Below are 144,179 nucleotides of genomic sequence, written 5' to 3'. Positions count from 1 at the left end.
GGACGGCACGTTGTCAGCTGTTTTTATACAGCCTGGTTTATGTGAGTAAGCCCTTGGCTGTTTTTTATTTTTATTGTAATAAATTTTTATCAATCTGCACCATCATCTTTCATGTTATTTCCTTTCTGGGAACACATGGGAACTATGACCAAGTGGTCATGCTGTGAACAGACAGAAAACCTGGAGGATAGACATACAACACGTGGGATTCGTGATATCTGGAAGAGAAGAGGTTAAAAGCATAGATTGTCTCAAAGGAACAACAACACAGCAAGTCTGTAAGTTCATTACTTTAATCTGTTGTGGAGTTATTCATGGATTCTAGTGGCTGCGCAATGGTCTTTTCCTTTTTGTCCATTACATACTAGGAGGAGTTCGGAACCAGCAGCCAGCAATTGGATCACCATCGCTCCATCAGCTGGAATATTGAAAAGAACTTTCCATATCTATATGGACTAATCATTGGACTGGGGTATTGTTGTAGCCTGAAGCGCCGGGTCATTGCATTTTTTGTATAATCCTTCCCATGTTTGCTTACTGTATTTGGTATATTCCTGTATACATTTCCTTTCTAAAAGATGTCCAACCTTTTTTTTTAACATACAGTACCTATAGTATGTGCCATCAGTCTCCATGGGTAATGAATTTAATATTTTAACTGCCCTTACTGAAAAGAACCCTTCCCTTTGTTGCTGCTGAAATCTCCTTTCCTCCAACCTTAAGGGATGACCCCATGTCATTTGTACTACTCTTGGAATTAATAGTTAGTTTGAAAGCTCTCTGTATTGTCCCCGAATATATTTGTATATAGTTATCATATCCCCTCATAGACATCTCTTTTCCAATTTAAACACATCTAATTTAGCTTGCCTCTCCTCGTAACTAAGATTATCCATACCCTTAATTAATTTGGTGGTTCTTCTCTGCGATCTCTTTTTCCATATTATCTTTTCTAAGGAGTGTGGCCCAAAATTGTGCTCTATACTGTATTCAATGCGTGGTCTTACTAATGCTTTGTAAAGGGGCATAATTATATTTACTTTCCTTCCATCCATTGCCCGTTTAATGCAAGATAAGATCTTGTTTGCCTTTGCAGCTACTGCATGACTTTGGGCACTATTACTAAACCTGTTGTATACAAGCACTCCTAAATACTTCTCCACCCAGGCTTCTCCTAATTTATCCCCATTTAATTTGTAAGTTGCCTGTATATTTTTATTTCCCAAATTCATAACCTTAGATGTATCTGTATTAAGTCTCATCTGCCATTTACCTGCCCAAGTTTCCAGTCTATCCAAGTCCTTCTGGAGAGAAATTACACCCTGATTTGATTGTAAAACCTTACACAATTTAGTATTGTCAGCAAATATGGAGACTGTGCTCTATATGCCAACCTCCAGGTCATTAATAAACAAGTTAAAAAGCAGGGGTCCCAGTACTGATCCTTGAGGTACTCCACTCATAAATTTAGCCCAACATGATAAAGTTCCACTTATGACAACTCTGTTGTCTATCCTTAAACCAGTTTTTTAAATCTAGGTGCAAATATTTATATTGAGTTCAATTTGCTTTATTTTATACACTAACCTCTTGTGTGGAACCGTGTGAAAAGTCTTTGCAAAATCTAAGTAGACCACATCAACTGCATTACCCTGGTCTAAATTCCTACTTAGCTCCTCAAAGAAACTAATAAGTTTAATTTAGCACAACCTACTGTATGCTTCATAAATCCATGCTAACTATTACTAATAATTTTGTTTCCAATTAGGTATTCCTGAATATTTTACAGTACTAAACCATCAAGTAGCTTTTTGTCAGGACTACAGGTCTGTAATTCCCCATTTGTAATCTACTGTAGCTCCCTTTTTAAATATAGGCACAACATCTGCTTTACGCCAAGCTTGTCATACTGAGCATGTAGAAATGAGGTCCTTGAATATTATATGTAATAGTTTGGCTATTACTGAATTTAACTCCGTAATAACTCTTGGATGTATGCCATCAGGGCCAGGTGCCTTATTTACTTTAATTTTATCAAGTCACGCATGAACTTCTTCCTGAGTTACCCGATTGTTTGTTAATATAGAGGTTGTTGCTTCCTCCTGCGGCACTACTATTGAAATCGATTCTTCCCTGGTAAATACAGAGGCAAAGAATTTGTTAAATACCTCTGCTTTTTCCTTATCTCCAATAATCTGCCTGCCCACCTCACACTGAAAGGGTCCTATATTTTATTTTCAATTGTTTTTGTTATTAAGGTACGTAAAGAACTTTTTAGAGTTGATCTTACTTTCGATTGCAATCCTTTTTTTATTCATTTTTGCAAATTTCTTTTCCCTTTTGCAACTTTTGTTACAGTGCATTCTTTATAATTCTGATATGATGCCTCCGTCCCTTCTGACTTTAGAATCTAAATGCCTGTCTCTTCTTTTCCATTACCTTCCCTACCTGTTTATTTAGCCACATTGGTTTAGACTTATTTTTTTTTAGATTTAGTACCCGAGGGTATATAGGAAGGTGAGGGGTGCTCCAACAGTCCTGGAATATTATATATGTTCATCAATAATATAAAAACAGTGAAGACTCATTAATGGAGTGGGTAAACTACTGGGTGAGTGAATAGAACCACTGAAAGCATAAATCTCCTGAAGGCAACAGAAAAAATGATGTAGAACACACTTCGCTGTACCTCAATGGAAATAAATATATGATAAAGTCAAGCACTCACCCCAGATTGTAGTAATGATGATCCATTGTGATAGAGTAAATCTTTGAAAATCTTACCCACTCCTAGAGCCCACTGGATTTCTGAGGGCATGTCCAGCCGCTGATTAAGTTCCAAACGATCCAAAACATGCAAAAGAATGCACAAAGCAGTGCACTGTCCAGGGACACAGGTGTATCACAAATGAAAAATGAATTTATTGTCAATCAGACATAACAAACAAGGAGGTAAATACCCTCCAACGCGTTTCACACAACAAGGTGCTTTATCAAGGAGTAAGGTACAATACATTGGGGGACCCTTTTATACCATATATCAAATGTGTAATGAATTAGTCAAATTTCACGCCAAAAACACGTGTATATGACGTCATCATGCGACCTTGTTACCTCTGTGAGTGTGTGTATCTGAAGTCATAACAGTCCCTCGCTACTCACGCCCCCTAGTGACGTCACTACCAATCCGCTTCCTGGCATAGCTAGCTGGTGAGATGGACATACCTCCCTCACAACGGAGATCTCCCGTACTCTAAAGGTGCGGGTTAAATCCTACCCGCTGTGCCCATGGTGGTGCTATATCCCCCAGCTGCCAAAACACTGAACCGGGGTAGCGCCAAAACGACTCCAAAAGTCGTGAGTAGCACGCCCCTCGTTGACGTCACCATTCAGTTTGTCCTTAGTATTGATGGTTATATTAAATAAATAGCCCCTCAAACTGCAGGATTATTAGTTCAAAGAAAACAGAATCTTTTGAAATGATTACTCTATCACACCACCTCCTAAAGTACAGAAGACAGTACAGTATATTACTGTAGAGTTGACTTAAAAAGCTAGTGACTGTAAGAATGGCAAAAATGTTATACTGTACAGTCGAAAGGTACTGTACAGATTAATAAAATATTGAACACAGGCATACTAGTACTGTACAGTTCACTACAAGACGTTGGTAGAGTTATGGAGGACAATACAGTAAGTACTTACTCAGTAGTGAAAGTTTGCTTTCTTTTGATGTTTTTTGCCTTCCCATGCGCATGATAACAAACAGTGCTTTTTGCTAAACCGAGGCCCGAAACAGCTAACCAGCGGTGGATCTGTGCAATGCTGTGTCCATTCTGGTATATATCCTTTATTCTCAAGCTGAGATCTTTTGAAATCCTTTTCTTTGGCATTGCTGCTGATTGCAAGCACACAGAGCAATTCGATGTGAATTCGATGTTTATTGAATGTGCATTGAATACACAAAATGGATGGTGTATTTATACATTAATTTAATGTGCCTCAACGTCACTCGACAGGATTAGTACACAGTCCGCCCACTTTTAACACCTGCACCCAGTGTCCATGCCCGCGAAAAAATAAAAATAAAAGGTGAGATAAATTGCATAGACTCTCGCACACTGATCTCTATCTGAACTTGCTCTTGTCCAGATACTGCATTGTGCATTCATCCATCTGTTTCCATGGATCGCCCCCGATTCTACGGACGCAGGAACCAGCTTTCTTCTGCCGTGCCGGCCAAGCGATAGGCGGAAGCTGTTTCCCAGCCAAAACCTAAGCGAAAACCGAAGCAGAATAAAGAAAATGTTCCGAATGCTCCAAAGGTTAAGACCCCTGGGCCTTATTTTGTAAAGAAGAAGATCGGCGCACTTAGCACTGTGCAAGTCAAGTGGAATCCAAATTCTCTCCTTGCACCCCCACGCTCACCTGCTCCACAACCCATCCTCGACGCTGCTGCTCTCCTTGCAACCCCCAACTCACCTGCTCCACAACCCCCGGCTCACCTGTCAACCCCCTGCCGGCCTGCTCCACAACCCATCCTCAACACTGCTGCTCTCCTGTCAACCCCCTGCCGGCCTGCTCCACAACCCATCCTCGACGCTGCTGCTCTCCTGTCAACCCCCTGCCAACCTGCTCCTCAACCCATCCTCGACGCTGATGCTCTCCTGTCAAACCCTGCTGACCAGAACCACAACTCATCCTCTACGCTGCTGCTCTCCTGTCAACACCCTGCTGACCAAATCCAAAACCCATCCTCTACGCTGCTGTTCTCCTGGCAACCCCTGGCTCACCTGCTCCACAACCCATCTTTGAGGATGCTCTCCTGTCAACCCCCGGCTCACATGCTCCACAACCCATCCTCGACACTGCTTCTTCTTTTGAGATTGCTATGATCAAACATACTGTGAAATTCTGGCATGACACCCCAATACCCGCAAATCTCTCCGGCAGGAGGGGCAATACGAAAAAAACACTGATCGTTACTTAAGGTTTTTCTTATCGCACGCTTCCACCCATGAACGTCAGGTGAAAATTTGTAAAAATCGTAGTTCGATATTAAATACTCATATATTTCAGATACAGTCGCCATCTTTTCTGCTGCAGCATTAAACGCTGAATATATTAAAAACACATAATTACAGTCAGGTTTTTTATACGTCTGTGGTGTAGCCATAATGTCCACTCAGCAATTGTGCGGGGAAAGAATGTTAAAAAAAGGCACACATTGATTATTTTAATGCTTTTTAATAAGAACGCCTAATTTGATAACGTCTTCGAAAAAACAAGGTCAATTCACAATGGGCCACTGTAAGTATGTACACCAGTATCTGTTTTAAACACCTGCACCCTTATAAAGTAGCAAAGCAATGTTGCAAATACACATTCCAATTCAATCCAATTCATTAATTGCATACATTTCTGCCACCTGGCGGATACGCAAAGAATAGCACCCAAATTATAATTCATTAACTCTGCCACATGGCGGACACGAGAAGAATTGTATCCAAAGAAACAATAAACCATTAAATTAAACAGATATACCGCGTCCGGTTGCCCGGTGCCGGATTGCGCGAACACGGCATGAATAGTGATAAAATGAGAAAATACAGAATGGAATACAACTGTCAACGCGAAAACTGATTTGAGGCGCGTTTGAATAACGGTCGCTGCATCAGTATGTGTTTCAATCGGGTTCCATAGAAACATACATGTGCAGAAATTCAATGACACGCATATGCGTTTAAACTAGTTTACTAGAAACAGGCATACGCAGAAATTCAATGATACGCATATGCATTCCAACCAGGTCTTATAGAAGCACACGCGCACCACACAATATACAGTAATTCATGCACTACACTAATGTATTTCTTTTCGATTATTTATATACATACTTGTATTGTCTATATAGGTGAAAATGTCCAAGAACCAGGCAGCCCGAAGGAGATGCCGATTGAAGAAGATTGTACATTTGAAAGAAAAGGGGAGAAATGTGTTTTATTTTTCATAGTCATTTACTTTACTGTAATCTAATAAAAATATTTCATATTTTAAAATAATGTAATGATTTGAAGTTTTAGGAGATTAAGTGGTGGGTAACATTTAAATAACATTACATATCATATTGTATCATACAAAATTAACGAGAATGAGAGATGGGTTACATTGTTATTAGATTTTGAAGACATACTAGCACACTAGCGCCCACTGGCATTTCTGTGGAGTATTGCAACCAACACTAAAACTCAATTTTCCCGGCATCAATGCGAAAAATTATCCGTGGTGCATACTCCACCCGCAAGATAAATCGCAGCATAGCTGTACTTCATGTTTTCTGTGATCAAAATGCTGTCATTATGTATTGCAGGTTTGATGATAAAAAATACAATTACAGTTGGCAACTATGGTTTTAGATTGATGTGTAATTCCTTTTCGTATTATATTGAATTATTTCATTTTTTAGGATAGACCTATCAACTATTTTCATACTGTAGCTATTGTATACCCAACTGGCTAAAACTCCCTTGAAACAGGGATATGCCAGAGAGCCCCTGTATACTGTACATTTATTTTAAATCAGATCTAAAATTCTCCTGAGGGACGAACCCTAATATTTAACTACTGGGAGTATGCAGGTCTTGTAGCCATCACATTAGCATTCTAACATAAATGCTAATGGAATGGTAAGTCTAGGATGGAAACACAACTTAATCTACAGTATAAAGCTTCTATATCAGGGATAAACCCCAAAGTATTTAAAAACACATAGTAAAATGGTTAATCATCATGGCAGACGATCAAAATAAAGACAGAAAGAAACTAGAAGGTGGGACTTGTAGCTCAGATATATGCACATCCTGGATATCTATCTATCTATCTATAGCTTCTTTCTGCAAACTCTTTAACTCAAGACAACAAACGGTAAGCTATTCAGATCACACTATGATCCCATGCTTGCTAACCTGCCTATTTCAACCCCCCACCCCTTTACAACTTATTTACTGCAGTCTCTCCCAAAACTGACTGCACAATACACTGAAACCCTGAATTGACTCTAGCATTGCAATACAGCTAAACATTTGACAAGGAACAGGCACACACCTGCTGTTAGTCTGCTCACACTCACTCTGCTCACAGCAGCTCCTTGCAGCACTGCCTACCTCTGGCATCATGAACCTGCTATGTATTTTAACTTTTTTCTTTCTCCTGGCCTCATGGAGATGTTACTCCGTCTATCCACTACAAACTCCTCCATCCTGGCCCACACCCAACATCCCCATACACCCTGGACTACTCAAAAGCCTTGCACTATCTACTGAATGTTGGTGGAGAACTCTAAAAACCAGCACACCAACCACTGCTCACTCTAATGGAAAACACCACAAATTTACAACTTGCAAACAACTACCCAAATTTCTACTCAAACTATTACTCTCTTTAGCAGGTGATATTGAAACTAACCCAGGTCCTCCCATTTCAGCTCTGTCCCATGCCCCTGAGAATTCCTCCTTTAAATTCCAAAAAGGGCTATCTGTTGCCCATATAAACATCCGTAGCCTGCTGCCCAAACTGGATGAACTAAGGGCATGGTGCCTTATGCATAAACCCAAAGCCATCGTTCTTACAGAAACATTGCTATCCCCTAAAACCCCTGATGCAAATATTGCCATTCAGGGATACTCCATTTTTAGGAGAGATAGGTCAAAGAGAGGAGGAGGGGTGTTATTTTATATTGCAGACACCTTACAATTTACACTGTTAAATTGCCCACCAAGTCCACCCTCTTTTGAAACTCTAGTTTGCAAAATCTGCCTCCCCTTTTCTAAGCCCATCTTGCTTGCTGGCATCTACCGCCCCCCTAAAGCCCCTCTACAATCCTTGACTGATATCACCCAATTTCTTGCCTCCATTTCCTCTCTGAATGCGAAGAGTGAGCTGCTAGTTCTAGGGGATTTCAACTTCAATTGGCTTGACCCTAAAAACCACAAAATCCAGATACAACTCAAGTCACTTAAACTATCACAACTCATTTCCCAAACCGCACGGATAAACCTGAAATCGCATAACCATTCCTTGCTAGACTGCATTCTCTCCTCAAACCCCAGCAGAATCCAATCCTCTGGCATCCTTCCTGATATTTTCAGTGACCATGCAATAGTGTACTGTGTAAGGAAAATTAAACCGCCCCATTCAAGCCCTAAAGTTCTCCTCACTAGAACATTTAAAAACTTTAACCCACAACAGTTTCCCATGGCACAGATTCGATTTAATTCCCGACCCCGATTCTGCGCTCGACTTTTTCCAATCCGAGTTCTTAAAACTCTGCGATACCCATGCTCCACTACGCAAAATAAGGGTACGGGGGGCCCACCTTCCATGGGTTACACCTGACCTTATAGCACTCTACCAGTTCAGGGATGCCTTGTGGAAAAGCTGCAAAGTAACTGGCAGTACCAAGGATCTCAATCACTACAGATGCATGCGGAACATGTGCACAAGGCAAACAAGGCATGCAAAAGCACAATATTACTCTGACAATCTCCACCAAAATACATCAAACCCAGCTAACTTCTGGAAGGTTATCAACAATATATTCCAGCCTCCTAACCATCAACAACCAAGTAATATCACTAAGGGGGATATTACTCTGAAAAACCCCACTGACATTGCAAATGCATTCAATGATTACTTTGTGGGATGTGCCACTAACTTATTAGCGAAACGCAGCCCAAACCCCAAACATGAATCTCATCCTGGGAGTATCCCTACAGTCCCACCCTCTCCCAACACTGCCCACAATTTTCAATTTAGCCCAGTATCTGAAGAGGAGATTACACAAGCGCTCATCAAACTAAAACTAAGCAGCCAATATGGACCCGACTTACTACAATCTAGGTTCCTATGACTTGGTTCCCCAGCTATTGCCAAACCTTTTGCGTCCATAGTCAACTCTATCCTGTCTGCAGGCCATATCCCTAAGACCTGGAAAACTGCCAGAGTTGTCCCAATCTTCAAAAGTGGGGACAAAAACACTGTCTCAAACTACAGGCCAATCTCACTTCTCCCAATTCTATCCAAAGTTATGGAAAAGTGTGTCCACTCTCAATTAAGCGATTTCTACACCAAGACAAATTTCCCTAGCCAATTCCAGTCTGGGTTTCGTCCCAAACACTCCACCATAACTACCCTGCTAAAAGTTTGCAATGAAATCCAGTGTGGAATGGAACGGGGACAACTCACTGGTGCAGTATTCCTAGATTTTGCAAAGGCTTTTGACACAGTTGATCATGTTATCCTGCTTAACAAACTCCAGAGCTCTGGAATAGGGAAACATGCTTTAAACTGGTTTCAGTCCTACCTATCAGGAAGATCCCAACATGTGTCCATCTCAGGCTCTAACTCCAACCCCCTGGATATCACCTGTGGTGTCCCGCAAGGCTCTGTTCTGGGGCCCCTACTCTTCTCAGTGTTCATTAATGATCTTCCCACAGCTTGTAAGGAAGCCTCAATACACATGTATGCAGATGACACAATCCTATATGCACACAGCCATAGCCTCTCTGACCTTCAACACATACTTCAGTCTGACTTTTTGAGACTCAAAAACTGGATTTCCCAAAACAAACTGTTTTTAAACACTGACAAGACTGTAACAATGGTATTTGGGACCAAGACTAAATTTGTAAAGCTTCCAGTGACTGAGCTCCTGATTAGAACCAACGCTAACACCACCCTAACACCTGTCACTAGTTTTAAATACCTGGGCTTATGGTTTGACTCCCACTTAACATTCGGGATGCACATTGATACTCTGACAACCAAGACCTATGCCAAACTAGGGGTACTTTACAGGAACAAATCCTCCCTAAGTCTCCTGGTCTGAAAGCATATTGCACAGCAGATGCTAATGCCAATTATTGACTATGGAGACATAGTATATGGCTCGGCTCCTCAAACCCACCGTAGCAAACTTGACACCCTCTACAATTCAATTTGTCGTTTTGTTCTCCAATGCAACTACAACACACATCACTGCGAAATGCTCAAAGAACTAGATTGGTCATCACTAGAGTCTAGGCGCAAAGTTCACCTTTCCTGTCTCACCCTCAAATACTTTCTGGGCAAGCTACCCAGCTACCTGAACAAGCTCCTTACCCCTAGCACATGCAGCACCTATCACCTGAGACCAGACTCCAAAAGACTATTCATGGTCCCAAGGCTCAACAAAGTATCCGGACATTCCTCCTTCTCCTTCCGTGCACCCCAAAACTGGAACAACCTACCAGAGACTCTCATATCCACCACCAGCTTAAGTTCTTTCAAATCTAAGGCTGTCTCACACTTTAATCTGGTCTGTAACTGTTTCATACGCTCATAATATATATTTTCTTTAACTGTGCACGCAATGTCTTGTATATAATGTATACCTTGTTCATTTATGTAACTGTACTTGTAACCATGTATTATTTGTTTTACTCTGTGCCCAGGACATACTTGAAAACGAGAGGTAACTCTCAATGTATTACTTCCTGGTAAAATATTTTATAAATAATTAAATAAATAAAAATCTACGTCTCAAATTGAACTTTAGCTTATGGAGACCAAGTAGTCAGTGATACCCAGATTCAAGATTAGAATGCTGGTCCAAAGGTGGTCCGACGAATATTGGAATGGAGTCAGATACGAGTAATAGAATATTGAAATACTGTTCTATTATCTGCTCCAAGACAGCTTCACTATTGAATAATATGCCCTCCTGGTTCAGATACTTATCTATGGATACTGTGACGGGTTATCACCTTTCTCCCCAAGTAATGTCCTATGGAATGGTTATTCTCTATATTAAATATAAGGCACCAAACCATAGTTTTGTATTTGTAGAATGGTCTCACATTTATCATATACAGTGAGTATTGAGAGCACAATAAAGAAAGGGGTTGAGAGTCTAAATAATAATGGTATTTATTTATACAATATAAAGAGACACAAGTAATATTAGATAAATCCAATATATCTAAGCAAATATATATATTTAAGATGTTTGTATATAAAAGAGTTACATACCAAATCAGCCTTGTTTCTCTGTCAGTCCTGAGATCTGATCTGATACAGTATGTCACGTTTATGTTTATATAGGATCAATAGCTTCCACTGACACTATGCCAATTACTAATCTAGTAATATTTGTAATATTTACTGGCTGCCTATTACAATTATAGCTCCCTATTACAATTACAGCTCTCTATTTTCAATTACAACTCCTGTAACTTTTACATGATATGTGTTATTTTGCATGAAATAATTTTTCTATGCGGTTATCACATTTCCTCAAACGAGTACATATCTCATTAGAATATCAAAGATTTGTCATCATAGCATCTTACTGTACTTACAGACTCATCTTTTAAACATAACCACAGTGTCTTAGAAATGTGTTAAAGTTTATCTTAGCTTTTTTACAACTAATAATAATTAAAAAAAAAAAAACAATATTACAGCTTTAACCAGTTAATAATAATAGGAGGACATTTGTGAAGCAGGGGAAGTGGATAACAAGGTTATTCAGATTTTCACAAAAATCCAGTTAGTGTGTTCCATGGGCCTTCTTTGCAGGAAGCTGGTTTTGAGAAGATGGCCTCCAGGTTGGGAGGGTACAGACTTTTTAATCAATTTGACGTTCATGAAATTGTTCCCAATAGTGGTGGTTGTGGTGCTATGGGTACAGCACAAAATATGTTGGCTACATTGATTGGAGGTTTGGAAAACATTTGTTTTTCAGGGTTTGAAATGAAGTTATTAAAAACTGCTTTTGTTTTAGCCATCTTTGGAACATTAAGGCTGAGGGAGTTGACACTTGGGTTTGAGGGTGTGAAGCTGGACATTCGATTATTGTTGTGATGTCAAAAAAACTACAAAGACGGAAAAGGGGCTTGGCTAGGAATTGTAATACTGCTGATTGCAATACAGGATACGAACCCGCAGGGAATAGGTAGGGAGTAGTACACCAACCTTGGCCTGGGATCTGAGGCCTGAGATGCAGGGACAGTCAAGTCCAATTCAAGGGTCGAGACAGGTGGCAAGCAGGGATAGTCAAGTCCAATTCTGGGGTCGAGGCAGGCTGCAGGCAGGGGTGGTCAGGTCCAGGCAGAGGTCAAGCACAATCAGGTAATTACAGATGCAAAGAGCGTGCTCAAGCAGTACTTTGCAGAAGCACTGAAGTTAGCAACTGACAGCTATTTAAAGGCCAGAAGCAGCTGCTGGATATAAGGGCCAGACAGAGGCTGACTTCCAGTCAGATACAAAATGTCCCAGAATCACTCCAAGGAGTAACTGATGCTACCAATTGTACACATGTACGTACTACAGTAAGTCCAGAAAAATCAATGGATAAATAAGTTCATGAATACACTCCCGTCCAGCGTCCCGCTGATAGAATCCTTAAGGTAATATGAAACCCCACTTGCACCGTGCGTTCGTGACTATCCCACGGGATGAGATGAAGCAGTGGTACTGCCGTGTCCCCTGCAAGGGAACCATAAACGGCTAAGTATGCCGCAATCCTCCGCCACTGCCCTCACAAACCCGGTGTCACACACGGCCAAAATCCCCACACAGAGGGGGGGGGGGGGGAATAAAGCTGAGTGGTTACTCATGATCTTGACACGCCGGGTCTCCACTCAAACAATGACGTAGGGCTCCTCTGATCCGGAAGTGTTGCAAAGCGTGCTCCAGCCCAGGCAAAATAGACAGAAATGGGGTTATCAGGCGGTTCACTGCTGCCGTCAGGGTATGAAATAGGAGATCCACACGCAGATGAATAAAAGGTTGTTTAATGAGTGCATATACACTGAAAACAACCTGCGTGTGGATCTCCTATTTCATAAACTGACGGCAGCAGTGAGCCGCCTGATTACCCCATTTCTGACTTCCAGTCAGGAAGTGAGGAGCAGGAATTGCCAGGAAGCAAGATGGCGACTGTTGCTCAAGTGAGGACAAAGGTTTTCGGCAGCCTTTCGGCAGCCATCTTAGGTATCCGGACAGATCCCTTTAGTAATTAGGCATTTGGGAGGGAGCATATGTCCATTAAGGGTTTTCTTTGAATTTTTTTTTATATTTTGGTCAACAAGGCCAGCACATTTGCAGGTGCATGTGAGTGGTTTTCCACTAAAAGGGTATCAGTTTAAGAAAGTTTTCAAAGGTTTGATTCATTGTTATATGAGTCCCATTCATTCAGGATTGGGTGGCAATTGAGGCTGTACAATTCGATGCAAGCATCATCTGTAGGATAGGCAGGTGCTTCAACAGTTACACGAGGCTCCATAGGCTGTAATACATAGGTTGCAAGTTTTAATTTCCTTAATTCTTCAGGAGTAAGGTTTCTTTGTATATTTATTTTTTTTGCTCACTAGGTTACAGGAAAATCAGGGCCTCAATCTGTGGGGATTCCTATGTGCACTGGGCAGAGCAAAGATTGGGATTACATTCTTACATATTGGATGGGGACACAGGAGAAAAGGCTGTGGCCAGTTGTAACCAATATACAGTATTGTGTCAGTGTTCCTTTAAAGGGGAGTTTTTCAGTAAGGAGGTTGGAGGTTAATACGAGAGTCTATAGGTCAAGACAAAACAGACAAGGGGCAAAGAGAGAGACAAGTGGGCATGGGGGTAGAGAGAGAAACATACAGGCAAGGGGGCTCACACACACAAGCACAGAGAAAAACATACAAAGGGGCACAGAGAGGAGAGACTAACAGACACGCGTTTAGGGGAGAGAAATACAGACACAGGGCCAGAAAGGAGGATACAAACGATACATTTGTGTATATAGTTTGTGTGTGTATGTATATGTGTATATAATCACACACACACTCATATATAATGTTAATACACACAAAAGTGTTTCTCTATTATTATTTGGCATGTACTTGTTGTTTTGAATGTTTCCTCTATCATTTGTTTAAAGTGTGCTTACACCTTTTTGATGCTTATTTTGGTTGCTGTATTTGTTCTTTTTCTACTCATATTTTCACTGTATACTGGGTGCTTTTTTCTCTAAATATTTTCTCTTTACACAACCCTCCACTTAAGGTGTACTGGTATTTACCCCAATCACACAGCTTCTCTCCCTCTATCCCACCTCTGTTTTTTTTCTCCAACGGTCTATCATTTGTGTTATCACGGTATTCAGAAAGAATTATCTAAAGTCAGAAACCATGAGTTAAGACAAGTTCATACTGCTCAGGATAACAGTGTCCTTATCTCAATCTTCTACCCGTGTGATCTGCCCACAATCTGTAAGAACTGCATAGAGAGAGCTGCATCTCCCTGTACAGCTCTTACAGGCGATCACACTGTTTTCATTTAAATTTTAATAACACAGTATTGAAACAGGGGGTCTCCGGAACTAAACCACATTAATTTAAGGTCTGGATACCCCCTGCTTCCCGAGTTACAGGCCTCAGTATTCAAGCTGCTACTGTAAGGCATTTAAGGCGTACCTGAGTACCTGGTTTCTTGGGGAAAGAGGGTGGGTGAAGGGGGTAGTTGCCTCAGGGTGGGCGGTTAGGCCTACCTGGAAGGTTGCTGGAGGAGTTAAACCCTTCACTACAATAGCAGTTGTAACCACTATGGTAATAAAGGGGTTAACCTCTGCTGCTAAAAACGAGAGGCCTAACCACCCACCCTGGGGAAACTATCCCCTTCACCCACCCCTTCTACCCGCAAGAAACATTAAATGACAACAACCCTACTACCCACCCCCTCGACCCCCAACACCCCTCCACCTAACACATACAGTACAATAAGGGGCACAATTTATTTTATCCAAATCTGTATAATAGCGCATTTGCTCATTAAAAAATAACATTACCCAGCCAGTATACAGTAAATTAAAGTTCTACTTACCCCTGCCAGGATGAAGACCGCACTCATCTTCCTCCCCATCCTCTGCATCCTCAGTGGAAAGCAACATTAAAATAAAAAAAATGAACTGATGGCCACTAACCCCTTAATCATCATAGCGGTTAGTAAACGCTATAGTAATTAAGGAGTTAATTAAGGACCGAGTGGTAGTAAGGAGTTAACTTCTCCTGCAACACTCCCGGGAGGCCTAAACACCCACCACGGGCCAAATACCACCTTCACCCACTCCCTCTACCCCTTATATACTGGCACACATATTTAACCTCTTCATTACCTTAGCGGTTAGCCGCTAAGGTCATGAAGCTGCCTATAAATGTATTTTTATCACATAGGATTGAAGCAGTGGGTCATCGGAACCGGTATTAATGTATGTCAGCTCCAGAGACTCCCGGATTCAATCCGATGCAGTAATAATATTTTTTTTTCTTCTAAGTCACACCGCAGATCCCATCTCACCACGCTTGAGGTGGCTAGATGAGAACCTGCGAGTTGCTTGCAAGTTGCGATTATTGAAGCTACCTGAATTGCTTGATAGCGCAAAAAAATGTAAGCTTGACCATTTTTTGAGCAACCGTTCGGTTTGAAATTGGAAGAGTGCTACCGATCGGGAAGAAGCACTTTGTGTAAGTTTGGCAAGCTATCTAAGCTTTCTGAATAGCTAGGAAAAGAAAACACAGCAGCACACCAAGGATGAATATATATGTATTGAAATATACAATAATAAAGCAAGTAGTAACTTACTGTTTAAAAGTTAAAAGTCCAGTATGCCTTAAAAGCTCTGCCTCGACGAACGGTATGGTTCCTGGCATAGATGTCGTGTTGAGACTGATTACTCCCGCACGCTGTGAGTGCCTGAGTGTTGAAGCGTGACCGTGCAACTTCTGGGTTTGCGTGCGCAACATGACCCGTGTGTCGCGATCTAATGCATCTCCTAGGCAAACAGGACCTCTCACCTCGGCAAATATTATGCACTCAAGGTGCAAAGGCAGTATGTAACTGGAACAGAAACAATTTTGCTAGTTTTAAATGCTTGTCACGGGAGACGCACTTAATAACAAATTTATATTTTGTGGATCCCAATTGAGCAGAACAAGTTGAGCAAAATAAACTGAGCTTTATTCCCTTGATAGGCATATACCCTGCTCATTATGTAACTGTATTTGTAAACATGTATTATTTGTCTTAACTCTGTGCCCAGGACATACTTGAAAACGAGAGTTAACTCTCAATGTATTACTTCCTGGTAAAATATTTTATAAATAATAAATAAATAAATTTGGCACTGTACAAGAGCAATAGAAAATCTCCCACAACGCGTTTCACACAATCTTGTGCTTCGTAAGGTGTTTAATTTTTGGCACTCCCTTAGGATTCCTATATACCCCTTCCCACAGCTGAGATGAATTACTCTGAATACATTTTCCAGAATAATGACTAAAAATACCAGTGTTCCCCATTAGTTAAATACCAAAACAGTTTATACTGCACCGACACACTTTATTCGAGCAAATACCCAGTATGTACCTGGAAGATACCTGGAATGCGCCGCTCCTCACCTCTGACAAGCCCCGTTGCGTTTGCCTTCCCAGCCTGGGTTCATGCCTGGCTGACGGGCGGCTGATCTGTTAAATGATAATGATTAGGATTTAATAGGCTGCAATGCTTCGCGTGTCTACCAGATGGCATAAATTCATGAATTGTAATGCAGTATATATGTATATACTGTGCAGTATTGCAGCCAGCGGGAATAAAATGCTTCAATCCCTGCGTGGAAAATACCTCAATGCACTCGGGCAGAAAACAGTCACAAACCTCAATACACCCGAGTATACCCGAATTCGTGGGACTAGCCGAGCTCGAATAAAGTGTGTCGCCAGTGTATCTAATATATGCTGATTGGGGTATGGCAATAGAAAAAATGTGGTAGGAATATATAATGATGGAATTTGAAAAAAGTTTCCTAATTATCCTTCTTGAATATTGATTCTTTTATAAGAATCTGTGTGTGCCATAAATCAGAGAGTTTCAAAGAATACGCCTTAATGTTCCTAAACAAGTACATAAAATAAAAATAAAACTTGAACAGATTCACAATATATTAGACTGGCTTTCTGAATAGCAACCTACTGTTTGCTAACTCAAAATGCTCAATGAGTTAGTTATCGAACCTACTAGAATAGGCCCCTATATCTTTTTAGGATTAAAGCATTGAAGTCACGATTTAAGCACGAGATTGTCCTGTATTGTCTTGTGTTCATTTGTCCTTATATAAGTATGTTTGAAGGATGCTTCTAAGGCCCAGACACATCAAACTCCATTATAGTGGAGTTAATATCGCAACAAGTAAAAATAAAATACGGGTGTTACCATACTTTTAAGTTGTTAATTCATTAACATTGTGGTAATTTATAGGGTATGATATTCAGGACAAAATAGTAATGCGGGAATTAACGCGACTATTAATAATGCGTTTATATCACAGAGTGTTAATATTTCTATAATAGGCTTCTGTAACCTTTATTATTACTGAAGCCTCTGAGAGAAATAACATTAACAAGTTTGATGCCTGTGGTTACAAAGGTATAAATAAAAATATACTACCTAACCCCATTTGTTAACCAGTGGCTAGCAATCCATTGCAATGCAATGCTTTACTAACCACTGAGGTAATGAAGAGGTTTACTCCTCCGCCAACCGCTCAGGAGGCCTAACCACCCTTCCCGGGCAACTACCCCATTGTCCACCCCATTCTCCCAACAAAAGTACCCCCCCCCCCACATATAAACACACTAGTGGCCAATAGTCCTAATAGCTAATAAGTTATGCTAATATGCGTGGCTAATAAGACTTTTTCCCATTTAAAAGCATACCAAAAAACATTCAAACAAATATACATTACAATACAATTAACAGCATAAAACAGACAAACACTCAAAGTGGCCACAAAGTCTACTTGAAGTATTCACTTTGTTCTCTTGCTCATCCAATAAGTACAGAAATGGAAAGAGAGCCAGTACCTATAATGGTGCATTGCAGTGAGAACCCACACAATGTGCCAGTGGGAGCAACTCTCATTGTAAATGCATTAGCTGTGTGTCAAAAATGCAGAAAAGAGGTGGAGCTAATGCACCAGCACCTGTACGTTGTAGCAAAAATACACTCAATTGAGATGATAAATGAACAAACATAAAATTAAATATTTAATTAAAGATACATTTTTGTCATTTGACTTGTCACCGGAGTGTGTTTTCGCTGCAAAGTAGTTACTGGCTCTTTTTACATTTTTGTACTAATCTCTCAATGGATGTTAAATAAATGTAGGAAATACAAGTTAGTGATTCTTATTTGTGAGTGAACAGGTTTTTCCATGACATCTTTGTTATTACCATTAACACCTAAAGAACAAAATTAGTGTCATTAGTGTCACTCTTCTCAAGATGGGTAGAAACTTGTTTTCCAATTTTCTTGAGTTTTTATTGACCATAAATTGAAATGTATCACAGTTGAGTGAATAAGATAGTTTGCAATGCCCCTATGGGCAGATGATACAATCCAAGTAATGTCTTTTTAGTGAGGAAATGCAATTACACATGTATTTACCTTTTTCTCACTAAACAGTTATCTCTCATTGTCATGATGCCTAGTTATCCATTACTCTGAAAAGACACAGAGGAATATTCTAGTATGCAAGTTGCAAGTTTTTCCTTGTGAAATTGTGCATTCGCTTTTGACAAGACAATAAGAAACAGAACAAAATGTGAACTCTACAAGATTGTGTGCATTTATCATACAGTATAGTGCTTATTCAAATCTCACAACCCATGCAATTAAACAGACAAACTGTACAATGTTCACTTGGTTTTTATTTGAAGCAGAATTACCATAACATTGCAAGCAATTCTATATACAGCAGCCATTTTAGTCAGCTTTAATCCGTTCTGTTGGGCGAGAGGGAGACAGACTGAGCCTAGGCGTTTTCTGGGAGAATAGAGTTGGTGAGTTTTATTCGAGTTGTGAGTGAGAAGTCTTGTGATTCTAATTTGTTTTACCATTATTGTCTGGTCAGTGTGACAGGTTTGTAGTATGTGAATTTCTGTTTGTGTGTTTGTGAGTGTCAGTGTGTGTTTTAATTTCTAGGTGAAGTCTCTGTTTTTTTTGTGTGAATGAGGTGGGAGCGTGGGAGGGGATGTCTTGGAATGGAAGTGGCGGTGTTAGGAGTGGTGTGAAGAGTGGCAGCAGTGAGAGGAGTGGTAGAGGTATGGAAGCTAAGAGGAAAGGTAGACTCTCATGAGTCGGAAATGCGAGAAGGGCTATTAGAATATAGCAGCTAATCGGATAGGGCCCTAAGCTGTTTATCACTAGACACTGTGATGTATTACTCTACTTTCCAAACCCACAAATGTTGTTACCAAAATGTTTCTTAGCAAAATACTATTTTTCCCCAGTTATTGTAGATGACTAATAACCCCTCTATTTTCACTTTTTGACGTCTTGTCAATCATGATACTAGCTACAAAAACAGATTCTTTAATTATCTGCCAAAATTTGACTTATAATGAAAGACAGGCTATTAAAACATTGGCTAATAATAAATATAACATGAAAAGATTATGTGGTGCTAAGAGCCATAAATAGATACTATTGTATATAATTACAGTTCCATTAACGGTTAGCTTTGGTGTATCAATATATATTTATCAAGATGGGGATTGGTAGGTGAGAAAAACGCTTGCCTGGAAAACCTCACAGTCCCAGTGGTAAAGGTTAAACACATTCAGGGGCCTATTCAGAAAGTGGTGATAAAATCAGTGCATTGTCGGACTACTTTGCATTGATTTATCGCGCACTAAAACATGGGCAAAAATGGTATTCACTAAGAATGAACGCCATTTTTTTAAAGGCGATAAAAAAAGGCACTATTGGCCGACCAGTTATTTTTTATCAGTGCTATCGCACTATAAATCCTAGCGAGCGGCAACTGATAGAAAAAATTGCAGCCTCGAAGAGCTGCATGGAGACGCTGCGTCTCCATGGACGGCTCTTACAGGCGATCGTTCAGTAAAAATATTGATTTTGATCATAGTGTGTGGGATCAGGGGGTTTCCTGAGCTGAACCAAATTGATTTCAGTCTTGGGGCCCCCCTACTTCCCTAGATACATGCCCAGGGTGGGTGGTTAGGCCTATCGGGAAACTTGCAGGAGGAGTTAACCCCTTTATTACCATAGCGGTAGTTGACCCTCCCTGGGCCAAGTAACCCTTCACTCACCCCCTCTGCCCCAATAAACTTTACAATACCTATTACCCACCAATACACAACCCACCCACCCCGCACCCTCAACACCCTCCATTCCACCCTAACACACATAAAAGCATTTTTTTTTCTGCACAGGATGTATACCAGAGGCCAGTGGGTGTCTCTGGGGGTCCTCGTGTTGTCCCCATGGGTGACCAGGGCCCCCGCGGGTGTCTGTGGATCCTTTGATGGTCTCCACGGGTGTCCGAGGGTCCTCGTGTAAAAGGAGTGAAGCCAGCCAATTAGAAAGGCTGTCCTTCCTTTCCTGTCACATGTTACTTAAAACTATCAGATTGTGAGATTATATCCCAAATCTGATTGTTGTATGAAACCATGTGACAGAGTAATTTTTTTTTTCATATTGTATATATATCCCAAGGTTTTAAGCTCACCCCTCCCCACTTCCAAAGTCAGCAGGTCTTTTTCATTCTACTGGATATAGATTCAATTTTGGTCTTTCTCCTCCTAATAAAGGTAAATGAGAATTTTAATCCTAACAGAGGTATATTTGTATTTTATCTGGTAGTGTTAGGACCTGCGAACTGGGTCTGCCCTGTTGTGGCTCATAGGCTTACAAAGCTTTGGCCAAAGGGTTAAACTAAATGACCTTTTTCAAGAGAATATATAAGTAATTAACTGTGTAGTTTTGTCAGATTGGATGTAGCATTGGGTTTGTAACCAGGATCGTGTTATAAAATTTTGCTGCGCGAGGACACTCCCCGCAGTGTTTAAATGTTCTCGTCACGCGACGTGGGAGATTTAAACATGCTGGAGATACTGGCACCCCATACTGGGGCCTGTAACTCGGGTATCAGGGGGTCCCAAGGCTGAAATTAATACGGTTCAGCTCAGGAGTTCCCCTGCGTCAATACTATGTTATTAAAATGTAAATTGCGAGATTGCCTGTGAGACATGCGCAAGGCTCTATCTGTGCAGCTCTTCCACACTACTGCTGCGACATTTCGTCCATCAAGAAAACACAAATTAGTGCGTTTTGGCAATTTTTAGGGCTCGATAAAAAAAACTTTTCTTTGTGAATATCGCTTTCACACAAATTTCATAGCGTGCAGTAAGAACATGCAAACCCTATCAGTAATGCACTAAAGATATTGAAGTTTAGTGAATAGGCTCCTATGACATTTTCCAAACTACTGATTACGTGGAGGTTACTATTTCTTCATCATTTGAGTAATTAATTTGTTAACATTTTTATACACCAGCATGGTTCTTTAGTTTTGTTTTCTTTTACAGTATGTATTTTGTAACTGATGCATTGAGTCCTAATCATTATGATTATTACATCATTATGGTAATTTCGTAAGACACCATGCAAATCACTGATGTCACGATTTAAACAAATTTCTCCGTGACATTTTCACTACAAGGGAAATTTAAATGGGCACTTGTGGCACTGTCTATCATCTTGATAAAGGTTCTATTGGGAAAAAATGTGGATCCTGACTCCATAAATATGCTATAATTAAGACACAGACAAGACATATAAACACACTCTCCTCTAAGGTATTTAGTCATCATTCTTTCTAATGGTGATTTGTTTTTTTGGGAAACGTCTTGGTAATATTTTGTTAAAGTTTTATTAACACTTTGATCCACGTTTCTTTTTTTTCTTTTTTAGCAGCATCCTTTAATGTGGCTTCTGAAAATATATATCATATACAGTCATGTGAAAAAGAAAGTACACCCTTTTTGAATTCCATGGTTTTATATATCAGGACATAATAACAATCAACTGTTCCTTACCAGGTCTTAAAATTAGTTAAATACAACATCAGATGAACAACAACACATGGCAAAATTGATTCAGATCTTCACTCCTAAATTGTTCTATAATTATAAGAATATGTAAGTATCTGTCAAAGTTTATTGGTAAGGCCCACATACAGTACTGTAGCATTTCTGACAACAACACTTTAACAGGTATATCACATGATCAGAGTTGCAATTTATAAAAGGATATAATAGCGTGTCTCTTAAATTCATTGACTGAGAAAGGTCTAACTTGCATCATGTTAGTACAAATCTTACATTTACCACAGATATATGATCTATATACACGGTTAATAACATTATGTAACCCCTGTTTGGAACTGAATTGCATAATAAACATCGGAATACTGGGGAAATCTATAGATTGATCATCTCTACAGGTATCATTTCCTTCCTATTCCCAGTGCATTTCTTATTGATCAGTGTACCCCTCTCCATTTTAGAAATCCCATTATATGTCCACAACAAATCATTGTAAATACTTGGCACAGGGTAGGTGGTTAGGCCTACCGAGTGGGTAGCGGGAGGGTTCTAACCCATGCATTACCATAGCGTTTACCACTGCTATGGTAATGAATGGGGTTAACTCTTCCCGTAGGCTTCCCAGTAGGCCTAACCACCCACCCTGGGCCAAGTACCCTTCACTCACCCCCTCTGCCCCAATAAACAAGCTACTGTGGCTCAACCCATGTATTGCCTTAGCAGCTAGCCTCTATGGTAATTAGGCTGCTTTAATGTGAATTTTACTAATAGTGTACGGCAGCAGAGGGTCTCCTGAGCTGAACCACATTAATTCCAGCCTTGGGCACCCCCTGATCTCTGAGTTATAGGCCCCTGTATAGGATGACAGTATCCCCCTGCCATTTTTTAATCCTCCGTGTCAGGTGACCGGGTGGATTTAAATACTGAAGGAGATACCAGCACCCCATACCAGGGCATGTAACTCGGGAAGCAGAGGGTCCCCGAGGCTGAAATTAATGGAGTTCAGCTCAGGAGACCCCATGCTCCTATACACTATTTATTTTGGCACCTGAAGACTGAGGATATTTCCAAACCCTGGTTAATACACCCTGTCGTAATACATATGATGGTAAAGGCCTAAACTCCCTAATCTCTTCAGTCTGGTATACCACCTGCTGGAAAAAAAGGATTTAGCTAGCTGTCCTGCTGTTGCACGTCTACAATATTCTTGTCCCAAACATTATTGAACTTGTCCAAGTCCTGAACCTCTAGTTCTGTCGGATCTAGTGCTTTGTCCTTTCTTCTTTGTTTACTGGGTTTTCTGCCTCTCCCCACTTCACCAAAGTTCTCTGGGTGAAAAGGAAAAAACCTGTCCACAGAAGTTTCCAAGGACATGTCCTTCTCCTTTTCAGCCTGCTTCTTCTCTTGGGCCCTTTTGTTAACTGCTGAACAGTGCATCAATAGTACTAACTGATCTGGAAAGTCTTGCCCCAGAATCACCATGAAGGGCATATTTTATTCTACCCCTGCCTGTACTACATGTGTTACCGTACCAACTGTTATGGGCAGCGGAATGATTGGACACCGCTTATAATTTCCATGGACACATTGTATGTCAAGAGAGCCCACTGGTATTCCTTTGGAATATGGCCCCTTCTTTACCAAGGTACTCTCACTCTCAGTGTCTATGAGGGCATTCACAATTTTCCCTCTGATGGACACTTCATTAATGTACCCACCAGCATGGTTATCATAGAACTTAGTCAATTCTTCCCCTGCCAGCAATATTTGGCTATGTGTCTCGGTTTCGTACAGAGATTACATATACAAGTATACTGTATAAGTGAGTAACGACCTGCCCCATGTTTAAATGAAGATTCCTGAAGTGGTGTATGTTATAATGGTGGAGGAGATCTTACCACTTGTCTTCTCTCATGTTCCTTATGAGCTGTCAAATAGTCCTCGGCCAGTTTGATAGCTTTATTCTCAGTTTTGGGTCGATGTTCCTGCACCCACAGTCTAACACCTTGTGGCAGAATCTCTAGGAACTGTTAGAGGAAAAATAGCTCCAATATTTCCTCCTTTGTATTCTCAATTGTCTTGTTCCACTTGTTCAGAAGAGCAATTTATTTAGTGTAAGCCTCTCATGGCCCTTCATAATGATTATAACGATGGTTGCGGAATCTTTGACTGAAAGTTTCAAGGTTGATATTATATCACCTGTAAATGGCCTCTTTCACCGCCTCATAGTATTCGGCATCTCCTGGACTTAGAGCACTATAGGCAATCTGACCCTTCTGGTCAGTTTGGGCTCTAGCCTCATTACCCATTGGCATCTTGGCCATTGGCTGGCCCTGGCCACCCACTTAAACATTATGAGGAAAGCTTCAATGTCATCCTCAGAGATCAGTGTATTTAATTGTATCTCTTTGAGGATGATTGGTTCAGGTGCAGGTGTTACAGTATATTTCTTGCTTTAAGAAGCTTTACCAAATCAGTCATCTGCTTCATCTGTTGCCGCTGCATATCTTCCATCCATCTCTCCTATTGCTCTACTTGTGTTGCCCATTGCTGCTCCACGCTCCTCACAGCATTTCTCCAGTTCCATGTGCCGTCTCTCTTCCATCTCCTGTCATCGCTGCTCCTGCTCTGCCTGTTGTACCACCAGCCACTTCAGAAGGGCCTCCATTCCTTCTGCTCAAGTCTTAACTGCTTCTATTAACTGTTTAACTTCCACTTTATGGGTCCTGGGCTTGGCTCCAATGTCACAGAGGCCTCCAATACCTGGTATTTCACCTATATTTACCTCCAAGTGGGGTCTCCCCTGTTCCAGAAATCTCCTCTGCTCAATCTGCTGTTGTCTGGTCAGGATACCTGGATGTCCTTGTCCTTTAGGGTAAGTTGCTGTCTTCCCCTGTTTTTTTCCATCAGGGATATTAGGTACTTTACTGCTTGGGAAAGTTGTCTGGTTCAGCATAAATCCTCCCACCGCTGCCACCATATGTGAGGGGTTGATGGTTGGACTTCACTGCAGCTGCCCTTCAAGTTCAAATCTCTCCAGTATTTGCTGCTCCTGCCTCCTTAAAGAGCTGTTTCATGGAAATCTATATGGGGAGCTTAAAGAAACCCTGCAATCCATATGGTACTTTAAACCAGGTTTTTCTAATTTGCTGTTTTTTTTATGTGATCTGATTGTTCCGGATATCAAGTACCAAACTGTGGAAGGAATATACCTGTCCTGGATTATCAACTAATGCTTGCCGCTGTCTGACTTACTGACATTTTTTCTTGCAAGGACACAACCTCCCACATGGTTCAATAAACGGTATCGCACTACTTACAGTACTCCTTCTATCTCCTTTGCTATTTTACCATATGTCCAGAATGTAAATGACTATTTGTTTTTTTAAACTATAGGATATTTCTAAAACTAGAACTATGCTTGTTGATTCTGTATAAGACTAGTGGATGCAGTTGACGTATTTTGTTTTAGTACCTCTTAGATTAGCAAGAGGCTTTTTGTCCCTTTTAGCCACTATAACCTTATCACATAACTATAACATTATGTGTCTGTAGCCTATTACTATGCAGGGCCAGTAACCACACGTAAACTGATGTTACCAAAATGGACAAAATAGATGCGCTTGAGTTGATTATCTTATTTCTGGATCTAAATGTTGCTTAAAAGGAAATTTGGAATCTAAAAGATAAAAAAAATCATCCAATAGAGCAATTGAAAAATATGCATTAGAAATAGGGTCCATCAAAGGTCTGATTTAAACATGAGAGCTTTATAAAGTGAGATTATGTGCTGATATAGTGTAGATACTGTAAGTCCTTTTATTTTCACTTTTGATTGGGGCTCCTAAACGAATCACACATTAACTTGTTTGCTGTGTTAATATTTACCCAGATCAAATGGACGCCAAAACCAAACAAATGAATGTATAACATTTATGCTTGCTATTAAGAATTATGTAAACAATATATTATATATTGCTAGCATATGATCCCCATTGTTAGATTTACATATATATATAAAAAGTAGTTTGTCTAATTGCTGACATATGATCCCCATTGTTAGATTTATATATATAATATAGATTTAATATAAAGCTCGCACAAATAAAAGCATTTCGTTAGCCACAGAACGGTATCATCTATTTATTTTTTTATTATATATATATATATATATAAATCTAACAATGGGGATCATATGTCAGCAATTAGACAAACTACTTTTTTTTCTACTACAAACCTTGTGGACTAAGCTCTATTCTTGTTACTGACTGTTGACAGAACTAAAATCCTTTTTTTTTTTTTTTTTTAAAGAAGTGACGATGACTAATGACGAACAGTTAATGGCCCTGTGGGCTGGGAGCTGTTCTGTTAGAAGCAGTGCTGAAATCGTAACAGATCTTTACTTGTTTGAAATCATTGGACACTTGCATTTCATCTGTAACAGTGGATACAGTGAACAGAAATGAAGCACCTCTGCTGCACAGGTAACCCCACTTCTAAAATTTCATGGATTCATTTTTAATGTTAAAGAGTAAAAGTCAAAGTAGTTCTTACTCTGTAAATTCACGAAAAATAGCTTCTTTTTTTTAGCAGCTAGGCAATTTATAGATTTTGTAGTCACATTGTTGTATTTTTTTAGCAATGTATGATTTGAAAGTGGGAAAGTTAAGGGTTTAAAAATCAGATGTTTTCCAAGTTTTCCAAAAAGGTGATAGAAAGGCTTCACTTTAATAATAATTATTATTTATAGATATCAACATGATTTTAGAATACGATAAATATATTTGAAAACCTTGCTAAGTAAACAATTGTATTTCTATTTTCATATATGTAATGATAATGAAAGAAATGCATTGTGTAGATGGGCTAAGCTTGTTCAATGAAGTGTAATTAATTCAAATTCTAAATTACTTTTTTTCCTGCTCTGTGTTCTGCTTTTAGAGTTCATGCATGGCTTGATCCTTATTTATTTTTGTGCTATACTGTATGAAAACAGTGAAGTATCTGTGAACAGGTGCTCATTCACCTCTTAAGTGCAGTACGTTGTACTGCTCTTTACTAGATATTGCATTATTGAACATGCTTATTTGATCCATCTCCCAGTAATATGTTGAGGTCTGTAAATAAAGCCTGGAACAAAGCTGTTTTTCTTTTAGACAAAGCACTGATAAGAAAGTCAGCCATCAAAGTGAAATGTTAATGGGATGCTTTTATAAACAAATATTAAAATATTTGCAAAGAAGAAATACAAGTACATAAACATAAAATACGTATAACGCATTGACTTCTCTTCTTAATTTTAAAATTGTTGGAAAAGTAACAAAAAAGATAAAGAAAAGGACATGGATATTTTGATCAGCATGAAATACTGTACATTTTATTTGAACTGTTTTCTTTAATACTGTAGTATGTTTTTTTTCTACATTTTCTATACATTTTACAACAGCTAAGCGAATACTATTTGTTTAGGTTAAAAAAAATTATGGGATGTACAGTATGTAATAAAGTTTTGAAAGATAGCAATATGGCCCAAATATTAACCCTAAAGCAATGTTCAGATACATTACATAGTTTATATTTTACATTTCATTGCAAAGTATAATGAAGAAATTATACATTTACAGTTTTTTTCCTTTTTACATTTGCATTTGTTAGTTTTTTGAGGAATGTGAGCAAACCTACATTATGAAATTAACTAAATATTGCTAATTAAATAAATACTGCTTACTGAGAATACTGTTACAAAGCAAAGCTTTATAGTGTTCACATTCAACATATATAGAAAGAATGAATAATAACTTTTACTATTCTATAATGTATTAAAATTATTGTAAAACAGTATATTAAGCAGGGCCTGGTAGAGAACTTCTAGTTCAACTGGGAGTCATGTATTCGATTCCCAGCCAAGATTCTAGGGCAGAACTTGTGCAAAAATAATGAATAATATATACTTATCAGAAATCCAGGTGGTTGCAGACAGACGGGGAACACCAACCAGTCTAATGGATACACAAAAACATGAAGTCCAAAGCACTCTCAATAGAAAAAGGATTATTTAATCTCAATAAATCATCAGGCAAACACCAAAACTCCAGAGCGACGTGCGTTTCAGACCACAAGGTCTTTTCTCAAGCTCACAGAGTTTTGGTGATTGCCTGATGGTTTATAGAAATTAAATAATCCTTTTTCTATTGAGTGTGCTGCGGACGTCATGTTTTTGTGTATATATACATATATAGTTATACGATGCCATTTGGAATCCAGAATCAATAGACAGCACACAAGGGGGTAGTTGAGAAAAAAAGTGTATTTAGTGAAAGTGGTACTTTGTAAACCAATGTTTCGGTCCCCGTGGAGGGACCTTCCTGCATCACCCTGAGGAAGGTCCCTCCACGAGGACCGAAATGTTGGTTTACGATGTACCACTTTCACGAAATACACTTTTTTTCTCAGCTATCCCTTTGTGTGCTGTCTTTTGATTCCGAATTCCAAACGGTAGTGTATAACTGCATTATCTTTATGGGACATGCACCAACCATCATACTTTGTTTATACTGTAGGAGTGCCAACTGACCTTTTTATTATATTAAAGAGAAGAGAGAGTGCTCCATTAAAATAGTCCAAAAATAGCCTGTAGCTTGTACCTTAAAGGTATGTAGAAAATACGTTACCATCCAGAAGAACGATAAGGCAAAGACAGCACTCAGAAGGTACGTTTGCAAAAAAAACTATATTGTCATAACATCACATAGGACCGATGTTTCGAACCCACAGAGGGATCTTTATCAAGGGGATGTGTATTAAGTGCTACCCACTATTGAATACTTATATAACACATACAGTACCCAGTGCTCCCACCCCCACCCCCAAATAATTAGGACAATCAAGAGAAATGTGTGTGACTCGTGATAATCACATGAACACTGATCAACAACAAGCGGCCATCTTAGAAAGTCTAATCCCAACAGAAGGCAACCATGAGTCATATACTGTAGATCAGCTGTTATATCACAGCTAAAGGAATTCTGCATCCCTGGAAGACATGGCAACAGTCTTTGCACGTATGCTGAGAATGCTTCACTGGCTGACAGTACTTCATACATTTACAGGCAGCCATCTTGAATTCCTGACCAATGATCAGGTGTCCGTCCTGGCTATTGTTTAGCATACAGGTTCCGTGCTCCCTCATTGGCGGACCGATAGTCCATATAAATGCAGGTGCCAACACCGGGATGCAGGCGATCGCAAATTCACTGTCCCTGGTATGCAGCCGGCAGGTCCCTGCATCTCTGGTAACCATGGTTATGGTATTGCGCATGCGCACTCTGCCAGGTCAGGCAGCATATTGAATCGTGTACTTAAGGAAAATGGGGGAGGGAAGGAAAATAATCCCTCGCTACAGCTCAGTAAACCAAGGTGGTTCGTTGGTGCTATAATCAGGGGTGAGGGTTAATCATGGACACAAAGGAGAAAAAGAACCCATATGTGAGAGCACTCTAGAAGGTCTAGATAGGCTAGAGGACACATCTGTATGGTGGGTATAATGACTGCAATGATATGATGTATAAGTTAAAATGTAAACTTTAATGTGAGCTATGCTCACAATTAAAATAGATAGTGGAGGCAAAAAATAGCTAGTAAGCCTCACATAAAATATAATAGCCTTGATCGAATAGCAAATTAAAACACAATAAGTCTCTGCAGGTCCAGAGTGTAACAGCCTGTAGCACTCTGAATAATGTTTAATACAAGTTGTATATATGCTAAATAACCAGGTACGCGATCATAGTGTTTTTGTATGATTCCCTAATGATCGCAATGCCGTGATGATCTTGGTTGAGGGTATGAGCCCAAGACACGGCACTATGTGTATACATGTAGGGTATTGCTTGAGCCAACCGATGTAGTGAGTCGCTCGGGAAAAGTGCTGTGTTCTAGCAAGGTGCTAGGTGGGAGCTAAGTATAGTCCATAGTATGCCTAGATAGTCCTAAATGGACATATGCGTAGCTGAATCATAAGATCTTTGAACGTGCATTGATTGAATAATAGATATAAATGAATGCATAATAAGTTGAAGTTGCCTCATATAATATAGTGCCCTCGGATGTTAAAGCCTGTTCTAAAACCTGGATTTAGTAGTAAAATAAGTTTCTGTTTTTGTTCATGTCAGAACACTGGGATAGCCTAGTAGTGGCTTACTCAGTGTCCCGTTGTTCATGACTTAGTTGTTACAGTTCTCGAGCGGTCACACGCACAGGGCTCCAGCCAAGCATGGAGCTTGTTGCTTGTTTATGTTTTGGAAAAACAGACTATGGGTGCTATCGTATTTAGACCGTGTAGTAGCCTGTACACGGTTAACACAGTGTCTCTATATTCAGGTTCCCTAGTGCACTTAGGCTGATGGTACAGTAAACTCACAGCAGACAATAGTTGTTTAAAGTAGCAGGAACTGTCGTGTTTGGACCCAGGGAGAGCCTAGTTTGTGGTGCTGCAAAGGTCACTATATGTTACGCCGGTGCTGCCCGCAGACCAGACCCGTCCCCTGAGCTGAAGGGGGAAGTAGTAATACACGCACCCGCAGCAAAGGGAGCGTGTCCAGAGTCTGGTATGAAGCGTTGCCAGGCCAGGTGTAGTAAGGTAGACAATACTTGCCGTTACCGGTTGTAGAGATAGAGTGAAGGATGCCTCGCCGAAGTCAGGGAGTGGAGAGTGGAGATGGGTCGTTGTCCAAGCCGTGTTCAAGGGGTTACCAGAGTGAGCGTTGTCAAAGGAGTGCCGAGATCGAGAGCCAGAGGGGGTAGTCGTACGAGCTGCGTCAGAACCTGTGAAAACACTGAGAGAATCCAGAAGTACTTCCATACAGAGACTATGTCGAGCAAAGACTGAGAGCAGAGAGGAGCTAGATAAAGCAGGAAGGTCCAATTAGGAACGGAGGCGGGACAGGAAGAGTTACAGGGAGACACTGCAGATTGGTGCAGGCATAACAGGCCAGGTGAGTCTTGTTGGTAACCTGAGTATGCCCGTGCAGTGTGCGGGGGCGGAGCCTGAGGTCCAGGGGACGGGAAGAAGAGTTTGCAGACTGAGCGTGCTCCGTAACTCGTGTACACGCGTGAACCGAGCCAGTGGATGGTGCAGGTGTGCGTGCAGAAGGGCGTGGGCGCGCCCGGCGCTGAGCAGAGGAATCGCAGAGGGGAGTGATCCCGCGACGACGGCAGGGGCGAGGAGCCGTGGAGGCCGGTAAGGCAGGTGTGTTTTGAGTGTCCAGGGGCTCCCTGCGGGAAGGGGGTGTTCTGTGTGGGGAGCGTGGAGAACGCCGATTCCTGACACTATATTCACGACTGGCTAATACCGATGGTCAGGCTTCCTCTAATAGGGTAAGCTCCCGATTTGCATTATTCAGTAAAAATGTACTTGTAGTCAGGTCCCCAGGTTTTGTGTTGTACTCCCCTTACCTCCGCTGACTCACAGGAGGTTGCGGGAGAATGAGGCTGGCGACGGGATCGCCGGGGGCTTCTGTGGGTCCCTCTCAAGGGCGCCGCCATCTTTGAGGTACGCGCGCAGCCGCTGTATGTTCGCTCATGCGGAGATGCAGTGGTATGCCGTGAAGGGTTAGGAGAGTAGCGGCAGCCATGACAGGATTGCGCACGCGTAGTGTACAGCATGCACACGGCAGCCCAAAGACACGGTAACTACAAGTCCTATAGTGCTTAGGGGTGGCAGGACCATGGGATGCCAGGGAACAAGAGCAGCTAGTTTCCTGAGACAGGAGAGAGATCTTCGCACGCTGTAAGGGGAGGAGTCACTCAGAGCTGGGATGCCAAGAGGGTAGGTTGCATGTGTGCAGGGGTCTGTGACGCCTGTACTAGGCCAGATTACCCCCAGTAGGACCCAGCTAGGCCCCAACTTATCTCATCTTGTGGATAATACAGGGACAGGCCCATGTGCATAGGGCCACTGCCTTTGTATTATTAGTGAGTCAGGGACACAGTGCCATCTGCGTGATCCTGACAGTGTGGTCTGGGACCAGACCACGGACGGATGCAGAGACTGTCTTGGAGGTGGGATCATCCGGCTGGATATCATCCCACGCAGAGGAGAAAGCTCAGCAGAGAACATCGCTGGATCTCGTTTCGTCGGTACAACTTCTTCAGGAATCTAATTACTCTACCCCTCATCTGAATATTTATAGGCATGATGGCATTAGCTTAATTGAAGTTATCACCTGAATTTAATTACAATATATTTATATAATAAAAATGAATTACACTCACTACTTATTCCATAGTAGTGGTCCAAATACAATACAATATACTCAATTGGTAGGTCCAATCAAATGTGAATACATATTTATATGTGTAATCCTGGTCCCCCCACCCCCAGACACAGATGCCATATCTAGGGTGTAGTGAGGGCTGGCTACATGTATGTTGATGGTGCATACCTGCCGGTAACAGGAGGGCCTGAGTCTTCCGCGGTGATGTCGGGGATACAGGACCAGGCTTTTGGGGTATATGCCTCCATCTTCTCCTTAGCAATGGTGCAGCGCCTCCATCCTCTATAACTTCCCAAAATGTGGGGTAGGACCTTTATAGAGAAATTACCCTGGTCCCAGGGTGAATGCTCCAGAATACACACACAGTCTGATGTAAAACCGCAATGTCTCTTTATTGTCTCTTATCACAGCAGCAGCACACAGTAGCCACAGTTCAGATACAGCAGCAAGTCCTGTGCAGCAGGCTTTTAAATGTGTCTGGTATTCCCCCTCTCCTTCCCTCCAGTAATGTCTCCAGACAGGGTGGTCTGGATGAGGCCTCAATACCCCTGCCTCCACCTCCACCAGGGTAGGCCCTGTGGGTGAGGCTAGATCTCCTTCCCCTCACCCCCTGAGCAGGGTGAGGGCATTGGTACACCTCTATATAGGTTTGTCCTTATCTCCTCTCGGTCCTACAGCACTTCAGACCGCACACGCTCCTCAGCTCCCATCTGATGCTCCCAGACTGACCAGCTACCCGCGCAGCTGTCACATGGTCATCTCTCCTTTCTCTGGTTCAGCAGACACACTGCTCTCCAGAGACCCCAAAGTCTCACAGGCCTGACAGACAAGACTCAACTCCATGCAGAACTGAACTCTCCAACAGACTGAACTCACACACACACAGGACAGCCTACTAAATAGACTCAGCCCCACCCCCACCCCCTATGATGTCAGCAGGACCTCCCCTCTGTCTAGCCTGCACAGAGTTCAGGGGCCTGCCTCCACCACAGAGGCGGGGCTTGGTGAGGGGGAAAACCCCATGGTCACTACTGGCGCCTGCCCTTACCAGGGCTTACTCCAGTAGTAGAAGGATAAGTAGCCCGTTCTGTTTACAGGGGGCTACATATGGATGGTTAAATTTATAAAAAAAAATACATATATAAGTGAGACAATACATTAACTCAGAAAGGTCTATTCAATTAGCTAATCATTAACAAAGGGGTTTTTTTATGCGGAGTTCCTGATCCATTGCTCTATTCAGAGAGAGAAGTATCTCTGTACTGCTTTATTGAAAAGGAGAACAGTGTGAGTGGAACTATTTTTCACTTAACGAAACAACAAAGAGTGGGGAGTGATCACAGGACCATACTAATTGAATGAAGTGTTTATATACATAGGTGAGGTAATCGAGGGGTGGGTGCAAACTGTGAACTGAAAGTGAATCAGAAAAAAGGGGAAGGGGAAACACAAAATGGATGTGCCCCCAAAAGAATTCACTTAAATGCACACAGCCCAAGTGTAAAAATTAACTTTTAATAAATCCTTAAAACATATATTACCAAAGTAACGTGTGATGTGGATTAAAAATGTATTAAATCGTAGCTATCAAGCAACCGTGTCATTGATTATTCATACTATCCCGGTATCATTGATACAATGGGATGTTAAAGACAGGGAATGCTATAAGTAGGGTATAAAACCCCTCTGGGGTAACGGTAAGACCAAATGTGGAGTGATATATAATTATATGCAGGCAAGTGGCCACAGGATTAAATATCCTAATGCTGCTAAATATAGCCCCCTGCACATTTACATGGAGATTGGTCTAGATAATGACGCTGGCATGTGATTGTCTAATAACTGTATTGTAGAACTTCCAAATACCGCAGTACTTGCTTAAATGCACAGCAATATAATATGGAGACACCTCACATTGGGTGCAGGTATAGCAGGCACACTGACCATGGATTGATAATAAATAGTTAGCTCATATGGTCTACTCAGTTACACACAGGATACTGCAAACACTACATTAAAAACAGCTCCAAGTAGGAGACTGACAACATTGCGCGTCCAACGCGCGTTTCCCTCCAGCAAAGGAGCTTCTTCAGGGACAAGTATTACTGGGGGAATGAGGTCTAAACCCTTTTATACCCTTACAGCACCCTAATTGCACAATCAATGAATAACAGCTGTTGCACATGCGCACTGAGGTCCGTTCCAAACTGGCTCAATAAACTACTCAAAAGTTAATAAAAAGAGTTTTATTCATGAACCGCAGTGTTGTGCCTTCATTTTACCATATTCGCGTTGTTTTCTGTTCATTTATTAAGCTTATAAAGCCTTTAAACATTCGCGCCGAATAAAGTGTCTAATGCGCATGCGCGGGGGCTTTAAACCCATTCTGGGAGTCCTTGCATGCATACTGCGCACGCGCGGGACCTTAGAAACATTTTAGATCGACTACGTCCACTGCGCATGCGTGGGGACTTAGGAAAAATTCCAGTCATTTCCCATGCTTATAGCGCATGTGCGAAGACTTGGAAAAAGTTTTAAGTGTTATGAATATAAGCTGCGCATGCGCGAGGTCTTCGGAATAATTCCATTGGCCCCCCTTATTCATTGCGCATGCGCAAGAACTTAAAGTTAGATTATCCAGTCCCAAACACATTGCGCAGGCTCCGGGACTTTAAATTCTGCCCATTATTGCCGCGCATGCGTCGGGACTTATGAAAAATACACAATTCCAAGTCCGCTTATAACGCGCATGCGCGGCAACATAGAAATCGCCACACTTTAGATCTAATGGTACAGCGCATGCGTAGGGACTTTGAAATATTTCCATTGCGGTCTATATGGATGGCGCATGCGTGGGCACTTAGGAATTTTTTTGCGAATTTTACCTGATGATATTGTGCATGCCTGGGGACTCTAAATTCATAACAGAGACTCCCTAGGTTTTATGATTGTAAAGTGATATTAATATACGTAAAGATTGACGCTCATACACGTGTATGGACTCACAAGCTGTATATCAACATATAGATAGATGGGAACTTCAATAAATCATTCCATCATTGTATAATACAGAGTTAAGGGGGGACATATACATGGGACCTAGCGGTCAGTCAGCACGACTACCGCAGATATGGTTTACCCTGCTTACCCCCCTTAGCATATACACCTCCCTAAATAGGGACCAAGGTAGCATTACATGAGGGCTAATGCCCATTACCTTTCCATTAAGTGTATAGGAATACGAAATCCATCCAGGTGAAGTTCCACTGCGTGCAGTCCTGATAGAAGGAACCAGAATGTAGAGAAGCAAGGAGCACAGCTGGGTTGAAAATCTGCAGGAAGAGTCCTGTAGAAAAAATGAATGAAGGGCACAACTCCGTTCTAAAACTGAGGGTGGTTTATTGAATAAGTGCACAGGGACAGAAACACAGCCCACACACCTGTGACACTGATTTTTAGTCCTGTTGCGTCTGGCACCATTCCAGTCAGTAGGTTTGTGCCTTAAGCTTATTATGAACTGTATATAGTTTGTAAGGAAATCCTTTTAGAAAGTGTGTGACGGGACTCATTAAAATATAATTTGCAATCCATTAGCATATCTCTCATGTGTGCTTCTTTTTCAGCACAGACATGTCTCCCTAATTTACTTGGATGGATGTTTGAATGGATATATATACAATTGGTGACTGCTAATAATATTAGAAAGGTGTGGGGTGGGTGTGTGTGTTCCTTTTTAACAATCCACTAACGGATTTAGAATCCATTTGTAGATTCTAAAAAAATCTGTCTGGATTGCAGTAAATGCCGAATTTGACAGTTTTGCCCATCTGCTAGATACTATAACCTTGGCTAAATTTGCAACTTGAATATGCTCTATAAAAATAAGTAAAAAAATAAGGAGAAATATTGCTTTAAGCAATTTACGTCAGATACTAAAGATTGGAAGTAGAGATGTACCAAGTGTGTAAAATGTGCTTCCAAAACATTTTCAGATATTTCTCTTCATTTTTGTATATTGTAAAAAATTGTCATATTGCTCACTATTTTTGCTAATTGATATTTTCAACTGTTGCTAAAATTTTGGGGAAATTGAAGTATTGATAACGAGGTATGTGACCTGGGAGATTTGTTTTGTGAATTAGCTGTCCATATAAGAGATGTGTGAATTCTATTTGCCCATGTTCCACTCAAACATAAACAAAAATTGGAAAATTCACCAAAAAGTTCAATATAACTTTTTAACCAAACAATTGCGGTTGAAATTCTCAAGTTTCTGCAAGATTCAAAATTTAACAACAGTGTTGCCTTTAACTATAATATATTCTGAAATATAGGTTTAGCTGGAGAGTTCTGTTTTTCTATATTCGACAAAAAGGGGACATTTTTCAAGATCTGTGAACATACAGTACAGTAGGCGAAAAGTTTGCACATCTCCAAAACATATGTACTGTTCTAAATTGCAGTATGATATGTACTGCTGCGACACACTTTATTCGAGCAAATGCCCAGTTTGTACCTGGCAGATACCTGGAATGCGCCGCTCCTCACCTCTGACAAGCCGCGTTGCATTTGCCTTCCCAGCCACGGTTCATGCCTGGCTGATGGGGGCCTGATCTGTTAAATGATAATGATCAGGATTTAATAGGCTGCAATGCTTCGCGTGTCCACCAGATGGCATAAATTCATGAATTGTAATGCAGTATATATATATACAGTACTGTATATACACAGTATATATATATATATATATATATATATATATATATATATATATATATACTGTATAACAACAACCCCTATAAGCCCTAACATACAGTACTGTACACATACAGTACTGTATATGCACATACATAAATGATACTACTGTATGGGCGGCGGGGGCGAGATGTGTTTGCAGCAGAGAGAGATCCGCTGCTCTCTCTCTGCGCAAACATCCGCACATTAAAAATTATTTGAAATACATTTTTATTGATAGTGTAGATGTGCAGGGGGTCTCCGGAGCTGAATCACGTTGGTTTCAGGTCTGGGGACCCCCTGTTCCCCGAGATACAGCCCCCTTTAGGGGGTGCCGGTATCCCTCTGCTTGGTTTAAAGGGCCCGACCACGTGATCGCGGCCTGTAAACCAAGCAGAGCAGAGGGATACCGGCACCCCCTAAAGGGGCCTGTATCTCGGGGAGCAGGGGGTGCCCAGACCTGAAACCAGTGCGGCTCTGCTATGGAGACCCTCTGCACATGTACAGTATCAATAAAACACATACAGTATACAGTATAAATAAACACTCGTTCTTTACCTTAGCGGCTATGCGCTATGGTAATGAAGCAGCATTTCTGTATTTTAATAATATTGTACAGTGAGCAGGGGGTTCCCTGAGCCAGAAATTAATGCTCAGGGACCCCCCCTGCTCCTGCTCAATATTATTAAAAATACAGAAATGCTGCTTCATTACCATAGCGGATAGCCGCTAAGGCAATGAAGGGGTTAACCCACCGTGCCCGCTTTATTGTGTGTAGTGGGGATGGGTGAGGGGGGTATTTGGCCCTTGGTGTGAGTTTAAGACTTGCGGGGGGGTTGCGGGTGCACTTAACCCCTTCACGACCGTAGCAGTTAATACTGCTAAGGTCATGAAGGGGTTAAGCCCTCCCGCTACCCCTCTGCAAGCCCTAAACAAGCACCGTTGGGGCTAATACCCCATTCACCCACCCCCTCTACCCACAATAAAAAAAATACACACACAGCAGCCGCCAAAAAATAAATAAATAAATCTAAATAAATAAATAAATAAATAACAATAAATACATTTGAAATACATTTTTATTGATAGTGTACATGTGCAGGGGGTCTCCGGAGCTGAACCGCGTTGGTTTCAGGTCTGCGGACCCCCTGCTCCCCGAGATACAGCCCCCTTTAGGGGTTGCCGGTATCCCTCTGCTTGGTTTAAAGGGCCCGACCACATGATCGCGGCCTGTAAACCAAGCAGAGCAGAGGGATACCGGCACCCCCTAAAGGGGCCTGTATCTCGGGGAGCAGGGAGTCCCCAGACCTGAAACCAGTGCGGTTCTGCTCTGGAGACCCTCTGCACATCTACACTATCAATAAAAATGTATTTTAAATGTATTTATTTATATTCATTTATTTATTTATTTAGATTTATTTATTAATTATGCTGCTGCTGCAAGTCCTAAACTCACACCAAGGGCCAAACACCCCCCTCACCCCCAATAAAAAAAATTCACGCACAGCAGCCCCACAATTAATAAATAAATCTAAATAAATAAATAAATACATGAAGAGAAATAAATATATACTGTATATATATATACTGGATATATATACAGTATATTTATAATAACAATCCCTATACATATACAGTATATACTGTGTATATATATACACTGTATACATATATATATATATATATATATATATATATATATATATATATATATATATATTATATCTATAGATATATATATAGATATATATAGATATATACAGTATACAGTATATATACACACATGATGAACGAATATACAAATACATGTAGAATGGTTATCAAAATCATACTGTCCTACAGATAACGCTTCTCTATACAGACAATAGTAATAATCCATTTAATAATCCTATAGTGAAAAGAGAAACTAAACTACAACCAAGCGCTCAACCTATTTGTGAATTGTGTGTATAGTGAATTAGTATATACAACAAGTGAAATAAAAATTAAAATAATGTGACAATATAAATGTGTTAAACGTATTAAGGATAACCACTATATGATATAGACCCCACACCATCAGATTAGGGGAGGGTATAGGAATGGGCTGCCCAGGACTATAAACAAGCTATTCCATATAGCTGTAAACCGAAATGTTAGTAAGAGAGCAAAGTCCTTGGCGCACTATCAAGTGCATGAACCTGATAAATTAGTCCTCTTTGTTGAAGAACTGGTTGGAAAATGTCCACAGTCTAACTTCCTGGTTTTCTTCTGAAGTTTGTTGATCTGCAATCAAAGAGAACAGGAAACCATTGCGCAGTATCTCATGTGAATTGAAGCCTCATTCACACAGCTGCTAGATACTTACATCTAGATGGGTGAATGCAGGCCTTGAAAGGTATCTTTAAACCGGAGATTGATCTGTCACCGGGTTCCCCACTGGTGTTGCTCCCGCTCCATAGATGGCCGGTCCGCCCAATGGTACACAAAAGATAAAAGGCCCAATAGTGTGGTACAGTACAATTTAATAAAACAATAAAAAGACCAACATATAATGCACTCACATGCTAGATGATCTAACTGCACGATTTACAATGTGCCGTCCGCAAGCATGAGGGGCTGAACCGTGATGTGCGTGGAGGCTGGATCCTGCGTGTATCTCCTCCTCGCGGCCGCAAATCGGAGCGCCAGGTCCACCTCAGATGTCGTGACCTCAAACAGCAACCTCCTCAGCTGGTACTAGCACGTAGCAATGCATGCAGCTACGCTCCACCCTACGCGCGTTTCGTGACCTCTGACGTCACTTCCTCAGGGGTAATGGAGCATGGATGTTGTATGGTGCTATTTAAGCACAGCTAATTGGCCCTAAACTCGCCCTAATAGGATAATTATTCCCAGAGGGATATTGGGCTGATTGGTGTTATAAGGTGCTACTTAAGCACAACTAAATAGCCCTAGACTTGCCCTGATAGGATATTTATTCCAAGAGGGGTATTGGGCTGATTGACTAGAGTACTGATGTTTTTATTACAAACTCCTGTCGTATATGGTAACTGTGTCACAAACTTGTTATAATAAGACTATAACACAACATTTCTAAAATACAATTCACACACAGTATTACATATGATATCAAAAAACAACAACAAATAATACAATTGATATTTCTAATGCATGAAAATAAATATATATAAAAAATAAATATATATAAACATTCATGTCTGAATTCATTTAATACAGTACTAATTGATCAACAAACTTCAGAAGAAAACCAGGAAGTTAGACTGTGGACATTTTCCAACCAGTTCTTCAACAAAGAGGACTAATTTATCAGGTTCATGCACTTGATAGTGCGCCAAGGACTTTGCTCTCTTACTAACATTTAATAATCCTAACTGATTTTACAATATTAAACATAACATTCCAATCCACACAGTACATTGCATTTACATTGTATAAATGATGCATAAAATCTATGCACCATATACATTCTGCAAATGAATGTTAACAATATAATTGCAAGCTACTCTACCAGTAAATACAAACACTTCCAAACAAGTCAACTATTTTAACCAATCAAGTAAACAAAAATCAATATATACTGTAAGTACCAACCAGAAAACACAATTTAAAACCAAAGCTAATCCTTACAATACCAAGGATTACATCTATCTAATTGTAAAAAACCTTATACATTATACACAGCATTGCAATGTACATGATGAACAATACAGTACATTCCCTGTATCTCCCTGCCTTCAGTGTAATCTGTTTAAAGCCCCCTCCCCCCTAATGTTTCTGTTAAACAGATTACACTGAAGGCAGAGAGATGTAAAGGCCTAAAGCCCCCTCCCCCCTAATGTTTCTGTTAAACAGATTACACTGAAGGGAGAGAGATGTAAAGGCCTAAAGCCCCCTCCCCCTAATGTTTCTGTTAAACAGATTACACTGTAGGGAGAGAGATTTTACAGAAACACACATTAGGGGGGAGGGGGCTTTAAACAGATTACACTGAAGGCAGAGAGATGTTTCTGTTACCAGTAAATCTCCCTCCCTGCTGTCAGTGCAGTGTATGTAAATGTGGGGAGGGGGGGGACCCCAATGTGCATACTGTGAGGTCTAACCACCCTCACCCCCTACCCACATACCGTTACCCCCCCATCCTGGCCATGGCCCCTCCGCTTCTGCAAAACAGACACAAAAATGAAAACATACAAAGTAATGTCCCCTAACCCCTTAATCACCATAGCGGTTATTAACCGCTACAGTCATGAAGGGGTTAACCCACCCTCACCCACCACTCGGGATGCCTACATACCCTCCCACACTAACCCCCCCACCCCCGTGAGGCCTAACCACCCAGTCAGTACCCACAAGGGAGGCCTACCCACATACCGTTGGGGAAACACCCCACCCCCAGTACCCACAATAAAAACAGTACAATGACCCACAATAAACAGCATTATATTTATTAAATACATTACCCACCCCCTGTGCCCCCTCATAAATACAAGATTTATCCTTTTACATACAGGGTTCATAACGCAGTCCCACGCTAGTCCCCGGTGGGCTGTCAGGGCACCTGGACAGACCTACAGTTTACCAGCAGCCCTTTTTACACAGGTTCTGGAGGCCTGCTGGTGGATCCTGCCAGCACCATGGCACCCAGGTGGTCTCCTTGGGTCACCGTGGGCCACAATTGGGTCTCCACGGTAGGCCCAAGGATGTCTGGGAGCCCCGGGTCAAACCCACAGGTGACTGCGGGGCCTCGGGTGGTTCCCTCGGGGGTCTGGGGAACTCACGGGTGCTCACTACGGGTCCGCTGTGCCCCCACAGAAGTGGGACCACACATCATCATCCCCGCACCTACGGGTCGGCGGTGCCCCCACAGAAGTGGGACCACACATCGTCATCCCCGCAGACTACGGGTCCGCGGTGCCCCCACAGAAGTGGGACCACACATCATCATCCCCGCATGTGTCACCCGTGGAACCACCAGCCTGATACCCTTGGGATACCCGACGATACCCACAGGTGGTCTCCAGATGCCCCACGCAAAACCACGGAATCAAACCCTGAATGTAAAAAAAATAAACCTGGCCTATACATTCAATACATACACCCTCCCCCCCAAACACCTACAGTACAATAATGTGCAAAATAACTATTATCCAGATATGGATAATAGATTAATTGCCCATTATTAAAAACATTAACTAGCATATACAAATAAATAAAGTACTACTGACCTCATCAATACGAAGCGTCCGTTGCCAGCAAAATCCTTGTCTTGTCCACAACATACATAGCAAATACAAAGCCAATACATTGCAATTACATTCAGATATCAATTAACTCCTTAAACACCTTATCAGATAATAACCGCAAAGGTGATTAAGGGGTTAAGCCACACAGGCCCGATACCCACCCTTCACCCATGAATTTGTACTGTGGCTTCATCATGCAACTATATATATATATATATATATATATATATATATATATATATGTATATATATATATATATATATATATATATATATATATATATATATATATTTATATACAGAGAGACAGAGAGAAAGAGAGAGAGAGAGATATATACAGTACACACGTTATATACACACCCATGATAAACCAATATACAGTACAAATAAATGTAGAAGGGTTATCAAAAGCATACTGCCCTACAACCAAGTAAACAAAAATCAAAAGCCAATACATTGCAATTACATTCAGTTATCAATTAACCCCTTAAACACCTTATCAGATAATAACCGAAAAGGTGATTAAGGGGTTAAGCCACACAGGCCCGATACCCACCCTCACCCATGAATTTGTACTGTGGCTTCATCATGCAACTATATATATATAATGTATATATATACAGAGAGACAGAGAAAAAGAGAGAGAGAGAGAGAGAGAGAGATATATATACAGTATATATATATATATATATATATATATATATATATATATATATATATACACACGTTATATACACACCCATGATAAACCAATATACAGTACAAATAAATGTAGAAGGATTATCAAAAGCACTGTCCTACAACCAAACACTTCTCCATACATACACTCTAAATTAAAATCAATTTCCTTTAATATTCATTAAAGGTGATTTGGTGCTCAAGCATGGAATCCCATTACTGAGTATGTGAGAGGGACACTTCTGGGACATGAGAAATTGAAACCTAATAAAGAGCTCCAGTTGCCCTGAAGGCAGGGGTTAATGCACAAATACACCCCCCCTAACCTCATTGGGCTGGCCCCAGGTAAGTACTCATGAATGTGTCACCAGTAGTCCTTCTCAGTCTGCGTGCAGTTGCCAATAGGGAGAAGTCCAATGCAATATGGGTTGGTGCAACGCACAGCAAAAAAAGGGGGTGATGGCAGGTCTGGCAAAAATGTTTCTTTATTATGTGGACATAAAAACAGAAGGCTGCAACCTTCTACGCGTTTCGTGCAGACAAATTGCACTTTATCAAGAAGTGTATCAACATGGTATATAGCAGGTATATATAGGGGCACAGTCTGCCGATTTTGGCGCCAAAACTCACTAATTGAAAGCCTCAAGCTACTTAAACTGCTTAAACAAATAGTGTATAGCTGTGAGGGCATGTGGGGATGGCTAATTACCTGTTGGCACTCGCAGGAGAGCCGCCTCCAAACACCAAGCTCGGTGACACGCACCGCACTGCAATGGAGGGCCAAATCTCGCGAGATACGCCTCATGCAAGCCACGTTCATGCCGCGCATGCGCAGAGCAAAGTATGTAATAAATCAGTCAGGATTCACAAGAGCAATGCCCCCAGAGTACTATGTGCTCGCGCATGCGTCCCTATGCCCGTTGGTCACTGGAAAAATTGTGTATACCCCACCACATAATGAGGATGTTAATGGAGATGCCTATAAAACATGATGACACTCACATTATTTGTCCATGGTGCGGTGGGGGGGGAAAAGGAAGGGGGGGGGGAAAGGGGGGAAAAGAAAAAGAAGAAAAAGAGGGGTAAGGAAAAGGAGGAATAGGAGGGTAGGGGAGAAAAGAACGAAAGAACCGTGGAAAAGAAGGAAAAGGGAGAGAAGGAAGGGAAAGGGAAAGATAAAAAAGGGGAGAAAATAGAAGGGAAGGGGAGGGGGAAAAAGAAAAGAAGGAAGGAGGGGGGGAGAGGGGAAGGGAGGGAAAGAAGAGAAAAGAGGGGGGGGAAAGGGGGGAGGGGGAAAAGGGGAGGAGGGGGGAAAAGAGAAAGAAAAAGAGCTGAGGGGATAAAAAGAAGGAAGAGAAAAAAAAACAAGAAGAAAAAAGAAAAAATTAGAGAAAAATGTTTGGAAAAAAGGAGGAGGAGGATGTCCACATAATAAAGAAACATTTTTGCCAGACCTGCCATCACCCCCTTTTTTTGCTGTGCGTTGCACCAACCCATATTCCTTTAATATTCATAACTGATCTCTCAATCTAAATCATCACTAAACCTCTGAAAAGCCATTTAAACAACTTACATTCCAATATAAATGATGCCTAAATATCTATGCACCATATACTGTACATTCTGCAAGTAAACAAAACTCAATTAGCAATCATTATTTACATCCCTAAACAATTCACACTAGATCACGAACAATAAAACCATTAACAAATTCACGCCTAGAGCAGAACAATTAAGCCTTTGAAAAAATATAAGTATCGACAAAAATACAACCTTTACAAACCAAGCTTATCCCTGACCTTCCTCAAACACACAATACAATACCAAGGAATACATCTATCTAATTTTAAAATACTTTAAACTCACAATAAAGCATACTGTAGCAGCATACACAAAATAATTTAAAACACATCTAATCCAGCTTTTAAAACAACATCATTTCTTACCCTGTACTGTACTGTATGTATATATCTCTCTAGATATACATTTTGTGTCATGGTTCTCACGGTCCTGATTGGACCGTGAAAACCATGTGTTTTGGCCGACAAAAAAAAAATGATGACATCAAATGATCACATGGTATGGTAGCCAATCAGAGCGTGGGAACTCCATCCCTACTCTGATTGGCTACCATACCATGTGAGGGCGGCCATGTGCCTTTTCATGACGTCATCTTAAAGGCAATTGAAGCAAAGCCATTCTGATTGGCTGTGCTTTCATTCCCTTTAAGTGACGTCATCATTTTTTTTTTGTCGGACAAAACACATGGTTTTCACGGTCCAATCAGGACCGTGGGAACCATGACTCAAAATGTGACGTCATAGGCCTTTAAAAGCCTATGTCGTCTCATTTTGAAGCCAGACGCCGCGGAGGAAGGACCTCCGGGAAAGAAAGAAGACCAGGGCGTGGCCGCAGACGGGGAGAAGACCCCGCCCCGCCCCGCTGGAAGGAGATAGAAGAAAGAAGAACACAGATGAAGATGGATTACAGATAGAAGACCCGTGGATTGGTTTGGATTTTTAGTTTAATGTTTATTATTTTCTGGTTTATTATTTTAAGGGTTCCTGATCGTGGATTGGTTCGTGAGTAAGCTGCGCAATGGGAGTCGTGGGGGCAAGTAATGGTAAGTGAACTACAGTAAAGAAATTTATTTTATTTAACTTGTTAATTTTTTCAAAAGGTTTTTTAACAAACATGTGTAATTTTTTTTTTGTGGTATATCATTTCTTGCCACTGTATGTATGTATGTATATATGTCTAGAGAGATATATACATACAGTACAGTACAGGGTAAGAAATGATGTTGTTTTAAAAGCTGGATTAGATGTGTTTTAAATTATTTTGTGTATGCTGCTACAGTATGCTTTATTGTGAGTTTAAAGTATTTTAAAATTAGATAGATGTATTCCTTGGTATTGTATTGTGTGTTTGAGGAAGGTCAGGGATAGGCTTGGTTTGTAAAGGTTGTATTTTTGTCGGTACTTATATTTTTTCAAAGGCTTAATTGTTCTGCTCTAGGCGTGAATTTGTTAATGGTTTTATTGTTCGTGATCTAGTGTGAATTGTTTAGGGATGTAAATAATGATTGCTAATTGAGTTTTGTTTACTTGCAGAATGTATATGGTGCATAGATATTTAGGCATCATTTATATTGGAATGTAAGTTGTTTAAATGGCTTTTCAGAGGTTTAGTGATGATTTAGATTGAGAGATCAGTTATGAATATTAAGGAAATTGATTTTAATTTAGTGTGTATGTATGGAGAAGTGTTTGGTTGTAGGACAGGGCTTTTGATAACCCTTCTACATTTATTTGTACTGTATATTGGTTTATCATGGGTGTGTATATAACGTGTGTATATATATATATATATATATATATATATATATATATATACTGTATATCTCTCTCTCTCTCTCTCTCTCTCTCTTTCTCTCTGTCTCTCTGTATATATATACAGTATATATATATATAGTTGCATGATGAAGCCACAGTACAAATTCATGGGTGAGGGTGGATATCGGGCCTGTGTGGCTTAACCCCTTAATCACCTTTGCGGTTATTATCTGATAAGGTGTTTAAGGGGTTAATTGATATCTGAATGTAATTGCAATATATTGGCTTTTGATTTTTGTTTACTTGGTTGTAGGGCAGTATGCTTTTGATAACCCTTCTACATTTATTTGTACTGTATATTGGTTTATCATGGGTGTGTATATAACGTGTGTATATATATATATATATATATATATATATATATATATATATATATATATATATATATATATATATATGTATATATATAGTGCAGAATAAATGAGTTCTTCAGTATTAGGTGATACCTTTTTTATTGGACTAACAATTTATGTCATAGGACAAGCTTTCGAGAGTTCTCCTCTCTTCTTCAGGTCAAGCAATACTGATTTACACAGGAATCAATGCTAAAACAGTGTAGAGAAAAAAAAAAAAAAACAGATATTTACTGTAGATAAGGTTGGGTGTTAAGTGTTTGAAGCCAAGGGACAGTGTCAAAGAAAGGTGCTGAAGGGATGCTGGGGGGGGGGGGAGAGAAAGTGTGGATAAGAATAGAGGCAAGCAGGATAATTACAGACAATTTTGGTAGGGTGTGAGAAAACCCATGTCCACATTAAGTCACATTTATTAAGACAATAAAGACAATAAAATAAAAAGAACGCTGCGACGTTCGAAATGCATTGGATGGGTCTTTTGCCACATTAAAGTGCCCTTTTAATCATTTTTTTGTTCTGTTTTTTTCCTGCTCCGTTTGTGCTGGTGCGCTTTTTGGTCTCCCTTTTCCCTGTATTGCATTGAGTAGCTGCACAGCTTGCCTGCCTGCCCTACCAGGATGTGAGTATTTGCATATTTTTCAGGGGAACCTGCCAATGAGACATATGGTGAGTGGGTTGCACCACACACCACCTGTCTTCAGGAGGATAGTACCCAATTATATGACACAATAGGTACTATATCAATTGTTAGTACCCTGGTACAGTGGTCTGGCTTATTATCATTTTGAGATATACCTGCATTTGAGCGCTTCAGCTATTTTCCATAATACATTAAGAACATTGAATGTTCTATGGTTGTGACTGGCTGTTGGATCCTGACAAATATGTTTGCAGAGTTTGCAGCGTGTGTTGCTGCACGGTTTTGTGCCGTTATTCATGTCTTTAAAATCGTTGTGAAGTTTTCTGCTGACTAATTTCTGTTTGAGGTTTGGTGGTTGCCGGAATGCAAGAATGGGAGGTTTGGGAAAGATTTCTTTTAATGTCGCATCCTCTGTCAGCATGGGTTGCAGATCTTTGATTATTTTTCGTATTCCCTCCAGGGTAGGGTTGTATGTGGTCACTAGTGGTATGCGTGTGGTAGGTTCTTTCTTTCTGTATTGTAGCAGGTGTTCTCGTGGGGCTTTTAGTGCAGATGTAATAGTTTTGGCAATAGTCTTTGGTTTGTATCCCTTCTGTCTGAACGATTCGGTCAGGGTTGTGAGATGCCTGTTTCTGTCTTCAGTGTCAGAGCATATGCGGTGGTATCTTATAGCCTGGCTGTGTATGATCCCACAGCCAGTCACAACCATAGAACATTCAATGTTAAAGGATCATACAGCTGCACATCCACGAATACAGTGTATATGATTCAATGCAACAAATGCGACCAAGGTTGCTACATTGGGGAAACCAGCCAAAAATTACAAGGAAGAATGAATATGCACAGACACTCTATACTCCATCACGAAGAAGGAAGATACTGCTCACCTGTGGGACATCACTTCTCACAACCAGATCATTCCATAAATGATTTAAAAATCAAAATCCTCAATGGAATGTTTAAAAGCACCCAAGAACGGAAAACATTTGAGCTCAGAATGATAAGACTCTTTGACACCAAAACCAAGGGACTTAATGTGGACATGGGTTTTCTCACACCCTACCAAAATTGTCTGTAATTATCCTGCTTGCCTCTATTCTTATCCACACTTTCTCTCCCCCCCCCCCAGCATCCCTTCCCCACCTTTCTTTGACACTGTCCCTTGGCTTCAAACACTTAACACCCGACCTTATCTACAGTAAATATCTGTTTTTTTTTTTTTTTTTTCTCTACACTGTTTTAGCATTGATTCCTGTGTAAATCAGTATTGCTTGACCTGAAGAAGAGAGGAGAACTCTCGAAAGCTTGTCCTATGACATAAATTGTTAGTCCAATAAAAAAGGTATCACCTAATACTGAAGAACTCATTTATTCTGCACTATCGCAACTGGACTAACACGGCTACTTTCTGTATATATATATATACATATATATATATACTGTATATATCTCTCTCTCTTTCTCTCTGTCTCTCTGTATATATATACAGTATATTTATATAGTTGCATGATGAAGCACAGTACAAATTCATGGGTGAAGGGTGGGTATCGGGCCTGTGTGGCTTAACCCCTTAATCACCTTTGCGGTTATTATCTGATAAGGTGTTTAAGGGGTTAATTGATATCTGAATGTAATTGCAATGTATTGGCTTTGTATTTGCTATGTATGTTGTGGACAAGACAAGGATTTTGCTGGCAACGGACACTTCGTATTGATGAGGTCAGTATTACATTATTTATTTGTATATGCTAGTTAATGTTTTTAATAATGGGCAATTAATTTATTATCCATATCTGGATAATAGTTATTTTGCACATTATTGTACTGTAGGTGTTTGGGGGGGAGGGTGTATGTATTGAATGTAAAGGCCAGGTTTATTTTTTTTACATTCAGGGTTTGATTCCGTGGTTTTGCGTGGGGCCTCTGGAGACCACCTGTGGGTATCCTCGGGTATCCCAAGGGTATCAGGCTGGTGGTTCCATGGGTGACACATGCGGGGATGATGATGTGTGGTCCCACTTCTGTGGGGGCACCGCGGACCCGTAGTCTGCGGGGATGACGATGTGTGGTCCCACTTCTGTGGGGGCACCGCCGACCCGTAGGTGCGGGGATGATGATGTGTGGTCCCACTTCTGTGGGGGCACCGCGGACCCGTAGTGAGGAACCGTGAGTTCCCCAGACCCCCATGGGAACCACCCGAGGCCCCGCAGACACCTGTGGGTTTGACCCGGGGCTCCCAGACATCCTTGGGCCTACCGTGGAGACCTAATTGTGGCCCACGGTGACCCAAGGAGACCACCTGGGTGCCATGGTGCTGGCAGGATCCACCAGCAGGCCTCCAGAACCTGTGTAAAAAGGGCTGCTGGTAAACTGTAGGTCTGTCCAGGTGTCCTGCCAGCCCACCGGGGACTAGCGTGGGACTGCGTTATGAACCCTGTATGTAAAAGGATAAATCTTATATTTATGGGGGGGCACAGGGGGTGGGTAATGTATTTAATAAATATAATGCTGTTTATTGTGGGTCATTGTACTGTTTTTATTGTGGGTACTGGGGGTGGGGTGTTTCCCCAACGGTATGTGGGTAGGCCTCCCTTGTGGGTACTGACTGGGTGGTAAGGCCTCACGGGGGGGGTTAGTGTGGGAGGGTATGTAGGCATCCCGAGTGGTGGGTGAGGGTGGGTTAACCCCCTCATGACTGTAGCGGTTACTAACCGCTATGGTGATTAAGGGGTTAGGGGACATTACTTTGTATGTTTTAATTTTTGTGTCTGTTTTGCAGAAGTGGAGGGGCCATGGCCAGGATGGGGGGGGGTAACGGTATGTGGGTAGGGGGTGAGGGTGGTTAGACCTCACAGTATGCACATTGGGTCCCCCCCCCTCCCCACATTTACATACACTGCACTGACAGCAGGGAGGGAGATTTACTGGTAACAGAAACATCTCTCTCCCTTCAGTGTAATCTGTTTAACAGAAACATTAGGGGGGAGGGGGCTTTAGGCCTTTACATCTCTCTCCCTTCAGTGTAATCTGTTTAACAGAAACATTAGGGGGAGGGGGCTTTAGGCCTTTACATCTCTCTCCCTTCAGTGTAATCTGTTTAACAGAAAAATTAGGGGGGAGGGGGCTTTAGGCCTTTACATCTCTCTGCCTTCAGTGTAATCTGTTTAACAGAAACATTAGGGGGGAGGGGGCTTTAAACAGATTACACTGAAGGCAGGGAGATACAGGGAATGTACTGTATTGTTCATCATGTACATTGTAATGCTGTGTATAATGTATAAGGTTTTTTACAATTAGATAGATGTAATCCTTGGTATTGTAAGGGTTAGCTTTGGTTTTAAATTGTGTTTTCTGGTTGGTACTTACAGTATATATTGATTTTTGTTTACTTGATTGGTTAAAATAGTTGACTTGTTTGGAAGTGTTTGTATTTACTGGTAGAGTAGCTTGCAATTATATTGTTAACATTCATTTGCAGAATGTATATGTGCATAGATTTTATGCATCATTTATACAATGTAAATGCAATGTACTGTGTGGATTGGAATGTTATGTTTTATATTGTAAAATCAGTTAGGATTATTAAATGGATTATTATTATTGTCTGTATAGAGAAGCGTTATCTGTAGGACAGTATGATTTTGATAACCATTCTACATGTATTTGTATATTGGTTCATCATGTGTGTATATATACTGTATACTGTATATATCTATATATATCTATATCTATATATATATATATATATATCTATATCTATATATATATATATATCTATATCTATATATATATATATATATATATATATATATATATATATATATATATATATATATATATATATATATATATATATATATATATATATATGTGTGTAAACAGTGTATATATATACACAGTATATACTGTATATGTACTGTATAGGGATTGTTATTATATATATACTGTATATATATCCAGTATATATTTATTTCTCTTCATGTATTTATTTATTTATTTAGATTTATTTATTAATTGTGGGGCTGCTGTGCGTGAATTTTTTTTATTGGGGGTGAGGGGGGTGTTTGGCCCTTGGTGTGAGTTTAGGACTTGCAGCAGCAGCACAATTAATAAATAAATCTAAATAAATAAATACATGAAGAGAAATAAATACATTTAAAATACATTTTTATTGATAGTGTAGATGTGCAGAGGGTCTCCAGAGCAGAACCGCACTGGTTTCAGGTCTGGGGACACCCTGCTCCCCGAGATACAGGCCCCTTTAGGGGGTGCCGGTATCCTTCTGCTCTGCTTGGTTTACAGGCCGCGATCACGTGGTCGGGCCCTTTAAACCAAGCAGAGGGATACCGGCACCCCCTAAAGGGGGCTGTATCTCGGGGAGCAGGGGGTCCCCAGACCTGAAACCAACGCGGTTCAGCTCCGGAGACCCCCTGCACATGTACACTAGCAATAAAAATGTATTTCAAATGTATTTATTGTCATTTATTTATTTATTTATTTATTTAGATTTATTTATTTATTTTTTGGCGGCTGCTGTGTGTGTGTATTTTTTTTATTGTGGGTAGCGGGGGTGGGTGAATGGGGTATTAGCCCCAACGGTGCTTGTTTAGGGCTTGCGGGGGGGTAGCGGGATGGCTTAACCCCTTCATGACCGTAGCGGTATTAACTGCTACGGTCGTGAAGGGGTTAAGTGCACCCGCAACCCCCCCGCAAGTCCTAAACTCACACCAAGGGCCAAACACCCCCCTCACCCATCCCCACTACACACAATAAAGCGGGCACGGTGGGTTAACCCCTTCATTGCCTTAGCGGCTATCCGCTATGGTAATGAAGCAGCATTTCTGTATTTTTAATAATATTGAGCAGGAGCAGGGGGGGTCCCTGAGCATTAATTTCTGGCTCAGGGAACCCCCTGCTCACTGTACAATATTATTAAAATACAGAAATGCTGCTTCTTTACCATAGCGCATAGCCGCTAAGGTAAAGAACGAGTGTTTATTTATACTGTATACTGTATGTGTTTTATTGATACTGTACATGTGCAGAGGGTCTCCAGAGCAGAACCGCACTGGTTTCAGGTCTGGGGACCCTCTGCTCCCCGAGATACAGGCCCCTTTTGGGGGTGCCGGTATCCCTCTGCTCTGCTTGGTTTACAGGCCGCGATCACGTGGTCGGGCCCTTTAAACCAAGCAGAGGGATACCGGCACCCCCTAAAGGGGGCTGTATCTCGGGGAGAAGGGGGTCCGCAGACCTGAAACCAATGCGGTTCAGCTCCGGAGACCCCCTGCACATGTACACTATCAATAAAAATGTATTTCAAATGTATTTATTATCATTTATTTATTTAGATTTATTTATTTATTTTTTGGCGGCTGCTGTGTGTGTGTATTTTTTTTATTGTGGGTAGCGGGGGTGGGTGAATGGGGTATTAGCCCCAACGGTGCTTGTTTAGGGCTTGCGGGGGGGTAGCGGGATGGCTTAACCCCTTCATGACCGTAGCGGTATTAACTGCTACGGTCGTGAAGGGGTTAAGTGCACCCGCAACCCCCCCGCAAGTCCTAAACTCACACCAAGGGCCAAACACCCCCCTCACCCATCCCCACTACACACAATAAAGCGGGCACGGTGGGTTAACCCCTTCATTGCCTTAGCGGCTATCCGCTATGGTAATGAAGCAGCATTTCTGTATTTTTAATAATATTGAGCAGGAGCAGGGGGGGTCCCTGAGCATTAATTTCTGGCTCAGGGAACCCCCTGCTCACTGTACAATATTATTAAAATACAGAAATGCTGCTTCTTTACCATAGCGCATAGCCGCTAAGGTAAAGAACGAGTGTTTATTTATACTGTATACTGTATGTGTTTTATTGATACTGTACATGTGCAGAGGGTCTCCATAGCAGAGCTGCACTGGTTTCAGGTCTGGGCACCCCCTGCTCCCCGAGATACAGGCCCCTTTAGGGGGTGCCGGTATCCCTCTGCTCTGCTTGGTTTACAGGCCGCGATCACGTGGTCGGGCCCTTTAAACCAAGCAGAGGGATACCGGCACCCCCTAAAGGGGGCTGTATCTCGGGGAGAAGGGGGTCCGTAGACCTGAAACCAACGCGGTTCAGCTCCGGAGACCCCCTGCACATCTACACTATCAATAAAAATGTATTTAAAATAATTTTAAATGTGCGGATGTTTGCGCAGAGAGAGAGCAGCGGATCTCTCTCTGCTGCAAACACATCTCGCCCCCGCCGCCCCTACAGTAGTATCATTTATGTATGTGCATATACAGTACTGTATGTGTACAGTACTGTATGTTAGGGCTTATAGGGGTTGTTGTTATACAGTATATATATATACAGTATATATACTGCATTACAATTCATTATAGGGGACGGCTTCAAAGAGAACAGCTCGCAAGCGCCCCCATGTGTATTTGCACGGCATTGCAGTATTGCAACCAGCCGGAATAAAATGCTTAAATCCCTGCCTGGAAAATAACGCAATACACTCCGGCAGAAAACGATCAGAAACCTGAATACACCCGGGTATACCCGAATTCGCGAGAATACAGTGTGTCGGTACTGTATTTCTCCCTGTCCACTGTACTGACACAGATTTAATAAAATCAAATAAGATTTATTGGCTTGACAAAATAATATTTCAGTATTGCTAAAGTATGAATAATAGGGGTTAGGGTATAATGATTACCCAGTATATGAGTAACAGGGAGTAGGTATAACGATTGCACAGTACATGAAAAACAGTGGGTAGGGTATAACGATTACACAGTACATGAATAACAGTGGATAGGGTAGAATGATTACACAATACATGAGTAACAGGGGGACGGGTATACTAACTGCAATTATCAACAAACAAAATTCTTAGCAATCAGGTTTCGCCAAAGGGGTTTGTATAATTTAAATAGCTCAACAATATTTTTGGAGTTAAAAAGTTAAGTTTAGGACGTAAATAAGAATGTGTTTCTAAATAAGCAATTCACCTAATGCTCACTATTTCTAATCATATCAGTAGGAATATAAAAATGTACTGTTCTCTTTAGAACCTACTCCAGCCTGGCATCCTTGTTTTTCCAATCCCTATTGAAATATAAACCTAGGTATTAGAAGTGAATTCATGCTATTATATATATTATTATTATTTAAATTCTAACTTTTAGTGCAGCCTATTTATTCTCTAGAAATGCTAAGATTTTAAAAATTACTTTAAAATGAATGCATGTTATTACAGTCCTACAGTATATACTTGAAGTAATTATTGTATCTATTTTACAGCTCTTTTGGTATTTCTGCTGAATATAAATACATCACATGCTACAGACTGTCTCAATTTGAAAGAGAGATGCAAAAATGCTGCAAATGGATGTGAAAGTGTCTGGAATATAATTGAAAATGTCTGCGATTTTTCAGGTAACTGACAATAACTAGTTATTTTTGTTTCAATAAACTTGATGTGGTTTATATACGCTAAAGTATGAAAGCCTTTGTCATAGTTCAATATTTGATACATAACAGTATCTCTAGTAAATTAATTACTCAACATTATTTAACATTCTTATTTTTTTATGATTTAGTATATCAAGAATTTGCAACTACAATTTTTTTTCTTCATTTGTATAAATGTTTAAAAGTGTGAAAAATTAGTTTGTTATTACCTTAGTGATAACTTAAGCAACATACATAACCACAAAGTTGTAATGTGATGTAATTCTCAATTCTTTATATTCCAATCTTTAGACACACAACCTGACAAGAATGGGAAACTCAGCATGTATGAGACGTTGGTAATAAAAAATAGAATGAGAGAGGGCAGACAGATTGTATTGAGTGCTGGGTTGGACATGGTTTGGGGTGCGTTGATACAGCCTACAACCCCCAAAGTGTAGGAAAGTCTCATACCTTGATGGATTCTGTCAGTCATCTTCCTCCATCGGGATATAAGGACTGACTGTACCCACTAAAACAAGCTCTGAAATCCTGCCAACAGATTTCCAACACTGTGTTGTAAACAGAATGATCCATAGAACAATTCAGTAGGTTGCATTCAGATATGTAGTGAAAGAAAAGTATATGAAAATGTACACTGCTCAGAGGTACAGTGCACACTGCACATCCTCTTTTATTTCACAATGCTAATGTTAGCTACAGTAAATATGCAAGAAATATCCACAACACTGGTATATTTAAACACACTGCAGTCACACAAACATGCACTCTTGAAAATAAAGTTCTACCCTAAATCAGTTTAAGAATCTGCCAGTTAATCAAAACGGCAAACTAGGTTGAACAAGGCCATCCTGCTGCTTTTGTGGACTCACTTCATCTTCAACTTTAAAGATATTTGCCACAGGGATCCCATGTCCTTATCTCTATTTTCCCTGCCAAAACGATTGTGGGGAATTGTGGAAATAGATGCCCACCGAAGACTGTCAATAGAGCAAGGATAACACAAGGTTAAAAAGTTATTAAGTGAAACTACTTCAATGAAACAAGTTGGAGTCAGTCATGCTAAGAGTTGAATTTACAGCGCCCCTGAAGAGTTAAGTGGGTGCAGAGGGGATACGAATTTGTTGAGTTAGGGAAGGTGGAGCCAGGATGAGGTTTTGAGCTGAGGTGTGCAGGACTAAATTGTTGATCGGAAGGGGGAGTAAGTGTGGACCAAAGTTGTTGAGCGGGGATTGGACATTTCACCCAGGATTACCAGGCCCATTCAGTCAGCAGGGAGCCTACCGGGCCACAACCTATGTGGGGAATTATGGATAATAGGGGCAGATATAGCAAAACTGATCTGACCTGTTCTCAACCCCACTTAAATGGAGTAACTACTTAGAGTGTATTGAATAAACCATAAATCAGGATATATACAATGAAGATAACAACCACAATTTGGGTAGTACTCACAAAGTGTTTTCAATTCTTGACTCTATTGGCGTGCTCGCGTGTTGTAAATCTCTTGACCCTCCAAGCGTTTTGCACGTGTTAGGTGCTTTGTGATTAAGTGCCTAACACGTGCGAAATGCTTCAGAGTATTGCTGCCCATTATATCTCTGATTTCACCCTTCCAATAAATTGATTTGAACCTTTTTGATGTGCCGAGCTCCATCATTTTTCCTGCTGCTGTGAACCGCTGATTCTCTAAGTGGGACTACAATACTATGTTGTCAATGGATTCCTTCCTTCACAGGGCTGACATCCCCCCTGCTGGCGGTTACTGCTTTGATTACAGTATACAGTACTATACTCCAGACAATTATCATATAGGAAATATTTGTACAATTTCTATACTGTATTCTGTATATTTTCTACCAAGCTGCAACTATTGGATAATTTGATATTGTAACATCATGAAATGATCTTCATGATACAGAACCTACGTATGTATTGTAACACAGTTTTTCCTCTAATACCATATCACATTCAAAGCTATATTTCTTATTTCTATAGTATATATTTTAAATTATGTGAACAAAATGTATAAGAATAATAGCAACTAATACTGTAGATATTTTATCTGTAAAATATTTTATAACATATAATAGACTTTCAAAGAACTTTGCATTGCATTTAGTTGTTTTGTATTGATTATGATAACAAATGATTTGGGAAATAGTAGCAAAATGTAATGTCCCAGCGATGCTTACGAAAAATCAATAGTCTGTGGCACTGGGGATTGTGTCTGCTACGATTGCGCTGTAAGGGATCCATGTTTCTAAATTGACCACATGCAGCGTTAATCCTTCCGTGCCAAGACTACTTGTGGCACCAAAGACGTTGAGTCTTACTTAATCTGTAGCATTACATACCTTACATACGTTATATTACATTATATACTGAGTGCATATGTGTGATGTTCATGAAGCTAAAATGAATCCCGGTTCATTCTGATATTATGTACCACAAATTGATCAGTACTTGTTGATGTTATACTTGAGCACCAGCATCCGTAATCTTTTATCAGTATTTTCATGTTTGTTTATAGTGTTGATTCAGCTGTGGGCTTAATCTGTAGAAAACACTATTGATGTTCATTCCCAACTATTGTTTCTTTTATCTCGGAGCTAATCTTTTCAAAAACAATGTATGAAAATATTTTATTAGTGAATACTTTTCCCAACAAAAGCATAATCTTTTTATTTGTTAAAATATATTCTATATGTACACTGTAAAAATATAATTATTTTTAAATTTTGGCTAACCCGGAATAACTGACTCAGGGTATATAAAATGGTAGATATTCCTACCCATTTGTATAATTAATATTGTTTTATACATCTCAGTATATATCTAGTGATGTTTATTTGGACCTGATATGTTACATAGGTATATAGTTAAATAGTAGATGAGGTTGAAAAAAGACATAGGTCCATCAAGTTCAACCTATGCTAAATTTAGACAACAGATACTTTATCTTATATCTATACTTACTTATTGATCCAGAGGAAGGCAAACAAAAAACCCCATTAAGAGGAAAAAATAATTCCTTCCTGACTCCAAGAATTGGCAATCGGATTAATCCCTGGATCAACATCCTTCCCTTGTATACTTATTTGGTATATCCCTGTATACCTTTCCCATCTAAAAAGATGTCCAACCTTTTTTGAACAAATCTATTGTATCTGCCATCACAGTCTCCATGGGTAATGAATTCCACATTTTAACTGCCCTTACTGTAAAGAACCCTTTCCTTTGTTGCTGGTGAAATTTCCTTTCCTCCAAACTTAAGGGATGGCCCCGAGTCCTTTGTACTGCCCATGGGATGAATAGTTCTTTTGAAAGCTCCTTGTATTGTCCCTGAATATATTTGTATATAGTTATCATATCCCCTCTTAGACGCCTCTTTTCTAATGTAAATAAATCTAATTTAGCTAGCCTCGCCTCATAAGTTAGAATGTCCATCTCCTTTATTAATTTGGTGGCTCTTCTCTGTACTCTCTCTAGTTCCATAATGTATTGTCTTAGGATTGGTGCCCAAAATTGAACTCCATATTCAAGGTGTGGTCTTACTAATGCTTTGTATATGCTTATAGTATAATTTTTTTATACTAAATATGCTGAGGAACAGTTCTATAAATTAGCTTGGACAAAGGGAATTGGTGCCAGGTTTTACATTACAGTTTTGAAAGCTATGTGAATGTATTATTATGAAACATATTGTATGTGTGGGGGTCTGTATCACTAAAATAGTACTAATTAAGCATGTATATAATTGTTTTGGTACAAATGTCTCTAGTATTGTAGAAGAAAGAGGTGCAGCTAAAGGAGAATAGGAATACATATATCAAAAGGACAGCGCTCTATATAGTGCACTCAGAGAGGGCATCCTCATATTAAATTATAAATAATGAAATGTATTACATATGAAAAGCTCAATCTAAAAACATATTAAAAAGTGTAATTGTGCGATCTCATATTTTGTGCAATTTATGAAAAGCCTATGTGGTCTTAAAGTGATATGGCAAGCTCAATTTATTGATATGAGCCGCCTATATGTGTGTGTCTCTGGGTTTGAGGTAACGTGGGTGATCTAGTAATACACTCCCCCTAACTATAGGTGAACTATTCTGAGATATTTTCCAGTATGGTTGTCTCCTCAGATTATCCCTTAAATTTAGGGAACTAAAAACTCATCCAAAAATAATATGTGAAAACAAAAAAAATCTTATTAAGAACACGAGTCACTCATACATAGTGACAAAACATAATGGAAAAAAACAAAATATAAAGGGAGAGAGCACCAACTCGTAATGAGTGAATAGTTAACTGTATATTGATATTGTCAAATGCAACACCTAACATGATCAGGAATAGTTGTAAATAAAATAGTATCTGTGTCCTCACATATGTATAACTGAGTATACCCTGCTGTAATGGTTACAAATGTCGTTGCTACAGCGAAATCCTAAATCAGGTTAAATGTTCATAGTTAGTTGCTACATAATATGATATGGATATTATATACACAGAGTAACATATGTTGGTCTCTGTGATATAAATATACTATATCAGGGTGTCCACATTTGGAATATTATCCAGTGCAGTATCGGCCTAAACAAGTGTATCATATTAACATGTCGCTAGTTAGGAGTTGCATAGTTACATAGTAGATGAGGTTGAAAAAAAACATGCGTCCATCAAGTTCAACCTATGCTAAATTTAGACAACAGATATTTTATCCTATATCTATACTTACTTATTGATCCAGAGGAAGGCAAACAAAAAACCCTAGTGGACATACAGTGGCGACCGCCTTTAGTCTAAATCGGCTAGATCCGCGATTTTCAGATTATCCCGGTTATGTGCGGTTTTGTGTCGTTTTCGCCCGGAGTGAGCTGTGTTAATTTCGCGCTCGTGATATTAGCATTTTATTCTCGCTGTCTGCAATACTGCAATGCCGTGTAAAAACTCAGAGGGGCGTTTGCGAGCTGTTGTCTTGGAAGTCTAATACCTTCGAGGTTCAACCTACGTCAGTACACAGTCTGGTTGTGCGTGCGCAGTAATTGTAAATGTGCATATTTAAAGTATATATGCATTTGCGGTGCTGTGCTGCTGTACAGTATGTCTCATTTGAAAATTGTTGAAACGCATAGGCGTGTACAGTACTGTAACCATGTCACATTTCTGCATATACAGCGCTCTCCCCTCGCTCAGGATAATTAACTGCACTGCAGGGTATTTCAACTTCTTATCTTCTGTGCAATGCAGTACATCTCTCCCACACCATTCCTTTGAACGTGTGTCTGGTTTCAATCACATTCCTCCTTGACAGCAGGAATTTACTGCGCATGCACCTGTCACTTCGCCCACCATTGCTTGCTTGCCTGAGTGAGTGACCAAAAAAAAATTAAGATTTTTTTTTTTATTGTAATTTTTTTTTTCTCCACAAGCCTGCAAAAACCATCCTACTGTAGCTTTTGTCTGTGACCCTGTGCGTTTGACTGCACATGGTTGATTTGTGTGCTTTTTGCGTACTGTACTTGGGGGTGTATTATTATGATGAACTGCCTTTTGAAATTAAAGTATGTCTTTAGCTTTGAAATTCATGCGGCTGTCTTTAATTTTTGGAATCTTGCCATTGTGTTTTGAATCCGTCCATAGCCGAGCTTTAAAGCCTCACTACGCCTGCGTGTAATCCTTGTTCAGATGGGAGCTTTTTAGCTGCTTATCTGCTTACTGCACATGAGTCACCCAACCCCCCCTCTCCACAGAGTAATTCGACAGACACCTGCACAGAGTCATTCATTTTCTGAAGTTAATCCGTCCCTAGCCGAGCGTCAATCGCCTCACTGCGCCTGCGTGTATTCTAAGCCTCTTTGAGATGGGAGCTAGCTGATTACTGTGCATGGGTCACCCAACACCCCCCCCCCTCTCCACAGAGTCATTCATTTTCTGAATCTTGCCATTGTGTTCTTAATCCGTCCATAGCCGAGCTTCAAAGCCTCACTGCGCCTGTGTGTGATCCTTTTTCAAATGGGAGCTATTTAGCTGCTTAGCTGCTTACTGCGCATGAGTCACCCAACCCCCCCCTCTCCACAGAGTCGTTAATTTTCTGAATCTTGCTATTGTGTTCTTAATCCGTCCATAGCCGAGCTACAGTACAAAGCCTCACTGCGCCTGCGTGTAATTCTCTTTGAGACAGGAGCTTTGAGGCTTTGTTTATGGCAATGTTATGGAAAATCCCTTCTCGAATTTGATTTGCACAGAGCATCACCTTGATATTATAATAATAATAATAATAGCATGTTTTTGTAGAGACATTTTGCAGGCACAGGTCCCTCCCTGTCCCGTGGAGCTCACAATCTACTGTATGTTTATGGTGCCTGAGGCACAGGGAGATAAAGCGACTTGCTTTTTATGTACTGTATTTGGGGGTTTATTGATCAAATTATTATGATGAACTGCCTTTTGAAATTACTGTACTCTATTCTACATTATGTAATTTCTTTGAACTGCAGCACAACTAATCCTTCATCCCTCCCCCACGCACACACAAACTCTTTTCGACAGACACCTCCACAGAGTCATTCATTTTCAGAAGTTAGTCATTGTGTTTTTAACCCGTCCCTAGCCGAGCGTCAATCGCCTCACTGCGCCTGCGTGTACTCTAAGCCTCTTTGAGATGGGAGCTAGCTGCTTACTGCGCATGAGTCACCCAACCCCCCCTCTCCAAAGAGTCGTTAATTTTCTGAATCTTGCCATTGTGTTCTTAATCCGTCCATAGCCGAGCTACAGTACAAAGCCTCACTGCGCCTGTGTGTAATTCTCTTTGAGACAGGAGCTTTGAGGCTTTGTTTACGGCAACGTTTTGGAAAATCCCTTCTCGAATTTGATTTGCACAGAGCATCACCTTGATATTATAATAATAATAATAGCATGTTTTTGTATAGCGCTGTTAGTTACAGTATACGTAGCGCTTTCCAGAGACATTTTGCAGGCACAGGTCCCTTCCTGTTCCGTGGAGCTCACAATCTACTGTATGTTTTTGGTGCCTGAGGCACAGGGAGATAAAGTGACTTGCTTTTTAAGTACTGTATTTGGGGGTTGTATTTGGGGGTTAATTGATCAAATTATTATGATGAACTACCTTTTGAAATTACTGTACTCTACTCTACAGTATGTAATTTATTTTAACTGCAGCACAACTAATCCTTCATCCCTCCCCCACGCACACACAAACTCTTCTCGACAGACACCTCCACAGAGTCATTCATTTTCTGAAGTTAGTCATTGTGTTTTTAATCCGTCCCTAGCCGAGCGTCAATCGCCTCACTTCGCCTGCGTGTACTCTAAGCCTCTTTGAGATGGGAGCTAGCTGCTTACTGCGCATGAGTCACTCAACCCCCCCCTTCTCCACAGAGTAATTCGACAGACACCTCCACAGAGTCATTCATTTTCTGAAGTTAGCCATTGTGTTTTGAATCCGTCCATAGCCGAGCTTTAAAGCCTCACTACGCCTGCGTGTAATCCTTGTTCAGATGGGAGCTTTTTAGCTGCTTATCTGCTTACTGCACATGAGTCACCCAACCCCCCCTCTCCACAGAGTAATTCGACAGACACCTGCACAGAGTCATTCATTTTCTGAAGTTAATCCGTCCCTAGCCGAGCGTCAATCGCCTCACTGCGCCTGCGTGTATTCTAAGCCTCTTTGAGATGGGAGCTAGCTGATTACTGCGCATGGGTCACCCAACACCCCCCCCTCTCCACAGAGTCATTCATTTTCTGAATCTTGCCATTGTGTTCTTAATCCGTCCATAGCCGAGCTTCAAAGCCTCACTGCGCCTGTGTGTGATCCTTTTTCAAATGGGAGCTATTTAGCTGCTTAGCTGCTTACTGCGCATGAGTCACCCAACCCCCCCCTCTCCACAGAGTCGTTAATTTTCTGAATCTTGCTATTGTGTTCTTAATCCGTCCATAGCCGAGCTACAGTACAAAGCCTCACTGCGCCTGCGTGTAATTCTCTTTGAGACAGGAGCTTTGAGGCTTTGTTTATGGCAATGTTATGGAAAATCCCTTCTCGAATTTGATTTGCACAGAGCATCACCTTGATATTATAATAATAATAATAATAGCATGTTTTTGTAGAGACATTTTGCAGGCACAGGTCCCTCCCTGTCCCGTGGAGCTCACAATCTACTGTATGTTTATGGTGCCTGAGGCACAGGGAGATAAAGCGACTTGCTTTTTATGTACTGTATTTGGGGGTTTATTGATCAAATTATTATGATGAACTGCCTTTTGAAATTACTGTACTCTATTCTACATTATGTAATTTCTTTGAACTGCAGCACAACTAATCCTTCATCCCTCCCCCACGCACACACAAACTCTTTTCGACAGACACCTCCACAGAGTCATTCATTTTCAGAAGTTAGTCATTGTGTTTTTAACCCGTCCCTAGCCGAGCGTCAATCGCCTCACTGCGCCTGCGTGTACTCTAAGCCTCTTTGAGATGGGAGCTAGCTGCTTACTGCGCATGAGTCACCCAACCCCCCCTCTCCAAAGAGTCGTTAATTTTCTGAATCTTGCCATTGTGTTCTTAATCCGTCCATAGCCAAGCTACAGTACAAAGCCTCACTGCGCCTGTGTGTAATTCTCTTTGAGACAGGAGCTTTGAGGCTTTGTTTACGGCAACGTTTTGGAAAATCCCTTCTCGAATTTGATTTGCACAGAGCATCACCTTGATATTATAATAATAATAATAGCATGTTTTTGTATAGCGCTGTTAGTTACAGTATACGTAGCGCTTTCCAGAGACATTTTGCAGGCACAGGTCCCTTCCTGTTCCGTGGAGCTCACAATCTACTGTATGTTTTTGGTGCCTGAGGCACAGGGAGATAAAGTGACTTGCTTTTTAAGTACTGTATTTGGGGGTTGTATTTGGGGGTTTATTGATCAAATTATTATGATGAACTACCTTTTGAAATTACTGTACTCTACTCTACAGTATGTAATTTATTTTAACTGCAGCACAACTAATCCTTCATCCCTCCCCCACGCACACACAAACTCTTCTCGACAGACACCTCCACAGAGTCATTCATTTTCTGAAGTTAGTCATTGTGTTTTTAATCCGTCCCTAGCCGAGCGTCAATCGCCTCACTTCGCCTGCGTGTACTCTAAGCCTCTTTGAGATGGGAGCTAGCTGCTTACTGCGCATGAGTCACTCAACCCCCCCCTTCTCCACAGAGTAATTCGACAGACACCTCCACAGAGTCATTCATTTTCTGAAGTTAGTCATTGTGTTTTTAATCCGTCCCTAGCCGAGCATCAATCGCTTTACTGCGCCTGCGTGTACTCTAAGCCTATTTGAGATGGGAGCTAGATGATTACTGCACATGACTCACCCAACCCCCCTCCCAACCCTTTGAGGCTTTGTTTATGGCAACGCTTTGGAAAATCCCTTCTCGAATTTGAAATGTAAATCTGATTTGCACAGCATTGTGAGAATTGAGATTAAAAAAACCATTAACTGATTCATGTTGTTTTGACATTCATTCTAATACTGTGGGGGTGGGGGGGGGGGTGGTTGTTGTCAATGATTATGATTACCAGGAATGTGAATAAATATTTATTTTATTTCATCAGGAACAAAAAAATACAAATATAAAAATAATCATGAATAATACATAATGCAGTCTTTATTAAGTTCTTCTGCCAGATTGAAATTGGATAAACATTTAGAAAACATTTGTAAAACATGGAGAAACATGAATTATGCACATTTATAAGAATATTGTGTTATAATATATATACACTGTAATGTATAATATATGTATACTGTATATATACCTTAATGACAGTGGTGATTACCTAGTCTAGTCTCAAACCTGCTAGCCATTAAGACCAGCCTCACACTGATGATACCCATCAAGGTTGAAACATGTATGTGAGTGGGTCTAATGGCTTTGCATCTCATCCCAGCCTCTGTCTAAAAGCTGTGTTTAAAACAGCATGCATTGGCTTGAGGATTGGCTTGTGTAATACGAGCTTGAGACAAAAGGTGGCACTGAGTGCTCATTTGCATGTCATTTCCCAGAATCCCTTGCTGCAGTGGAAGCGCTGTATGCTGGGTGACAATGGGGAAAGACAGGGTTGCAGACCTGTCTAAGACATGCAAATGAACATACAGTAATATTTACAGTTGCTATATATATATATATATATATATGCAAATACAACTGTATGCTCATCTGCATGTCTTAGGCAGGTCTGCAACCCCGATATATATATATATATATATATATATATATATATATATATATATATATATATATATATATATATATATATACAGTATACTGTACATAGTAATATTATTTTTTCCGTCGTTATCTTGTTCCTTATTCCGTGTACAGTACAGTAGTTCATTGAGAGAGGAGAGGTTTTGTGTACATCAATACTGCTGTTTATATACTGTACATTTGACTGTACAAACAGATTAGACTGGACACAACACCCCACCTCCCCCCAGGCCACCCTTTTTTCCTGAAACGACAAGAAAACAAAAAATTAGTGCAGTTACTGTATGTGCGTACTGTGTTATGGAATTGTGTGATATGTAGTACTACTTTAGATGGCTGGTGCTGCTTTCTCTGAAAAGAAAAAAAATGACCAGTTAGTAGGCAGTAGGCAGTTACTGTACTGCTGTCAAACTACAGTAGCGGCACACTTTATTCTAACTCGGCTCGAGCCGCAAGCCGCGTGGTGTTCCGGTTTTGTCGTTTTGTTCCCTTGGCGTGCCGCGCATCATCGATGCGCGATCACGCTTCATTGGGAGCGTGCACGCATGGCGCGCGTGCCCAGGGCTCCCTGAGGGAGCCCTGGGTTGCTGTAATGTGGGGGATGGCGCTGGGGGGCTCCGGGGGACCCGGTGGATCCGGAGAGGGGAGGGGGAAGCCCCGATCAGAGGACCGATCCTCCGAGGCTCCGGCGCGCACACGGGACACCTCGGCGCGCGCCCGGTATCTGTCGCGGCCGAGACCGGGCAAATGTTAGAATAAACTCGGCCGTGACAGTAGTCTACTGTATACTGGAACTACTGTACTGTATACTCTGACTACTGTTAAATACAACTGTATGTAACCTGATGGTTGGTGCTGCTCTCTCTGTAAAGATAAAACTGTAACTACTGTACTGTATACTCTGACTATTTGGAAAGAAAAAATCTGTGCCATACTTACCTGTATCATACTGAACTTACAATACTACTGAACAGTACTACTTTCCTGATGCTTGCCCATTACGTGCGATCACAATGGGCAACACAGTCACAATATGGTCTATATATTTATTGCAGCGTTCCACGGTGAGTACATCGTTCCAAAAACTCATTATGCCTTTCAACAACTCGTCCTTTTTGGAGGGTTTCGCCACTTTCCGGATATGGTCCTTCAGCTGATGCCAGACCATTTCGATCGGATTGAAGTCTGGTGATCTGTCATTGGAAAAAAAGGACAATTAGTTTAAGAGATACAGTACACAGTAAAAACAGTGGGGAAAAAAATGAGACACGGTCTACTGCACTTACTCCGCTGGCGTCTTCACCCAGTTGATACCACGCTCAAGGATATGCGCTGTTGACGCGGTGTGCTTTGGATCGTTGTCCTGGTAGAAGCGGTGACCATTGGGGAACTCGCATGAGATATATATATCTCAGGGACAATGTTGTCTTGGAAGAAAGCTTTATTCATTATTCCTATAGCAAGAAATAAAAGTGCTCAAAAAACTGCACAATAGTACAGTGCATACAGTAAGGTTACACTAGTAAAGTACAGTGCATAAGGCTACATTATATTTGATATATTTTACCTTCAAAGATGACAATGCATCCTGGTCCACGCCTAAAGATGGCACCCCACACATGCAACTTCACGGGGTGTTTTGGCCATGGCTTCAAAGATATGCAGCCTTTTTTGTGGAATGCAAAGCTTGCAAATCTCTCCAGCGACACATCAGTGTCATCAGTGAAGATGCAATCCTGGAAAGTCTCCCCACTGTCGATCCATGCCTGGGCCTGGACCACTCTTTTGATTTTGTTTGCGTCCCTTATCATGGGGTACGCTCTGTAATGACAAGGAATAAATAATTTTAGCGGTACAGTACAGTTTCCTAAATAACACTTTTACCTCCTGTACTGTCCAGTACTAACCTCACACGTCCATATTTCCATCCAATGCTGTGTCTCATCTTCTTTATGCTGCTCTCGGATACAGTCAGATTGTGCTTTTCCTGCAGAGTGTTTTTGACCCTTAATGCACTCTTCTCATCATTCTCCTCACTTATTTTTTCTACCAGAAGAGTTGTCTCCCTATAATGTAAAGAAAATATATTGTTTTATTAATATGCAGCAATATAAAATGTATATATAAATATAAATATACTAAATATATACTGTACTGATATAAATATAAATATACAAAATATATATACTGTTGTAATATAAATATAAATATACAAAATATATATACTGTACTGATATAAATATAAATATACAAAATATATATACTGTACGGATATAAATATACAAAATATATATACTGTTGTAATATAAATATAAATATACAAAATATATATACTGTTGTAATATAAATATAAATATACAATATATATACTGTACTGATATAAATATAAATATACAAAATATATATACTGTACTGATATAAATATAAATATACAAAATATATATACTGTTGTGATATAAATACTGTATAAATATACAAAATATTTATACTGCTGTAATATAAATATAAATATACAAAATATATATACTGTTGTAATATAAATATAAATATACAAAATATATATACTGTTGTAATATAAATATAAATATACAAAATATATATACTGTACTGATATAAATATAAATATACAAAATATATATACTGTTGTAATATAAATACTATATAAATATACAAAATATTTATTCTGCTTTAATATAAATATAAATATACAAAATATATATACTGTTGTAATATAAATATAAATATACAAAATATATATACTGTTGTAATATAATTATAAATATAAATATACAAAATATATATACTGTACTGATATAAATATAAATATACAAAATATATATACTGTACTGATATAAATATACAAAATATATATTCTGTTGTAATATAAATATAAATATACAAAATATATATACTGTACTGATATAAATATAAATCTACAAAATATATATATTCTGTACTGATATAAATATAAATATACAAAATATATATACTGTTGTAATATAAATCAACAGAAATAACAAAAATATTAGATTTAAATTAAAATTAATTTTATTTTTAAGTTGTATAAATATACTTACGCGTAAGTTACCCTTGGTGCCCTTTTGTGGTCTCTGTTTTTTCCGTGTAGATGATAGCTCACAGTGGTTGCTGGCACAACGATGCAAGAAGTAGCTAACCAGCATTGGATAGCAGCAATTCGGTGTCCGCTCGTGTTGATGTCCTTGATTCGCATGCTGAGCTCCTTGGAAATCTTTATAACAGGCATTGCTGCGAGTAGAAAGAAATATAAACACAAGAATGTATATTCGATGTTTAGTCGATGTGTATTCAATGTGCAGTGAGTCCACAAAATGGATGGTGTATTTATACGGTAATGACTCACATTAGAGTACGCCCACTTTCAACACCTGTACCTGGTCGCCATGCATATAAGGTTACACACTTTGCATAGCCCACCACTCGATGATCTTAATCTGAACTTGCCCTTGTCCAGATACTGCATTGTGCCACCTGCTTCCATGGAGCAACCCCGATTCTACGATGCAGGAACCCACTCGCCTCTGCCGTGCCTACACTGGCGACATACTTTATTCGAGCTCGGCTAGTCCCACGAATTCGGGTATACTCGGGTGTATTGAGGTTTGTGACTGTTTTCTGCCCGAGCGCATTGCGTTATTTTCCAGGCAGGGATTGAAGCATTTTATTCCCGCTGTCTGCAATACTGCACAGTATATATATATATACTGCATTACAATTCATGAATTTATGCCATCTGGTAGACACGCGAAGCATTGCAGCCTATTAAATCCTAATCATTATCATTTAACAGATCAGCCGCCCGTCAGCCAGGCATGAACCATGGCTGGGAAGGCAAACGCAATGGGGCTTGTCTGAGGTGAGGAGCGGCGCATTCCAGGTATCTGCCAGGTACATACTGGGTATTTGCTCGAATAAAGTGTGTCGCAGCAGTATCAAGCAGAAAAAGCAAAAGGCGGTTGCCGTTTCCACGCCAAGGCAAAAGCGACAGGCTAAGGCCAAAAAGAAAACCTTCTGCTGACCCCAAAGGCTAAGGGTTTTCATAGACGTCAGCCTTATTATGTCAAGAAGATATACAGTGATGTACTCTCGACGCAAAACGATTGGCAGCCAACCCATCGAACCCGCAGACCACTTCCTCACATATGCTTCGACGACTCTGCCGCCGCTGTCCCGGAAATCTTCAGCCCATCTTCTCCACCCCTCGTCCTTGACGCTGCCGCCGCCCTCCCGAAAACCCACAGGCCATCTTCTCCAGCTCTATCCAACGACGCTGCCTCTGAAATCTACGGGTCACTTTCTTCTTTGCTCTTAGACGACTCTGCTTCTCGCTTCTCGCCCGGAAATCCAAAGGTCACTTTCTCCATCCCTCTTCGACGACGCTGCCGCTTCTTCTCTACCGGATATCCATAGGTCACCTCCTCCACTCTTCTTTGACGTCTCTGCCGCTTCTCTCCATGGAACCCCCATCTCATCCTCCCTTGCACCCATCCCTCAGATGTTCACACGCCATGCACAAGAAGCAGCTCATTAGACCGGATGCTGAATGGGATAAGTGTGGATCTCCCCGGGAACTCTATTGTGCTAGCAAAGATAGATCTGCTTCTGGAGACAATGCTAAATGTGGAGCAACGGATGCTACAAATGGATAAACGGATTATACATATGGATCAACGGATGCTAGATATGGATCAACGGATGCAACATATGGATCAATGGATGGAACGACGGATGGAGAAGATAGAGGCTGACATAGCGGGCATACATTATTTGCTCGGTGTTACTGCCCCTGTTTCCCCGACGCTGGAGCAGGGGGCTGACATGGATGTGATGAATGTGACCTTCGACCCTCTTCCATCAACAAGCGCACCCCCTCCACCAGAAGATGTAGTGTACATGTATGCCGTTGAGAAGGACATGACAACCCCGTCAAGACCACACCAGGAGACAACACGGTGACCAAGACAGGAGGAAAGCTTCCTCCCAGACAACCTACCATCGCCCGTCGCCTCAAGCTCACCCGCTCCCAAAAGACCTAAAGTCGCTCGCATCGATACGGTGCCAGACATCACCCTGTGCGATCTGCCACCGGCGCTCAGGGAAAAGTATAGGGTGAAGAGTGTTGTGCACCCCACAAGTATGCCTTGTTACTTTTTAAGCAGCATGTTCCCTACTTGTTGTACTGCGACTGGGCCTTCAAAGTGACCTGCCAATTTAAGAAAGAACATTCGGGATGAAATGCGGCGCTTTTATCAAATTACAGATCCTGTAATGAAAGGCGTTCGAAACTGCATTAATAGCGTTTTGCGCCATGAAAGGAATCGGCCATGGACGGACAATGCGGAGGACTTTCTGTAAGACCATACTGTTGTGCTGAACTGTATTGTACTCTACATGATTTGACCTGCTGTACTTAAATAAAGGAGATGTTGTTGTGTGTTTTTTTACTTGTATTTATACAGAAATGTTTTAACTTGCTATCCACACACATAGGACCTGCACAATTCCAGTCCCTGAGGGCCGAAAAAGGCACGGTTTTCAAGGTTGTCCTGAAAACCTGCCCTGTTTGCTGCCCTCAAGGACTGTAGTGGTGCAGGTCTGACTGACAGTTTTGCACACCATCCCACTGTACTGTATATGTTTCTTTAATAAAGGAGTTGTTTTGTTTGTATATTGCATTTTATGAATAAAGGTTTTTTTGTAATCACAGGTAAGACCATACTGTTGTGCTGAACTGTATTGTACTCTACATGATTTGACCTGCTGTACTTAAATAAAGGAGATGTTGTTGTGTGTTTTTTTACTTGTATTTATACAGAAATGTTTTAACTTGCTGTCCACACACACAGGACATGCACAATTCCAGTCCCTAGGGGCCGCAAACAGGCATGGTTTTCAAAGGTTACCCTGAAAACTCACCCTGTTTGCTGCCCTCAAAGACTGTACTGGTGCAGGCTGTTTTGCACACCATCCCACTGTACAGTATATGTTTTGACTTGTCGTTCTTTAATAAAGGAGATGTTGCGTTTTGCTTATTTTATGAATAAAGAATTTTTAAAACATGTGACTGTAAACCATACTGACTGACATAAATGTTTTCACAAATGTAGCAGTAAACCATACACCTGTTGATGTTTTGAATTGCTGTGCACTTAAAATTTTACTACATTGTACAGTATTTGTAAATAAATGTTTTTGTACTTACTCCACCAATAAAAGAACATGTTGATTTGTTTTACATTGTTCCATTTGCTCCTTTGCTACTGTAAAAAAATACAGTGTTTCTAGAATGTCGAGGCATACTGCACTGTATACTGTAGGCATGCTCAGTAAAGAGTATTAAAAAAAAATAGAAGACACAAACTGTACTGTACTGTATGTACTGGCACTGTATACTGTAGAAGACACATAATGTATGTGATACTGTATATGTAGAATAAATGCATAGTTTTTATTTTTTCGGGTTTATTACACAGTATACTGTACTGTATATAAAAAAGTATTGTACAGAATACTGTACGACCGGAAAACATCAGCATACTGTTTCAGGTACAGTATTCTATCCTAATCAATAACAACGGCCACTAAACTGTAGACTCCGGTACGTGGGTTTTTAAATCCGATTCAGCAGGCATTGTTACACAAAGCGATATTATCCATCGAAATCCCTCCATTAGCCGTTTTCTTTTCTGAGGAAAAACAAAAAGAAAAGTTTTACTGTAATGGTCAGCCCCCTAAAGAAGTTCCCAGCCAGTCCCACCAATAATTTTCTCGGGGGGCGTCTCCTGTTCACATGCGCATGCGCCTACCGTCGATGTAATGACACGCATACTGTATGCATTTCAAGAAGGTTCCAATGCGCATGCGCCTAGCGTTCCACCAATAGTTCAGTATCTGCAGTACAGTACTGTAGAAGCCGCTCAGCCAATAATATTGCTTACAGGACAATCGCTTGACTTTTGAATCGCACCGATATTGATACTGTATTGTCAAAATAAAAAAAACACAGAAAATAATACGGCAACAATACTCACGATAGAATTTCTCATTCAGCTGGCGCTGGCGCCGGTCCACTGCCAGTCCAGCGTTCTTGATCATCCACGTCGATAGTTTGCAGCGGGACTAGTACACCTGTAGTCAGCTGATGAGGCTGGAAATTGCTTAGGTACATGCAAGCTTGATCGAAACTGCACGCGAATTCCGGATCAGGCTCAGGGTTGCCACTGACGGCGGGACCGTCATTGGAAGCCGGTGCTGGTGCATTGCTTGGCAGCGACTGTCGTTTCTTAGTTGGTTTTAACACGACCCTTCGCCTTTTGCCATCATCATGATCATAGATTCAGGAAAAAGACGGTGATACACACCAATACCCTCCAACAAATTGTGGCTCAATACGATAAAAACAGGATCGCTACATAACCTTTTCCTTATTGCACGCTTGCACGTATGAGTTGGCGAAAATTTATAAAAGTCATAGTTTTCGACAAAATACTGATAAATTTGAACAACTGTTGCCATCTTATCCTCTGTTGCATTAATTGCGGCCCATATCAAATACGCGTAACTTCTGTCGGGTTTTTGGAAAGCGGGCTGCACTTGAACACTCATGGCGGGCGGGTCTCTGGAGAATATTGTAACCGAAACTGGTCTTTGTCTTTCTTTAATATGAAAAGCCTAAATTGATACATTTTTGCAACCTCTTCCTTCAGTCTCAAGGCCAAGTTACAATAGCACACTGTGGTATCTTTTTTAAACGAAACATCTGCAAGTCTGACACATTACTGAAGCGCATGCGCATTACAATTCATGAATATCTGCCATCTGGCGGACACGCGAAGAATTGCAACCTATTAAATCCGAACCATTCTCAATAAACGCATCAACCGCGTGTCAGCCGCGCATAACCCGTGACTGGGAAATGAACGCTGTGCAAAATGAACTGTGCAAAATGAACTGTGCAAAATGAACGCGGCATGTGCCAGGTGAATAGCGTTGCATTCCAGGAAAAAGCCAGGGAAAAAACGGCGATTTGTTAGAATAAAAGCTGTCGCAGCAGTACCATCCAATGATATCTCATAAGGGGAAAAATAAATTCCTTCCTGAATTGGTAAAGAATTCCACATTTTAAGTGCCTTTATTGTAAAGAACCCTTTCCTTAGTTGCTGGTGAAATCTCCTTTACTCCAAACTTAAGGGATGACACGAGTCCTTTGTACTGTCCATGGCATGAGTAGATCTTTTGAAAGCTCCTTGTACTGTCCCGAATATATTTGTATATATTTAACATATCGCCTCTTAGACGCCTCTTTTCTAATGTAAATAAATCTAATTTAGCTAGCCTCTCCTCATAAGTTGTCCACCCCCTTTATTCATTTGGTAGCTCTTCTCTCTCTCTACTGTAGTTCCATAATGTATTTTCAAAGGAGTGGTGCCCAAAATTGTACTCCATATTAAAGGTACAGCTGCAGCAGCCGTTATTCAAACACTTCACATGTTGTGTACATCTGAATACCGATGTCATGACGCGGAAAGTCTTCCAACCTTACCGTCTTAAGACGCGAGTGCGGCGAGTGCAGAAAATGGCATTTTAGAGTTCTGTTTTTTAAACACCTGAAATTGACACAGTAGCACAGTCGCACAGTGCTTTACACTTTACACATTGCAATTCATTAATTTCATTGCACCCAAAGAAACAGAATCCATAAAATTCAAACAAAGCAATCGCGATAAGCGCGGGTGCCTGGGGCGATTGGCCGCGTTCATGCTGCGTGGAGTAGAGCAGAGCACACGAAATCGGCGCCATGATTTGTTTGAATAATGACCGCTGCAGCTATATGGTCTTACTAATGCTTTATAAAGTGGCATAATTATGTTTACTGACCTTCCATTTATTGCCCGTTTAATGCAAGATCAGATCTTGTTTGCCTTTGCAGCTCCTTTATGACTTTAGGCACTATTGTTAAGCCTGCTGTCGACAAGCACTGCTAATCCTCCTCCATCGAGGATTCCCCCAATGTATCCCCATTTCATTTGTAAGTCGCCTTTTTATTCTTGTTTCCCAAATGCATAACCTTACATGTATCTGTATTAAACCTCATCTGCCATTTACCAGTCCAAGTTTCCGTCTCTCAAAGTCCTTCTGGAGAGAAACTACATCCTGCTCTGATTCTACTACCTTACACAATTTAGTGTCATCCGCAAAGATGGAGACTTTGCTCTCGATGCCAACCTCAATGTCATTACTAAACAAGTTAAAGAGCAGGGGTCCCAGTACCGATCCTTGAGGTACTCCGCTCATGACTTTAGCCCAACCTGAAAAAGTTCCAATTATGACAACCCTCTGTTGTCTTTCCTTCAACCAATTTTCAATCCAGGTGCATATATTTTTACTGAGTCCAATTTGCTTTATTTTGTACACCAACCTCTTATGTGGAACCGTATCAAAAGCCTTTGCAAAATCTAAGTAGACCACACCAACTGCATTACCCTGGTCTAAATTCCTACTTACCTCCTCAAAGAAACAAATAAGGCTAGATTGGCATGATCTATCCTTCATAAATCCATGCTGACTATTACTAATAAATTTGTTTTCCATTAGGTATTCCTGAATATTATCCCGTATTAAACCTTAAAGTAGTTTCCCTACTATTGAAGTCCGGCTTACAGGTTGTGATCTAGCAGCACAGATCCATTCCATATTTTATAAATATTGGGGGACACTTACCTTGGACAACTATATTCAACAGTCCGTTAAACAAAGACCAAGATTTGCATTTAGGAAAGTAAAATCTTTGGCTAACTATCTTTCTCTTAGTCTGTTTAATTCAGGGTCGGATAGTATGTACAGTAATCAAAAACCATCAGGCTTTTTTAAATGTGGCAGTTGTAGCGTCTGCTGTTATGCCAATCTCATAAAACCTTCAATACAGAAAGAAAATTCAGAAAATTCAAACTTTTATTAACTGTAATTCTAATTTTGTCATTTATTATTTAACATGTGGATGTGGTCGAGGATATGTTGGTTGGACCATTAGACCTTTGAAGATTAGAATTATGGAGCATATTCGCTCCATTAAGAAACAGGATGCCTTGCTCCCAGTCCCTAGATATTTTTCAAATTGTCCATCTCGAAATTTGACTAATTTTTGGTTTTCAGTGATTGAGTTCATACCGACCCTTATTCGAGGGGGCGACAGGATTAAGGGCCTCATGCACTAAGCGCCGAAAAGCGTTTTATTGCCATTTTCTCACCAAAAAAGCCTTTGCGATTCAGTAAGCGCTGATAAGTGGCCAAAATGGGCAAATTTTCTTCCCGATAAAATTATCGGCAGCCGGGTGCCGATAAGCTACTTATCGGCACTTTTTGATCTCGGCTGAATTCAGGTAGCCCAGTTCAGCTTTTCGCTGCTGATCGGCACTGCCGAAAAGAGAATTTATCGCCAATCTGTCCCGCCAACTAAAGTTGGCGGGTTGGTGGTATATAAGCATCGGCAAGGGCGACACTTAGAAAAAATCAGGCCTTTTTCCTGGCTGGGATTGATGCCGGGGGTCTCCGGAGCTGATACCCACAAATACCAGCACCGGAGCCCCCCGGCATGCATCCGAGGCAGGAAAAATGCATGTAAAGCCCACTTTATTACCTTAGCGGCTAACCGCTAAGGCAATGAAGCGGTTAACCAGCCGTGCCAGGTTTATTATGGGTAGCGGGGGTGGGTGAAGGGGGTATTTGGCCCTTGGTGTTTGTTTAGGACTTGCGGGGGGGTTGCGAGTGCACTTAACCCCTTCACGACCGTAGCGGTTAATACCGCTACAGTAATGAAGGGGTTAAGCCCTCCCGCTACCCACCCGCAAGCCCTAAACAACCACCGTTGGGGATAATACCCACTTCACCCACCCCCGCTATCCACAATAAAAAAAATACACACACAACATCCCCACAATAACTAAATAAATAAATATATATAAATAAATAAATAAATATATATATATAAGGAAAAGAAAGAACATTGGCGCACACTGCTAACTAAACAATGAAAAATGAGCATGAATGGACTGGGGATATATTAAGAGTCCCTGGTTGCTAAAGTAGCAGATGTAAACAAGCATATAGGATATAAAATCCTCTCCGTCCTGCTGCCTGGAGCGATAATCCGCCTCCTCTCCACGTGGGATGCCGAGATTCTCTGTAGTGGATTTCCTCTGACTGCAGCTGCCCTCCTGAGCTTCCTGGTTCATCCTCTGATGTCGTGAGACTGCACTGCTGACGTCACTCGACCGGAATAACAGCCACAACTTGAAGATAATGTCCAGGGGCGCTCGGATATGGGGGGATTATGATAGATGTAGATATTGGATAGGGGATGCTGAGAGTTGTCTTAAAGCCACCACCCTACGCGTTTCGTCCTGTAACTAGGACTTCACCTGGGGAATATAAATATATATATTATCCCAACAACCCCTATACCCCCCTAACATACACATATATGCACATCAATGATACTATAGGCTGGCGGGGGCCCTCGGGTGTTACCCGCAGGCCTGCAGTACCAATTCTGTGCCCCCCCCCCAATTAATGTCAAGACACATACATACTTATAAATAAATACCCCCCCCCTAACACATACAGTATAGTAATGGGCACAATTACTATTATCCACAAATGGATAATAGTGATGTGCCCATTTTAAATACATAAAGAACAATAAATACATTAAATACATATTGCACTCACCCGTATCCGGCTGCCACGATGAAAGCCATCCTCATCTTCATCACTGTCCATTCCCCTTCCACTGCTGCAAAACAGAAACAAGAATAAAAACATCTAATGTAATGTCCCCTAACCCCTTAATCACCATAGCAGTTATTAACCGCTACAGTCATTAAGGGATTAACCCACCGTCACCCACCACTAGGGAGGCCTACATACCCTCCCCCACTAACCCCCTACCCCATGAGGCCTAACCACCCTCACCCACTAGCCAGCCAGGAGGCCTACCCACATACCCTTGGGGCCAATGCCCCTACCCCCACACCCAGTACCCACAATACAAACAATACACTGCCCAACAATAAACATCATTCTATTTTTTAACTACATAACCCACCCCCTGTGCCCCCCCATAAATACATGATTTATCCTTTTACATACAGGGTTCATACCCCAGGCCCACGCGAGTCCCTGGTGGGCCTGACGGGACACCTGACAGACCTACAAGTTACCAGCAACTTGTTTCATACAGGTTCTGGAGGACTGTTGGTGGGTTCTGCCAGGAGCCATGGCCCACCAGTTGGTCTCCGTGGGTCACCGTGGGCCACAATTGGGTCCCCACGGTAGACCCGCGGATGTCTGGGAGCCCCGGGTCAGACCCACAGGTGTCTGCAGGGCCTCGGGTGGTTCCCACGGTGGTGTGGGGACCCACGGGTGGGCACTACGGGTCCGCAGTGCCCCCACAGATGTGGGACCACCGGTTCTTCCCCGCACACTACGGATCCACGGTGCCCCCACAAATGTGAGGCCACCGGTTCTTCCCTGCAGACTACGGGTCCGCAGTGCCCCCACAGATGTGGGGCCACCGGTTCTTCCCCGCAGGTATCCCCCATGGACCACGCAGCCTGATACCCGTGAGATACCCGAGGATACCGCAGGTGGTCTCCAGAGATCTCACGCAGAACCAAAAAGAACAAATACTGAATGTAAAATAAATAAAGCTGACCTATACATTCAATACATCAATCCCCCCCCCCCCCCAACACCTACACTACAATAATGTGCAAAATAACTATTATCCAGATAGGGATAATAGATTATTTTCCCATTATTAAACACATTAACTAGCATATTAAAATAAATAAAGTACTACTGACCTCATCAATAAGAAGCCCCCGTCGCCAGCAAAATGAGAGAGAGAGAGAGAGAGAGAGAGAGAGAGAGAGAGAGAGAGAGAGAGAGAGAGAGAGAGAGAGATACACTCTCATCTTCCAATCAAAATCCTCAAATGGCAATCAAAAGCCTCAAATGCCAATCAAAACATTGCATTTACATTGTATACATGATGCATACAATCTATGCACCATGTACACCCTGCAAATGAATGTTAACTTTAACATATTCCAAACATAATATTAATACATCAAAACAAGTATACTATTTAAACCAATCCAGTAACATAAATCAATTAGCATTCATTAATTAAATCACTATTAACAATTTAAATTCCTTCCATAACAATTAAACAATTAACTAATTCAATTTTTGAACAGAACAAGTTATCCTCAGACAAAATATAGGTACCAAAAAGAATACAATATACAAAAGCAAGCCTCACCCTGACCTAAAGTACACCATATAATAGCAAAAATTACATCTATCTAATTTAAAAATACATGACACACACATTTATGCATAGCAGCATAGCCAAAAACATTTTAAACACAGCAAAACAAGCTTTTAAAACAACATCATTTCTTACCCTGTATGTATATATCGAGCTAGACATACATACATAGTGGCAAGAAATGATATACAAAAAAAAAATACACATGTAAAAAACCTAAAAAAAAATGAACAAGTTAAATAAAATACATTTCTTTAGTTCACTTACTTGACCCACTCACCGACTCCCGTTGAACAGCTTACTCTCGAACCAATCCACACACAGGAACCCATAAATAATAAACCATAAAATAATAAACATTAAAATAAAAAAACAAAACAATCCACGGGTCTTCTATTTGTAATCCATCTTCATCTGTATTCTTCTTTCTTCTATCTGCGGCTCTCTTCTGGGGTCTTCTTGTCTTCTTCGGCCACGCCCTGGTCTTCTTCTGTAGGAGGTCCTTCCTCCTCGGCGTCTGCCTTCAAAATGAGATGACATACAGTAGGCCTTTCAAGGCCTATGACGTCACATTTTCGTCATATGGTTCCCACGGCCCTGATTGGGCTGTGAAAACCATGTGTTTTGGCCGATAAAAAAACATATGATGACGTCATTTAAAGGCAATGAAAGCACAGCCTATCAGAATGGCTTTGCTTCAATTGCCTTTAAGATGACGTCATGAAAAGAAAGATGGCCGGCCTCACATGGTACAGTAGACAATCATTGCATGGGCAATACATCCCAACTCTGATTGGCTCTAGTACCATGTGACAGGCTTTCAATGACATCACATCCGTTCTCCCCCAAGCCTCTGTCACATGGTCTACAAGAGCCAATCAGAGTTGGGATAGAGTTCCCACGCTCTGATTGGCTACCGTACCATGTGAGGCCGGCCACCTGGTGGGCCATGGCACCTGGCGGGACCCACCAACAGGCCTCCAGAAACTGTATGAAACAAGTTGCTGTTAACCTGTAGGTCTGTCAGGTGACCCGTCAGGCCCACCGGGGACTCGCGTGGGCCTGGGGTATGAACCCTGTATGTAAAAGGATAAATCATGTATTTATGGGGGGGCACAGGAGGTGGGTTATGTATTTAATAAATAGAATGATGTTTATTGTGGGGCCGTGTATTGTTTTAATTGTTGGTACTGGGGGTGGGGGTAGGAGGCATTGGCCCCAAGGGTATGTGGGTAGGCCTCCCGCCTGGGTAGTGGGTGAGGGTGGTTAGGCCTCATGGGGTGGGTGTTAGTGGCGGAGGGTATGTAGGCCTCCCGAGTGGTGGGTGAGGGTGGGTTAACCCCTTAATGACTATAGCGGTTAATAACCGCTATGGTAATTAAGGGGTTAGGGAGCATTACATTGGATGTTTTTATTCTTGTTTCTGTTTTGCAGAATTGGAGGGGGCATGGGCAGGATGAAGATGAGGATGGCCTTCATCGTGGCAGCCGGACATGGGTGAGTGCAATATGTATTTAATGTATTTATTGTTCTTTATGTATTTTAAATGGACAAATGCACTATTATCCATTTGTGGATAATAGTAATTTTGCCCATTACTGTATTATGCCTTAACCCCTTCATTGCCTTAGCGGCTATCCGCTATGGTAATGAAGCATCCTTAATGTATTTTAATAATAGTGTGCGGGAGCAGGGGGTCCCCTGAGCTGAACCGCATTGATTTCTGGCTCAGGGACCCCCTGCTTCCCGAGTTACAGGCCCCGGTTTGGGGCATCGGTTCCAGTGTCGCCGCCATCTTTATAGCATCCAAGACGCGACGTGGGCTCTATAAAGATGGTGGCGACACTGCCACCCGATGCCCCTTACCGGGGCCTGTAACTCGGGAAGCAAGGGGTCCCTGAGCCAAAAATCAATGTGGTTCAGCTCAGGGACCCCCTGCTCCCTCACACTATTATTAAAAATACATTAAGGCTGCTGAATTACCATAGCTGATAGCCGCTAAGGTAAGGAATGATTGTTTATTTATATGTGTGTTTTACTCATGTGCAGAGGGTCTCCGGAGCTGAACCGCTTTGGTTTTAGGTCCGTGGACCCCCTGCTTCCCGAGATACAGACCACTTTAGGGGGTGCCGGTATCCCTCTGCTTTGTTTACATTCCGCGGTCACGTGATCGGGACATTGAAATGCAGAGGGATACCAACACCTCATAAAGTGGCCTGTATCTTGGGAAGCAAGGGGTCCCTGGACCTGAAACCAATGCGGTTCAGCTCCGGAGACCCCCTGCACATGTACACTATGAGTAAAAGTTGTTTTGATATGCTTTTATTTTGCCGATGTTTGCGCAGAGAGAGCAGCGGGTCTCTCTCTGCTGCAAACACACATCGGCAGAAACGGCCTATCGCCAGACTATCGGGAGCCAGGCTTTTTTATCACCGTCTCATCGGCATTTGCTTTCGCAGTGATTCGGCAGGGATTCGGCATGGATTCTGCCCTTACTGAATACTGCGAGGGCAAATCGCCAAAATCATGCTGATAGGGAGCACGTGGCAATTGCACTTTTTCGGCGCTTAGTGCATGAGGCCCTAAATATCTTAATAGACGCAAGATATTTTGGATCTATTCCTTAAACACTTTATCACCTTTTGGTATAAATCTGGAATGGGATATAAAACATTTCCTATAATATGATTTAGTTGATTAGTATTACCATGGTCCTTCCAGTCTGCCTCTGCTAATCCACAGTTTAATATGTTACATTTGAATGTGTACTAATGATAAATGTATATCTATTTTGTCTTGATACTCATGTGTTTTTTAACCATACAGTACTTCATTTGGTTTATTTGTATGTATCCTTATGTGGGACGTTTTTCTAACACTATGAGAGTGTCAGCATTCTGATGTTTACATTTATTTCAGAAAGTGACTGTTTCCTTCAGCAGCCTGGTCTAGTTCATGGCCATATGGACATTCCGTTATTTCAAGGGATTTACATGTCTTATCTTCAATTGCTTTTTTTTGTAGCGCCTGTCACTAAGGTGATTCCTCTAGTTGTTATTTATATTTTTCCCCAATTTTGGAAACATCCAAAAATATATAGATTTTTGAAAATCCTACTTTTTTATGACGAACACCAAAACTAAACCCCCAGTGAAAGGTCCTGATGTTAATTAGATGATTTTTGATAAGAAGTTTGACATTTGATAAAATATTATTGTTTCCTGGAGACTCAAATATGAACACGGAGAATATTTTATCATTTGTATTTTGATGGTAAGGGTAAGAATATTTGAATGAAGGTATTTCAAAGATAATATGTAAACCTGATTCATTATACAGTTGACTGTTTAAGACTTTGACAGTTATCTCATTGTTTATATAATCTTTAAACAATATATATGTTTTCTAAATAACCCTGATTCTGCTACTGTACAGTACTTGTACAGTATTTATCCAGATATATTTCACAACCAATGAAAAAACTTTGAGTTGCTTTCAAAGTGTCTTTAACCTTGGATCTCATTTCCAATTAATTAATTGTAAGGAGAAACATATTTAGGAGGAGAATGATCTTTAATTTAACTAAATAATATATTGCACCTAGAGATATACTGTAGATAACATGATTGCACCCATTATCACATGGTAATGCACTCAAATTGTCACTCGTCAAAACTTACACAGTGGAAATGGACTATCATGAAATAAAGGGTGCAATATCATTGGTGACATTTGTATTAGAATTATTGCACTATTTAAAGATCTGTCTTTTTGCACAAAGATATGTATACAACTTGTGAGATACCGCTCACCGCAATAATAAGTACATTCATAGAAAACAATATAATTCCAGCTGGTGCAAAGGGGATAATGATGACAGACATAAACACATAAGGAGACAAAGATTTCTCCTAAAAGATCCCCATTCACTGCACAGCAAAGCTGAAAATACTGTAATATTCAGGGTTCAAATACCCACTAAGTGTGTAACAGAATTAGCTGTAAAGGGTACAATTAAGTAACCGCTCCCAGCACTGTGGGAGGACAGTTACCACTAAAAGCCAATAGGCAAAAATAATAATTACTTTAATGATCAGCAAAATCGACGCAATGACGCATACTCAAAACTACCATAAAAACAATTAAAACACATATAGGGTGGCATAAGGTTCAGGGATGTACAGGGATAAATCCAAAATAATTCAATATACATCCCCTAACCAAATATTCCGATCGTGGTTGGTGAGACAAAATAGGTAAATAGAGGTAAATTTACAGATATTAATTATCCTTCTTGTCTCAGGGTGGGGTGCGGGTACAAATAAGACCGATAAATGAATGCTGTGAATCACCTCATAGTTGGTGACAATCATAGTATAAACAGCATTAGGTGCAATGCACCAAGTATAAACATATAGTTAGTATAATATGCAAATCGGAATCTTATATCCTATACAGTATATCCCATAATAGGTACTTGCGTTATATAGCCAAAATAGGGTGCAATGCACTCAATACAAGCAAATATGCTGCACAGTTTGAGCCCAGCTGCTCCCACCACATCAGAACGATCAGGAACGATTTCACCCTTAGCTCCTCCTACACGACGTCAACGCGATGACATCATGCCCGACGTACGTTTCGCGCATAAGGGGCTGGCGCTTTCTCAAGGTGGGAGGTGATAGACAGAGCAGCGCTGCCCTCTTATATACCCGCATGCTGTGCGATTCTTAAAGGTACCTCTACCACACATTGATGTAGTGGTAAACAGCTCAGATAAATAAATAAATAAAGAAAGAAAACGGGGGATAGTGAAACTGTGTCCTGAATCACTGGTTTGTTCTAGGCTCATAGTAAATTCGTTTAACTCTTCATCCTCTGTAGTGTAGCTGTCTAGTTAGTTGAAATGAGGCACATAATTAGCAGTAAAATACTGACAAGCAGGGAAACTGGAACAATGATCACCAAAATATGGCATTCAATGGGGGCCAACATATATACACATATAAACATTAATAAATGTATAGATCTCGATCACAAACCACATTGTGGGCATATGTATAGATGTTAATATATATCGTACATCAGTGTGTATTGGTGTAGGAATGATCTAACCTGAGCTGTCCGTCCATTAGGTCAAAACGAACATCTAATTTTAAACTATATAACTATATACCGGGAGCCCCCTAAGATGAAAGTTGAAAATAACATATGCCCCAAAAATGTGGTATTGATAACATGTTATATGAATGAAGTATATATGTAGCCCTCATTTAGACCCATAGGACTCAATGTTTGCAATGTGTAAATCCATTTACACTCGGTCTGTAATAGGATCTTGTTCCAGTCTCCCTTACGTTGACCCCGGGGAATATGTTCAATACCAATAAAGACCAATAGATCACTATTCCCCTGATGTTCATTAATCACGTGACGTGCCAATGGTGTATCCTTAGAATTTCTTATGGATCCAAGATGTTCAAGAATTCTCGTTTTAAAATGTCTAAAGGTCTTACCCACATATAATTTACCACAGGAACAGATAATTAAGTAAATAACTCCCTCAGTGGTACAGTTTATGTAGTCTTTAATTTTAAAAACGAGTGTTTTGGTGGAATCCATAAACTCAGTTGTTTTAGGCACATAAATAAGAAAATAAAGTGCGCAACCCAAAACCAAAACTTAATCGTGTTTAAACAATGTAAACCGTGCACCATGTAATAAATCCTTATATACCCTACTCACAGAAAGTTAGTAGGATAAGTGCAGTGGCGGGATATGTGAAGTCAGGTGGATATCACTGGACATATGCAGGAAGCAGCTAGAACTGGGATGTCAGTTGCAAACGTACATGGAAAGATAAAAACAGACCTCAATGGTGCAGATCAATGGTATAGGGATAAACTTTATATAGTATTAAAATGTGCACTCACAATGTTAAAAATCAATATATGCGTTATTCACTGTATAAGTGATAAGGAGTGTAAGGGTGGTTGCCGCAGCTCACCGCACCGCCGCCGTCTCGGATGGGCTTCTCCACAGTCTCCCCGTGGCTTCCTCTGCACTGTATCAGCGTGGGAATCTCCTCCAGCGATGTCTCTGACGCGATACGTCACTTCCGGTGGGCGCGATCAGCTCCGTCGCGTCACTTCCGGTTCGGCAGCAGATTGACAGCTTGCAGCACCAATCCTCTCACTTCCTGGGCGGGTCCACTCTACGCGTTTCGCCAATAGAATGGCTGGCTTCGTCAGTGACGAAGCCAGCCATTCTATTGGCGAAACGCGTAGAGTGGACCCGCCCAGGAAGTGAGAGGATTGGTGCTGCAAGCTGTCAATCTGCTGCCGAACCGGAAGTGACGCGACGGAGCTGATCGCGCCCACCGGAAGTGACGTATCGCGTCAGAGACATCGCTGGAGGAGATTCCCACGCTGATACAGTGCAGAGGAAGCCACGGGGAGACTGTGGAGAAGCCCATCCGAGACGGCGGCGGTGCGGTGAGCTGCGGCAACCACCCTTACACTCCTTATCACTTATACAGTGAATAACGCATATATTGATTTTTAACATTGTGAGTGCACATTTTAATACTATATAAAGTTTATCCCTATACCATTGATCTGCACCATGGAGGTCTGTTTTTATCTTTCCATGTACGTTTGCAACTGACATCCCAGTTCTAGCTGCTTCCTGCATATGTCCAGTGATATCCACCTGACTTCACATATCCCGCCACTGCACTTATCCTACTAACTTTCTGTGAGTAGGGAGCACACAGGGGCCAAGCATCATATATCACCCTTGAACATAATTGTTTGCACTTAGTGTGTTTTTTTCTTTGTTGTTCTTTCCCTACATGCTCCCCCTGGGTTGAGAAAATACATATTGATCATCTGGGACCAGTGAAGACAGTCCCTTCCAGAGGGTCTGAGCAGGGGGTTACAACCTATATTATACTTTTTTTCACTATTGCACTATTTTTAGGCACTATATTATTCTGAATCACTATATGTGTGTTATATAGTCACTGTATTTTAAGTGATCACTAGTATTTAATTAGCGCCAGATTTTTCACCAATCACGTTGTCACATAAATCCTTATATAACCATATGTCTAGCAAAAACTCGTACTATATAAGGCACTACCCTACAGTGGAAGTGATAAAAAAAGTTGAAACCATACAAAACCGTTGGTGTCAGCGTATGCAGCTATAATTATAGAGTGGCTCAGCACTCCCACGCACTAAGAGAAAAATGACAAAATAAAGCGCAAGACGCAAATGGTGAAGTATATCAAAATTATTAATACAGTGAAAATGAGGTAAGTATTCTGCGTACATCAAATTTGAAAATAATAGGCATTCACGTGTAATACACAAAGTTACCGCACACTGGTCAGCAGAGATGGTGGTTTCAGAGTTATACCCCAACGGATCCTTTCCTGCTGTTATCCCGACATCATCTGTCTCTCACACGATGTTGTCCCACATCCAGCATCTGAGGTACTCCAAAATATGTCCCGCAGCAGCACTGTAATGTCCTCCTTGTGCTGTCTCCACGCGACAGAAATCAGTCTCTGTGGTAAGGTATTGTCAATTACACCTAAACTTACTAGTAGGAGAAGCCGTAATTTGAAGGATATTCTTGTAAGAAGTCACTTTCAGGTCAAACCACGCGGTACTTGGCTAGATCAGAAACCCAAAGGTTCGTATGCTTGTGGACGATGTAAGGCCTGTAGGTATGTGCCTAAAAACACTGAGTTTATGGATTCTACCAAAACACTCGTTTATAAAATTAAAGACTACATAAACTGTACCACTGAGGAAGTTATTTACTTAATTATCTGTTCCTGTGGTAAATTATATGTGGGTAAGACCTTTAGACATTTTAAAACGAGAATTCTTGAACATCTTGGATCCATAAGAAATTCTAAGGATACACCATTGGCACGTCACGTGATTAATGAACATCAGGGGAATAGTGATCTATTGGTCTTTATTGGTATTGAACATATTCCCTGGGGTCAACGTAAGGGAGACTGGAACAAGATCCTATTACAGACCGAGTGTAAATGGATTTACACATTGCAAACATTGAGTCCTATGGGTCTAAATGAGGGCTACATATATACTTCATTCATATAACATGTTATAATTACCACATTTTTTGGGCATATGTTATTTTCAACTTTCATCTTAGGGGGCTCCCGGTATATAGTTTAAAATTAGATGTTCGTTTTGACCTAATGGGCGGACAACTCAGGTTAGATCATTCCTACACCAATACACACTGATGTACGATATATATTAACATCTACACATATGCCCACAATGTGGTTTGTGATCGAGATCTATACATTTATTAATGTTTATATGTGTATATATGTTGGCCCCCATTGAATGCCATATTTTGGTGATCATTGTTCCAGTTTCCCTGCTTGTCAGTATTTTACTGCTAATTATGTGCCACATTTCAACTAACTAGACAGCTACACTACAGAGGATGAAAAGTTAAACGAATTTACTATGAGCCTAGGACAAACCAGTGATTCAGGACACAGTTTCACTATCCCCCGTTTTCTTTCTTTCTTTATTTATCTGAGCTGTTTACCACTACATCAATGTGTGGTAGAGGTACCTTTAAGAATCGCACAGCATGCGGGTATATAAGAGGGCAGCGCTGCTCTGTCTATCACCTCCCACCTTGAGAAAGCGCCAGCCCCTTATGCGCAAAACGTACGTCGGGCATGACGTCATCGCGTTAACGTCGTGTAGGAGGAGCTAAGGGTGAGATCGTTCCTGATCGTTCCTGATGTGGTGGGAGCAGCTGGGCTCAAACTGTGCAGGATATTTGCTTGTATTGAGTGCATTGCACCCTATTTTGGCTATACAACGCAAGTACCTATTATGGGATATACTGTATAGGATATAAGATACCGATTTTCATATTATACTAACTATATGTTTATACTTGGTGCATTGCACCTAATGTTGTTTATACTACGATTGTCACCAACTATGAGGTGATTCACAGCATTCATTTATGGGTCTTATTTGTACCCGCACCCCACCCTCAGACAAGAAGGATAATTAATATCTGTAAATGTACCTCTATTTACCTATTTTGCCTCACCAACCACGATCAGAATATTTGGTTAGGGGATGTATATTGAATTATTTTGGATTTATCCCTGTACATCCCTGAACCTTATGTCACCCTATATGTGTTTTAATTGTTTTTATGGTAGTTTTGAGTATGCGTCATTGCGTCGATTTTGCTGATCATTAAAGTAATTATTATTTTTGCCTATTGGCTTTTAGTGGTAACTGTCCTCCCACAGTGCTGGGAGCGGTTACTTAATTGTACCCTTTACAGCTAATTCTGTTACACACTTAGTGGGTATTTGAACCCTGAATATTATTTTCAGCTTTGCTGTGCAGTGAATGGGGATCTTTTTAGGAGAACTCTTTGTCTCCTTATGTGTTTATTTTTGCACAAAGAACCAGTTCTCCAAATAATTAATTATAGTAAACACATAAACTAATGTATCTTTCTTTTGAAGATAAAATAATTCAGAATTAAGGCAATATTTCCATTTTTGTAAAGTACCTTGTGTCAGTTGCGGAACTGGGCACCAGTGGGCTTTGGTGCAAGTTTAAACAAGGTTCCCCTGTCCTCCCCAGGGCCCTAGAAGAGCAGGTGTGGTAGCAGCGATGGAGGGAGCCAACCAAGGTGGTGATTTGGTAGTTGGGCCTGACTTCCAGTGGGGACTAACTTTCATGTTAGGACCACCTGGGTAGGCTGCTTCCACCAACACTGCCTGGTAAGCCCCTCAACTAAAGATAGGGCCTGGGGATGGGGTGTGCATAGCATGGGGTCTTTAGAAATGCTGGAACACCATTGTAGCTGCTAAAATAAGTGCCGGAACAGCATTCTAGCAGGTGGGGGATGGGCCGCTGAAGGTGGTAGGCCCTAGTGCAGCCGGACCAGCTTCATATATGGTAGTTCCACCACTGCCATGTGTATATTTTATCTTCAGTAGTACAGCTTCATTTATTGCTCATGTACTTCAAAAGCTCAACATCAACAACATTGTAATCTTGTGTCTCAGAAATATGTATGACTGATAGTTAAACATATATTATGTCCTCATACAAATAAATGAACACACTACTATAAATTCTGGACAGTCTTGGATTCATTAAATATCATTAAAATTTTCCCGTTAAAAAAATGGTAAGAATTATAAAAAAACAAAAAAAATACCTGTTGCTGCATAATATATATTTTGTTTGTATATATTATACATTTCTGTCATTAGGAGAAGCAACACATGAGACACATATCTATGTATGTATCCCTCTCATCTTTTCCACTCCATGAAATCCCCCATTTTGCAGACCTGGAGGAAGTGAAATAAACATACTACGTCACATTGAATACATTGACACAAAGAGTGCATGTAAATTAGATTATTTTGGGGGGTACATTTTTTATGCATATTTCTTAATGAATGTGGCAAAAGAACTCCCAATTTGTATTGCATCCTATTGCAATTCAAGAAACCTTGGTTTTTATAAATAAATGATTCACCCCAAGACAAACAGTGGTTCACAAACATCAAATAAAGATTTTACATGCTTGATCGAGTATTTTTGTGCTTTCAATTCCAGGCAAAAACTGTCAAGTGAAAGATTCACTGAGATGTAATATAACCATTCAGTACCTGGCAGACAATTATCCAGAATTTGGAGACTGCACCTGTTCCGAAGATATTTCTTGCAGTATTAAAGGTCTGCTTGGAAAGCAATGTTTTGTCAAGAATGGTAAATAAACTATTTTCTTTAACTATAGAAGAAATGGAACATTTTCAATTGTTGACAGGAAGATTCATGATGTGTCAATCAAAAAGCACTTATCTATACAGTACCAAAAAATAGAGAGGTTTGGCAACACAGTCTTCAAATAAAACTAGATAAAACTTTTTGGAACTTATATAATCAATGTTAACTTTCATATACAGTTTAGGGTTAATTAAAAAGATGCTGCACCACTCACTGTAAATGTATTTCATCCAGATGAAGAATGGTAGAATGGTAATAGTTGTACTGTATTTCGGCATACTGAACACGCAGGTAATTCCACAGTTGGTCCCTACCAATTTGTTTGCATATGAAGTTTCCCTCTTGTTCTCATGTGGAGCACAACATTTAAAGCAAGTTCAGTGTCCCATATTTCCCTGGGTTATTGGATTTGTGGGCAATACCCTTGTACATGAGATCTTAAAATTACAATTCAGTAATACAACTAGTACAACTAGCTAATCAGTAACTGTGATTTATGTGTTTTACAAGCAGGAAACTTACATCAAATATGTAAAACTGAGGCCTTTGGTTATAGGATTTCCTCACTCAAATATAGGACTAGAAGACTTGAAAAGTGTAAAATGTTTGTTAAGGTTTGCTAAATTCGTCAAGTGTTAAAAGCCAAATTCATCAAAATTTCTCCTATCCAATTTCTCTTACTGTTGCTGTAGTTTCTCTTACTGCAAAGACTAGAAACTTTTTGGCTTGTGCACTTGAGATGGGTCTCTGGGAGTGTTATTACAGATTTTTGCAGTAGACAGTGAACATAAAACTATATCTAGATGTATTGGCAAAAGAGCGGGGGTCCGGAAGGTGGTTTGGGGTTAGTGATCGTGGCAGTGGTCATGGCAGGAAAGAAGTAAAAAAACGAATATGAAATAAGACCTTTGAGAAATCTGCTTCTACCAAAAAAATCAGCAGTTGTGCTTGAGCCTTCTCGTCCTAAGAGAAATAAAACTAAAAGAGATTTTATCGACCGAATCATAATTATCACCCTCAAGCTCAGCAACTGTGTCAGCATTAATAGCATCACCCCTCTCTCATTAAAATAGTAGTATTTTTTTGTGGGCGGACAAACATGGCATTATGATGGAAAAGATGTTCAGAAAGGACAGGTTTGGAGAGATTAGCCACCCATACCAGACTAAGTTGATGTGTTCTTAGTGTGACTATAGTACAAGACCCTGAGGAGATGGGAGAAGGCATAGCTGAAGGAGAAATATAGGCACCAATGGAAGAAGTAGATGATGCAAATGATGTGTGTGGTGTTGTACACAAAAACAAAGAGATATCGGTTAACTACAATTTCGAACTGTAATAATGTTTCTGATTGACAAATTAGAGTGATAGAAAGAATAGTGCCGCGCTATGAACATAAATATGAATACTTAATAAAACAGGAGAATAAAGGAATACAGTATACTCACAAAAGAGGTTCATTTAGGGAGCACACCATGTACGTGATAAAATGTAACATTTATTAATATCATACATATAAATAAATGTTGCCCAGATAGAGAAATAAATCTAAAAAGTGAGGTGAGGGGGGGGGGTGTGTTGGTATGGAACTCCAAGTGTTTTAGACAATATATTGAATAGAGCTAACCCAAAATTATGATTAGTTGGTACAGTGCTCAAAATAGAATAGTGTAGGTCCTCACTGTTATTCAGGAGTGGTATTATTAAAAAAAAAAACATAATGCAGGGAATGTCACAATAATTGCTAAAAAGGATGTGACATCACTTGGTACAGGAACAATGGGATAGTCTGAAACCCCATTGGCTACAATACCATGTGGTTTTAAGGATGTGATGTACAGGACCTCCCTTGGAGATGATGTCACATTCTTAAAAAAAAAGCTGTGTGTGCTGTGCACACGCATAGTAAGTGAAACTTCTTTGTGTGTTGTCATCAACATATAAAGTAACAATAATATTAGATGTTGTTATAGATGTTTGTAATAAAATGGAATCATTTTTAGATGTTACAATTGTATAGTTTTATTTTTGCTTTTCAAAATCCATGCTATCATTTTTAATACATGAAATAATCGATTTATGATAACTGAAGTAAGATACATATATTGTCGATTGTAAACTATCTAAATGTCGTTGAAAAACTGCATCAACAGTGGATCCGGATGTTGTAGTTGCTATGGCTGGATTGGTGTTGAGAGTTAAATTGATTTTTTCTTGTAGTAATGTAATAAGTGGTAGAGCTTCTTGAGTTAGAAAGTTGATGTTAAAATCACCAGTTAATATGATGGGTAGTTTGTCATAATGTTTGTTGAACAAGCCTTCACCTTCAATAGAGTACGGTAGTAGAATGAAATGAATGAATTTGATGATATTCTCTACTGTTTGGTTTGGGGAACAATATATGACGATGGGGAGGACAATTTTGCCATTAGGTAAGATATACTCTGCTGCACATATGTCTCCTATTGTTGGGACATTAACTGCTAATCCTGTAGTCTGACGGTCAATGATATGCATATGAGGCCTCATAATATGTCTATTGTTGTGTTTGTTATGATATATAGCAACTCCACTGACTATAACATGTTGGCGCTTAAATTTAACAACACACTCAAAGTTAGCAATAGTAACATTTTCATTATTGTGTTACCAAGTCTCGGAAAGTAGTAATATGTTACACTGTTGCGTAACCGTATCAGTGAGGTCTGTGTGGTGTGCTCGAAGGCTTTGGCAATTTAGTGAGAATACAGAACAATTAGTTGGGTGTTTGAGTACATTAAGTAAAGTTTCTTGCATGGTCTGTAGTTTGTTGTTTTATAGTCTTGAAAACTAATTTTGAAGGTCAATTGTTGACGTAGCGTTTCTAAGTCCATGATAAAATTCCTTTTGACCAATTGCTGCGACAATGTACAGTCCATTGATGTCAGTGACTCGCGATAAAGCAACATATACTAATTGTTGCTCATGTCCCTTTTCATACTCGTAGACTACGGAATTAAATGTGCCACCTTGTGATTTATGTATTGTTATTGCACAAGCTGGGATCAATGGAAAATTATTTTGTTTAGCCGTGATAGTTCTATTTTTATTTAATGCTATACATGATGTCCGTCTTGTTATTGGCACAGCAGATGGGTTGATGTTGTTGGCTTGCATGTAATGAGCGTATTTTTTGCGAGCTATTTTTCCCACTTTGGGCGATGTAAGAAAATTTAGCCATACCCGTTGTATTTGTCCATCATCGCTATATTGGATGTGAGCTAATGATCCTAAGGCGCCATTTGCTAAGCCGTCAGAGACATCTACATTAGTTGTTATGAGATATGGCTTTGCAATGACAAGCGGTAGTTCATAGGGTAAGCCACCGGTATCCAGAACAGTCATTTTATATAGTTTTTGTCGAACGTGGGCTTCCTGCTCTACATTTCTACAGCCAATAAAGATATCTATTGCTGTTGAAATAGTTTTTTCTGGTGCGGCACTCAGAATGGATTGGTTGTAGGTGTTGAGTGAATCATTACGCAAAAAGAGACGTATTCCATTGGCACATAGATTGTCCGCGTCTTCCTTGATGTAGAAACGTGATTCAATGAGTTTTTGCTCGCATTCATCTAATTTTATGCAATTACCAATTTTAGTTACTACAATTGAGAAGGTTATGTTTGACTGGCGCATAACTTCATCTAGTTCATAGTATTTCAGTCCACGCCACAAAGTGGATCCCGCAATACGTTGTTTAATTTGTTTATAGATGGGTATTGCTCGAACTGGAGGTAACTGATGTAAGTCACCAATGAGAAAGAGGTTTTGCCCACAAAGTTATTTTCAACATATCTGCTTCAGCCTGGCATCAATTTGAGACAGTAACTCAGCACCTACTGTATTCATCAATGATAATCACTTTGATGTATTTGAAAACACTTCTATATTGTTGTATAACTTCAATCGAAAGAGGTACATTTTTAGAAATAGATATTTTAGTGCAGTGTGTACAGTAGTGCCATCTATTGCGACGGCAGCTTTTCCAGTTGATGCGCAAGTAATACATGAATTGCAGTATCCATCAGTGTTAGTGAAGCGATTGAAAATGTCCAGTAGAAGGCGTATGACAAAAGATTTGCCACAGCCCGCGGGGCCAGTAAGGAATATTTGAAGTGGTTCGCTATTTGGAGAAAGTAGGCTCCAAATGACATGCATCAAGAGTCATTTCTGTTTATCATTTGCATTTTGCATTAGTTTGCAGAATTGCTCCTTACAGAGTAAGTTCTCACGTTTCTTGGCTATAGCATCAAGTTTGCATGGAAAGATGGTGGAGCACTGTAAAAAATAGGGCTGGAGGCAGATCAGTGAAAAATAAAAATGCTTTAATGGAAATGCATGGTAGCAAAAGCTACATTAAAAGGGTCCTCTAACGCGTTTCACGCTTTAGTAGCACTTTATCAAAGAGTGACCCATGTGCCCACTGATCCGCCTTATATACCAGTCACCGCGGAAGTGATTTCGCGCCAAAAATCAGTCAAAAAATCTGACTGAAGCTGAGTCCCCGTAAGAACTACGGTGGCCTCATAGGGTAGAAACACCTCCGTGCCGAGTAGGCAAAGGCGGAAGTACACGAATCTGAGTACAAAGCCAAGTTGATAAACCTTGGTAACGACATACAACATATGATATAACAAAAAGTAACAAAAGAACTGTAACATGCTGAATAAAGAGATAAATAAGAAGCATATTAAAAAAAGAAAAAATACATATAAGGAAATATAGAATGAAAACATAATATAACTAAATTGAACTCTTAATAGATAAATGGGAACATGAAGAAATATACCCATCAATAAACTCATCACTCTTTAGAATATTTTTATGTCTTATGTCACTATACATGGGTTTTATGTACAGGAGGTCCAATGGAAAACCTCTTACAGTTAGGCTACTATGGACGTCATGTCGCTTTATAGTATTATACAACATAATCAAGGGATTTCTGCTATTCAATATTATCTTCATCTATCCAAATTACCGATTACACTCTGCTCATTTTTGATTGAATGTATCACATTTTTACTAACACACAACTATTTCACGTTTGATTCACAATTTTATTTACAACTTAAGGGCACTGCTATGGGGACTTCATTTGCACCATCTTATGCTAATTTGTTTATGGGTTTCTGGGAATCTATTTTTATTTTAAGTGATCATAACCCTTTTAGAGAACACATTATTTTTTACAGGCGTTATATTGATGATTTGTTCTTCATTTGGGATGGTGATTTTCTTTCTTTTGAGGCTTTCTTTAACACTCTTAATATTAACCAATACAATCTCACATTCACTTATGATTTTGATATTCAACACATTGCATATTTGGACATAATGTTGTATATAGATGTCAACAAAATCATTCAAACGGACGTCCATAGGAAGCCCAATTCACGTAATGTGTTTTTGATGGCAAGTAGCAATCATTCCAGGCCTCTTAAGAAGGGGATTTTGAAGGGGCAATTTTTGCGACTTAGAAGACTTTGCTCTACTGAGGAATCCTTTGATATTCAGTCTGAGGATCTGGTTCAAAGATTTCTCAAAAGAGGTTATAATAAAGTTCATATTTTGGAATCTCTTGATGCAGTCAAGACTCTTGAACGTGCTGATCTCTTTATTAGTAGAAAGAATTATAAAAATAAGGGGAATAGAACCACAATGACCAAGAAAATGGAGAATAGGGCCCCCTTTTTTATAACGCAACAGTGTAAGCAGGCAGACTCCATTAGACATATCATTTACAAATATTGGGATACCCTAAAATTGGATAAGGATTTACAAAATGTAGTTACAGATGGACCAAAATTTGTTTTCAAAAAAGCAACATCATTGGCAGGTTTTTTGTCACCAAGTTTGTTTCGTTCAAATCATCCACAACATATTTCTAATATACCAAAAGGCTTCTATAAATGTGCTCACTGTGTGGTCTGTCAATATGCCATTCCACTTAAAAGTATCCATACTCTTAAACCTAAAAGAATTATAAAAGTATCTACATTCATTAATTGTAATTCTAGCTTCATTGTGTACATACTAAATTGTGGGTGTGGCAAACACTACATCGGACGCACCATTAGACCTTTGAAAACTAGGATAATGGAGCATGTTAGAGCTATAAAAAAACGCACCACTACGCATCCGGTGTCACGTCATTTTGCCCATTGTTCGCAGGGGGGTATCCAGAACTTCTCTTTTTCGGCTATTGAGCATGTTCCTCCACCCATCCGGGGTGGTGACAGATTGAACATGCTCAATAGACGCGAGATGTTCTGGATCTTCAGCATGGATTCCCTACACCCCAATGGGATTAATCAAGATTGGGAACTGATACATTTTTTATAAAATTATTGCATTTTCTAATATTAGTCTTTTTTTCACAAATAATGTTTTTTCATTTATATTTATGTTTATTATTATGTACACTAAATATAAGCATTATATACACTTTAATTAACATATCTTTATAGAATTAATATTTTATATTTATATACTTCGACTTTAGGTTCGTTTAGATATCCATTAGTTTGATATTGTTGAGCTAATTATGTGGTTTATTATTAGTTCAGAATTATTCTTTTATATAAATATACTTTTCAAATTTTCTGTGTAAATATTATAATTATACATATGTATCTCTTTAACTTTATTGTTATTGCTATTATTCTTACTTTTAGTTTGAGATTAGTTTATTTTTATTTTTTGACTTAGTTTAATATTTATTTATACCATTATTATCATGTATAGTGACATAAGACATAAAAATATTCTAAAGAGTGATGGGTTTATTGATGGGTATATTTCTTCATGTTCCCATTTATCTATTAAGAGTTCAATTTAGTTATATTATGTTTTCATTCTATATTTCCTTATATGTATTTTTTCTTTTTTTAATATGCTTCTTATTTATCTCTTTATTCAGCATGTTACAGTTCTTTTGTTACTTTTTGTTATATCATATGTTGTATGTCGTTGCCAAGGTTTATCAACTTGGCTTTGTACTCAGATTCGTGTACTTCCGCCTTTGCCTACTTGGCACGGAGGTGTTTCTACCCTATGAGGCCATCATAGTTCTTACGGGGACTCAGCTTCAGTCAGATTTTTTGACTGATTTTTGGCGCGAAATCACTTCCGCGGTGGCTGGTATATAAGGCGGATCAGTGGGGACATGGGTCACTCTTTGATAAAGCGCTACTAAAGCGCGAAACGCATTAGAGGACCCTTTTAATGTAGCTTTTGCTACCATGCATTTCCATTAAAGCATTTTTATTTTTCACTGATCTGCCTCCAGCCCTATTTTTTGCAGTGCTCCACCATCTTTCCACGCATACTTTATCTACAAAACGGGACGGATGCACGCTTTCATGGAGCAGAAGGGGTCTACAATGTGAGTTATTTACTCTTATTTCTGAATATTGTGACTGTGACCATAGGGTATTTGCAGGGCTCCAGCCTATGGTTCAGGATACCATCCCTCTATATAGTGATTGTACTGGGAGTCCCTTTATATAAGGGCTTCCATGTGATTTCATTTTGAGGGTGGTTACACTTTTTCTGTCCATGTTGGGCTTTATATGGTGAGCTATATACCCTGTCACATATATACATATTTTTTCATTGACCTACTATACCCCGGACTCCTAGGCTATATTGCCATCATTGTTCAATCCTGGATTTAGAAGCACCATACAGAGATTCATTTCTCATCCTTTGCTTTATAGCATCAAGTTTGTTGAGGGTGGCAAGTTTAAGATCTGCATTCATTTCACTTTCAGGATTATCATAAAACTGTTTGAATGCATTGGGGTCTTCTTGTAATCGAGTCACTAACGTATTTAAGTCATTTTGGCATGTCTGTCGGGATCTGCTGTCCCTTCCTCTCTGCACATTTCTTTGCATATTTGTATAGTTTTACGAATGTCCAAGTCAGATTCGTATATTTTGCGTTATTGTAAGATGAGCTCTTCATTATTTAAGTAATAATCCCTGAAGAACAGGGCATTATTGGCCAGTAATGCCCTGTTCTGAGGGGATTATTACTATTATAGGCTAAATGTGGGCTTATTTAATAAATAATAGACACTTTTGTATAGTTAAATAGATTGTTTTATTCAAATAAAATGGTAAATACATGAAACCACCTCTATATACTCTTACACTGCAGATATCTATATCCACACACTGCCGCCCCCTCTGGGTACACACACACACACACACACACACACACACACACACACACACACACACACACACACACACACACACACACACACACACACACACACACACACAGCAGCTCACACACAGCAGCTCACACACAAACTGCTTCTACACACACACACACACACACACACACACAAAACAGCACACCACACACAACACAGTGCCTCTACATACACACACACACACACACACACACACACACACACACACACACACACACACACACACACAATGGAGCTCTAGGCACACAACACAGCATCTCCTCTACACACTACACATCACCTCTACACACACAGCAGCAGCTCTACACAAACACAAAAACCCTGCTGCTACACACACATGCTACACCCATAAACACTGCTACTGACACAGACACACACACACACACACTGGAGCTCTATATACACACACACACATCAGATCTACACTGACACAAACTGCTGCTACACATACAACAGCACAACACACACAGACACACACACGGCAGCCACAATAAAAAATGCAGCCACTTACTAAACTTTGCACTCTCTCCCCCAGCCCTACACACAACACAGCACAACACAGCACCTCTACACACCCCCTACACACACACACACACACACACACACACACACACACACACACACACACACACACACACACACACACACACACACACACACACACACACACACACACACACACACACACACACACACACACACACACACACACACACACACCCCACTGCACCTCTATACACAACACACTTACTTCTTTGCAGACTCTCTCCCCCCCTCCCAATTCAACGGAATCTGCTCAGAAAATCTCAGTCAGCTCGGGAGGGGGAGGAGTCAAACCGTGGCTGATACTTTTTGACCAATCCCCTGCCATGTCTCAGAGCTTTTACTTAATTCAAACCAATCCCCTGCCCTGTCTCAGCTGTCCTGAAAGCTGAATAAACAGATTGAAAACTGCATTTTGCAAGCTGCTGAAATTCAGGGCATTACTGTGGATAATGCCCGAAACGTTAACCAGAAAGCAGGGTTTTCAATAATGCCCTGAATTTTACTGCTTTAGCCTATAATATTGTATATGGTAACACATTTTTATCTCAGATAGAATGTCCTCCTCCTCGTTGTTAAATGGTATGTTTCATGTTTATATTCGTAAATATCTTCAGCCATGTCATAATTACGGTAGCGTATGATGCGTGGAAACTGTCGTTTTTTGTAAACTCTTTTGGCATTACATGTGTAATTTGCAACAAAAGATGCCAATGTTAAATCTTCTAAATGTAATAGTCTTTTCTCATATTTGTCAAACCAGTTGTCTTTCCAAATATCACTGGAATCATCTGTGAGGTCCTGTTCATTCATTTCATAGTTGGATTTCTTAAGTTGCTGTCGTTCAATGGGCCAGAGAGTGGGTATGTAAACTACGACTACTGAGCTCTGAGACATGGGTTGGTGTAGCAAATGCCAGGCGACTTCTTGGCTTGTGATTTCAATGGTGTTCAGCATGTCGATGCTTAGCTTTCTGGTAATTTCAATGATATCAAATTCAGGATGTTCATTCATGATGTTAATTATCTGTCGTTGTATGTTACTGATACCTCTATTTGTTTTGTTAACATATTCTACGACATACGCAGCACAAAAGTATTCTTCAGTGATAAATTGTATGTCAGTATTGGACTGTAGAACGTTAAATATGAAAGTATTGAAAGGATTGTGCCACTTTTCACTTGGTTCTCTCTTTAGGAAAACTTTGGGTCTTTTAATGCCAGCTCTGAGAACATCTAAGTAATAGTCGTATGAATGTATATTATTGGCCATAAAGAATGCGTCTATATTGGCGTAATTGTTGTTCTCTAGATTGTTCCACATTGTTTTGTAATGAGCAGCATATTTTTTTTTGACGTTGGTCTGTTTTGGCATTGGCACTAATATAGTTGTTTTGCGACACGGCATGAATGGAGCTTCAAAACGACATATTTGTTGCTTATTTGTGGCAATTTTCTTGTAGCACGTGAATGTATGTTTGTGTATTTGAAGTTTGATATGCCCAGAAGCTTTGCTAGTCGATGCAGATATTAGTTGGTCTATCATGGCAATGGCGTCGGTTTTGTTTGCACCAAGTGGGTCGGCTGGGGCGTTATTTAACCAAAGGAGAATTTGAGCATGCGGACTTCCACGATGCTGGAACTCTATTCACTTAAAATAATTAATGACATAGAATATTCCAAAGGGGCTTGATCTTTTTGACTGTAGTATATTCATAAGAACATCAACAATTTTATTGGAGTATATGGCACATGTAACTGCATCCTCATTAATTAATGTAATCTTGTCTATGAAATGTAAATTTGCTGCATCAGCCTCACTAATATCTGTACCATTGTTTTGGAACTTGTAAAGTATTTTAAGTAATCGAGGCCAACCAAGTTCATTAGCGCTCAGAGTTAAGAACATGTTTGGTTTTCCAAGCTGTCTAATCATAGCAAACAAATCACGTTTGCGTTGAGCCCAGTAATATGTAGAATTTGGAATGGTACGTAGGAAAGCTAAGTTGTTCTCTATGCAGTTGTTGATGTACTGTTTAGATTCAACTTGGTGACGTGTAAGTTTGGTGTCCTTTCCTATGAATTTAAATGCAACCGTAAGAGAGTCGCGTGTTCTCAAACGCATAATTTTCATTGCTCCATATAGTAGATAATATGGCGTGATGGCACGATGATCAGAATGGCGTAGTTCGCTGGTTGCCATCATAAATGGTGTTACACGTAAACTATCTGGAAAAGTTCTGAATTGTCCAAGATATATGCTTGGAAATGATAGTTCCTCTGCGTACTCGTCAGATAATAAACTGTGTGGTCTGCTCATTTCTCCAGGTGCAATGCGCAGATACTTGTCCTCGCTCCATAATAAAGTCTGCTGTTGTGTAACGAGACTATCGTCAATTGTTATGAGCTCACTTATTGTTTCTTGAGAATTTTCTATTTGCATTTCATTGTCATAAAAGAAGGATTGATCAATTGTGATTTGATGGAGATGATAGAGTGGTGTTTGTTCGAGATACTGTAACCAACATTTAACCATGGCGCCGCCATGTTGCGATTGGCCACGCATGTGCTGTGAGTCGCGCATGTGCAGAGAGAGAGCTGCAGTGGCAGCCATTGCAGGATAGGCTCCATGGGGACTAAAGCCCCCAGCATGCACAGGGGCAGGCAATCAGGTGCCCAAGCAGAGCCAATAGGGCTGCAGTATTCCCTGCACCAGGGAAAGGATACATTTGGCAAGCCAGGAACAACGCTAGTCGGAGCTGGGGCACAGAGAGGTGAGGGTGTATGTGCATGGTGTCTGTGACCCCTGCACTAGGCCCCGACTCCCCTGTAAGCTTGTGGCTGCTACAGGGACAGGCCTTTAGACAGGGACACTGCCCCATTAGCTTATCAGTATCAGGGACACAGCTGTGAAGCTGCGCAGCACTGGCGGCCTGTGGTTTGGGACCAGACCATCATTTCATCATAGAAATTATCTTCATGTGAGACACTCCAGCTGGATACCACCCCAAGGGGAGGCAGACTTTTCGTGGAGGCAGACTCCATCGCTGGATCAGCGTATCATGTTCATTATCAGTCGGTGCGCCCGGGTGCTGGAACACCTAGCAGGTACCTATTACACTAAGTGCACAACCATTACACCTAGACTAGTGAGCAGCGCTGTCTCACACATTGGGGTTGGGTGTGGGACTTATGGGACACGGTGGTGGGTTACGGCTGTGTGAGGCTTGGTGGGTAGCTATACCTTATTAGCATTTCGCCAGTACTGTGATGATATAAGTGTTGTCCATGATTATATTGCTTTATATGCTAAAAGTAAAGTGTTATCGTTTTATCACATTGGTGTGTATCCTTCAAATATGGTGGAGGTGGAGGCTCTGTCACCTATCGAATCAGGCATACCCCAGGCTCCCAGCGGCAGAGGCTCTGATCTCCTGTGAGCCACAGGTAACACACACACAAACCGTAGTCACCTTATCTCCCGGGGGGTGGAGGAAAGAGCGCTACACTTGTTTAAAATTGATTGTTATTTTTTCTATTTCTGTTTATTGTTTGGATTAAATTGTTTGGAATTTGGATGGCTTATTTTTAGTAGATTTTAGGATTGGTTAGAGTTTTAAATTAATTATTTGTTTTTTTGGCTAGTGGTTTAAATTAATTGTTTTGTTGGCTAGTGATTTAAATTAATGAATTGTTTTGTTGGCTAGTGCTTTTATTTATTTAATTGATTGGTTGGCTAGTGGTTTTATTTCTTGAATAGTTTGCTTGCGTAGGTGTTTATTTAATTATATTGTTAGGTTTTGAAATAACATAATTTTAATTATTTTGCTGTTTTGGTGATAGATACATTTTAGTGATGTGTACTATTAGGCTATTTAGTTCTTTTAATGTTGGGGTTTAGGTGCTTGTGTATTTATTTTATTATTGTCTATTTTTGGCCTTCATGATTTGTATTAAGGTAGACAAGGGAATAAATCCCTAATGGGTGCTCTAATGCTGATGAAATGGCTGTGGAACATCAGTTTATATAGATCACTAATGAGGGGATGATGGAACAGGTAAAAACGCGCTTTATATTCCTGTAGGGATGTCTCAGGTTGCTTCTACCTGTGCTGCAGCGTGTATTTGCAGGAAGTGTTTGGAAGGTTCCGCAGCGGCCCGATAGCACAGGGCACCGCCATGTTGTTGCGCAATAGTTAGGAGTGATTGTCAGAGCGGAGAGAGTTCATGCATGCGCAGAGCAAAGCACGCGAATAGGCGGCCAATGAGAAGAGGTTCAGCAAGTAAACTACAACCCCCAGGAGCCTCAGCAAAGTCACCTGATGCCAGGGAGCAAATAGGAGTGCAGGATTTGCGAGAGGCAGGAAAGGGAAGCATGGGGGAGAGACCACGCTAGCCAGAGGGCACCGGAGGAGCAAGGGGAGAGGTGTGTGCAGGCGGTCAGTGACCCACCTGTGTAGGCAGATTCCCCCTCAGGCCCCAGTATATTCCCTGAGTCACCATAGCTTGTGGTGCTGCAGGGACGTCCTATATTGGTAGCGACTCATACCCCTTACTGCATAGACAGATAGGGACACAGTATCGCGGAGCTGCGGTTGGTGACAGACGTTTGGGCCCAGGCTGCTGTGCATCATCCACTACTCGTGAGAGACTGCGCTGGATCGGCGGATCCATTGTGAAATTGTTGCCGGTCACCACAGTGACTGGAAGGTATTTACTAAAGTGCACCAACACCGGTCAACAGGCGCTGATCCCGCCTTAGGGAACACTCTTTGGGGACACTAAGCGGAGTGGCCAAAGGACTGAGCCTATATACATAAATACAGTTACATGGACACGGTGTAGGGGCATGCGGTGACGGGACAGTGACATTTCTCCTTATGAGAGTGGCCGGGCCACTAGGGTTATATTATAAGAAGTTGGTTGATGTTTTATATGTGTGTTATTGCGATACCTATAAGATAAGGTTCTATCAGTACTACAGTAAACAGTTACAATGTGATGTGTGTTGCTATTGTTCTTACCCAGGGGAATCTTACGCAATGGGGATCCTAGGAAAGTGGAGGCGCTGCCAATAAGATAACTATTACCCCTAGGCTCCCAGCTAGCGGAGGCCCAGATCTCCTTGAGCCAACAGGTGTGTGCAGTACCCGTAGTCACTCTAGAGCGTAGGAAAGAGGGCTACACTCCCAATTGAAGCGGGGTGTCATCTAGCCCATACATCATGTGGTGCAAGTACCCTGACAATGTGTCATAACCATAATATAGAGCTCTAGTGTCCATGAGTAAACAGCCGTTGACCTTAGCCACAATATATATGGCAATCCCCCTCGGGGTAAGTCTTGACTCTCCCGTGGCTCCACAATGAATTTCTCTGAAGGCTACACACCACACTTGCTAGGTAAAACACAACATAGCCACTTAAATGTCTTAGTATATTGTTTGATATACTCACATCATCATTTCCAATCTTACTTGTTTCTGTGGGTATGACGAGGGACTCGTGTTCCAATGCGTGCTGCAGTCTTGGAATGTAGATGAAGAAGAGAAGAGAACGGGATGCGCACAGCTTTGCATAGAAGGGCTGGAGGCATGTGTCAAAATGAAAAAACTTTATTGCGGCATAACAGTCATAAATTTAAAAGCACAGATGAATCCTCTGACGCGTTTGAATGGGACAGCAGGGACCCCTGCTGTGTTAATCCGATGGGCCATTAAGAATCTCACAGAAATGTTGAGGCAATGTTGCAGCAATGTTGAGGCATTTACTGTGAGACTGCCCCAGAATTTCCCAGGCAAGGGTTCTAATGCACGTGGCTGCATCTCTATTTGCAAACGTTTGCATGTTTTTTTCAAAAAGTTTGCTCATTTTCTAAGTTTTGGGCTCAAATTTTGCTCAGATTTAAACTTCTATCAAAAGTTCGACTTGAAATTCTGAACAGACTTTGAAGTTCACAAAGCTTGGATTTTGAACTTACAAATGTGCCTATACTTAATAACTATTATTAACAAACTATAACGATTTAACTATTGAAATATAACTACTGTTTAACTAACTATAACTTTTTCAAAATAAACTTAAAGTGAAAGCAACTTAACAGTTCAAAAATTCTGTCACACTCTTTTGCTCACTCAGTCTCTCTCTCAGTCTCTCTCTCTCTCAGTCTCTCTCTCTCAGTCTCTCTCTCTGTCTCTCTCTCTGTCTCTCTCTCCGTCTCTCTCTCCGTCTCTCTCTCCGTCTCTCTCTCCGTCTCTCTCTCCGTCTCTCTCTCCGTCTCTCTCTCCATCTCTCTCTCTCAGTCTCTCTCTCTGTCTCTCTCTCTCAGTCTCTCAGTCTCTCTCCGTCACTCTCTCTCTCATTTTCAACTAATGCATGGTACTTGGATATGACTAAACATTCCAGTGAAGACATGTTACATTTTTATTGTGAAAAGATTATCTAATGTATATTGTCTGTTTTGTTTTTACATGCAGTGCATACAAGTCCTACTGAACCTATTGAGTCTGCAATATCTGTTATTCAGAAAATCTCCACACAACATTCAAGAATAATAGTTGTTACTCCCAGAGGGAAAGTAAACGACTGCCTTTTTGCAAAACAATTATGCAAAGAAAACCAAAATTGCTTTTCTTTGTATGAAAACTTCAGGCGGCTTTGCATCATAGATGCAAACAGATGTGTTCTTCAAGGTGCAGGACAACTGTGTTTGTCAGCTTGGAATGAATTAAAACCAACCATCCTGGGAAACTGTATATGTTCAAATCCAACAAAAGAGAAATGTGTAAACATTTGGAATAGTATTTACAATAATACCTGTTTAAAGCATGCCAAAGAGAGAGAAATGTTAACACACGCATTGGGAAATAAAGATCTTGGAGTTTTTAACCCAGGTAAGTAAAGAATATTGCACAAGTTTCATTCCTAGTTATCAACATTGTTGACATGCCACTTTTATTTTGGAGAATATCTCCCTATATCTTATGATCTCACCAATATCTTAAGCAAAATCCAGTCTTACTGGATGGAAGGGTTACACTACCGACACACTTTATTAAAGTGTGGCCGGTACCGCAAGCCGGGAGATTTCCCGGCTTGCTAGTGGCCGCCCCTCGGCATGCCGCGCGTCATAGACGCGCGGTCACGCGTCTTCGGGAGCCTGCGCCCCCTGCACGCGCGTCCAGGGCTCCCCGAGGGAGCCCTGGTGTCCCGCGATCGCGGGACGGCGGCAGGGGGTTCCGGGGGACCCGGCAGCGGTAGGGAGAGCGCCCCGATCGGAGGGCTCTCTTCCGCTGCTTCGGCGCACGCCCGTCACCCTCGGGCGCGCGCCAGGCTACTGCTGCGGCCAAGAACGGGCAAATGCTCGAATAAACTTGGCCGCAGCAGTATGTTCTGCTTCTATAAATGAGCAAAGAAAATACATAGTATTAACCACCTGAGTGATGATGTAGACGTTACATGGTTACTGTACATAGTAGATGAGGTTGATAAAATACATACTGTATGTCCATCAAGTTCAACCTATGCGAAATTTAGACGACACATACTATATCCTATATTTATATTTACAGTATTTTGATCAAGAAGAAGGCAAGCAAAAAACCCCAGTGAAAACCTCATCCAATGATGTCTCATAAGGGGAAACATATATTCCTTCCTGACGCTAAATATTGGCAATTAGATTTCTCTCTAGATCAACATCCTTCCCATGCTTACTTATGTGGTCTGTCCCTGTATATCATTCCTTTATAAAAAAAAAAAAGGTCCAACCATTTTTTGGAGATATCTATTGTATCTGCCATCATAATCTCAATGAGTAATTAATTCCACATTTTAATTGCCCTTACTGTAAAGAACAGTTTCTTTTTGTTGCTGGTGAAATTTCCTTTCCTCCAACCATATGGCCCAACAAGATCAAAACCCACAAGATCTGCTATTCAGTGCAACAGTTATAGTAGTGGAGCTAAACCAGCTACTGGATAGCTCCAGTGTCACAGCATATGTTTGAGTTCTACTGCTCACACATGTACTGTAGCCCCCTCTCCCTAGCTTCCATTAAAAGCTACAGGTGTGAGTAGTAGAGATTAAACATTTGCTGCATCAGTTGAGATATCCAGCAGTTTGGTTCACTTACTTCTTGAGCTTTGGCCCTGAACAGCAGAGGATGTGGGTTTCAATCTTGTTGGGCCTGATAGAAGTCCCTTCATGAGGTTTTTCCTCATGTCTTTGGACATTGCTTGTCAAAATAGGCAGTGTGGAAATCTTTCAGGAGGCGTGGGACATGAAGTGTGTGGTGTGAGTCATTTGCTGTCCGGCCTTCCTGCCTCTCACCTGTCTCCCCTACAATCTATCCTAAATGCTGCTGCCAGAATCACTCTACTCTTTCCTAGATCTGTCTCAGCATCTCCCCTCATGAAATCCCTCTCCTGGCTTCCGATCAAATTCCGCATCTCACACTCCATTCTTCTCCTCACTTTTAAAGCTTTACATTCTTCTGCCCCTCCTTACATCTCATCCCTAATCACTCGTTATGCACCATCCAGACTCTTGCGTTCTTCTCAAGGATGTCTTCTTTCTACCCCTTTTGTATCTAAAGCCCTCTCCCGCCTTAAACCTTTTTCACTGACTGCCCCACACCTCTGGAATGCCCTTCCCCTCAGTACCCGACTAGCACCCTCTCTATCCACCTTTAAGACCCACCTTAAGACACACTTGCTTGAAGAAGCATATGAATAGCACTGTGGATATTCTGAACACATGATACATAAGCTTGGCTCCCTGCAGACGCACTTACCAGAACTCCCTTCAACTGTCTCTGTACGTTCTCCCTACCTACCAATTAGACTGTAAGCTCCTCGGGGCAGGGACTCCTCTTCCGAAATGTTACTTTTATGTCTAAAGCACTTATTCCCATGATCTGTTATTTATATTATCTGTTATTTATATGATTACCACATGTATTACTACTGCGAAGCGCTATGTACATTAATGGCGCTATATAAATAAAGACATACAATACAAAACAATTTTACTTTTTTTTAAATCTGGGGTTATTTCTTCCAATGTTGCTTCAGTTTATAACTGGGACACCTTGATAAATACCATAGAATCAAAACATGTTTACTACACTTTATCTTTGGAGCCTTTTAATTCATATAATCATCATTTCATGACCATATTAACAAATAATTCCAGCATAAATAAGGGTGGCATTTAAAACAAACTAAAATATAGTATGCTATATTGTTTATATTGTTTATTACTTACAGTGTGTACCATTTCTTCTGTTTTAGATACATCATATATCAACATCAAGTTAGAATGGAAGCTAAGCTCACTAGCCAATCTTGGTAAAGTACTTTGAACTTTTCAAGTCACAACATTGTTGTAAATCTTTTTTTAAGCAATTTATAGATTACTTGTATTTAATTTATTAACAAATATACATTTGTTCAAGGCAGTACTGTGCCTTATGTCACAGAGGGGGGGAAATAAAGTAATTAACACATTGTTTGGTGCACTATATTGTTTGGGAATAACTTAATACTGTTTGGTAATCATATATCAATATTATAGGATTTACCGTAAATGAAAGTTTGTGACAATTGCATTAAGTTGATTTGCAGAGACTGCATGCATGCACCAAGAGAGAGGTGTCAATTTCCTGCTGTGCAACCTATTGGAAGCATGCATACCGGGGATTTAAAAAGCTTGGATAAACATTTTCGTAGCTTGGGGTGTGTTAACAGCGATTCAAGTAAATGGCAGGTAATGTTGGGTCGATCTCTGACACTGTACCTTTTACAGGAACTTTGTGAATCCAGGCGGTAGTCTCACATGGAATGCAATATGCTTGTGTAAAGAGACTTTCAACTTAGAGAAAAAAACATAGACAACAACAGCAAACTAGGAGACTAAAATAAAAATGAATTCCCCAAAAAACGAGAGAGATTTGTCAACAGTTAATTTAGGAACATATAAAGATATATAACAGAGGACCTCAACATGATTATCGACATTTTCTTGCTTCTTGATTGAAGTCGAAAAATACAGTAACTTCTTCCAAATTTTGGAATCAATTTGATTTCGTTGTGGTCCACTAACACTTATCCTTGAACCTTCATATCGCGACAAAGACACTCGTATACAATATTGACACAATACAAAACGCAAGGTATACAGATCAACAATTTTACATAAGATCAATCAACAATCAACTTCTCTATTAAGTTCATGTTTGTCCATAGTATACAACTTCTATACAGTATTCAATATACTTCCCTTTGTCACTCCCGCTATTGTCAATATTAACTTTTTTGATTCCAAAACACATTAAACCAATAAGCAAACTGTGACATTCCTTATCTTTAGTATTAATTTGACAACTATCTTCAATGAATATATCTTTTAGAGATCTAATAATAAATCACATCTCACAAATAATTTTGCACATGGGCAGGTAAGTAGATAAATTACCAAATAAGTTACTATGGTAAACGTTCATTTAGTAACTACTTGAATTTTTCAAATGGAAATAATTAAATGTGATGATTTATGGTTATCTCTTTTTAGAATACGGAAGTCCATGGTCTTGTTTAGATGTTGCAACACTTTGCATTAGAGATCCAGTGTGTAATAGATACTTGGTTGAACATATAAAGGCTTGCTCTGTCAATGGAAATGTATGCAATGTAAATGACTGTCAGACAACTACACGATCATCTTATGATTATATGCCTTTTAATGTTGCTCAAATGCTGGCTTTTTGTGATTGCGCTCAATCTGATGAGGACTGTCAACATACCAGAGATGTTCTTCATAGCAAATCATGTGTAATGAGCACAGATCCAACTACTTCCTGTATCAATGTAATTCGCAGTTGCCTTGAAGATGAACTGTGCAGGTTAGTAGAAAGTATATATTTATATAATTTTGTTATATAACACATAGTTACATAGTACAGTGTGAATTTTTGTTAAAAGAACTTTACAGGCATAATAACTTACAGTTCCAAAGAAATTACTTAATTTTGTCATCTGACACACTGGCAGATAAAGTAACTTGCTCAAAGTGAGAAGGAGCTGGCTCTGGGATTTTAATCCGTTTTACCCATTCCAGACACAGTGCTGCTACCACTAAGACACTCCCTGGTCATACATAACATGTATTTGTTGATAGCACAATGATGTATTTTAACCTTACAATACATGTACATTGATTTGTGTAGCAGTAATAGTACATACAGAATATTGTTACTTTATGACTCTGCAACATTGCAGATTGTTTTGTCTAGTAAATTCTATATTGATGAGTTAAAACAAAAACAACAGGAGTTATGAGGGGGCAGTAGGTGAGATGCACCAATATATCTGAATCTACTCCATAAAACACCTCCCATTGACCCAAAATTGCCTATTTAGAGTAAAGGGCTGTAAGGTTTATTATGTCTTCAGAACGTGTCTCATAGCATAGTACTGCTAAGTAAATATGGAAGTAAACTTACTAAACAGTGTTAAGCCTTGGTATACTTAAAAAAAAAAAACTATTTAATTGAGTGAACCAAGGCTTACTGTAGCACCATTTAGTAATACCCCATCAAACAATTGGCTAATAATGTCACCAAAATAGTAAGCTTCCTGTGAAATATAGCCTCTATGAGAAGAAGAATATTGTAAAAATGAATAGCTCTATACTGTATACAGTATAATATGTTAATGAAAGACTCTAATTATAATGCACAGATATACTTACCTGCACACTATTTTACTCTCTGTAACACATATTATTAGGTTCTTGCAACCTAGCACATGTACAAAATTATGATTATAGTTACACTTTTCTTCAGGCAAAGATATGAAAAATATCAGTCAAAATGTTGGGAGCATACAACCACGTGTCATAACGATGAAAGCTGTTGGTTTGGTGTGAACAATGAAGATCTGACATGCTCTGGAAATGATGATTGCAAAGCTGCATACATTGGCATTCTTGGAACAAAGCTTCAAATGCAGTGCACATGTAGTATAGCACTGAACCCTGATGAACGACATTTATGCAATCTGTATTACCACATGCTGCATAGCAAGTCCTGTTTAAGTAAGTTCTCTTCTCTCATATATTTTTGTAGGAAGAAAAATGTACCATGAAAAAATGAATTATCCCAAACTAATATTAATTAAATTATATTTAAAACGATTTATATTTTCATTTAATTATTATTATTATTATTATTATTATTATTATTATTATTATTATTATTATTATTTGGCTTTCCCCAATCTAATATCTTGAACAAATCTAGTGTTGCTGTAAAGCTTTGGTGACCTGGTGTCTCCCTGTCACACTACCTTGCTGATCCTTTTCTTGCTTGTTTATTCATGTAATCTAATGGTTGACATGCTATTCTCAAATTTTTTCTCTATTATCAATGTACGCTTCTTCAATATTTTGTGTTCTTAATGCATCTAGGACCGCTGTGGTGTAGACAGACTCAAAAGCTAATCAATGAATCGTAAACTGAGTGGTAGCTCAAATTGAACTTTGAAGAAAAGTGCATTTCTAACACATTTTGCTACGATTGTTTTTTGTGTGCTAATTATATATTTGTCTTCGTAAACAGAGACCAAAGATTCAGAAAATTCTAGATCTTGAAATATATTTGGTGGTGGTAGTGTTTAAGGTGACATTTGTGATGGATTATGGGGATCTAGAATTCATTTTAGGGACCCTGTGGGGAGATACATTTGTCAGCTTGATAGCTGTGTGTAGTAACTCTTGTCACATATACAAGTCACATGCTTACACGTGTGCAATTTGTGACAAACTTCTTTAACCCTGAAAAGCTGTGTAATATGGCAGCATAAGCTTATAGTGGTCCATGTTAAAATGGATACAGATAAAAGTGACTCACTGTGAGTGCTCATTTGCATGTCATTACCCAGAATCCCTGGCTGCAGTGGAACCATTGTTTGCTAAGCGATAATGGGAAAGACATGGTTGCAGACCTGTCTCAGATATGCAAATGTACAGTACCCACAATTGACATTTTTATTTGTTGTACACTGTACTGTATGTTGGAGGGTTTTGGTCACTTTTTAAACACACCATAACTTTTTAAATGTCTGGTTATACTATTGTGTCGCATATTACACATCTACTGTATAGTGCATCTGTAAATACAGTATTATCTCAAAAGCACTGTTAATCAATGTCTGAAATGTGACACTTTCATCTCAGTTATTAGTTAGTGTAGAAACACCTCCTCCCCAAAAAAACTGTCAACAGACAAGTCATACAATCAGAAAGGGTATTATGGTGCTCAAGCATGAAATCCCATCAATAATAATTACAGAGGCAAACTCCTGGGACATGAATAATGTGCAACCTAATAAAGGGCTCCTTTTTTACCCTGAAGGCAGGGGTAGTTGCATAAGAACACCCACCCCTCACCTCATTGGGCTGGCCCCAGGTATTACTCACAAATGGTTTGAAGTCACCAGGGATCCTCTCAGTTTGCGTGCTGTCGCCAATGGGAAGAATCCAGTACAGAGTTTGTTGATGCAACGCACAGCAAGAAGGTGATAGCAGGTCTGGCAAAAATCTTCTTTATTAGAGGAACATTAAAAACGGAAGGCTGCAACCTTCTACGTGTTTCGTGCAGTGAAAATTGCACTTTATCAAGAAGTCAGTTAAACATGGTACACTACACCCTATATATAGGGACAGTCTGCCGTTTGGCGCCAAAAAACGCTAATTGGAATTTGCATAATGACCTAATAGCACAAAGCTGAGCCAGCGCTATACCAGAAGTGGCTGTTTACCTGTTTGGCCGCCGAGATATCCGCCTCCCATATACACCTGCTCCATGGCACGCAATGCAGGGCAATGAAGGGCCAAATCTCGCGAGATGCGTTCCAGGTTAGTCACGTCTTACCGCGCATGCGCAGATTGTGCTAAATGAAAAAGACAGACCCTGATCCCGCAGGAGGGAACCACTAAAGTCCTCAATACTCGCGCATGCGCATGTATGGCTCTCTGGCATTGCATGCAACAATAATGGCCAATAATTAATGTAACCGACCACCCTGAGGGAGATAACCATGGTAATGCCCCATAAACCTAAGGAGACACCCATAAATGTACCACACTAACGGGGGAAGGAACACACCAACCATATAGCACATAAAAGGATTCTAAATTGATGAGCCTTTTCAGGCAGATTGTACCATATATATACAAAAACATATAATAACTGTAAAATTAAAAATTAAAAGTTAAATCCAAAAAATAAGAAAATCTTTAATTCTAACTTATACCTATATTAAAAACATTTGTACAGCCCTCCAAAGGAACAGAGGAGAACTTATTCAATTATTTTACATAAACTTTTTTACAAAAATCAAAAAAATAAATAAAAAAAAACAATCATGGGCATCAAAAGCACTTCTCCTTAGTTAACATATTAACAAATTTCATAAATCAATAAAGCTGTTTTTATTGAGGGAAATGTGTTGCGTCAGATAATTATTTGTAAGAACTTACAAAGGCTTGTAGATACAGTGTTGCTGACTTATTATGAGATATATTCACTTCTTGTATGCTATTTGGATACGCTTATATGATCAGAACAAGGATCTTGGTTTTGTAAGTCATACAATCATGTAGCCTAACTACTATTGTGATCCTGATGCTTCCTAATAGAGTCAGAAAAATTGTAAGAAAAGAGAATTTTAATTAGATCTTTATATTTGTTGCCTATTTTAAGGACATCAAAACACACAAAATCCATGGGGAGCATGGGGAGGAAACAAAAATAAATTTAAGTGCAGCAAAAATGACAATGTGAAAAAAGCCTTCAATTGACTTGGCTCTAATGAATTGACTACTTACAAGATGTGAGAGTCAAAAAGGCAGGGTTGACTCAAATGGTCAGAGGTAAGTGGATGATGCAGTTGTCATCAAAGTGGATCAGGTCCCCAGGATCACGTACCCCAATGTAGAGAGAAAAACTGGCATAGCGCAGATCACTCAAGATAAAAATAGCTTTATAACAATAAAATATTATACTCACATTCTAACAATAAAAAACGGGCATATCACACTGCATTAGTGTAGGAAGATTTTAGCCAGCTGGCTCACCGTCCCACAACGTTCCCCCACTCCTCCGCCTCAGCCTCCGGTCAGCTGTTTACACTGTTCCAACTGGCGTGTGACGTCACTTCCGGTTTCGCCGCTCGGATCCTCATGCAACTCCTCTGCTGTATGCTCCTCTCTGAATAAGACTCCCACTCTACGCGTTTGTGACACTCCTGAGGAAGAAAGCAGTCGCTTTCGAAACGCGTAGAGTGGGAGTCTTATTCAGAGAGGAGCATACAGCAGAGGAGTTGCAGGAGGATCCAGCCCTCACCGAGCGGCGAAACCCGGAAGTGACGTCACACGCCAGTCGGAGCAGTCTAAACAGCTGACGAGGCGGAGGCGGAGGAGTGGGGGAACGTTGTGGGACGGTGAGCCAGCTGGCTAAAATCTTCCTACACTAATGCAGTATGTTATGCCCGTTTTTTATTGTTAGAATGTGAGTATAATATTTTATTGTTATAAAGCTGTTTTTATCTTGAGTGATCTGCGCTATGCCAGTTTTTCTCTCTACATTGGGGTACGTGATCCTGGGGACCTGATCCACTTTGATGACAACTGCATCATCCACTTACCTCTGACCGTTTGAGTCAACCCTGCCTTTTTGACTCTTACATCTTGTAAGTAGTCAATTCATTAGAGCAAGTCAATTGAAGGCTTTTTTCACATTGTCATTTTTGCTGCACTTAAATTTATTTTTGTTTCCTCCCAATGCTCCCCGTGGATTTTGTGTGTTTTGCTGTTACTGTGGGGGAAGAGTGAAGACTACCCCTTCCAGTGAGTTCCAGAGCAGGGGGTGAAACTGTATTTACTTAAATTTTATCACATTTTTCATTTATTTAAGTTTTTGATTAGTCACTTATTATTAGTGTCCACTTTTTATTTGTTTGCGCCTGTGTTCACTTTACCACTATACTATTTTAAGGACATTACAATGTCTGCTTTCTAAAATTATTTACTTTGTTAATTTTTATTTTATTTTTAGAAACAGTTCTTGCAAGAAACATCCATGCACCCTACAGTGATACACAAGAGAAACAACTGATACTTACTGGTCCACACGCTTTACATAATGGTGAGTTACAGTTTGTCTTGGGATTCACAAATATAGAATATTCAAATTTGAAAGACAAAGTCAGATAGTTGACAATGTCGTGTTTACAAGTCTCAATACTTTAATCACGTCGCAATTACATATATAATAAATATATATAAAATAAAACTTTCTACACACCCCTGACATCATGAAGGATGTCCACGTCAGCATAGTCCAGGTCCATGTCCTCCGATGCCAGCAAGAATACATGAAAAAATATGATCTAATGGCACCTACTGCTGCGGCCAAGTTTATTCGAGCATTTGCCCGTTCTTGGCCGCAGCAGTAGCCTGGCGCGCGCCCGAGAGTGACGGGCACGCGCCGAAGCAGCGGAAGAGCGCCCTCCGATCGGGGCGCTCTCCCTACCGCTGCCGGGTCCGCCGGGTCCCCCGGAACCCCCTGCCGCTGTCCCGCGATCGCGGGACACCAGGGCTCCCTCGGGGAGCCCCTGGACGCGCGTGCAGGGGGCGCACGCTCCCGAAGACGCGTGACCGCGCGTCTATGACGCGCGGCATGCCGAGGGGCGGCCACTAGCAAGCCGGGAAATCTCCCGGCTTGCGGTACCGGCCACACTCGAATAAAGTGTGTCGGTACTGTAACCCCTAAATTACCTTAGTAATTAATAACCTCCTATAGTAATTAAGGGGTTAACCCCTGTCCCCCACTACCCACCTGGGAGGCCTAACCATCCAATTCGGCTGTATTTTACCCACCCTCTACCCATTGATTGGCACAGTGGTACATCATACCCATATTACATGGACATGATAAGCCACTATAGCACTCAATGGTCAACCTAACAAAAATCATTAAGGCCAAAAATACACAATAATAAAAGAAATATACATGGTATAGTGGGGCCGGGGTAGGTGGTTAGGCCTCCCGGGTGGGTAGCGGGGGATGGCGGTTAACCCCTTAATTACTATAGCGATTATTAATCACTAAGGTGATTAAGGGGTAAGGGGCCATTAGATTGTATTGTATTTCATGTATTCTTGATGGCATCGGAAGACATGGACCTGCAGGGGGATATTTTGGAGGCACCATTGTACCTGTACTCTCTGGGCAATTTATACACACCCGATTTTCTTACCTGCGGGTACCCCTTCTATTGGGAATACTTAACTTGTTAATAGCTGATCTAAGCTTGGCATTGTCCCTATTTTTCCACAAATAAAGATATAACTATTTATACCTACATTATCAGTACATCAGCTACTCCTGTTCACCAGGGGCACTAATAGTACCACAGGACTCTTATTGAAGTGATCTAACTAATTTCGGGGGGTTTACTATATCTACCTCATCTGGTGCCTTGATCTTACCATTTTGTAGTGAATTGATTAATTGTGGTGTGACATAGTCCCAGGATAGTGGGCAGTTTTCTGTCTGATTTATAGAAGAAAGAGAGGACATAGTATGTGTCACGCTGCGCTCACCACAAACAGGACTTAGACGCAGGGCTGAGGTGGGAATGTATTTAACCGCCAGCCTATAACCACGGAGCCGGGTCTGGTGTGTGTAGTAAGAGTCGTGCAGCCGGGTTAGGGTACGAGAGTTCGGGTATGTCGTGGTACTTGCCATGGTCCAGGGTTGGAGAGCAAAGAATGGTCAATATCCGTAAGCCGTGGTCAAGGAGAGATGAGAGAAGGAATACAAAGTCAACCAAAGTTCAGAGTTAGAGAAGAGATGGTCCGGGTACAGGCAGGGGTCAAGGCACAGGTTCAGACAAGCACTGGAAACAGACAGACTTCAAGCAGCGAGCACAGCACATTTACCCTTAGTTTATGCTCAGCAATGTGCATAGGAATCAGGAATGGTAAATAAAGGGAGTGTGAACCAATCAGGAGGCTGCAGACAGAGTGAGGTCAGACAAAGGCTGTGAGCCGATCAGAGGAGATGAGATTTGCTGTAGGTGAGAGGCAGCTGATACCCTTCCTGGGTATCCTGCGCAGGTAGAGTGCGGCATAGGGCGAGTACATCATCAGTGAGTGCAGGCGCTGTGGCGCTATGCGGGGGCGCACCTCCACGGATGTTTTGGTTGACTGGCACGCACATGCAGGTAGAGTTCTGCGCACCACTGTGTACCACCTCAGGGGGGCGGAGCCTAGCCACGATCCTAACAGTATGGAAGTGACCCGCTCCACAGATTCACAGTCACTAAGGCTGGTGGACAGGAAATCCATACCAGACTTTACAATGGTTCTGGTTTCCCTCACCTGCTCTCCTAATTGAGGAACAGGAATATATTGCAGTTAGGTTTGCTGCTTCATTCTCTCTAAGAGCCTGTAGGCTGGGAGGATGCTGCTCCCCAGGATCCAGTAGATGGCCCCCTTCACGTGTTGCAGCATCTGAGAATCTGTTGGGATTCTGTCCAAAAATCTAGTACTATTTTTTTTTACCAGTTTTGCAGCCAACATACTTTGATTAATTTGCCCCAATAAGATACCCTACTGCATTCAACATCAATACAAACAATAATTTGACTTGTATCTATCCACTAATCGATATCAATGTGGTGTCTACTAATTCTATGTTTTTCTACTTTTTAATAACGATGTTACACTGATATGTGCTGCAGATCAGTCACTGTCTCTCATTTTCATTATGTTATCTGTATTTCTTGAACAATTGTCCAATATAATTACTCAAGATTTGGAGGAATGCGCATTGTTTGAGCTTGCTTTCACTCAAGGCAATGCACCACTTACAGTACACCTGTCCCTGAATTTAGCAATCCTCAGCTCCCATTCATAGGATTGGGAGTAAGGGAGTGCTAAACGTCAGCACCCTTTTGTGGATTAGGGCTAGCATGCCTTGCCTCATTGTCTCATGTCCCGTGTCTCCTACTTATCATGCCTCATGCTTTCTTGTGTATTTTTAGTTCTGGTACACTTTAATTGAAATGGAAACTGTGATGCATGAACATACTGTAAACAACAGGTTCCCATGTTTTGAAATGAAATATTTTCATTTTATTTCAATGTGATCTCCTTTATGTTATTGAGTAAAATAGGATTTTGTGGCATTAAGGTCATATTAAAAACTATTTTTTTTATGTGTTGTGTTGTTATAAAATATTTTAGGATATACAGAGTAAAATGAAAAGGCACACATACGGTACAGTCATGCTAATCTAGTCTAGGCTAAACTCAATGATTACTTCACACCGTTCAATAAAGATCCATTAACTATTCAATATGTACAAAAGCCGTGGCAACAGGGGGATGCGGTAGCTTCTTTTAATGTCATATTAGAAACAAGTAATCATTTTTAAGGAATAAATATCTTTGAACAATTCATTGTAGGTCCATTTAGTTTTACAGTACCTGTATCTAATCAACTAATTGGTTTGATCAAAGACTGAAAAACACCTCATATTGTTACTTTTGTATCCAACTTTGGCTTTAAAGTTGGTGAACCCCCAGGCCGAATCTTCGCCGATCGATCAAAGGAGAACGGCTCAATCGGCAACTTAACTAATTACTTATCATTGTGTGGATTGTATTGGTTCACATATTAAAGGGAATTTTTTATTTATTATTTTAAACAGCAGCTTGGACTGCTGTTTTAAGCTCTCTGTACTATCACCGATCGCTACACCTCTTACAGTTCTTGTCAACTTACCCTAGCTCCTGCTAGTTTTCAAAATGTTTGCTTTTTGTTTACCATTTGTACATCTCTAACTTGAGCAAACTGTTTAACAGTTTAACTGATTCATAAATAGAAAGTGCTTCAGAAGTACAGAAAGTCAACTTTGCATTGAAATAAATAGGACATTGGAAATAGAACATCCGCAAGGAAATGTGACCATAAAAAAAAAAGAGAGACATGACCTTAATGTTACTTTCACTTACACGGTATAGTACACCAAATAAAACTTTGCCAAACCATTCATTAAGCTTCATTACGGTTAATGCACCTAAACAGGCGTTAACTCCCATTGACTTAGATAGCAATTAGAGCCATTCAGGTACATTAACCTATAGTACAGTATAATGGAGCTTGATGATAAGAAACCACCTTAGAAAGGTATAAGAACATATATTTACCCCTCCCACAATGTAAAAAAATCTAATAATTTAACTTTTTTTCTAGTTGCAGTGATCTATATTGTTGCTTACACTACAGGAATAATATTAGTTTTTGGAATTATTATTTTGGCATTGCTCCAGACAAGGTAAATATAATTATACATAGTTCTATATTTGTATACATATCGTTCGTATTCATTATGTATATATGTGTGTGTGTGTGTGTGTGTGTGTGTGTGTGTGTATATATATATATATATATATATATATATATATATATATATATATATATATATATATATATGTGTGTAAATACAACTGTATGCTCATCTGCATGTCTTAGGCAGGTCTGCAACCCCGCCTTTCCCCATTATCACCCAGCACACAGCACTTCCACTGCAGCAAGGGATTCTGGGAAATGACATGTAAATGAGCACACTTTTTGCTACAAAAACCATTTTTAACATGGTTCCCTATAGGCTTAAGCTTGTTGCATGGTCACAGCTTTGAGCACAGCCAGGGTTAAGGTGCATACCCAGAAAACCACCCACAGACAGCTGTTTCGACCTTAATGGGTCTCATCAGTGTGGGGTTGATTAACTGGGTATGCAAAGAAGCTAAAGGATGGGCCAACCATAATACTGAGTTAAGTTATGGTGAGTAAAAAAAGTGACAAAAACCCTCCACAGCAAAGCAAATATACAAATGTAAATACAACTGTATGCTCATCTGCATGTCTTAGGCAGGTCTGCAACCCCGCCCCGCCTTTATGAATATATATGTATATATATGTATATATAATCAAAAAACAAATTGATGATACCGTTCTGTGGCTAACAAAATGCTTTTATTTGTGCACAAATAAAAGCATTTTGTTAGCTACAGAACGGTATCATCTATTTATTTTTTGATTATTGAAGCTCGGCTAACACGGTACTGATACCTCTATATGTATATATATATGTATATATATATATATATATATACCACACTTATTAAGGTTATATATATATTAAGAATATCCCAACATATCCCACCACATGTACTTCCTCTGAAAATCCCTAAATAAAAGTTATTGTATTTATTTTTTTGTTCCCTACAACAGATGTAACAGTCTTTATTGCTCCCTCTTGTGTGCTGTGGTGGGATATGTTGCAATAATCTTAATTGTCCCAGCCATTGTATTTAATAGAAACTCTGTGATATACTGTACGGTTAAAACGTTGTAGTTGGAGCAATTTCTGTAAGTCTGCTACATCTGTATTTACATGCTCAAATGTATACTTATATTATTAGAGTAGTTATGTACACAGAGTTTGTATTGCAAAAGAAAAACCCTCTGTAAATAGAAATATGAATAGCATTGCATACTTATCAGCTTACCAAAGAACTAGTAAGGGGTCTTGATATAAGGACTGAAACATTGGACTATAACTGTACAGTATATCAACATTGCAGATTAATTTTCTTTTTAAGGTGTGCTTTGAATGTACTTATCTATGGTATACAATTGTGACTTTATTTTTAAGGAGGGAATAATCTTCTCGCTTTTGGATTTCGAGTTGGAGTAAAAGAGTAAAATATTTGTGTGGATGAAAATTGCAGTTTGTTGCCTCTAAAAAAATAAGAATTCAATTTAGAGTTGTTAACTAATAGATACAAAAGGCACTTTGGTTGGGTGACAGTTCAATTATGAAAACAGGCGTATGGCTGGTATCTCTGCTCCTAGTTTATTTAAATTAGATAAACATCAGTGTATACCCATTAAATAGCACCTGTCTTGCATTACAGTGCGCATAACTAATATTTTTTATTCAGGAAGGAATCTTAATTATTCACCTACTTGCACCAAGTGCAAATCATTGCAACAGTATAAAATCATGATAAAATCATATACAGTATAAAAACACACGCATGGATATTGATAAGCCGTGGCTGCTTTGAGTGCTGTATTGTTGAATTGGCACGGGTTGCTTTGAAAGAGAATAGACAAAGATGCAGAGAAATAATTTATGAGGCTCAAGTGAGTTTGTTTTGTGATACCTGATGATGAGTTACATCATTGGTACCATCTCTTACCTCTTTATCCTGGAAATATTTGATCTTATTCAAGCTGATCTGGAGCCAAAAATCAATAGTAGAATATGAGGTGTTATTAGTTCAGACATTAAACATGTGCATGGACAATTGCAAAAATCTAACACATTAACATTAGATTTTTAGACCATATGCTATTGACGCCTACATATCATCTAATATTAAATCAAGTCATACAGCACTATTATTTTTATGCCACCTCTATTTTTGCATTAACAACCAACTATAAAATGTCCCCTTTGTTCCTTTTATAATGGACATTCCTTATTTCCCAAAGTGGTCCACTGGACAGCTTCCTTTACGTGAGCTAATCAGCAATGGTAGCTTCATACTGTAAGTGTGACGATAGGAGCAGTCTGGCCAGCACCTTAAAGGTTAAGCCCAGCAGTTGCGCCTACTTGTCACAATAGATGCCTATGTTAAAGGCTAAACACCATCTTATTTTAGCCAAAATTGCTGACAAGTGTGTCTCTGTGTACAGTATCTCCCTATAAGACAGTTTATTCCCCATGCATATGTAATGTAATACAATCGGACTGCTATGTGTGCTGGGCTAAGCCAGACTGCACATAAATTAATCTGGGCCTGATATGTAAATGTTAGGACTGTAAGGTGCTTGGAAACAGGTCTGGGAAACATGTCCTTCAAAATCAGAGCCATTGTTCCTGGAAACTGAGGCCTTGGTCCTAGCCCCACCGGCTCAGTTCCCATTGATCTGTTTGAATTTGTCACTCTACTTAAGCCTTCCTCTTTGGGCTGTCATAAAGCACTGTAACCTCCCACGGCCATCATTGGTCCATCAAAGGTGAGCCCTCTCTCTGTGATTGGCTGTTACATAGCATCTGTGTTATGATTAATCGACAGGTCTTCCATGGTTTCAGATGAAAGCCGGGAAACTATGTAAACTATGTAAACCCTTGCCAATCACAGTTCCAGAGATTAGATCCAGATTTACAGTCTGGTAGACAGTTGGTGTGTTACACTTAGGTTTTAACGGAGACACACAGATCCACAAGGAGGCTTGGTTGCATAGATGAGTGGGAAGTTTGAAATTACTAGCAGCTAGCATCCCTATGGTACTGAGGTACCCAGAGACTCTCGGTGTGTGGAAGACATCCTTGGTAAGCCTACTTGATATTAATTAGACACATAATTATTTAGTTTTGCAGAAAAATGTAAAGTAAAATGCTAAAAAGCTATGCATTAGAAAAGTGTACTTTCTTGTGTTTAATATTAATAACAAACACTATTTTTTTTTTCAGGGCCTGCAGAGCACACCAAAAAAGAAATCTTCAACTAGGAAATGCATCAGAAAGTTGAATGGTGCCTTCATTATTTGGAATCATTTCATGTATTGAGCTATATACTGTATTATTTTATTTTTAATACAGTTGTTTGTTTTGATAATAATAGAGTGTATACATCTTACAGTAGATTAAAATCCTTAGTATGTATGACCTTAATATGAAATTATAATGTATACAAGTACAAGTACAGTACACAAGTTACAGTATATGCTCTTATATGTAAGTGTGTGTATATATATATATTGCAACAGAAAAGCATCCATATAGTAAGCACACTGGTATACCAAAATAGGATATAATTAAGGAATTTTATTAATAATGGATAAAAGCAGGGTATGAAATGTTAAAAAGGGAGGGGGTCTCCACAAAAACAATTCTAATTCTACCGATGTGATTTTTTTTAAAAGCATCTAAGTCACGTTTGGCATTTTTGATGTTATGTGTGTGTTCTAATACACGGAACCGAACCTCCCTTGTGGTCATGCCTACATAGATAAGACCACAAGGGCAGAAGAGCTGATAGATCACTCCCTTACTTTTACAGTTTAGGAACATCAACACCTTATACAGTATGTCCGAGACATAGATGCATTGGTGAAGCTAGATGTTTGCCGCATGTATCTACAGGCTGAGCATGTACCACATCTAAAAAAGCCTGGTTTAATAAGCTTGGATAAAAAAGTGGTATTGACCTTTTCTCACTGGCTTTAATTTTTTTAATCTATTATAGTAACCATGAGATGAGGCTTATGTTATCCTCTCCATGATTTCTAGTACTCAGTTTCTGCAGCACTGAGGTACTGTGTGCTTTATGTGGTTGGCTGTGTCAAGTTGGCTGGTACTATCAGCATTATTGCATCTCATGCCATGCTTACAGCCTATGACGCCAGTATACTTGTACAACCATTGACTTGTTTCTGTATTATATCTTGTCCCTATGGTCATTAGAAATGTTTTTGTGGAGACCCCCTCCATTTTTAATATTTCATCCCCTGCTTTTAGCCATTATTAATAAAATTAATTACTTATATCCTATTTTGGTATACCCGTGTGCTTACTATATGGATGCTTTTCTGTTGCATTATAAATACCATTATCCATCGAGCACCACTGTCTACTGACTATATATCATATATTTAAGACAGTTTTGGGGTAACTTTCATATTTGGCGTGCATGCGGTATAACTGTGTGTTTTAATATATAATAATAATAATATAATATATATATAGTGAGAGGAAAGGTGGTAAAGTTGTGGATGGGAGATATATAAGCCCTGTATTTGCAAATTATACCTAACCCCACTAAGGGTTAAAGGCCCAGGTCACCTGACCTTAATTAACCGAGTATAAGAAAGGGCAGGCTAGACCAGTTCTCCCCTCATTCCAGCTAAGTGAGCTGGATGCTACAGACAGGCACTGGCCTGTAACAGGTTTGATTTATAATATCTGTTTTATTGTTTGGTAAGTGGGAAAGCCACCCAAAGATAGTTAGAGAATTGCTGTCTAGTTAATGCTCAGATAGAGCTAGGATTTATTTTGATTCTTTTGTTTGCCTTGATTTTGTCTGCTGGAGTGACAAAGTTAGTAAAGCCTTTAAACCAGAGCTGGATGGTCCTGTGACTGTGCTTTACCCTAAAAGACAGTGGGTTTCAAGGTTCCCAGACAAGAACCCTTCATACAAAAATGGTATATATATATATGAAACAAAAAACAACAGGCGCACTCATAGAGTAGTAAGTTATTAAATTTATGGAGGACTGGAAAAGGTAAAATTGCACACTCACAAACAAATCAAGAACATAAGCAGTTATGAGTATACTCAATCGCCAACAGTGCAGGATACCAGCAAGGCAAACGTCTCAGGGGCTCCACCGAGTGTAGCAGATACATCGTTCACGTCGCCTCTGTATGCCGAGTACTTCCTCACTCCGGTCAGGATCTCGCGACAGTTGTGACTCATCGGGAGTGTTTAGGTAACCTCTGATTCCTCACCGCAAGCAGGCAGGTACTGTAGGTATTCTCCACACATCCCAGACTGGACTCAGGGTGCCAAATGCTGGGAAAGAAAACTGTGCAGCGGGCAAAATATAGAAATAAAAGTTTTGCAACTGCACACAAGAGCTGTCGATTGTGTGGAAGATGGGAAACAAAGTTGTGATCAACAGTTTTCCTCCTCCAATCTTACTTTTGGTCTTTTAATGTCCTTTGGAATCTATTTGAGTACTATCTTTGCCCAGTGATGACATTTCTTATTGGGATATGTCCGGCTCACCGCCATTTTCATTTCTTCACATGTGTGGTGTGTGTGTGTGTGTGTATATATACACATATATATTTTTACACTTGAAAAATTTAGTCAAGCCAATATTGTACTGAATACATTCTGCAAACTGTATCTGTAAATCTACCTACAAATTCAATTCGCATGAAGAAATCAATGTGTGTGTGTGTGTGTGTGTGTGTGTGTGTGTGTGTGTGTGTGTGTGTGTATATATATATATATGTAACGGCTGGACCCCCCTTGTCTGACCCACCCAATCTCACATTGGCCCGTGTGGTCTAACTGGTCCCCATTACAAGGTCGTGTGTGGTGGTGCACCTGCTAGTAACAGGACTCCTGAGTCTCCCGCTTGGTGTTATAGAGGATGGCAGCAGGACAGGTATCTGAGGTAGTGGTTACGAGTCCAACTTACTTCATGTGCAGCGCCTCCACCTCATCAGGATCTATGCTTCCGCAGGGAGATGGTCCTGGTGAGGAACTCCTTCTCGGTGGTGACTGCCACTGTTGATTAATCTCACACTCACACAGTGGGGGTTTCTTTGAACATGGCATCTTTATTGTTGATTGGGATGTAGCAGACTGCCCCATGCAGCTGCCGGCTCTAGCCGCACATCTCTCCGTGCTGTCCCTTTGCCAGGTACGCCCTCCCGTATTGAAGTGGGATTCCCTTTCTCCTAGGGAGATCACCACTGCGCCAGATCCCTGGACACAGTGTGGCTTAGACAGACTTGATTGGTCACTCTGCTACCGCTAGTTACAGCACTAGGGTCACAAAAGTATTCCTCCAATCCCTTATGCAGGAGCATACATTTTACCAGCTGCTTCACACAACTGCTGGCTAACACTAACTAACTGACAGTGTTGTGCCCTTTATACCTCAGGGGGCAGGCGCATCTCTGATGTCACTATCCAGGGACTCAGAGCATACAGCCACTCCCTTCCTTACACAGGGCAACACACCAGGGTGTGAGGGAAAACCTCCATAACTACTGTTGGCAGGCCTGTACTTACCAGGGCTTACTGCCAACAGGGAAGAGGTATGCAGTCATTATTATGCATGGCTACATACTCCCCCTGGTTAATACCCACCGTCCCGGCTGGGACCTAAATTTGGTGTACCTTGCGCCAGGAAACACTGCAAAAGAACACACAAATAACATGGCAAACATCATCACATTGACATAATAATGCAAGCCCATCTCACTCACTGACCAGCAGGGAGCGCTAAAGAAAAAGCAGACCACTCTAATTTGGCACTCAATAATAATGTCGAGGATCTGGCTTCTTCACCTCCCGCCCCGCGGCATCATGCACAGTCACGCTGTATTCCCGTGGTACCCCTCGCTCATTGCAATACACCACTTTGTGCATGTACACACTGCGTCCTATCTTCCAGACCCGCATAAGTTGGGACACCCTCTGCTTGGCCTGAAGTCCTTTAATGGCTCCCCCTTTATCTACGATATAGTGCTGGATATCGTTTTTAAGCCATCTCTCCCTATTTTCCTCTATCTCTCTCATTAGAGGTTCTGGGACATACGGGTAATCAAGCCCATGTGACTTTCTGTATTTTGCCGCAACAGCCCGTTCAGCTCGGCAAGCCCTAGTCAACTTACTGTCGCCAGCCACCCCGGGCAGCACCCATGACAGGGGCTCATCGGTCTCTACCGGGTAATCCAACCCTGCGGACCCCTTTGGGATAATAAGGCCTGCCTGGATGCGATCCCACCTTACCCCTAGAGCCCTAAGGTATGCCTCGTCATCAAAGTCACCGGCAGCCCACCAGTAATCAACCACCCCCTCCCTTTCTAGGATAAATCGGGTGCGGTCGAACCAGGCTACATACCCCTCGTACAATAGGGCCCACCACCTAGTCTCCTTCCGTTCTTCGGAGCTAGGTTCTACAGACTCCTCTATTGACTCCTCATCAGGCCCACCCGAAGATACCCCGGACGTACCCTCAGATCGCCCCACTTGGCTCTTACTCTGTGACCAGTGTCCGCCCTCCAGACCCAGCGCGCTATAACTCTCGCTGGCCATCGACCCATGTCGAGTAATCCTCCCTCCACCCTCCGATCCATCATCGGACGTTCCCCAGTCCATGCTTCCAGTCCGTTCTTGGATAGGACCCCGGGAATCCCCTGACGCCCCCAAACTAGAAGTGGACCCGAATGACAGAGTGACGGGGACAGGGGCTTTAACTAGGGCCTTGGGGCTAACTTTGGGAGTGGACGGGGTTGAGGGACGGGACCGAATGGTAGGTATTGACAGGGTTACGACCTGCTCTCCAGCAATACCTGCCTTGAGTTCGCCACAAAGTCCTTTCTTGACTCCAGCAGCTGGGCTTCTTGCTCTCTGGCTCGAACGCCCGCTCCCCCTGGTAGTAAGGGGTCGACTTCCGCTGCTCGACCGCAGAGGCGCTAGCACCTCCCACTCGATGCCGCTCTGGTCATCTGGAATCTCCTCCGTGCACGCACGTGCTTCGACGCCATCTTGGGTTGGATCCCCAATCGGGATCTCTTCCTCCACGAGGACATCTGGCAACGCCCGTCTGCTGCGCGATCCAGTCAGCTCTGGACTCGCTCTTCCTTCTCCTCCACCCCCTGGTTCTGTGATAGGCACGGTGTCATCTTACTACATCGCAGGGTTGGGCTGGATCGACCTCCTTCCGATCCACTAGTCACCACGGCAGTGGGACTCCGGCGATCGGGTGGTCGCGGTACTGGAGACACTCGACTCCGTGTCTCCACACCACGGGGAATGGCATCTCTCCAGGGCGTACCAATAGTATGGCAGTCCCTCTTTATGACCATCTTACTCGACAGCCTAGTACACTCCTCGTCCGAGGATTCCACTTGGCAATTCGGCCGAAGCATCCCAGTAAGAGACCGGCGATAGGCTCCTCGGTGATCACCTCTCTGATGGCTGGGTTTCTCCGTCGGGAGCACCGAACCTGACTCCGACTCCGCGGGACCTGCACTCTCATTCCATAGTGCTCCCGGCTGCTCGTCGATCGGCATCGGGACATTTCCTGATACTCCCACCGCTTGTACCGGTACAAAAGTGGTCATGGGCCACATGTACTGCAGTCCACAGTGGGGGCATCGGGCCTCGCTGCCCACGGCTCCGCCCGGCAGTCTGCACTGCAGGCAAAGACACGCCACAGTCTCCACACCCTCCACACGGATGACCAGGAAGCCTCCTGGAGCCGAGTAGGGATGAGTAGAGATCAACGGACTCTGGTCCACTTTACTAGCAACTTCAGCCATATTCACCAGCGGAGGCACTCGTTTCAGAGGTCTGTACTGGTCAAGGGCTCTTCGCAAATGAAGGGCAGGGGCGGGTTTGGCAACTCCTCCTCCTTCTTTCTCCATCGATATCCGGTGGAACTGCAAACCACTCCCCCTGGTTGAAACTAGGGGGATGTCTCGTAGACTTGTAGGCTGACCCAGCACAGGGGCGGAGTGAGTCATAGTCCATGAGGGCGCGGCTCCAGCTTCCGCGCCAAACTCCCTAACGGGGTGGGGTTTTCTCGTTGGCGCCAATCCTGGCCAACAATTAGCAAACTGCAAAGTTGTAAGACTTTCTGCAGCATGCCCACGCGGTGTCCCGGGAACGTGGGAACCGCCATCTTGGTAAGTATTGTCCTTTTTCCCATTTGAGGTAGCGTCTGGCTGTTTGTTAATTGGGGTATAACAAAGTCCATTTCGTTCCTCCCATCGGATAACACTGTCATGCTCATTATTCTCAGGGATACCATCCCGAGAACAAAAACATGATAAACACGGCGCAGCCACGGCTTTCACGCCATTCCACAACAAACTCACAAAAGTTTCTTCTGTAGCTTGTTCTTCGTCCACGCACAGTTCATATGCGTGTTCTTCCTCTGACCACAATCCTGGACCTTCTGCTCTGTGCAGATCCTCCATTCTTGCGGTTCTCTCTCCCCGCCATCCTGGACCTTCTACTCTGTGCAGATCCTCCATTCTGACGGGTCTCTCTCCCTGCCATTCTGGACCTTCTGCTCTGTGCAGATCCTCCATTTTGACAGGTCTCTCTTGATCGTTGAACACTGAGTTCCTGTACGTGGAGCTCCGCTCTGCGGGGCAGCTACCACATCCGTACAATAAACATGCCTTGTGCACCACCTTGTGTACCTAACGTAGATCTGACTCGTGTTTGCACTACCTCAGGCTAGGCTCACTCTTTCTGTGTCTACTGTAACACGTTCCTCCAGTCTGTGCTCCTTGGTAAGTGGTCTGGAATGGAGACTAGAGTACTCTGGCTCTTCCATGCAGTACTTTGGGCGTCAACCTACTTTTGGCTAGCCTAGTGCGGACCCTTCCAGAATTCCTGCCCTAAGTTACCAGTTTACCCCTTCAGGCGTCCCCCGCTAGCGCTACCTCAAGGCGACTAGAACAGCAATAGCCCCCTGCTCCAGACTCACTAACCCCTAACGGATCCCAAGGCGTCTGTGCGGCCTGCATCTCCAGCAGCTCCCCGACTACCCCTGGCTCCGTCCCACGCAGCACAAAGTGGCAGCAGACACTTTCCCTGTTTCCTAATGTGTGCCTAGCAAAAGCCTGTCCTGTTAACAAGTATCTCAGCAGCGCCTCCAATTGTAACGGCTGGACCCACCCAATCTCACATTGGCCCATGTGGTCTAACCGGTCCCCATTACAAGGTCGTGTGTGGTGGTGCACCTGCTAGAAACAGGACTCCTGAGTCTCCCGCTTGGTGTTATAGAGGATGGTAGCAGGACAGGTATCTGAGGTAGTGGTTACGAGTCCAACTTACTTCATGTGCAGCGCCTCCACCTCATCAGGATCTATGCTTCCACAGGGAGATGGTCCTGGTGAGGAACTCCTTCTCGGTGGTGACTGCCACTGTTGAGTAATCTCACACTCACACAGTGGGGGTTTCTTTGAACATGGCATCTTTATTGTTGATTGGGATGTAGCAGACTGCCCCATGCAGCTGCCGGCTCTAGCCGCACATCTCTCCGTGCTGTCCCTTTGCCAGGTACGCCCTCCCGTATTGAAGTGGGATTCCCTTTCTCCTAGGGAGATCACCACTGCGCCAGATCCCTGGACACAGTGTGGCTTAGACAGACTTGATTGGTCACTCTGCTACCGCTAGTTACAGCACTAGGGTCACAAAAGTATTCCTCCAATCCCTTATGCAGGAGCATACATTTTACCAGCTGCTTCACACAACTGCTGGCTAACACTAACTAACTGACAGTGTTGTGCCCTTTATACCTCAGGGGGCAGGCGCATCTCTGATGTCACTATCCAGGGACTCAGAGCATACAGCCACTCCCTTCCTTACACAGGGCACCACACCAGGGTGTGAGGGAAAACCTCCATAACTACTGTTGGCAGGCCTGTACTTACCAGGGCTTACTGCCAACAGGGAAGATGTATGCAGTCATTATTATGCATGGCTACATATACATATATATAAAAAAACACAAAAAGAGTAGCGCTATTAAGTACTGTGAATAACTGTAAAATAATAATATAAACAGCTAAAGTGTAAGCGTGATAATCTAATAATAAAAGTAACCAACAAATAAATTCAATAACAATATAATGTCCAAAGAAAAAAGGGAGAGATATCCGGCGGTTCACTGCTCACCGTGGGGTACAATAAAGGCAGTCCAAACACAATCAGAAGAGTAGGCTGTTTATTCGGTGCATGACAAAAACCTTCTGCCACAAGGCAACTCTGACGCGTTTCGTCCACCAATAGGACTTTGTCAAAGAGTAACTGGTCTAGTCAATCAGTGTACCCTATATAGTGATATCATGAGTCTGATTGAAGGTACTAGATGGATATGCAAATGAAAACACACCTGCTAGATAAATCTCTCATCCCTCCATAAAGGTATATCACCATATTAACCCTATATAGGGAATCACACAATAGGGAACACTGAAAGCTATATACAAAACAATTGTGCAAAGCAAAAGTTAAAAACATACAAACAAAACATGAGAACATTAAAAACAAATATAAGTATGTTAACCTATCTTGTAAATAGTCAACAACCTATATAAAGAACCAGTATCAAAGTGGCAAAAGGGCAACATAAATAGAAAAAAGAATATATAACATAATACTATTATGAAAAGAAAAAATATAACAAATCATGTAAATGAAAAATCACAATATATAATGAATGAATAGATAATCGGATCCCAAGAAACATTAACTAATAAATGGAAAGTAAAACGAATAACCAAATAATATTAAATGTTTACATAAAATATCTAATTAAAAGTTCATTAGCCAAGAAAATGCATAAATATAAAGATAAATAAACCATAAAAATAATTAATTAATATAGAAAAGCCATGACATACATATTGATAGCACAGATGAAAAACATCAATCAAAAATTAATATATGTTGATAAATACCATGTACACATTATGTTAAAAAATGTTTCTGTTCCCACTCAACATTGATGCCGGTGGGGCACAAAGTATTCATGGTATAAACTCAAAACATTTCTCTCATGTTAAGTCTATGCAATCTATCTCCTCCTCTAGGATGCAATCCTACATGTTCTAGTCCTGAGAAGGTGAAACTAGCAATATTACCATGAGGACATGACGAAAAGTGACGTGACACTGGATGTGAGACGTCTTTCTTGATAATTAGTCTTATATGTTCCTGTATTCTAATCCTTAATGGTCTAGTTGTACGACCAATATAAGACATGTTACACCCACATTGGAGATAATAAACCACATGACTAGTCTGACAATTAATGAAGCTCCCAATACAATAATTATTACTACCATTTGAGATATTTTGAATGGGTTTAGCATATTTACAAGTAGAACATCTCCCACATGGGAAAAGCTTTGGGAATATTACGCATAGAGGATCCACGAGGGACTGAAGTAAATAAACTGGGTGAGAGATGAGATCCCAAAGTTTTAGCTCTTTTGTAAATAAACTTTGGACCTCCCTGTATAACAGAGGCAATATCTTTATCCAAACTTAATATTCCCCAATGTTTAAGGAGAATCTTTCTGATTAAATGCGATTGTCTATTAAAAGTGGAAATAAACGACGGACATGCAAAATTATCATCAAATTTAAATAGAGATTTCTTCTTTTTAGGGTATTTGTATTTAATAATGTCCTCTCTACCCAAAGAATTTGCATATTCAAAGGCAACAGAAATATCTTGTTCTTTGTATCCCCGCATACGAAACTTTTCAGCCATGACATGACATTGTACAATAAATTTTTCATTATCAGAACATAATCGCTTTAACCTAATAAATTGTGCCTTGGGATACTTTTAATCAGGGAACGAGGGTGGCAACTATCTGCACAAAGGAGAGAGTTCTTGGAATGAGCCTTTCTATAAATATCAGTTTGAATCTTTTTATCATTATCAATAAACAAAGTAATATCTAAATAATCAATATGGTGTATATTATGTGTATAAGTAAAATGCAAATTTAAATCATTGATGTTAAGAGTGTCAATAAAAGTGATAAGTGAATGTGCATCCCCATCCCACACCAGAATGATTTCATCTATAAAACGTCTATAAAAAACTATGTGATTACGAAATAAATTAGAATCGTGATAAATGTGTTGTGACTCCCAAAGACCCATAAATAGATTAGCATACGACGGAGCAAATGAAGAACCCATAGCAGTGCCTGATTTTTGTAAGTACTGTAGTAACGTGAATCAAATAAAAAACAATTGTGAGTTAATAAAAAAGTAATAGATTATAATAAAAAAGTGCATAAAGTGACAGAGAAATCCGATAAATTAAGAAAGTTTTGTATTGCATTGATATCTTGTTTATGTGAAATAATAGAATACAGGGAGGTCACATCCAACGTGACCCACCTGTATTCACGTTTCCAATTTAAATTTTGAATATAATTAATTAAATCTGATGTGTCTTTAATAAAAGAAGGCGATTGACATACCAATGGTTGTAAAAAGCTGTCCACATACCGAGATAAACCATCTCCCAAAGATCCAATGCTCGCCACTATGGGTCGGCCAGGAGGGTCGACCAACGATTTATGGATCTTTGGGAGATGGTGAAAAATAGGTACCACGGGATGTGGACCGCTTAAGAACTCAAACTCCTTGTGATTAATTACCTCAAGTATTTTACCCATATCCAGAAGTTCCATAAGATGGCCTATGAAAGCCTTAGTAGGATTATTTTTCAGACATTGATAAAGAGAAGTTGTGGTGTGTCACCCGGGCGCTAACTCTAACCGTTGTTTATATTAAATATGGATATCCTTTTAAAATAAGAAAGGTATAATACAACCTTGTTGATATTCTCTTGAAATGTCCTCGTGTGACTCAAAAGACCCACTAGGGTCTATCCAGGACCCTTGATATACATGGAACACAAGAAGAGATGGGGGAGCACAGTGTGAGGAAAGTATGCTTTCTTTCGCTGATGGACAGTGAGGTGCTTATACCTTCAATGATCCCTCAGTGAAAGATGGACAGCTCCTTGGATGGGGAGCTTACGTATATGTGTGGGTTCACAAAGTTTAATAGATAAATAAATAAATAACTTACACGGCCTTGTGTAAGTTGTCTCCCATCAAGGTTTCTTTTTCGTTCGTTCGTGTCTTGCTTCTGGGTGATGGTTCTTCTTTCTTTTTGGTCCTTTTTTTTCTCTTTACTTCTTACTGCATCCTGGATGTTCTTGTTGGATAGGTGGATTCTTCACAGTAGTTCGCCTCTCATGGAAATACAAATATAAGCGATAAATGAAAAGGCAATTAGGCACACGTATACACAGATCGGCTGCGGCCTAATGTGAGTGATCTCCTATATCCGTATCTTGTAGACACCCATGTAGATAATAGGTCTTCAGGTTTGTCTATTTACCTGAAGACCTGTTATCTACATGGGTGTCTACAAGATACGGATATAGGAGATCACTCACATTAGGCCGTGTGAGTGGAATATTATCCATTATTATCCTATATGTGCAATAAGATATTGCTTCATCTCCTTCCCCTGTACCGCAGCCGATCTGTGTATACGTGTGCCTAATTGCCTTTTCATTTATCGCTTATATTTGTATTTCCATGAGAGGCGAACTACTGTGAAGAATCCACCTATCACAAGCAGCTAAACCAGGTGCTCAGTATCACAGATGAACCTTCCCCCCCCCCCCCACTCTTGTAGATGATGCCCCATACAGATTCTCTCCAATGTACATGTTATTTTAACCTTTTGTAAGTGTATCTCCTAGGGACACTCTCCTTTATAAATTCACCCTTATTGTACACAGTTACGCGCTATGGAGCTTGCGCTTTTTTGTGTTTTGTTTTTATATATATATACATATATATACATATATATATACATACACACACACACACATTGATTTCTTCTTGAGAATTTAATATATACTGTATATAGACCATACGATACCGGTTTCAACACAACATAAAGGGACAGCATGCAGGTAATCATAAATTTTCTATATTTGATAGACGACATAAAAATCGACGTTTCTGTCCCCCAGTGGGACCTTTCTCAAGGTGGTGCATATACAAACACGCACACACAAAGGTGTATCTTGAACATCAGGTTTGATGGTCTTATTTGTTATTATACAATTGTCACAAGAATACGGTAGTAAATATTTATTTATACTCTATAAAAATTCATTTCAAACTTTATACTTTTTTTTTAAATATAAGGGCAGCACCCAGGGCTATTATTGTAGGGAAACTTACAGAAACTGAATAGCACAAGGATGTCAGACAGCAATACAACATGCCAGAGCTTTAGGCTTGCTAAATCAATATATTTCTTATAGAAATCCTTTTAGGAAATGTGGGATGTGACTGATTTAAATATACTTTCCAAATGATTAGCATGTCTCCCAGGGTACTTCATGTGTGCTCCTTTTTGAGCATATGCGTTTCTCCCTAAGTTATTTTGAGGGAGGTTTGAGGGGATATGCATGCACATTAAAGTTGTCTTCCTTCTCCTAACCTCTTGTTGCCCTCACTCTCCAGCAATAATATATACATGCTTGTACACACTAACACTCTCTCTCTCTCTACCATTTCCACAAAATCAGCAGACAGCATTGAGGTTAGTGAAGTAAATAAATGATTGTATTTAAACAAAGCATGAAAATCCAACATTTCGGTCCCAACAATGGACCTTTTTCAGGGCCAGTTCAGTGAAGAAATAAGCACACAAAACTTAAGTACCCCTAAACCCAGGTGCAATAAATCTAATTAAAACCAAATTACCAAAATAAATTAAAAGAAGCAAAAGCCCGCAAACCTTACTTGCCTGGAATTCAAAAGTGCTGCATAGAGAGTTGTAAACAGCTCTGTCGGCCATCTTGGATTTGAAGCCCCTGCGCAGTGTTCTGTCCTCTCTTTGATATTATGTTAAAGGCTATTCTTAGTTCACAGCAGGTACTGTGCATGCACACTAAACAAAAAAGCTACAGGACACCCTGTGAGCGTGTGGCAGCTGTGGCCACAGGTCAGCATGAAATCGTATTGACGCGGTGGCCATGTTGGATCTGACTGCGCACGCGAAGCTGCTTTTGCTTGTGCTACTGTGTTACACAATCTTCGTCTTATAGAACGCCTTTACGTGAGCACAATGGTGGTGTATTGGCTTATAGATAAGCCCATGGGTAGTCCTGAAACCAGAAGTGTAAGACAAGTGATGTGGTTATAATATAATGTACATAATGATGATGTACATAGAGGATTGGAATGTCCACAAAAAGATATATGAACATGAACAGACACAGTATATAAAGATAACAGTGGATTACATCAATACCGGCGAAGTCAGTAACTGAGAACAGCAAAATCCTACAAAAAATGGTATTTATTAATCTTAATGATGTCCATAATGAGCTGGAATGGATAGCATCAGACAAAGCAATAAATTAAATTTACAGTTTACCATAGTTCAATATAAGACTGTTGTGCAACAATAGCGTATCCTATTGTCAGTAGTCTTTGCTTGTCTGTAAACTGTTGGATGGGCTATTGAACAGAAAACACCCAGGATGTCGGTCATGCTGTAGTCCATGCATGGATCAGGGTGTCCAAGCGATAGAACGACCAATCCTAGATAAGCAACACAAAGGGATAAAACATAGTGTTATTGCACATAGTCAAGTAATAGATCCATCATCAGGATTAGTTGAATAGCAATACTTGCACAATGATGCTGACTAACAGCACCATCTCAGTATGATCACTATATACACACCTAAATGATAATCTGTACATAATACCGCGATCCTCCCTATAGAAGTTTGCTGCTGGTCACAAGATAGGCCTTACATATAGAAAAACGAAAAGAACAATTCCTGCACTCCTACCAATTAGACTAAAATAAAATATTAATCTCATGAAAAAGGGTTATTTTGTTAAACCCTTTGGCCAAAGCATCTATATGCCTGCATGCCACGACAAGGCTTAACCGTATGCAGGTACCTACACTGAATATTTGTAAAACAGGCATACCCCGCATTAAAGTACGCAATGGGTCCAGAGCATGTATGTAAAGCGAAAATGTACTTAAAGTGAAGCACTACATTTTTTCCACTTATCAATGCATGTACTGTACTCAATCGTCATATATGTGCATAACTGATGTAAATAACGCATTTGTAACAGGCTCTATAGTCTCCCCGCTTGTGCACAGCTTCGGTACAGGTAGGGAGCCGGTATTGCTGTTCAGGACCTGCTGACAGGCACATGTGTGAGCTTCCATTTGCCTATTGGGCGATATGTCCTTACTCTCGAGTGTACTTAAAGTGATTGTCCTTAAAGCGGGGTACAGAGCCGGCCGCCTTTAACCTCCTGCGGCCGCCACCGCGGGCTTTTTGAAAATGCGTGCAGATGTGGTGTTTTTTCGCCGTTTTCAAGCGCCGCGGGCGTTTTCAATGATAAGCGCCATTAGCGCTTGTCTGGAGATGCGGCCGATGTGTGGAGGACCCCGGCTCAAATTGAAAACATGCCCGCATTAACACGGGCAAGCTGGAGGATTAAAGGGGCCGCGACAGTATGCCTGTAATTGTCCCATGGACTGGTGAAAAAATGTGTGAAAGAAATGAAGGGGTTAAATAAAGCTTAAGCTTATGTGAGTAGTGCAATTAAAATCTGGCCAAAGCCAGTATCATAGTTACCTTACTGTAGAGGTAATGGTGGTGCACAAATTCCCTGGGTGTGTGAATATAATAAAACTAACACATATTTCTTTCTGTCAGCCTTATACTTTCACCTACTCTTCAATAGAGGGTGATGTCCAGACTGATACCGGGGTGTATTATACCTGCACTAATAGGAACATTGGTAGGGGCTTTGTAACTTCTATGTAAAGTAGATGAGCCAATAAACCTACCCCTATAACCTTTCAGAGATACTATATTTAAAATGCCCTTAGGGAGTATGCAGCAAGGAAAACGATTGCCTAATATTTGTGAGAAACTGTACATAATACCGTGTTCCTCCCTAAAGAAGTTTGCTGCTGGTAAAAAGATACGCCTCCGTTCGCAATCCAGGGGGAACATATAAGGGAGATAAAACAAAATACAATCTAAGTGTAGACAATAAAATAAATTGTGGGTCAATTGAGTGATGCGTCTTGGCTCATATGTATAGCCTACTCACAAGATGTAGATAAAATACGGGCAGTAAAGAACAATTGTCTTTGCGGGAATGACCTTTCTTCCAATTGTAGTGAAGACCTCCACTCTCAGCAAGACAGCGGTGTATATGAGGGAGAAAAGATATCCATAGTGCAGACCAATCATAAAAAACGTAACTTTTATAGGGTTAAAAAATGAACACTTACAATAAAAACATTCATATAATGCATATATCACAAAACTGTGATGGAAGAGAGTTTGCTGCGAACTTCTGGCTCACCCACCACCTCCGGTCTGCAAACACTGCGTGGGACGCCGCTACGCTGGACACTCCACCTCCTGTAATCCCTCTGTGGTGTTTTGGTCGCGTCACCTTCGATAGCTACGTGGGACGCCGCTATGTTGAGCTCTCCACCTCTGGGGCTCCCTCTGAGGCGTGCCGTCATGTCCCATCCGGTTGACTCCGATATGTCACTTCCGGTTGGTCGCGATACATCACTTCCGGTTGGTGTTTCTGGGTCTGCAATCTCTGTCCTTGCTTCTCTCCTCCTGTGGGTGGCTACCACTCTACGCATTTCGCCAATACGGTGCGTGGCTTCGTCAGGAGTGTACCGCCCCCTACCACCTAACATCCTAATATACCCTGCATCATTAATTATAATTAAAGACATCTGATTCTAAAACGTCTGCACTAATTAGTAATGTGGAATGCTCAATTCGCATCATAATCTATGTATACAATTGGCATTATCATCAATGTACACAAGGGAGCATCTATGTGAAGATTCAGGGGGAATTACATATATATACAATTAATAGCGTTATTCATTTCGTGAAACAGAAATGTTTCAAACAGGGGAGTCCAAGCTGGAGTGACAATCAATTTGGGGGAAAAAAAGGGCTAAAGAATAAAAATTCATATAGCAATTGGATACAGCGCCCAATTTGGACGTGTGTAAAAAGCCTAAAAAAAAAAAGTGCTTGAATACATTGCTGAAGAATTTAAAGGGGCAGTCCAATAGACTTATACATACCCAGTATAAAAAACAATTACAACATGTATAAACATGTGTGTACTGCTGCGGCACAGTTTATTCGAGCATTTGCCCGTTCTGTGCCGCAGCAGTAGCCTGGCGCGCGCCCGAGTGTGACGGGCGCACGCCGAAGCAGCGGAAGAGCGCCCTCCGATCGGGGCGCTCTCCCTACCGCTGCCGGGTCCGCCGGGTCCCCCGGAACCCCCTGCCGCTGTCCCGCGATCGCGGGACACCAGGGCTCCCTCGGGGAGCCCCTGGACACGCGTGCAGGGGGCGCACGCTCCCGATGACGCGTGACCGCGCGTCTATGACGCGCGGCACGCCGAGGGGCGGCCACTAGCAAGCCGGGAGATTTCCCGGCTTGCGGTACCGACCACACTTCAATAAAGTGTGTCGGTAGTGTATGGGATTGGGGAATCCAGTGCCAAAAAAAAGGGGAAATAACTCCATAATGTACATGGATGAGGGGTCATAAAAATGCAAATACATCATGAAAGTTGCACATCAATGGGACACATGAATTTACATATATTATATTGGAATAAAGCGCCATGCTAAATTGCAACATATACATTTATACAATTCGATGTAAAAGAATATAGAACATCCTATCAATGGGATCCATAAGGGGGTAAGTAACCGGGAGGATACAAAAAACAATGCCTCCTATTCTACAAGTAATTATATGCTGTCCTAACCTGGTTCTATAAACACAACAATGAGCTGATAAAATCACAGAGAGGAAGAAAACAAGGAAAAAACAAACTCTGTTTTTGTTTTCTTCGCAGCAAACTCTCTTCCATCACAGTTTTGTGATATATGCATTATATGAATGTTTTTATTGTAAGTGTTCATTTTTTAACCCTATAAAAGTTACGTTTTTTATGATTGGCCTGCACTATGGATATCTTTTCTTCCTCATATACACCGCTGTCTTGCTGAGAGTGGATGTCTTCACTACAATTGGAAGAGAGGTCATTCCCGCAAAGACAATTGTTCTTTACTGCCCGTATTTTATCTACATCTTGTGAGTAGGCTATACATATGAGCCAAGACGCATCACTCAATTGACCCACAATTTATTTTATTGTCTACACTTAGATTGTATTTTGTTTTATCTCCCTTATATGCTCCCCCTGGATTGCGAACGGATTTCTACGAATTGGGTGACCAGTGGAACCAGTCCCTACCAGCTGGGTTTGAGCAGGGGGTTTTAATTCTTTTTTTCACGTTATTATCACGTTTTCACTGAATTATTCTGTATCACTAGATTTGATTTAATTTATTCACGGTTTATTTTAAGTGAACACTAGTTGTGCTTGCGCCTTTTTTCACTATAACACAAAAAGATACGCCTTACATATAGAAAATACATATAGAAAAACAAAAAGAACGATTCCGGCGCTCCTACCAAATAGGCTAAAATAAAGGATAATACCCAATTTGCAATGGCATGAATGTGCACAAACATCTCCCTATAAGTATCACAAACCAAGTCCATCAATGACATATATACGATCCTTAAGCAACTTGGATTATATGTCTTGTAATGTGTGTGACTGTTTACCACAGGAATTAAAGATATATCACAGCTGCGTCATTCATTTTCTGTAATTGTTGTTTCCTCCATTTCTGCTGTGGATGTTTGGTCATCCTAGTATCAGCAGACTCTATATTCCAACATAAGTCAGATAATCGGTTTTACCGTAAAAAGCTCACTTTGAAATCCTTGTTTAGTCCCCTTGGGCTCAGCGTGTCCAAATGATATACAGTATCATCTTAGCTTCCTGCTGAAGAAGAGTCTTCTTCCGGTCACCACCCCTGGCCGGGGCATGGACTTGTAAGATCGGCATAAAATGTAGAGTAGAAAGGCCATGCTGACACTCTTTGAAGTGTCTCACAACTGGTTGATACTTCAGGTCCTCCTTGTTCTCACTATCCGCCAATGCTTTGTGTATTGCAGAACAATGCAGACTTAGTCGCTCCTTCAGCATCCTCATAGGTTTTCCCACGTAATACAAACCACATGTAAACAACATATCTGGATTCACAGTTCATAAAGTCAGTGATTTTGATTTGATTTCTATTATGTGGGTGTACTAAAGTTTTGCCCAGAATCAGGTATTGGCAATTAATACAGCCATGGCATCTATATACTCCCGCTAGTCGTTGAAGCCATTTTGGTTTAGATGCATATATAGAAGTGGGATAAGCTTGGGTCAGTACATCCCCTAGATTATGACCTCTTCTGCAACAGAATCGTGATGTCTGTGTGAAGAATTTGCCAATTTGTTTGTCATGTCGTAAGATTTGGTCGTGATGTAAAATGCTTTGTTTAATAAAACCTGAGACTGCTGAAAGTACATTGGATGTTAAACTGGTCATCGTGCTCCTGTGTTATTGTTGATTCAGGGAGTCTGATTCTCTCCACATATCTCACTTTTTCCATTGCAGATGTTAAAGTATGTCAATGCTGCTACATCCTCTTTCCTTAAAACGCATCGCTGTTTTATCTAATGCCTGCTCCAATTCGTCTGGATCGCTTGTGATTCTTTTAATTCTCAAAAATTGGGAATACGGTAGTCCTCTCTTATATGGAGGGGGACGATGGCAGGTTGCAAGTAGTAAAGTGTTCTTGTCTGTTGGTTTATTGAAGACCCTCGTAGCTAGGGAACAATTCTTTTTATAAATGACTGTATCCAAAAAATGAATTTCTGTCTTACTGAAGCTAGCTTAAAACCGTATGCCAACCCTCCTATACCAACCTGTTCATGGACACTTATGAACATACACATATCTTAAACGACACTCCGTATAGCAGGCACATTACCACCTATTAAACACTACATAGATTAATTGTTCCTCATCTGGGAAGGTGAGGAGTCAGAACTACTTAAGTTCATTGATGTCCTTAATAGAATCCCTTATACGTTTTACAGCTAGCTTCTGTCAAGGGGAGATCTACGGCTGGAGTGGATCCCAGTGGCAGGAATAGCAGGGAGCATGGTCGGTGTCACAAGCAGAGGTCGGCAGCGAGGAGACAGAAACAGGACAACGGCAATAGCATCAGCAAACACAGGAACCTAGCACAAGCTGGAGGAACCAGTATAAAAAGGCACCGATAGACAGGAAGGGGAAGTTTATATAGGCAGGCTGAGAGGTAGAACACAGGTGCAGAGGTGTCAGGTTTCAGGGTCTGGAATGTTCCTTGAAAGAGCTAGCAGAGCAGCAAAAGTCCTGGTGGAAAAGCAAGGGTATTGCAGACTAGAACATGACATTGAGAGAGCCAGCAGAGCAGCAGCAGACCAAGTGGACATGCATGGGTACTGTAGGCTAGAACAGCAGTGTGCAAACTGGGGGGCACACAAGATTCTCCAGGGGGGGTGGGGCGCAGGCAGCGGGGGCGATTTTGCCAGGAGAAGAGTGAAAAGCAGTTGGTAGCTGCAACTTCTCTTTCAGCCACTAGGTGGTGCTGTGCTGCACAGCTTATGCAGAACCTCATATGCCTTGCTGAATGTAGCATGATAAGGTGAGTGTGTGAGTGTGTGAGTGTGACATGGAAAGGGGGAGGGTGAAAGTGTGACATGGAGAGGAGGGAGGGTGAAAGTGTGACATGGAGAGGGGGCAGGGTGAAAGTGTGACATGGAGAGGAGGGGTGGTGAAAATGTGACATGGAGAAGGGGGAGGGAGGTTGAAAATGTGACATGGAGGGGAGGGAGGGTGAAAATGTGACATAGAAGGGAGGGTGAAAATGTGACATGGAGAGGGGGGAGGGAGGGTGAAAATGTGACAAGGAGAGTGGTGAGGGAGGGTGAAAATGTGACATGGAAAGGAGGGCGAGTGAAAATGTGACATGGAGAGGGGGGAGGAAGGGTGAAAATTTGACATGGAGAGGAGGGAGGGAGGGTGAAAATGTGACATGGAGAGGGGAGAGGGAGGGTGAAAATATGACATTGAGAGGGGGGAGGGTGAAAATGTGACATGGAGAGGGGGAGGACGGGAGGGTGAAAATGTGACATGGAGAGGGTGGAGGGAGGGTGAAAATGTGACATGGAGAGAGGGGAGGACGGGAGGGTGAAAATGTGAAATGGAGAGGAGTGAGGGTTAAAATGTGACATGGAGAGGGGGGGAGGGAGGATGAAAATGTGACATGGAAAGGGGGAGGGTGAAAATGTGACATGGAGAGGGGGTGGGAGGGTGAAAATGTGACACGGAGAGGGGGAAAGGAGGGTGAATATGTGACATGGAGAGGGGGAAGGGAGGGAGGGGGGAAATGTGACATGGAAAGGGGGAGGGAGGATGAAAATGTGACATTGAGAGGGGGAGGGAGGGTGAAAATGTGACATGGAGAGGAAGGGGGAGGGAGGGTGAAAATGTGACAGGGAAAGGGGTGAGGGAGGGTGAAAATGTGACATGGAAAGGGGGGAGGTAGGGTGAAAATGTGACATGGAGAGGGAGTGTGAAAATGTGACATGGAGAGGTGGGAGGGTGAAAGTGCGACATGGGGTGAGAGACATATTGGTTGGAGGTGGAGAAAAGACACTGGGGGAAGGGGAGACACCTTTGGGGGAAGGTGAGAGAGACATTGGAGGGAAGGGGGAAACACACACTGGCTGGAGGGAGGGAGAGACACACTGGCTGGAGGGAGAGAGAGACACTGAGGGGAGGGTTAGACACACTGGCTGGAGGGAGAGAGAACACTGAGGGGAGGGAGAGTGAGAGAGACACTGAGGGGAGGGAGAGAGAGGCACTGGGGGAGGGAGAGAGTAAGAGAGACACTGGGGGAGGTAGAGAGACATACAGGCTTGAGTGAGAGAGAGACACTGGGGGAGGGAAAGTGAGAGAGACACTGGAGGAGGGAGAGAGAGACACTGTTGGGAGGAAGGGACACACAATGGCTGGAGGGAGAGAGAGACACTGGGGGAGGGAGAGTGAGAGAGACACTGAGGGGAGGGAGAGAGGGGCACTGGGGGGAGGGGGATAGTAAGAGAGACACTGGGGGAGGTAGAGAGACACTGGGGAGAAAGAGACACACACTGGGGGGGGGAGAGAGAGTGGGGGGAGGGAGGGAGAGACACTGAGGGGAGGGATAGAGAGACTAGAGGGGGAGAGAGAAATACTAGGAGAAGGAGAGATGGGGGAAAGGAGAATGAGACTGTGGAAGAGGGGAGAGAGGTCCCGATGTGGCGGAAAGAGAGAGATTAATAATACAGCATAAATGGGGACGCTATTAGACAAATATCATAATATTTATTTTTAAGTGATGTAATTTGTGTTATAAATACTTTTTTTTGATGTGTTCCGGTTTTAACTTTTGAAAGTCTGGTCACCCTAGCTGGCAGCCAACATCATGGTGCGCGCAGGGGCTGCGGAGGTACGGAGGCTGAAGAGAAATGGGTCCAAAGAGGCCAGGGGAGGAGCACGCCCCAGTGTAGTGACATCAAATGCGCTGCAGGTCTGGCCGGCACCGTGGAGTGATTGATGTTCCACCGGCAGCTGAGAGGGGAGAGGGGAGGAGAGGGAAGTTCTGGTTGGGGAAGAGGTGGTTCCCCTTTCAGACCAATGAGCTGCACACCCACTGGTTGCAGGGATTTCCAGCACCTGGAGGAGCCAGAGCAGGCCCTTGACACAAGATCACCTATCCCCAGGGAGCTCCAGCAGGACCAGGAAGAGATCAACGAAGTGCCCGCCCCTACCCCCCCCCCCCCAGCTAAACAGAGGGATGAAGGTCAGGCAGAGATGGCAGAATTGAGGAGCTTGGAAGGAGGATGAATTTTGGGGGGCTGCAGGTTATTCTTTGGGTCAGGGGAGGGTCACTTGGGAATATTGATCAGCAGGGGAGATCCATCAGTATGTCTGTCTTTATTTATATAGCACCATAAATGTGCATAGCGCTTCATAGCAGTAATACGTGGCAATCATAAATAATAAATGATATAAATAACACAGAGGCTAGAAGGGCTTCAGACATAAAAGTAACATTTAGGAAGGGGAGTCCCTGCTCCGAAGAGCTTACAATCTACACCAGGGTTTCCCAACTCCAGTCCTCAGGGAACCTCAACAGGTCAGGTCTTAAGGATATCCCTGCTCCAGCACAGGTGGCTCAGTCAAAATGACTGAGCCGCCGATTGACCCACCTGTGCTGGAGCCGGGATATCCTTAAGACCTGACCTGTTGGGGTTCCCTGAGGACTGGAGTTGGGAAACCCTGGGGTAGATTGTAAGCTCTTCAGAGTTGGGAAACACTGATCTACCCCCTTGAGTTTGGTTATGGCTATCCCTGATCCCTGGGCAACATTTAAAACGGGACTAAATAAATAATACATAAAACTGGTAGGTAGGAGTGGATGACACTGGGGAAAACAAATTGAAGAAGAAAAAAAGGAAGGGAAAGGGGGAAAAACGTGGAGAGGGAAGGGAGGTAGCAAAGAGGTGGATGAATGCCCCCTCAAATGGATTGCCT

The 144,179-nt window shown here is 41.0% G+C and overlaps 1 protein-coding gene across 1 annotated transcript; it reads left to right on the top strand.

Moving 5' to 3' along the window:
* The first annotated feature begins 26,352 nt into the window (after positions 1 to 26,352).
* On the top strand, positions 26,353 to 121,885 carry GFRAL (GDNF family receptor alpha like). Its single transcript, XM_075598159.1, has 10 exons — positions 26,353 to 26,473; positions 54,596 to 54,730; positions 89,101 to 89,253; positions 104,552 to 104,968; positions 107,369 to 107,425; positions 108,648 to 108,978; positions 109,921 to 110,171; positions 114,193 to 114,282; positions 118,402 to 118,483; positions 121,697 to 121,885. The coding sequence occupies exons 1-10, from the start codon at positions 26,452 to 26,454 to the stop codon at positions 121,752 to 121,754; spliced, it is 1,596 nt and encodes a 531-aa protein (XP_075454274.1). The 5' UTR covers positions 26,353 to 26,451; the 3' UTR covers positions 121,755 to 121,885.
* The last annotated feature ends 22,294 nt before the right edge of the window (positions 121,886 to 144,179 follow it).

The sequence above is a fragment of the Ascaphus truei genome, chromosome 4 (genome assembly GCF_040206685.1).
Source record: "Ascaphus truei isolate aAscTru1 chromosome 4, aAscTru1.hap1, whole genome shotgun sequence".
Taxonomy (NCBI): Eukaryota; Metazoa; Chordata; class Amphibia; order Anura; family Ascaphidae; genus Ascaphus; species Ascaphus truei.
Note: the sequence above shows the minus strand (reverse complement) of the source record. Positions and strands in the feature narration are given on the sequence as shown.

Bases quoted from the DNA above. Each gene is read 5' to 3' on its own strand.
- GFRAL (XM_075598159.1), top strand. From the start codon at position 26,452: ATGAAGCACCTCTGCTGCACAG. The intron at 26,474-54,595 runs GTAACCCCACTT...TCTATTTTACAG, and splicing joins GAAGCACCTCTGCTGCACAG to CTCTTTTGGTATTTCTGCTG. The intron at 114,283-118,401 runs GTGAGTTACAGT...CTTTTTTTCTAG, and splicing joins TCCACACGCTTTACATAATG to TTGCAGTGATCTATATTGTT.